The sequence below is a fragment of the Crinia signifera genome, chromosome 2 (genome assembly GCF_055691185.1).
Source record: "Crinia signifera chromosome 2, ASM5569118v1, whole genome shotgun sequence".
NCBI lineage: Eukaryota > Metazoa > Chordata > Amphibia > Anura > Myobatrachidae > Crinia > Crinia signifera.
Window position 1 is genome coordinate 65,642,332 of NC_139218.1, and position 140,835 is coordinate 65,783,166.

Consider the following 140,835-nt stretch of genomic DNA (forward strand, 5'->3'; position numbering starts at 1 on the left):
TTTTTTATATTAATTTAGACACTTTTTAAATAATGGGCTGGGTTATGTGCCTAAAGGTGGCCATACATGCTGCAATAGCAGCGTGCGATGCAATGTGCGCTCCTGAGGGCATCGCATTGCACAGTACAAAAAGTATGTGCTGCACATACTTTTTGTACTGCTTTCGGATCGCATCACACACACATTGCATGCATGCCGTGCCATGCGATCTAGCCCATAACGTGTGCGATTCTCACAGCGTGTATGGGCACCTTTGGTGCTTGCAACATTTTGCGGACACAGCACTGAGATGGTGTATGCATACATGTACATGCACCCGAGATCCTCTATAGGATCGCATGTTGCCTACGCTCCCACAATCAGGCTGCAGCTTGTTACAATGGCAATGTGAAAGGGCGCAAAATGTATGGTTTGCAGGAGGGCGCCGGACACCCTAGCACCGGCCCTGGTCGGCGGTACACACAGACAGGGCTCCCGACAATCAGAATAAATTTAGAAATAAATACAAACTGCCAATTTCTAAGCAGCACAAGGGAGACAGTGTTGTATCAATTGATGGTTATACCATCTGCTGGCAGAAAAAATGGACAATTTCAAACAGATACTAAGACACATTTTTGTATGTCAAAATGCGGGAGTTTCGTATCCACAACCGCATCTATCTAGTGGTAATTATAGCATTTTTCGGGAAGAGAAAACTGTGGGGTTTCCCCCGTTACCTATGCCGGTAACGACCGGCGATGGTTCACGGGTGCTGACTGCCAGGTTCTGGGAGGGTGGGTAAAAAGATGAAGTTGCTCCTTGCAGTTAGCGTGGGCGCTAGTGAGAGTCCCACTGTGTCGGTAGTTTGCAAAGGTGGAGACAGATAGAGGATTAATTCCATCTGCGTCTCCTTTCTTTGCCCGCACAGGTAAGAGTGGTGGGGGCATGTGTCCACGTGTGTCCTGACATGTGTTTCGCAGATAGCTTGTTCACAAGTACCCTCACTGCTGCCTGGGTCCTAAATACAATTTCAGACCCATTCACACCATACAAAAAATGGATCTGAACCGTGTAGGATACTTTTTTTTAACCGTTTTGAATTGCTGGTTTTCTTGAACCGGTAATTTAAAACTTGCGCTTTCACACTGCAGCTATAACCATTTTGAAACAGTTAATAATCAGCGAATTACTGGGTTATAGCTGCGGTGTGAAAGGGGTATTAGAATTCACCCCTGTTATGGCAGATTCTACCAAGTTGCTAACTGATTAGGTGTGGGAGCATCAACAAAAAATAGACACAGCCTATGTGATAGTTGAAAAGAGAATGAGAGGGCTCATCAACAACAAGGAAAGAATTATAATGCTGATGCCCGACCTACACCTCTAAATGTAGAAGATACAGTTTGGAAAAGAAAGAAGATAGCAGCGCTACAGATACATATACACATAAGGGATTGCCTGTTAATTATTTATTAATACAAAGTTGACACATTAAAAATGATAAATGTTAACCCCTTCCCGCCGCAGCCAGTTTTTGCCTTCCTGACAGAGCCCTTTTTTTCAAATCTGACAGGTATCACTTAAGTGGGGATAACTTTTTTTTGCTTTTACTTATCCCAGTGATTTTGAGATTGTTTTCTCGTGACACATTGTACTTCAAGTTAGTGGTAAATTTTCGTCGATACAGTCTGTGTTTTTTTGTGAAAAATACCAAAATGTCGTAAAAAAATGGAAAATTTTGCAATTTTCAAAATGTTAAATTTTCTGCTTGTGAGACAAATAATCATACCACTCAAAATAGTTAATAACTAACATAGACCATATGTCTACTTTATGTTGCCATCATTATTTCAACCTCCTTTTAATTTTTTTGGACACTAGGAGGCTTAAAATATGAATAGCAAATTCTCAAATTTTCAAGAAAATTTCAAACACTGATTTTTTTAGGGACCAGTTCAGTTCTGATGTGACTTTGAGGGACTTGTATGTGAGACACCCCCATAAATGATGCCATTTCAAAAACTGCACCCCTCACAGTATTCAAAACAGCATTTTGGAAGTTTGTTAACCCTTTAGGTGTTTCACAGGAATTAAAACAAAGTGTAGGTGAAATTTCAAAATTTCTTTTTTTTTGCAGATTTGCAATTTTAATACATTTTTCTAAGGAACACAGTAGATTTTACTAGAGAAATGTGACTAAAAATTGATTCCCCCAATTCTTTTGTTTTCATAAATATCCTATATGTGGCCCTAGTGTGCACGTTGACCAAACCACAGGCTTCATAATAGAAGGAGCACCTACTTGATTTTGGAGCCTCCTTTTTATGAGATTATTTTTTAGGCACCATGTAGGTTTCTAGGCACCATAAGATGCTAAAAGTTAGGAACCCCCCCACAAGTGACCCCATTTTGCAAACTACACCCCTCAGGGAATTCATCTAGGGGTATAATGTACATTTCAAACCCCCAGGGGTTTCACCAATTGTGGTACAACTGGGCAGTGAAAATGAAAAATTACATTTTTTACACAAAAATGCAGTTCTGGCTCAAAATTTTTCATTTTCACAAGGAATGAAGAAGACAAAGCACCCCAAAATCTGTGCCCCAATTTCTTCCGAGTACGGCAATGCCTCACATGTGACCAAAAAATACCATTTGGGTGCATGGCAGGACTCAGAAGGGAAGGAGTGATTTTTGTATTTTGCAGCTCAGATTCTGGTGGAATTTTGGTGGGTGCTATGTCGCATTAGCAAGACCCCCAAAGCACCAATACAGTGGAAGCCCCCCACAAGTGACCCCATTTTGCAAACTACACCCCTCAGGGAATTCATCTAGGGGTATAGTGTACATTTCAAACCCCCAGGGGTTTCACCAATTTTGATACAACTGGGCTGTGCAAATGAAAAATTACATTTTTTTACACAAAAATGCAGTTCTGGCTCAAAATTTTTCATTTTCACAAGGAATGAAGGAGACAAAGCACCCCAAAATCTGTGCCCCAATTTCTCCCGAGTATGGCAATGCCTCACATATGACCAAAAAATACCATTTGGGTGCATGGCAGGACTCAGAAGGGAAGGAGTGATTTTTGTATTTTGCAGCTCAGATTCTGGTGGAATTTTGGTGGGTGCTATGTCGCATTAGCAAGACCCCCGAAGCACCAATACAGTGGAAGCCCCCCACAAGTGACCCCATTTTGCAAACTACACCCCTCAGGGAATTCATCTAGGGGTATAATGTACATTTCAAACCCCCAGGGGTTTCACCAATTGTGGTACAACTGGGCAGTGAAAATGAAAAATTAAATTTTTTACACAAAAATGCAGTTCTGGCTCAAAATTTTTCATTTTCACAAGGAATGAAGGAGACAAAGCACCCCAAAATCTGTGCCCCAATTTCTCCCGAGTACGGCAATGCCTCACATGTGACCAAAAAATACCATTTGGGTGCATGGCAGGACTCAGAAGGGAAGGAGTGATTTTTGTATTTTGCAGCTCAGATTCTGGTGGAATTTTGGTGGGTGCTATGTCGCATTAGCAAGACCCCCAAAGCACCAATACAGTGGAAGCCCCCCACAAGTGACCCCATTTTGCAAACTACACCCCTCAGGGAATTCATCTAGGGGTATAGTGTACATTTCAAACCCCCAGGGGTTTCACCAATTTTGATACAACTGGGCTGTGCAAATGAAAAATTACATTTTTTTACACAAAAATGCAGTTCTGGCTCAAAATTTTTCATTTTCACAAGGAATGAAGGAGACAAAGCACCCCAAAATCTGTGCCCAAATTTCTCCCGAGTACGGCAATGCCTCACATGTGACCAAAAAATACCATTTGGGTGCATGGCAGGACTCAGAAGGGAAGGAGTGATTTTTGTATTTTGCAGCTCAGATTCTGGTGGAATTTTGGTGGGTGCTATGTCGCATTAGCAAGACCCCCAAAGCACCAATACAGTGGAACCCCCCCACAAGTGACCCCATTTTGCAAACTACACCCCTCAGGGAATTCATCTAGGGGTATAGTGTACATTTCAAACCCCCAGGGGTTTCACCAATTTTGATACAACTGGGCTGTGCAAATGAAAAATTACATTTTTTTACACAAAAATGCAGTTCTGGCTCAAAATTTTTCATTTTCATAAGGTATGAAGGAGAAAAAGCACCCCAAAATCTGTGCCCCAATTTCTCCCCAGTACGGCAATGCCTCACATGTGACCAAAAAATACCAGTTGGGTGCATGGCAGGACTCAGAAGGGAAGGAGTGATTTTTGGATTTTGCGGCTCAGATTCTGGTGGAATGAATGGTGGGTGCTATGTGGCATTAGCAAGACCCCCGAAGCACGGTGAAATGATGAACCTAATAATCCATAGATGTGTGGTATATTTTAAAACACTCCTTTATACATAGGCCGGGTTTGTCGGGGCAAGTGTCACACTGGAAAATAGTTTGCTTTCTTATTCCCTTTTTATAACAAACTTTGCACCTTTTTTGTGTCCTGCCCTTTTTTCCAGTAGAGGGGATTTCATCAGGAAAATGCTGCCCTGGTACAATACGGGGGCCAGTACTAGAAGTACTGGGGCCCTCTGCCTGCTGGTTCCCAAATATTAGGCTCATGGGCCCTTATTCTGATCGGTGCGGATATTCCCGAATTCTTACGGTGCGGTCCGCACGCCACGGTGTGCTGCCGCGTGCGGCCATCGTCCGTAGAAACGCCCACGTGTCCTCCGCATTCGGACGGACTCACTCTTTAAGAACAGGGCGTGTTTACGGACGATATACAAACCATACGTGTGCGGGTGAAACACTCCGATTCTGCACGGTATTACAGAGTATGCACGGGAATCCCGCATCCAAACGGATGGCAAGCGGTGCTTCCGCACGGAAGCGGTGTATTTACGCAAAACTACAAACTATTATGTCTATTCTGCAATACATCACATGACCCACTTATTCAATTACCTATCCTCATACAAAAATGCCTGTTTGGAATTGGAATCAATTAGATGCCAATATATCCTTACAAGCATGCCTAACACATGCATTGCACACATTAACCCTTACAGCAATTGAAGTGCAATGGTTTGTATTAGACCCTGTGTAAAACATTATAAACAATCTACACATATACTGTTTAATATGCAAATAAAACCAACAACTTTGAACTTGCATAAAACATTTATTGGCTTGGAAATTTAACAATTAAATAGAAAAGGAAAAAATAATAAATTATAAAAGTAAATCTCGGAGGTCCTGTAGGTCGGCTATTAGGAGCCGCAAATGGTGGCCCATCCGCAGGAGGGCCCCACGAACCCCCTCATCTGCCGGTGTTGTGGCATCTGTGGGCATGTGAAAGGGGCAAAAATTAGTCATGATATTCATGCATACATTTCACATACTGCTACATAAATTGCAGAAATGCTAGGTGACATGTGTAATAAATATATATATATATATATATATATATATATATATATATATGTAGAGAGATAGAGACACACATAGATAAATAGATATGACACATACATATATACATACATACATGCAAACTTATTTACTACATACTGTGTTTTTGGCCCTCTACCCTTTACTCTGCAGAAGACATAACAGTCATAGTGTTTCTTCTCATTCACAACCCACCCATGACTAACCAATGACAAGCATGTCATGGCCTCCGTCAATAAGAACTTGTCACAATCTCCTCAGTCTAAGTTCAGTGATGGTTCGTGGCATGGGAGTTATGCAAATGTCAGGAATGCACAGTACACATCCTCCAAATCATAATTCAGTCTAAACCAACCTACAATTCTGTGTGGGCAAAAAAACAATCTGAACTACAGGGGGTGTTTAGGTAGAGAAGGCTCCAGGGACACTGGCAATTTGTGACTCCATTCCAAGGTAGGCCGGCCCATACTCCATTTATAGCATACATCATATAGTTTATAAAAAACATTCAACAAAAAGATACATTCCACTATATGATGGGTCAGAATCGACGCTTGCAGCAGGTGAATTTAATCCACAAATGATACACTCATCCCTTTACTCCAGGATCCTGTTTAACTACAACGGTTATGTGGCAGTCAAAATGGAGCTCCAAGCCATCCCACAAACCTGTGTAATTCAGAGGTGTCCTGGATGAAAGGGATGCCTTGGACACCCCATCTAACCCGTACCTGTATCTGTAGCTACCCACTTTGGGTTCTGTATTAATAGTATTCTAACAAAATTTACCATCACCAGTGCTACATAACAAATACCAGTACAACTACTTCATGAATGATGCATTATGTATACATACCGATTTGTTGGGCCTCCGGCGCCTCACACGCCTCCTCCCCCTCGGATTCGGCCAACTCCGGGGCAACCGTGGCCTCCTCAGCCCCCTCCTCCGCCACCTCCTCCGCCACCATCAGCTCCTCCACCTCCTCCTCCGCCACCACCACCTCCTCCACCACCACCACCTCCTCCACCTCCTCCACCTCCTCCTCCGCCACCAACACCTCCTCCACCTCCTCCTCCGCCACCAACTCCTCTTCCACCTCCTCCACCACCACCTCCTCAGGCACCTCCTCCTCCTCCACCACCTCCTCCACCACATACTCCTCCTCCACCATCTCCTCCACCTCCTCCACCATCTCCTCCACCATCTGCTCCTCCTCCTCCTCCACTTGCTCCTCCTCCACCATCGGCGGCACCTCCTCATCAGGCTCTTGCCCCTCCTCCTCGGCCTGGCCTGCCTCGGCCTGTTCACGTGCCTGTTGTGCTCTGGCTCGTGCTGTGTGGAAGAAACCAAAATCATGGTCAATGTAGGGTCATTGGGGCACATGTATTAATCCATAACAAGACATACATGGAAGGGTGATAATGTTGGCAAACGATGTTTGAAAGTAGCTCCTTACTGTTAATGGACTCCAAAGTGTGACATTTAATTTATTATGTGATTGTTAGTAATTTGTTCAATCATTACAACCCTGGCATTTATCAATGTTTAACACATATTAGATCTGGCACATTGTATGCATCAGAATCATGAATGCTATGTAATTACATATAAAAGGCACATGACTGCATGTTAACCAGGAAGAAGCACACATAACAGTCTAGGGACTTTTAAACCCATGGACACCCACTTATCATGAGACAATTGTTATAGTTTATATATGCTATGATGTCAGTGCGAAATTTCATAGCTAAAATACTCACAATCAGCTATCTCCCTCCTAATCTGGTGGAGAAGCTGGGGCTGGCGCCTGCGGAGGTCTGACCACCGCCTCTCTAGCTGGCCGATGGTCCTCCGCACCCGAGTGCGGGCGAAAATGCGGCGCCCTGCCGCAGCATAGGCCCGCCGCTTCTGGCCATTTGTTATGAACGGCCCTGCACGGCCCAGCCTTGTCTCCATGACGGAGACCAGAGCCCTCAGTTCCGCAGGCGAAAATGGCTCTGCCCTGCGTGTCTCCGCCATGTTAACAATGGCATCAATCAACCAATCATGTGGTGGCATTGGTTTATCACAGTTATTTCTGTTAATAACTTTATTGTTCATCTTGACATGAACAGCGTCTCTGCGCCAACACAAATGGTGACAAATTCGCATGCCTTCAAAACGGTAGTGCTGATGTATGGCAATGAACAAATCTGATATATATAAAACACAGTGTGTATGCACTTTGCAAATCCAATAACGCCTCGCTCCGCCAAGCAACGCGTGCTATAGCTTAGCAACGCATAGCTGTACTTAGCATTACTTACTCTATGCATCTATGTGTATGCGTACATTTATGTTTAAAAGACACATACACATACTTGCAGGTATCCTGAGTCCAGCATTATACACCAGCGCTGCCTGCCTGCCTGCCTGCCTGGCTGCCTGGCTGCTCCTTGAAATTTTTAAACATGTTCATAAATTCCAATATCATATATATATATATATATATATATATATATATATATATATATATATATATATATATATATATATATATATCTGCAAACAAATCATACATCAACACAGAAAAAAGTCCCCACCACATTAGAGAATAAATCAATGTACTCACCAGACATCAGGGATAGTATCAACTACAATAATGAAGATATAACAAACACATAAGATCCCTTGCACAAGGTATAATAATGAGCACCTATATTGTACTTCCACCAAAACTAAGCACATATGATAAATATCTACAATTTCTTTGCCATTAGGAGGGCAGGCTGGATAATTGTCGTTTTGTAACACTGACAACTAACACACTGTACTTATTTGAAGGGGTGATTTTTACAACAATTGGTGTGTTCTGGTCAACTATATAAAATGTACCTGAAGAATCTTTGCGCCACAGAGTCCCGCAGCTGGTATCCCCTCCGGCATTCAGGGGCACGGGATGGGCGCATGGGCGGATCTTGCGGCTCAGATGGAACCTCCCACTCATCAAAGGGTATCTCACGCCGCACAGCAATGTTATGGAAAAATACACACAGGCCCACGATCCTCGACACCATTTCAGGCGCATACTGTAAGTCACCACCAGTGCGGTGGAGCACTCTAAATCGACCCTTTAAAAGGCCAATTGAGCGCTCCACCACTTGCCTGGTGGCAACATGCGCCCGATTGAATGCCTCCTGTGGGCCTGGTGCTGGGTAGCTGTACGGCGTAAGTAGCCAGGGCGTACATGGGTAACCGGAGTCACCCAGAACCCACGCATCACGGCCTTCCAGCTCTTGTAGTCTTTGCCAAATCCCGGTTTGTCGGATGACATGAGAGTCATGGGCACTTCCGGGAAACTTCGAGTTGAAGGCGAGAATTTCCATGGATGGGCCACATACCACCATCACGTTCAGTGAGTGGAACAATTTTCGGTTCCTATATATCTTCTCACTTCGAGATGGAGGCACAAATGGTACATGGGTGCCATCCACAGCCCCTATCACATTAGGGAAGCCAGCAATTTGATGGAAGGCCTGCTGGCTTCTGCGCAGGGTCTCAGTGGCAAATGTCATGGCCATGAAGTGCCCCTTGCGCCTAAACATGGCCGACGTCACACGCCTCAGGATTCGGCAGAAGGCCGGCTGAGATATTCCAGCAAGTACTGCCACTACTTGTTGGAATGATCCTGAGGCGCAGAAATGCAACACCGCCAGCAGCTGTGTGTGAGGCGGAATTGCTGTCGTGATCCCGTGAAGAGGTTCCAGATCACTCACAATTAACGAGAGCAGATCCAGAATGACATGTGGCGGTAACCGGTACCTAGTAAGTACCTCATCATCGGGCATATCAAACAGAGTCACCCGTGTGCGATAGATTCTAGCACGTCCTGGCCTCCTTGGGCGACGAGTGGGGAGAGCCGCAAGTGCCCTTAGCCTCCTTTCCATGAATGCCATCATTGCTTCAGCAACCTATAAAGAAATGAACATAAATAATGATGCACCTATGCACATAATGGCCATATCCGACAACAAATAGATTTGTAGGCTTCAATACGTACAATAGATGGCCGCCCCGTCAAATTGCGAAGATCCATTTGACTCTATAATGATGTAACAATAATATGAACTCAATACACACTGTCCTAAACACACAGATGCTTACAACATCGAACTACTAAACACTACTTGAGTATCAAAGGTGTCTTCATTTGTTGCCGACATCATGTACTCTGACACATTTCACCTATTGCTGGGACATGTTGTCCTGCAATAGATGGACACACACAGGTTTAAGACCTGTGAGTGAAATAGTGAACATGTGACATGTTGCAATAATGCTACAAAGACTTTGCTGGCCCAACAATCTGTAGTCAGTGAGGCAATGGTGCATACATTCATACACTTACATTGTTAATGGATATCATATCTACAAGGACCATGGAAGAGCTTACCTTAGACCCTGACAAGTACAGATCTGGAGACAAATGATTCTAGCAGCAATTCACTATTTATAGGCCTCTCACATGTGTTGTCTATAACAGTAGTGATGAGTATTGCATGACTTGTGGCCTGGATTTTCTAAGGGATTGGGCTACTTTGAGATTGCAATCAAAATCAACAATACCACAGTAGTCATGAACCAAATGTCATGTCATGCTACCAAATAGCATGTATATTGTGCGATAGTCACAGGTGTATCCGAAGATTCTATGCAATGTTAGAATTGGTGACCAATATTTCATGTAGAAGTTTCGCCAGGTTTTACACAATGGAATTTCCGCAACGTATGCGGCGCGAAAAAACCACGCCGTACGCAGGCGGCCGTTATGCTCGAGCACGGAACGCAGCTGCCGCTGATGTACGCCAAACAGGATACACAAACAGTATATAAAGGTGTATTAGAATGTGACAAAGTTGCTGCTAACATGTCTGGATCCCAATCAGAGGTGGACCAAGAGTTGCAGCTACTTTTTGACAAGATGGACTCCAGCACCTCCTATGTGCCACTGCACATGCAGGCAGTGGGAAATGCTGAGGCTGCTGGCCCTTCTCCAGCAGGGCAACCTGCACCTGGCCCTTCTCCAGCAGGGCAACCTGCACCTGGCCCTTCTCCAGCAGGGCAACCTGCACCTGGCCCTTCTACAGCAGGGCAACCTGCACCTGGCCCTTCTACAGCAGGGCAACCTGCAGCTGCCTCATATGCAGCCTCAGCAGAATCCTTTGGAACACAACCGGGGACTTCACAAGATACTACCATGGGCAGCATTTCAAGTACAGCGCCACGTGCCAGTTGGCGTGGGCATGGACGTGGCAAGGGGAAAAAGAAGCCAACAGAGGAACCAAGTTCCCGAAATAAGGCATATGAAGCACAGGAGCTTGCCATCCTGGTTCCGCGAGCACGTGATTGGATTGAGTGTCCACCGGAGAGGCTGACAAACACACGCAGATGGAAGATTTGGGAAGACATAACGGCAGAGATTAATGAAGTGGCGCCACAAGTTCGTGAGGCGGAGCATGTCAAGAAGAGGCAAGTTGTTTTGTGATACATGTGCCCAGTAATAGACAAGTAATGTTTGAATTAATGCTCAGATGGATTTGGCAAATGGCCGGTGAGGTTGGTACGATACACAGACATGATTGCCATGTTATTTAGTTGAGAGTTAGAGTAGGGTGAGTGTGAATGTGTATTGTAACGGTTGATATCATAGTTGAATGTAATGTCATGTTTTTGACATGAAGCACATGTCGTAATATGTAGCACAGAGCAATGGCTGCAACATCAAACATCTGGAGTGACATGTATTAATATGTCAACTTACATTGCAGGTGGCACGACTTCAAAACCAACCTGAAGAGGAAGATGACCAAGCGGTGGGAACACAGCCAGAGATCTGGGGCCGGGCCCATGCCATCAGGGCTAGAGTTCACCCCCCTGGAGTTGATGGCCGAGAGCTGTGTAGCAGTTGAGGAGGTCAGGGGGGTGAGCACGATGGATAGCGAGGCCCCAGCTGAAGTGTTTGCGTCTTTTCTGGAAGGTAAATATTTGTCATGCCATAAGCTTGTGCAAGTAATTATCTTAGAATGTGTCCTAATTGTGTTTCTCATTTTCAACAGACACCCCACTGCTTGGTGAACAGTCTTCTCAGGAGGTGGAGGAGTCCGTGCCACCTGGCCCCAGTGGTAGCCGTGTGCAGCAGCAGCCATCGGCCCAAGCCGATTATGCCAGCTTGGCCCAGATGCTTGGGGACATTAACCAGCAGGGAGAGTTGGCATCAGAACAGATGCGTAGGACCGAGGAGATCATGGCAAGCTTGGTCAGCACCCAGCAGTCCATCGCTGGGAGCATGCAGTCCATGGCTGAGGCGCATCAGGCCATGGTTCAGGCGCATCAGGCCATGGCTGCAAGTGCTCAGGTGCTGGCCGAGCAAGCCACGCGTCAAAATGATCTCCTCCTCCACCATAATGAGCTTATGGTGGAGCTAGTTAACAGCAATAGGGTCCTAATGTCATCTGTTTCTGGTGCATTACCACCTGCAACACTCCCTGCTGGCAGGAGGGGTAGACCATCCACCCCCTCACCAGCATCTGCTCCACCTGCCCCAGCATCTGGCCGTGGCCGAAGAGCTGCTGCACAGGCCAAGGAGCCTACCAAGGGCAAACGTGCTCGCAAATGAACTTGTGGCTGCATTAATCTCCACCGTTATGTGGTCCCAACTCTTTCATTGTGCTGTGTGTGTCAGCTTCTTGTGTCCAATCACGTGCTGAGGGTAACCAGATGAGCCCTTGCTTCATATGTCATTTTTGGTTCCCCTGTTGCCCTCTTTTGCCTGCCATTACTGTCAGCTGTACTTGAAGTGATGTTGCTAAGTCCCCGGTTGTGTTCCAAATGATTCTGCTGTGGCTATGAATGTGTGCAATTATATTTATTTTGGATTATAAGTTATTTTGGTACATTCCTGCCATGGTTTTTGGTATTATTTTTTTTTTTTGTTTTTAATTGCTTCACAGTTTCATTGTGTGTGAAATGTCTTTAAATAAATTTCTTTACTTTATCAAAATTGTGTGGTTTAATTAGTACATGTAGAATACACATGTGTATTGATAGGATTAATATTCAGTGATGTCCATTTTTAGCAGTTTAAAAGTGTGGGACAAGTACAGCATATGTGTGTGTTTAGTAAAGGTTCCTTGAAGCAGCAATGGTTTCAATTAAAGCACTGACAAGCGTCCTATTAGTGAGTAATGAGTAAAGGAGTCGATTGTATTGGGTTCAGGTGTTAATGCTTGTAGTCATTAGGCGTTCCGTTCGCCTACCGCAAGACCGAGTGGTTTCCGCAAAGCAATACTTGACTTATGGACACCGCACATTTCTATCGGTTTTGGTCGCGTGCATTCGGAGTGCTATCCGAATGTACGCCCCCCAACATAAGTGTACTCCCCCGTGTCCGCCCATGTTTCCTCCCAGTTTTTCCCACTTTGAAACTACGCCCATGTCTCATTCCGCATGACGCCCATAATACGCCCATATTTCAAGACTGATTGCGGGGCACAGTTTTGTACGGGATTTGCACGAACAGGTACGGAGTCAATGCGTGGCACATGCGCGTGGCGTTCTCCACGCATGCACAGACGCCGTAAAGACGCTATCCGAAAGTATGCGGAAAAGTACGCATCAATCAGAATAAGGGCCTTTATGACTTCCTCTTGAAAGTGCATAAATGTCCCCCTCTGGCCGGTAGAACGGAATAGCACGTAAGCGTTATACAGTGCCATCTGGATGATATACACGGCCAGCTTCTTGTACCAGATTTTTGTTTTCCGCAGGGCACTGTACGGCTTCAGTACCTGATCTGAAAGATCCACTCCGCCCATGTACTTATTGTAATCCAGGATACAATTAGGTTTTGAGGTGTGGGTACTGGTACCTCGTACAGGGACGGAGGTGGTACTGTCTCCGTGAATTGTTGTCAGTATAAGGACATCCCTCTAGTCCTTATATTTGACCAACAACATATTTTCGGTGGATTGTGCACTGCTTTCACCCCTTCTCATTACTTGGGCATTGTGCGTTTTTGGGAGGCCTCTTTGGTTCTTGCGCACAGTACCGCAAGCTGCTGTACCTCTTGAACCAAGGGCCTTAAACAGGGGGATGCTGGCGTAAAAGTTATCCACATAGAGGTGATAACCTTTATCCAGGAAGGGGTGCACTAAATCCCAGACAATTTTTCCACTAACACCTACGAGGGAGGGGGGGCATTCTGGCGGTTCAATTCTTGAATCCTTCCCTTCATATACCCTAAACCTGTGAGTGTACCCTGAGGTGCTTTCACACAGCTTATACATTTTTATGCCATACCTTGCCCTCTTACTGGGAAGGTACTGGCGGAATTTAACCCTTCCTTTAAAATGTATAAGGGACTCGTCTATGCAAATGAATTTATCTGGGATGTACATCTCTGGAAATTTGGCACTGAAATGATCAATGACCGGCCTGACTTTGAATAGCCGGTCAAAGGTGGGATCATCTCTGGGTGGGCACTGTGCATTATCGTTGTAATGCAAAAATTTAAGGATTAACTCAAAATGAGTCCGGGTCATGGCCATAAGGTAAAGTGGGGTGCTGTACAGAACATCTGTACTCCAATATTGCCTAATTTCTGGCTTTTTTACTATGCCCATATGAAACACCAGACCCCAAAACGTCATCATCTCTACTGCATCTACAGGGGTCCACTTAGCAAATGATGACGTGGGGTTTTGAGCAATAAACTGCTAGGCATATAAATTAGTTTGGTCCACCATTAAATTTATAAAATCATCAGAGAAAAATAATTTGAAAAAGTCAATTTCTCTGAGACCTGTGGAATCAAATTGGATTCCTGGGATGGCCAAAAACTCAGGAACCTGGGGCTCAAAATTGTCTGGTGGTGGGGTCCATACGAGATCAATTATTGGGGGGGGGGTCTCAGCTGCTCTACGAGGGCGTCTTTGAGGGGGTCCCTCATCACTAGAGGAGGAAGAGGAGCTTAAGATGAATCCTTCAAATTCCCCGCTTGCCTCACTGGCTGTGTCAGAGTCAGAGGCAAGCATGGCATATGCCTCCTCCGCTGAATACATTCTTCTGGATGACTGGGATGACATTTGGGATGACATTTGGGATGCCATTTTTATTTTTGTGTTTCTGGTAGTGAAATGTTTCAACACGTGTATAGTGTAGGGGGGGTACAAACTTTATTTCAACACGGGGGGTATGTAGTGTGTAGTGTGTATGTAGTGCAGAAAAAAAAAATACTTTATACAGGAATTTGATCCCAATAAAAAAAAAAAAACTGAAGGGGTTAAAAAAAAAAAAAAAAAAAAAGGTCCTGCGCCAAAAATTGAGCACAGATGTTGGCCAGTAACGTCCGTCACTGAACAGCGCTCAAAGGCAACAGGAATTTGATAAAAAAAAAAAAATAGATCAACCCTGTGCCGAAAAAGCTGATCGGTGATGTACGTCACTGATCAGCGCACAGTGGCCACAGGACACCCACAAAATCACAGTGTGTGTAAAAAAAAAATTAAAAAAAGACCCCACAGCACCCTCAAAAAAAAAAAAAAAAGGTGATCAGTGATGCGACACTGATTACCAGTGAGGGGCAGCAGGTGCACAACCTTTGGTGCAACTGACAGTGCAACTGGCAGCAACTGACAGGTATATATATAAAAAAAAAACCCTGCACCCCCAAAAAGTTGCTGATCAGCACAGATATACTGATCAGCACAAAAGGGGGGGTAGCAGACACAAAATATAGCACTCTCTATCACTCTCTGTCACTATCTCTCTCTATCTCTCTATCTCTCACTATCTATCACTATCTATCACTCTATGACACTGCAGCAGCAGCACTGACAGTTATATATATAAAAAAAACCCTGCACCCCCAAAAAGGGGGGGTAGCAGACACAAAATATAGCACTCTCTATCACTCTCTGTCACTATCTCTCTCTATCTCTCTATCTATCACTATCTATCACTCTATGACACTGCAGCAGCAGCACTGACAGTTATATATATAAAAAAAAACCCTGCAGCCCCAAAAAGGGGGGGTAGCAGACACAAAATATAGCACTCTCTATCACTATCTCTCTCTATCTCTCTATCTCTCACTATCTCTCACTATCTATCACTCTATGACACTGCAGCAGCAGCACTGACAGTTATATATATAAAAAAAAAACCTGCACCCCCAAAAAGGGGGGGTAGCAGACACAAAATATAGCACACTCTGTCACTATCTCTCTCTATCTCTCTCTATCTCTCTCTCTCTCTCTCTATCTATCTATCTATCTATAACTCTATCACACTGCAGCAGCAGCAGGAAGTCACAAGAAGTCAGATCCAGGAAGCATCCAGCACGCTACAAGCAGTGATCAGGTGATCAGGTGATCAGGTAAGTATTTTGCAAGGATCAGGTCAGTATATCACGGCAGATAGGTACGGTGACCGCACTGCACGCAATTCCAGACCGGAATGGCGTCTGCAGTGCAGTCACCGTTAGTTTAAATCACCCTCCATGGCTGTGATTGGTCCGTCGGTCCGGCGAACCAATCACGGCCTTTGGGGGCGGGTGGGTGAGGTGGGGTGACACCAGTGTCACCCTTACACCCCGTGGTGATTGGTGCTGTACTTTACAGCACCAATCACTACCGATCCCTGTGTCACCGGCGAACGTTATTCGCCGGTACACAGAAAACGCTGTAATTGGCTGTTCACATTTGAACAGCCAATCACAGCGATCGCCGACGGGGGGGAGGCATCGCCACCCCCCCTGGGCATGCAGGGACATGTCTGCTGTCAGGGACAGCAGACATGTTTAAACTGTCACCGCGTCTATAGACGCGGTGACAGTTAAATGGCATGACGTACATTTATGCCATGTGTCGGGAAGTACATCCCGGCCATGACGTAAATGTACGTCAAATGTCGGGAAGGGGTTAAAATATAAAATGCATAAGTACCCTCCTCTGGCCACTGGCGTTGTTTCAAATGGTCAGTCGTCTTTGAAATGGGACAAGTGTTGGCAGGTTTTAGCAATTTGTTGAAATGTTTATTATTTGAGAAGAAATGGAATGGATATCACCACTTTGTGACTGTCCTGGTTTTCCTTTTCTCAATGGAACAAAGATATTTGCCAAAAAATGCTTGCTTGTTTTTTAGAGGTCACCAGTGATGAGTGATAAAGTCCTTAGTCCTTGGATAGGTACATGAGGGGGGTACAGTAGCCCACCGATGTGTTTCGCTGAACAATCAGCCTTTTTCAAGGTCACCTCTAAAAACAAGCAAGCATTTTTTGGCAAATATCTTTGTTCCATTGAGAAAAGGAAAACCAGGACACCACCAACTGGGAAGCTCCACAAGGTCCTTGATATTCCTCCAACGGCTGTATATTACAGAAAATAAACATCACCGCAGAAATAGTGATGACCACGGACCCAAGCCCGGATACAATCCTAATTACAAAGTGGTGAGATCCATTCCATTTCTTCTCAAGTAATAAACCTTTCAACAAATTGCTAAAACCTGCCACTTGTCCCATTTCAGAGGCCTGACCATTTGAGACAACTCCAGTGGCCAGAGGAGGGTACTTATGTATTTTATATTTTAACATTTATCATTTTAAATGTGTCAACTTTGTATTATTAAATAATTAACAGGCAATCCCTTATGTGTAAATGTATCTGTAGCGCTGCTATCTTCTTTCTTTTCCAAACTGTATCTTCTACATTTAGAGACACACGGCTAGAACCAGGTTGGAGACTGAACTCAAAGGACTTCACAGTGACAAATACTCCCTTCACTGAGGACCAAACAGGAACAGGAAATATCACCAGCAGGGAGCAGCTGGTCAGAAACCCTAATAAAGGGTCAGCTAATGTAGGATTTAGTGCAGGTGGGCCTGCTGTACAGAAATTCCAGTCCAGGTTGCATAGCAACAGCTAAATAACAAAACTAGCAGCAGCAGCACCTAACATAATCGGAGTGTATCTGCAGTCCGGGGTGGACTGAAGACCTCCAGCGGCGGCTGTGCGGTTCGGAAGCCGAAAATGAATTGATGATAGTGGGTGGAGCTGTCAGATTATTCCGATCGGTGAGTATCCGAGTTAGCAGAAAGTGATGCCGGAGGATCCTCCCAGTATAAAGAAGGAGGGCAGATTTAGATACTCAGCAATGACAGCCAAGTGATATTCATGGAAGTGGGCTGTCAGTAAAGAGGGTAATAACAGTAACCCTCAGTGCAGGAACCAAAAAGACTTCAGTGAGTAACAGTTATACTGTATTACACACTCTCTAGCATCCGTAATGTTAATTTTAGGTGCAGACATTGCATCCAAAGTAAAGTAGGAAAGCATAAAAAAGGAGCTTTAATGAGCTTTAATACATTGATAGGAGCAGATGTCAGAGAGAGATTCATCTTTATAACTCTAAAAGCTATAATCTAAACATCTTCAGGCATGGTGCAGTTGAAAGAAGAAACGATTTTGTGAGACTGCATGCAAAAGGAAAAAAATCGTATTTTACAGTATATATATTAGTATAATACATAAAGGGTTAACAACAGACACTAGTAGTTTCTCGCTTCTCTATAGTGGCAGGTACATACTGGGTAGCTTTGTCTGATAGATTATAATTATTCCTATATACCAACAGATGTTTTTTTAAAGTATTATCATTGTTGGATAAACCAAGACAAAAATAAGGGTGGGGGGGGGGGGGGATTTTTTCTAAGCGCTAGAAGGGCAGTCACTAAAAGCTGCTGTCTGTATGGGACTTACTCGATCCCAAAAGAGAAAAGAAGAACTGTAAGAAGGGTTTAGACAGCGCTAGAAAGTGCTGCATACATTTTAGCAATAATAGACAAAATAAATATTTTCTATATGACTGTATTAACAATTAGTCTTATTTATTCATAAAAAAGGGGGAAAATTACCCATAGGACACATATAATTACTGGCCGGTATATTGAACAAACAAACATATATCTCCTATATATTTGCCCAGATCTGTCATATTTGCCCGGATCTGTCACTCTGTGAGTGTGTGTAACGCTGGCCCCGAGTCATAGATTGACAGATGGGGCTAGTAGCAGCACTGACCTCCCTCCCACTCTGATACTGTTACTGTCCCACCTATGGCTCTCCCCCCTGAGATGGCTAGCCAACAGCCAGGCTGCCCTGCTTGGTGGGTGGGATGGCGGGGCTACATGGAACCTGATGGGGTGGTGCTAGAGGGGATTTGGTTGGGGGGTGGAGCTACAGGTGACTGCTGCTTCTTTCTCAACATGAGGAAGAGGAGAGGCTGCTGTATTCCAGGCCCGCCCGCCCAGCCAGCCTGCCTTGCACTCTGCTGATACTGTAGTAGGTAGACTGAGCGATGTATGTGTGTCACTGTTTCTGTCCCACCTGCTGCTGCTTTCTCAGCATGAGGGAGAGGAGTGGCTGCTGTATTCCAGGCCAGCCCGGCCAGCCTGCCCTGCACTCTGCAGATTCTGGAGGTAGAATGAGTGCTGTATGTGTGTCATTGTTACTGTCCCACCTATGGCTCTCCCACCTGAGATGGCTAGCCAACAGCCAGGCTGCCCCGCTCGGCAAGTGGACAGCATGGCTACTCAGGACCCAATAGGGGCGGGGCTAGAGGGGACTCGGCAGGGGGGCGGAGCCACAGGTGGCTGCTACCGTGGGTTGAGGAAGTGCATCAGTGTGATAGAGCACAGGCTGTAGTGTGAGGTAGTGCATCAGTGTGATAGAACGCAGGCCGCAGGGTGAGGGAGTGCGTCAGTGTGATACAATGCAGGGTGAAGGAGTGAGTCAGTGTTATAGAACGCAGGCCGCGAGAGTGCATCAGTGTGATACAATGCAGGCTGTAGGGTGAGGTCCCAGAGGCCTGAATAGCGATTTCGAATTAAAATGTTTTTTAACTTGAATCCTGCTGCTATGGTACTCTTCACTGTCATTTGTTTTTACCTATGTTTTTATGCGATGATTTTAATTGTATTTTGATGTATTTTATTTATAACTACTTGTGTCATCCATACATTCTGGCACTAATGCACTTTATATATTATTAATATTATAATCTAGTGCTGGACCGCAATAATATGGATAGCGCTCCTATTCCCATAACAAAAGCATATTTCCGGGTTCCACGGAGCTGTGGAACGCATGAATGGACCGCAAAAAACTTCCTGGTGTGTCAGATGACGTATTTCCGATTCTGGGAGACGCTGGGACATGGAGTGCGGCGTGAATCTCTGCACTCAGCTATGCAGAAACGCCGGTTATTGTCATTAATGACTAAGGGTATAAGTTTGGACTCAGGACATATTTTAAACACACTTCTGATGAAGGACCAAGCAGTCCGAAATGCATACGTGTGTTATTCCCCGCTGTGGACCTTGCTGCTATATCCCCTCCAAGGTTGGTACGTCCTGAGCCGGCATCTGGATTTGACCAACTCCCGCTCCCTAGTAACATCGTGGGTGAGAAGGAGTGATGTGTGGATAAGCCCAGCAGCATTTGCCCCTTGGGATTACTTTTTATACCCCCATTGTTTGTGAGTGTATTTTTAGGAACAAATATTTGTGTTTTCATACCAGACGTATTGCACCAATTATTGTCTGTATTGTCTCCAATCACCAACATCTCTTGAATGAGGGTGTTTGGAGACGATTTTGTATTGCTTCAGGTCGGAATTAAATCAATCTGTGGACCATTGAACTTCTGGGAAACCTATTTATTAGGTCATGTATATTCATATACCTTTTTTGTAATAATTGTGGTGTGCACCTTATGAAAACTAAGGGTAGCGCTAAGGGTTGGACAATACTTGTTTTCGGGTGAGGTAGTGCGTCACTGTGATAGAGCACAGGCCGTAGGGTGAGGGATGGCATCAGTGTGATAGAATGCAGGCCGCAGGGTAAGGTAGTGCATCAGTGTGATAGAGCACAGGCCATAGGATGAGGGAATGCATCAGTGTGATAGAGCGCAGCCCGTGGGCTGAGGCCGTGCCTCAGTGTGATAGAGCACAGGCCGTAGGGTGAGGTAGTGCATCAGTGTGGTAGAGCACAGGCTGTAGTGTGAGGGCCTGAATCAGTGTGATAGAGCACAGGCCATAGGGTGAGGAAGTGCATCAATGTGATAGAATGCAGGCTGCAGGGTAAAGGAGTGCATCAGTGTTATACAATGCAGGCCGCAGGGTAAGAGGGTGCCTCAGTGTGATAGAGTACAGGCCGTAGGGTGAGGGCCAGCGTCAGTGTGATAGAGTGCAGGCCCCAGGGTAAGGGAGTGCATCAGTGTGATAGAACGCAGGACGTGAGGGAGTGTGATAAACGGTCAGGTGACACCTTCTTCCGCCCATATCCGCCATCTTTCTGTCACTATTTTTAGAACAAGCTATGGCTTAAAGAGCCAGTGGCTGGTTATGTTTATGATGGGGGACCCCATACCATTATAAATTTTAACTTCATATTAGTCAGTGTTTGACTTCATCATTGCAAAATAGGAATCCTGAAAACATGGCAGTTTAGTAAATTTACAGGAAATGGAAGAAGAAAAAGGGGTTGCAAGTGTTGGGCGCACACCTTTGAACATTTTGTACTGTGCACAATTGGGATAATATTTTATTGATTTTAATTAAAAAATCCCTTTTGATTCCTTTGTTTCATAACTCTAGAGGGAATGGTATAAGGGTGAAATATAGGGGTTAAAATCACATACATAAACAACACATATTGTATATTGTGCTCATAGGGAAGAAAAAGAGGGGTGGTGTTTAAATATCACTGGCTCTGGGTCTGCCAAATGCCAATGAAAAGGTGCTGTGTGTGTTTGACAGGAGATTCATGAAAAAGTGTCACCTGAGGTTATCGCTATGTTGCAATTTGGGCCCAGGGTAAGTAAGTGCGTCAGTCTGATAGAATGCAGGACATGGTGTAAGGAAGAGTGTGAGTGTGATAGACATTTGGGCCCAGGGTGAGGAAGTGCATCAGTGTGATAGAGCACAGGACGTGGGGTGAGGGAGTGTGATAAACGGTCAGGTGACACCTTCTCCCGCCCATATCTGCCCTCTTTCTGTCACTGTCCTAGCAAAGGACTGGGTAAATGCTTTCTTCGAACAGACCCCTCGCCCATTGGCAATCTGCTTTGTGCGGGTACAACATGCATGCACATTGCAGTGCATACGCATGCCTAGTTTGGACCTGATTGCAGTCATGCAAAAAACACAGCCGTACGATCAAGTCTAAATGACGCCCTGTATATGGTAATAGACATTTTAACACAGTACTATTCTTAAACCATATTTCATGCAATAAAGGCTTTTCCAGGTTAAGGGGGTGGAGCCCCTTATGACGGTGTGAAGAGCGCCCGTAGGGCACGATGAATCACCTAGTGTATAGATAGATAGAATGGGTACCCCAATCTGCGCACTCTACTAAACTGGAGCAGCGCCTCTGTAGGGTCCCCTGTTAGATGGGACCAGAGTTTTAGAAATGAAGAAAGAGGTTCAGAGGGCACTCTAAATAAATCAGCAACTTTTAAAAAAAATAATTTAATAAAATTTTGATCAGCAAATAAAATTCCAGTGGTACATTATAGTGGACTACTTTTGTTCAGAAATGTCAAATGTCAAGGTCAACATATGAATGCATGCGGCCCAATGCGTTTCGTCACAATCGTGACTTCATCAGGGGCAATACAAACAGCAAACACTGTAAATTACAATGAGCCATAATAAATCATATATTCACAAAATTTATAAAAAATACACACAATATTTTCTAAAAAACAAGTACACCCAGTGCCAGATTAAGCCTTCGGGGACCCCGGGTACTTTAGACAGGGGGGCCCCCCTGCACTTTGCACATTACTGGCCACAAACTGCATGGGAGAAAACAAACTGCCGTTAATGGGGGGGCGCCCCCCCCTCCCCGCCCGTCCGGCCTCCTGTGCCTGCCCCCCGTACCCCCACCCCCCATAAATTCTATGCAGACGGACCACGATAAAATGGCCGCCCCCATACAGCAGACAGTTTCAGAGAACAGTCTGCTTTATGGGGCGGCCATTTTATTGTGGTCTGTCTCCATAGCATTGATTGAAGCCAGGAGGGGAGCCGGGACGCGCGGACAGGTAAGCATGCGGGGGATGGGGGGCGGGGGGATTACTATAGCACCGCAGCCCCCCCGGCTCCCCCATATGCACAGCACCCCCCGCGACCGCGGGGGCTGCGGTGCTATAGTTACGCCACTGATATCTCTCTCTCTCTATATATATAATTTATTTTTTCCTTTAAAAAATATTTTTTCACATTTTTCTTTTTTTTTCTTTTCCTACATTTTTTCTACTTTTATGTATAGATTTTTTCTCTATATTTATTTTTCTTTATACTCGGTTGGTCTATCAATCACACAGGGAACAGTGCAGGGAGTAATATTTAGAATACATTGGGAGATGTCAGATGATAAAATAGAATAGCTACTGCCATTTGTTCCTGCATACTATCTTCAACATCAACCTTGAGAAGATCAAACACACTATCATTTAATTGTGTTTGATGACCAAAATGTTGATACATCCTATATATCAAATACAATTGGTACTTTTCTGACTAAGGAGATGATACATTTTTTATACTGCAACATATCTGAGACAAAGGGTAAAATGTAATAGGATGAGATATTCAGAAAGTGAAATCAAACTGGTTTTGCAGTGTAAATGATTGCTGCTTAAAAGAAAATACGTGGACATTTCTTACCAGATCTCTCACTTCCTCAATCTCTCATCCTATTACATTTGCCCTAAGGTTACTTAGAGTTGTAATGTGCTAACAGCTAGATATTAGGCTGGAAGCAAATATAAAAATAATTTAACCTAGGAATAATTAACAACCTAAATTAATAATAATAAATAACCGAGGGAGTAGACGGCAGCTATTTAGTTAAACTCTGTAGCCAGAACCTGCACCCACTGTGCTGCAAACCAGGCTGCCCTTCAGTAGGCAAATGGAATGTGGGATCTTCCACTGAACAGGCTGACGTTGCTGCTTCCAGAAGGTGAATGTGGTGCAGGATGGAGCTGCAACCATTGATAGGGAGTTGGAGGTGGAGTTGGCAAAGTGATGTATTGATGTCCCATGGTGGCTGTCATGTCTGAGGGGTGACTGGACTGGAGCTGGAGTGTAATGGAAGCTGGGTTCTTTAATAAACTTAGACTGCATAGAGAGTACTGAAAGTCTGTGGATGAACCCCTCACTGGGAAAGGTAGAGTCTCTGGAAGACTAGATGATCCATGGAGTAACTGGTAAGTATGAACAAGCTCAGATTGAATAGAACAAGGACTGCTGAGTAAGGTCACTGCAGGTAAGTATGCACTGGGTATCACTATGGTCATCACAGGAAAGGTTCACTGATGATGATAACAGCAACAGCAAGCTGTGTTCACTGATGCCCGCTGAGATGATATAGTGGAAGACGCTGACCGTGCTCACCTGGCACCAGCCAGACACCCGGGACACTGCAACGCTGAACTGGATGATAGTCTCTTAACAAGCCTGGCCAAGCACCTGGAATGGAGATAAGTATGTCTCAAACCATGAGTCGTGACAATGGCAAGACAGAAGGAAATAATGGTGCTTCAGTAAAAGGGAGACTCTGTGATTCATCTGAACTCTGCTACTCCTCCCCCTGAGCTCAGAGGTCCAGTCTGAGCACCTCTGCCCTGGGCCTATTACATTTTCTTCACACTGTTTATCTGCCAGTCACCATTCTCCAAGCCCCCTCTGTGTATGTCTCCATGCCCTCTCTCAGACTCCAGTGTGTATTTATCAATGTCCCTACTTTGCCAGTCACCAGTGGGCAAGGAGTAAATTTACTAAGATCGAATGGCTACGAATGAGCCATTTTCATCTGGGAATCATACATCGGATATTTACAAAGCACCAGAATCGATTTTTTTAGATTTTGCTCAAATACTAAAGAAAATCATGGTAGAACATGCAAGTAGGATTCAATAGACCATCGGCCAAACTCGGCAGGATTTGCCATAGGCACCAGGACAAAAAGAAAATTACTATAATTCATATTAGCAAAGTCGGACAATAATTCAGCTCAAAATATGAATCTTGAATAGACCTCCTTTAACAGTCAAGTCTTTTGTCCCCCGTAATTATGGACCTGGGACCCGTCCAAAAGCCTGATGCTGGTTTTCTAAATACAGGGAACCACTACTTAATTATTTCCTGTATTTTTAGAACAAGCTATGGCTTAAAGAGCCAATGGCTGGTTATGTTTATAAGGGGGGACCCCATGCCATTACAAATTTTAACTTCATATTAGTCAGTGTTTGACTTCATCATTGTAAAATAGGAATCCTGAAAACATGGCAGTTTAGTAAATTTACAGGAAATGGAAGAAGAAAAAGGGGTTGCAAGTGTTGGGCGCACACCTTTGAACATTTTGTACTGTGCACAATTGGGATAATATTTTATTGATTTTAATTAAAAAATCTCTTTTGATTCCTTTGTTTCATAACTCTAGAGGGAATGGTATAAGGGTGAAATATAGGGGTTAAAATCACATACATAAACAATACATATTGTATATTGTGCTCATAGGGAAGAAAAGGAGGGGTGGTGTTTAAATATCACTGGCTCTGGGTCTGCCAAATGCCAATGAAAAGGTGCTGTGTGTGTTTGACAGGAGATTCATGAAAAAAGTGTCACCTGAGGTTATTGCTATGTTGCAATTTGGGCCCAGGGTGAGTAAGTGCGTCAGTCTGATAGAACGCAGGACGTGGTGTGAGGAAGAGTGTGAGTGTGATAGACATTTGGGCCCAGGGTGAGGAAGTGCATCAGTGTGATAGAGCACAGGACGTGGGGTGAGGGAGTGTGATAAACGGTCAGGTGACACCTTCTCCCGCCCTTATCTGCCCTCTTTCTGTCACTGTCCTAGAAAAGGACTGGGTGAATGCTTTCTTCGAACAGACCCTTCGCCCAGCGACAATCTGCTTTGTGCGGGTACAACATGTATGCACATTGCAGTGCATACGCATGCCTAGTTTGGACCTGATTGCAGTCATGCAAAAAACACAGCCGTATGATCAAGTCTAAATGACACCCTGTATATGGTCATTGACATTTTAACACAGTACTTTTCTTAAACCATATTTCATGCAATAAAAGCTTTTCCAGGTTAAGGGGGGGAGCCCCTTATGACGGTGTGAAGAACGCCCGTAGGGCACGATGAATCACCTAGTGTATAGATAGATAGAATGGGTACCCCAATCTGCGCACTCTACTAAACTGGAGCAGCGCCTCTGTAGGGTCCCCTGTTAGATGGGACCAGAGTTTTAGAAATGCAGAAAGAGGTTCAGAGGGCGCTCTAAATAAATCAGCAACTTTTAAAAAAATTAATTTAATAACATTTTGATCAGCAAATAAAATTCCAGTGGTACATTATAGTGGACTACTTTTTTTCAGAGATGTCAGGGTCAACATATGAACGCATGCGGCCCAATGCGTTTCGTCACAATCGTGACTTCATCAGGGGCAATACAAACAACAAACACTGTAAATTACAATAAGCCATAATAAATCATATATTCACAAAATTTATAAAAAATACACACAATATTTTCTAAAAAGCAAGTACACCCGGTGCCAGATTAAGCCTTCTGGGGGCCCGGGGTACTTTAGACAGGGGGGCCCCGCTTGTACTTTGCACATTACTGGCCACAAACTGCATGGGAGAATATTACACTGTCAAAACACAGAGTAAAGGCAATATAAACTTGGTCAATGAGTAACTGCAGGGGATATATTTATATATATATATATATCATACGTGTGCCTAAGGCGCACACACACACATACATACCACATGAAAAGCCTGTGTTTGTCCCTCTGCACCTTGCTCTGTAGGAGACCTCACAGTCCTAGTGCTGCCTCTGATTAAAAACCCTCCCATGACTAAGCTGCTGCTTTTCTCCATGGGCCTGAGAAGCATGTAATGAGCTCCACCAATCAGAGCTCAGCACAAACATCTCAGCCTCTGCCCTCTGGTGCAAAGTGTCATGGGACTTAGTCAACTCCCAGTAATGCACAGCACACTTGTGCAATCAGTGTGCCTTGCCATGCACAAAACCTTTAGTTGGCATGTATTTTTTGTTAAAAAAAATACATGCCAATCACAGGGGGCCCCAAGCTAGATGGGGGCCCAGGGGTACTGACCCCTTGTGCCTCCATTATAATAGTTTAAAGGTAAGATCGGAAGGAGGAAAAACAAAGAAAGTAGTATACCCTTCTTAATTGGAAATGTGGCTGATTCTCAAGACCTTTAGACAGAAATATTTGTCTAAAGGTCTTGAGAATCAGCCATATTTCCAATTAAGAAGGGTATGCTAAGCCCGAAACTGCGTTGACCAAACAGGGAACAGGGCAGGGAGTAATATTTGGAATACATTGGGAGTAGATGTCAGATGATAAAATAGAATAGCTACTGCCATTTGTTCCTGCATACTATCTTCAACATCAACCTTGAGATGATCAAACACACTATCATTTAATTGTGTTTGATGACCAAAATGTTGATACATCCTATATATCAAATACCATTGGTACTTTTCTGACTAAGGAGATGATACTGTACATTTTTTATACTGCAACATATCTGAGACAAAGGGTAAAATGTAATAGGATGAGATATTCAGAAAGTAAAATCAGACTGGTTTTGCAGTGTAAATGATTGCTGCTTAAAAAAAAAATACGTGGACATTTCTTACCAGATCTCTCACTTCCTCAATCTTTCATCCTATTACATTTGCCCTAAGGTTACTTAGAGTTGTAATGTGCTAACAGCTAGATATAAGGCTGGAAGCAAATATAAAAATAATTTAACCTAGGAATAATTAACAACCTAAATTAATAATAATAAATAACCGAGGGAGTAGACAGCAGCAATTTAGTCCAACTCTGTAGCCAGAACCTGCACCCACTGTGCTGCAAACCAAGCTGCCCTTCAGTAGGCAATTGGAATGTGGGATCTTCCACTGAACAGGCTGACGTTGCTGCTTCCAGAAGGTGAATGTGGTGCAGGATGGAGCTGCAACCATTGATAGGGAGTTGGAGGTGGAGTTGGCAAAGTGATGTATTGATGTCCCATGGTGGCTGTCATGTCTGAGGGGTGACTGGACTGGAGCTGGAGTGTAATGGAAGCTGGGTTCTTTAATAAACTTAGACTGCATAGAGAGTACTGAAAGTCTGTGGAGGAACCCCTCACTGGGGAAGGTAGAGTCTCTGGAAGACTAGATGATCCATGGAGTAACTGGTAAGTATGAACAGGCTCAGATTGAATAGAACAATGACAAGGACTGCTGAGTAAGGTCACTGCAGGTAAGTATGCACTGGGCATCACTATGGTCATCACAGGAAAGGTTCACTGATGATGATAACAGCAACAGCAAGCTGTTTTCACTGGTGCCCGCTGAGATGATATAGTGGGAGATGCTGACCGTGCTCACCTGGCACCAGCCTGACACCCGGGACACTGCAACGCTGAACTGGATTATAGTCTCTTAACAAGCCTGGCCAAGCACCTGGAATGGAGATAAGTATGTCTCAAACCCTGAGTCGTGACAATGGCAAGACAGAAGGAAATAATGGTGCTTCAGTAAAAGGGAGACCCTGTGATTCATCTGAACTCTGCTACTCCTCCCCCTGAGCTCAGAGGTCCAGTCTGAGCACCTCTGCCCTGGGCCTATTACATTTTCTTCACACTGTTTATCTGCCAGTCACCATTCTCGAAGCCCCCTCTGTGTATGTCTCCATGCCCTCTCTCAGACTCCAGTGTGTATTTATCAATGTCCCTACTTTGCCAGTCACCAGTGGGCAAGGAATAAATTTACTAAGATCGAATGGCTACGAATGGGCCATTTTCATCTGGGAATCATACATCAGACTTGCCATAGGCACCAGGACAAACAGAAAATTACTATAATTCATATCAGCAAAGTCGGCCAATAATTCAGCTCAAAATATGAATCTTGACTAGACCACCTTTTAGCAGTCAAGTTTTAGATATACATACAGATAGAGGTAGATGCTCAAATTAGTTCAGTACTACTTTTCAGGTGCATGGGACCCCCAATATACAGAGAAGCCTTGACGCGGCTTGGGGGCATGTCATACACCTGCGCAGGTATATGTAACCAATATCTCTGAATTCTATTATCATGTAGTGTTCAAGATTGGTTACTATTACTATTCAGTGTGCTGGAGGAACCAATGTCTTGTTACTGACTAAGTTTTAGATATACCAGGGGGACCCCGGCATCTTTTGTCCCTCGTAATTATGGACCCGGGGCCCGTCCAAAAGCTTGATGCTGGTTTTCTAAATACAGGGAACCACTACTTAATTATTTCCTGTATTTTTAGAACAAGCTATGGCTTAAAGAGCCAGTGGCTGGTTATGTTTATGATGGGGGACCCCATGCCATTATAAATTTTAACTTCATATTAGTCAGTGTTTGACTTCATCATTGCAAAATAGGAATCCTGAAAACATGGCAGTTTAGAAAATTTACAGGCAATGGAAGAAGAAAAAGGGGTTGCAAGTGTTGGGCGCACACCTTTGAACATTTTGTACTGTGCACAATTGGGATAATATTTTATCGATTTTAGTTAAAAAATCCCTTTTGTTTCCTTGGTACTTGTGTATTTTGGCGGCGCCCGATTTCAGCATCGTTCGATGAACGTATCGCATCGCATGCCATGTACCCGATGGCATGCGATGCGACGCGATTTTGACCCCCTATGCGATGAAAAATCGTATAAGCACCCTAATGGGTGCTTACAATGTTAAATGCACCCCCACGCCACCCCCCACTATAAACGTGAACCCGAAGCGTGGCGAGCGCAGCGAGCCCGCGAGGGGCGGCGGTACGCGTCCTACGACCTTTTCATACCCCCACTATCCACGTCGGCGTGGAGTTGAGAATAGAAAGTGTGGCGAGCGCAGCGAGCCCCGCGAGGGGACGCGGATACCTTCACAGGTATCCGCGTCCCCTGGCGGGCTTCACAGGTGTCCGCGTCCCCTCACGTGGCTCGCCACGCGGACACCTTTGAAGCCCGCCGACGTGGATAGTGGGGGTATGAAAAGGTCGTAGGACGCGTACCGCTGCGCTCGCCACACTTCGGGTTCACGTTTATAGTGGGGGGGTGGCGTGGGGGTGCATTTAACATTGTAAGCACACATTAGGGTGCTTAACATTGTATAAGCACCCATTAGGGTGCTTATACAATGTTTAATCGCATTGCATCGCATCGTATGGCATTGTATGCCATGTACAATGGCATACAATTTGAAAATTGTATGCCATCGCACACTATGGCACGAAATCGCGTCACATCGCATACCATCGCATGCGTTATGGTATGCGATGCGATGGGCGCCGCCAAAATACACAAGTACCGTCGTTTCCTTTATTTCATAACTCTAGAGGGAATGGTTACAGGTTGAAATATAGGGGTTAAAATCACATACATAAACAACAACACATATTGTATATTGTGCTCATAGGGAAGAAAAAGAGGGTGGTGTTTAAATATCACTGGCTCTGGGTCTGCCAAATGCCAATGAAAAGGTGCTGTGTGTGTGTTGACAGGAGATTCATGAAAAAGTGTCACCTGAGGTTATCGCTATGTTGCAATTTAATTTATTGTACTCAGAATTCTTGGCACTGAGCCCAGAGACATTTTCTAAGTAAATACAATTTAGTTTCAGTTTATTTTGTTTAGTTGTAATAACAACGTTGAAAAGACACTGGGGGTTATTCTGGTTCACTCGTTCTGGCAAATTCCTTCTCAAATGGACAAAACCATGTGCACTGCAGGTGAGGTAGATGTTACTTGTGCAGAGAGAGTTAGCTTTTGGGTGTCAGCATACACATCCATTCGCATGCGGACAATCACACAGCAAAAGGGGGCGGGTGGCGTTTCAGTGTTTGGTAAGCAGCAGATTTTGCTGCTTACTGAATCAACCTGAATCAGTCCCTATGTGTTTTTTCCCTGTTGGGGCTGAGAGAGCACCGGGGTTGGGGCTTGGTGCAATTTCAGGCGAAACTCACCTCGTCGTCCTCCATATCTCACCTTCGGGCCGACGTTGGTCCCGGAACTTCTCCCTTGCGTCTGGCTGGGCTCAGGTATGACGCTACCTGTGGGAGAAAAGGGGAGGGAAGGGAGACGGAACAAAAGCCCCACTAGGAGGATGGTCATCACAGGCACTACTGGTCTCAGACTGGTTACATCCACTTGTGGAACATGATGGGTGCAACCCGGGTGGGAAACGCTCCAGGGTAGAGGGGAAGGAGCATGTACAACAACGATACAGACACAACAAAAAATGACTCTAACCATAGGTCTACTTGTCCACTTGATGGTGGGAGGTCCCGGGCCGGCACCTGGAACACACTACGGGCAACCTACCTATGCACCCTGGGGAAACTGGTCACCAATACTTGGTTGCCCCATTTAAGGGACTGAAAGCACACCTGCACACTATATATAAACCAATGACTAAATCTTGTAATTGTCAAACAATTACAAGAGAGACCCCAGATATCACCAATATTAATAGGGGTGCTGTTCCCAACAGTCATGGGTTGAACATATTTTATAAAGAGGAAAAAAAAGGGACTGTTATTTGGAACGCACACTTAAGCACAATAAAACATAACTTTTTATTGCTGTACAGTCAAATCTTAAAAAAAAATTATACTTCATTGAAACCTGTGTTGGGCAATTTTATGTGTATTTAAGAAACACCTTTGCTTTTTTTTTTATGCAACTCAACTTATCATCGAAGATATTTCCTGCTGCATTGTTCCTGAAACTTAAAAATCCCCACATTAATGTAAATATTATTTGGTATGTGTTATTAATTTATTCCCATATATTCATAATGTATTCATTTAACTATTTTACATCTATATTTTAGCAACAGCAATATATTTTACCCTTCTCATTCTATATTCCCCTTATGGTATATCTTACATACTGTATATAGATTTTTAAATAGGGTTTTTAAATGATTTGTTACATGAAGGAGATACAGTAAGGCTTGTATAGACAAAGCACCAAACAAAAGAGGTCCGCTGTGTACAGGTTACGTACAAAGTAATAAAATTAAGCATTTTTGCCGTTATGTATTTATATATTTAGATTTATGAATGTTGCCTTGTTATCTTTCACGGAAGAATATAATTTATAACTAATGTATTCATCACTTAGGGCCTGTCACAATATGCATGTATTTCAGTTACCTGCTGGTCAAATCCTGCTGGCTTTGTTTCATGCTGCTGACAGCTCTGTATAATTGAACTGTGCTGTGAGATCTGAGCTCAGCTAATTAGTAACACCTGGTAACTCTCTCCTGCAGGAGAGTTCAGTGTAAACTGAGCATGCTCAGCCCGTTGATTAGTTCACCTGTGAGTTCCCTGTGCTTCCTATAAAAGGCAGTCTCTGGCAGAAAGAAGCTGCCAGAGTATTCTATCACAAACTTGGGGTGCACTACCACTCGGGGATTGGCTAGACCTGACACAGGGGCGCGGAGTCTAACCGTGTCTGCCAGTGACCCCTCCAAGAGGGATATGGGCTTCTGCGGCACCCGACACGTCGGTCGCAGCCCCCTGGTCAGGTTCCCCGTATGAGTGGTGGTAGCTTGTGGAATATGGAGCGTGGTCGTCAAGCCGGGTCAGTAACAGGTGGACAGTAACGGTACCAATGGATGCAGCAATGATTAGTCAGAGTCAGGCCTGGTCATACACAGGTAGGCACAGGATGCGGTACACAGGGAGCAGGCAGGAGGATGGTCACAGAACAAGCCAAGGTCATACACAGGAATCACTGGACACGGTACCGGAGGATCAGGCAAGAGAATGGTCAGGAACAAGCCGAGGTCAGATGCTATAATCAGAAGTCTGGAATAGAACAAGGCACTGAAACGCTGGAGCTGGTGTAAACCTATACTCTGGCAGCTTCTTTCTGCCAGAGACTGCCTTTTATAGGAAGCACAGGGAACTCACAGGTGAACTAATCAATGGGCTGAGCATGCTCAGTTTACACTGAACTCTCCTGCAGGAGAGAGTTACCAGGTGTTACTAATTAGCTGAGCTCAGATCTCACAGCACAGTTCAATTATACAGAGCTGTCAGCAGCATGAGACAAAGCCAGCAGGATATGACCAGCAGGTAACTGAAATACATGCATATTGTGACATTACCTCCCCCTCTAGGGGTGGGCTCCGAACACCCCATAAGGAAATTTTTAGGGTTGTCTGCGGTGCTTCGTCTTTTTGGAAGATCGCTTGGATTTGGTCGATTGATGTGCGACCTTTGGGTCTACAAAACGGGCTCTGGCCAACACTAGACCCCCCAGAAAGGGAGCGGCATCGTGTTCAGAATCATAATCTGAGTTGGAGTCTAGTTCTGGGGTGCAGATCAAAGACTTTTTGGCTAATGATTCACTGAGACCATGAAGTGCTAGAGAGCCGACACGAATGCCCCTAACTGTTGAGTTCTTTGATTCAGATCTTGGTAAAAAAAAAATTCTCAGAAGCACTGGTAGTCTCCGCATGCCGTCTAGATAACCCATGGTTTTGAAGAGGCATGGACAGACTTTCAACCAAGGAAGATGAAGGAGTCTTTGATCCAAGTTTGTCAATCACGGCCCTGGAGAATGATATCAGATCTCGCAGTCGAGGATCATTGGCTTGAACAAGTGGATTGACCCATTCTAGTGCTTCTCCTCGGAAGGATAAGATCATACATTTTACAATATTTGCCAGATTAACCCCGGAGGATGGATCAAAGTTCATGGCATCTAAGTAGTAATCAGCTAAAGCCTGGTAATGGGCAATGTTCCCATCAAAGCAAATGACTTCAGAAGATTCTTCAACTGGCTTTTGTGTACTAGCCAACCCTGGTGGGACCTTAGACACAACGGATGTCTCTTGGACTTAAGGCACTGCTGAAGCCTCATGGATGTCCAGTACAGTAGGCATCGGTACTTTAGAAATTTTTCCTTGGCTGACATGTTTAGGCCCAGAGATCATGGAAGCAATAGACTCAGGCCCGGAGACCACGGAGGCAATGGAGACAGGCCCAGAGACCACGGAGGAAGGCCCAAAGTCCAAGGAACCATACCTGGAGACCATGGAGGCAGGCCCGGAGGCCACGGAAACTGGCCCGGAGTCCACAGAGACTGGCCCGAGGCCACAGAGAATGGCCCGGAGGCCACAGAGACTGGCCCGGAGACCACAGAGACTGATCCTGAGACCACAGCACACAAGTCCTCATGCCCGGAGGCAAGGGCAGATGGGTCCTCATGCCCGGAGGCAAGGGTAAATGGGTCCTCATGCCCGGAGGCAAGGGCAGATGGGTCCTCATGCCCAGAGGCAAGGGCAGATAGATCTTTACCAGGAGTGACAGACCTGGAACCCCCACCTGGGGTGACTGGCTCGGAACCCCCACCTGGGGTGACTGGCTCGGAACCCCCACCTGGGGTGACTGGCTCGGAACCCCCACCTGGGGTGACTGGCTCAGAACCCCCACCTGGGGTGACTGGCTCGGAACCCCCACCTGGGGTGACTGGCTCAGGACCCCCACCTGGGGTGACTGGCTCGGGACCCCCTTCTGAGGTGACTGACTCGGAACTCCCTTCTGGGGTGATGGACTCGGAATCCCCTTCTGGGGTGATTGACTCAGAACCCCCTTCTGGGGCGATTGACTCGGAACCCCCTTCTGGAGCGATTGACTCGGAACCCCCTTCTGGGGCGATTGACTCGGAACCCCCTTCTGGGGCGATTGACTCGGAACCCCCTTCTGGGGCGATTGACTCGGAACCCCCTTCTGGGGCGATTGACTCGGAACCCCATTCTGGGGCGATTGACTCGGAACCCCATTCTGGGGTGATTGAATCGGAACCCCCTTCTGGGGTGATATATAGAGCCCCTTCTTGAGGCAAAATGCTCAGTGGCCTAACCTGGGAAGCCACACTCAGAGACCCTTCCTGGGGTGTGGCGACCAGAGGATCCTTTTGGGGTGCAACTCTCGGAGATTCCTCTTGGGGTAGTGTACTCAGAGGCCCTTTTTGGGGTACCACTTTCAGAGACCCCTCTTGGGGTGCAGTGCTCGGGAAACCCTCCTGGGGCGCAATGCTCAGAGACCCTATTTGGGGTGTGGTACTCTGAGACCCTGCTTGGAGTCTGACAGTCTGAGACCCCTCCTGGTGCACCACACTCTGAACCCCGTTCTGCGGCTTGAGAATTTGAGAACCCTCCTGGGAAATTACCCTCCGAGACCCCTTCTGAGGAAAAAGACTCTGTACCCCTTCTTGGGGCTCGCCATTCTGAGACCCCTCTCGGAACTCGACACTGTGAGAGTCCACTTGGGGTGAAACACTTTGATCCCCCTCTTTGGGCAAGACACTCGGAAGCTCCTTCTTGGGCTGAACTGACAGGACCCCCATCTGGGGCTGGCTAGAGAGAATCCCATCTTTGGGTTTGATACTTGGACTTTCATCTCGGGTCTTGATACTCGGATTCCCCTCCTGGGGCTTGTGACATTCTGAGACGCCCCCTCCTGGGGCTGGAAATGAAGACTGTGGACCCTTACTCGGGGCCTGGATCAAAATTTTACTTGTTTTAGGTAAAAAGATCTTGGTTCTTGGACCCCAGTGATAGCCATGAAACTCTTCCTGAGTGGGCACAGAAGCAATAACCTTATTCCTGGCCTCTCGGAGGGAGCAATCCCCAATCAAATGGTCCTGGCCTCCACAATAAAAACATAAATTTAAGGACCTGCGTCGCTGGCGTTCCTCATCTGACAACTGGGGACGAGGCCGACTCACGTACTTGTCCTTAAAAGGCACAGATGTATTTGCCAATGGGGTACCCGGAGTGGAATCTGAGGGTCTTGCAGGCACCAAGCCCACAGTAGACTCGCCGAGCAGTTTGGTGACAAGGGTGAGGACGTTAGACAGCAGCTCCTGTAACTGCTGTATTAGCAGGCGAGGCACCCTAATGGACTCCGGATCAGAAATCACTGGTGTTGGAGAGGGTGGAGCGAGGTCCAATTGCTGCTGCAGAGTTTGCAAGCTTTGCATAATCAGAGCTTGGTACTGTCCTTGCTTGTCAACCCGGACCAGCAGGTGTTCCAGGAGTTCTTTATGAGACATGCCACTAACAGCATCCATATTCCAGTTGGGCCAGAGTATTCTGTCACAAACTTGGGGTGCACTACCACTCGGGGATTGGCTAGACCTGACACAGGGGCGCGGAGTATAACCGTGCAGGGGGTTTTCTGCCAGTGACCCCTCCAAGCGGGATATGGGCTTCTGTGGCACCCGACACGTCGGTCGCGGCCCCCTGGTCAGGTTCCCCGTATGAGTGGTGGTAGCTTGTGGAATATGGAGCGTGGTCGTCAAGCCGGGTCAGTAACAGGTGGACAGAAACGGTACCAATTGCTGCAGCAATGATTAGTCAGAGTCAGGCCTGGTCATACACAGGAAGGCACAGGATGCGGTACACAGGGAGCAGGCAGGAGGATGGTCACAGAACAAGCCAGGGTCATACACAGGAATCACTGGACACGGTACCGGAGGATCAGGCAAGAGAATGGTCAGGAACAAGCCGAGGTCAGATGCTATAATCAGAAGTCTGGAATAGAACAAGGCACTGAAACGCTGGAGCTGGTGTGAACCTATACTCTGGCAGCTTCTTTCTGCCAGAGACTGCCTTTTATAGGAAGCACAGGGAACTCACAGGTGAACTAATCAACGGGCTGAGCATGCTCAGTTTACACTGAACTCTCCTGCAGGAGAGAGTTACCAGGCGTTACTAATTAGCTGAGCTCAGATCTCACAGCACAGTTCAATTATACAGAGCTGTCAGCAGCATGAGACAAAGCCTGCAGGATTTGACCAGCAGGTAACTGAAATACATGCATATTGTGACAGGGCCTCATTCATGTTTGTGCACAATGGGTCATGTTCACGCTACCGAGAGATTATCCTCAGACTGAGCATGTGCTATGATCACAATGCACATTAGTCAAGGTGCCGCTGCGTTCCCGCGTACAATGAGCTTTTTATGATTGACAGGAAATTACCAATTAGAGGAGTTACCGATGAGTTTATAGGAAATGGTTGCAAAAGCACAGGCGAGTTGTGGCCATTTTCAGGGCGTGTATCTCCCGACATCTGTGTGCTCGTACATACAAAAACATGGCGCCTGCATTGCTACTGCCATGTCCACTCTATGTAGCCATTGCAAATAATGAAACAATTAATTGAGAGAGAGCACTGTGTTGATATACAATTATATATATATTTCATTAAAAAAAATATAAAATTAAAGAAGGTAACAATGCAAACACAGTAAATGAATAATAATCACAGAGGTAATAATCACAGATGTACTGTATTATACTTAATTAATTACTTCTGCCACAATAAATAAGGGGATTGAGGTATGGTAAATAATAGCAACACAAATCCAATTTCAAGTTTGAAGGAAAGTAGTCTCCCTGCCGGAATTTATATTAAACAGGCTGTATAATTTGAAGAAGGTCATCTGATATAATAGGTGATTTGAGGATCTGAGGAAACTGTCAGCTAAACCAGATAGAGAAATGCGTTATGAGCAAGGAGCACCTTCTGCAAGCACTTCTGCCACTTAGGCAGCTCCCTGCCTGCATCCAGACTATCTGGCAATTACAACTCCCACTGGAGACGGCTGTAGCTTCAACTTTCCACACTGCAAAGGTTCCCAGCTGTGCATCCCTTGACACGCTGGTGAGTAGTGGACTAAGGAGACTGAAATGGAGGTTTCCGCAGCACACAGTTAGAACATCACACGATTGTCACTTCGACAGCTGATTCTGGCTGGTGATGGTGGATGTCCGCTGTGTAGCCACCTGAATGCACTCACACTCGGCTCCGGTACTTTTTTCTTTCATCCAGGGATCTGCTCATGCATTATTAACATCCCCAATAAGGAGCTCCCCCTTTACACAACAGACCACCATTACTGTGAATTTATGAGGTAAGAGCAAGGAAATAACTGCGGTGTGGTGTTAAATCACCTATTATATCAGACAAACTTCTTCAAATTATACAAACCAACAGGGAGACTGATCTTTCCTTCAAACTTGCAATTTGATTTGTATTGCTATTATTTACCATACCTCAATACCCTTATTTAGAGTGGCAGAAGTCAATAATCGAGTATGTAGAGGCTATTAGCGTGGTTGGCCAATCAGGGATGAGCTATGAATCTCCAGGGAGACGCATAGAGCCATCCACGCTAATAGCCTCTATAGCGCTGGGACAGCACTATAGACGCTGTTAGCAGACTGGAGGAAGCCGGCTCATCCCGCTGTCAGTGCGGGGTTAGCTGGCTGTGGAGGAGAAAGGCAGCTCTGGACCCTGGATCTGTAAGTATGTTGGTGTAAAATGTGTGTGTGTGTAATAAAGTTGTACTTTTCTGTGTGCGTGTAGGTTTTTTTAAACATTCTTTTTACAGGCGGACTACAAGTCCCAGCGGGCCCAGTAATGCTCTGCATGCTGGGACTTGTGGTTCGCCAAGTCACAGCATGTGGAGGAGGCCTGCTGGCACTTTTAGTTCATCTGTATAAAGCAATGTTATGTATAAATGATTTAAATCAGGCCGGCATCCAAAGCCCACAGACGCCGGTGACAGCCCCGGGCTTCAGCCCTGAACGGGTGAAGTCTGGGGGTGGACCCCTTTATTGGGGGGTCCCCGCTCCCCCAGGTACCCCATCCAAGGCTGACCAGCTACGGTGCACATAGTGTGGCCGGGGAACCTTATGTAAAAAGTGTCCCAAGCTGACACCGTGGGCTGTTGGAGCCCGGTGCTGGTTTCAGAAATACGGGGGACCCCTACACTTTTTGTTCCCCATATTTTTGGAACTAGGTCCGGCTCAATGTGTTACGATCCAGGGAGTAACTCAGGTCCAGAATGCCGCCCAGACTGGATGGTCCCGCTATCCTCAACACTGACGCCATTGGCCTTCTATGACTGGTAACCACAGACTGCAGGACGCTAGGCTTCGCCTATAACCGCCACATCTGAAAGGACGAGTTATGCCCGCCCTAGGTCCGGTGCAGCCAGGTGTTAAGGGGGAGACAAGCCTGTGGTGACCGCCAGAGATAGGTCCAAGAGGAAATCTGACTAAACTAATGAACCCAACTATAAAAGGATAACGCAGAAGTACAAATCCCTGAAGTTACACAAGTATGGGAAGTATGGATAAATAAACACAGGTGTACCAAAATAACAATAAAATAAATAAAGCGACTCCGTCGCAACCAAAACCAAAGCCAAGCGACCCTGTCGCAAACTGCGTCTGCCAATCGTGCAAGAGACCAGCATGAATTTGTTTAGCAGGGATGATACTTATCGCTGGGGAACGGACCTCCTGAGAGGCTACAAAACACCTTGACATGGCATCTGCCTTGACATTTTTGACCCCTGGTCGATACGTGATCACAAAATTAAAACGTGTGAAAAACAATGCCCATCTCGCTTGCCGAGAATTCAACCGCTTGGCTGACTCTATGTATTGTAAATTCTTATGGTCAGTGAGGATGGAAATCACATGCTTGGCTCCCTCGAGCCAATGCCTCCACTCCTCTAACACGCATTTCACGGCTAACAACTCCCTGTTGCCAATATCGTAGTTCTCTTCTGCCTGAGAGAATTTTCTCAACATAAAAGCACATGGATGTACCTCTCCTGAATCTGGGTCCTGCTGCGACAAAACCGCACCAGCCCCAACTTCTGAGGCATCTACCTGTACAATAAATGGCAATTCTGGGTTGGGATGACGAAGAACTGGAGCTGCCACAAAGGCCTGTTTGAGCATCAGAAAAGACTGTTTAGCCTGAGGAGACCATTTGCTAGGATCAGCTCCTTTTTTGGTGAGTGCAACAATGGGTGCCACTAGATCGGCGAAAGATTGTATAAATCGCTGATAGTAAAAGCAAACCCTAAGAACCTTTGCACAGCCTTAAGGTTACCTGGCTGTTTCCAGTCTAAAATGGCCTTCAATTCCTTGGCTCCATGGAAAACCCCTTGGGGGAGATGATGTAACCTAAAAAGGCTACCTCTGAGACGTGAAACTCGCATTTCTCTAACTTCGCATACAGTTTTAGGGAAAAGTTGGGAAGTGTGGTCTGCGCTCGTGATAGCAGCTTTTTGTATGGTAAAGTACAAATTAAACAAGGTAAAAAGCGCTTGGATAAGGTATGTGTGAGAAATACATGTTAAAAAGTGCTTTGCCGTTTTTTTTAAAAGAAAAGAAAGGTAAAATGTTTACAGCTCTTCGTGAGCAATTTTGGGGTTTGAGCCTGTGCGAGTCTTCCGGCACTAGTTTGAAGAGCCTAGGATGCCCTATCTGTCTCTACGCTTACCTAGGTCTTCTGGCCTTCAGTCTTCTCCACGTTGCGCTCGTTTGCGATCTCCACACGCCAGCCGTCCGTGACCGGAAGTTCGGGTGTAGCGGCTTCCGGTTTCGGCGGTGTATGCGGTATCAGCTCCCCTGGCCTCCAACGCGTTTCGAGAGTGAAACTCTCTTTGTCAGCAACTGTGTCTTCCAGATAAAAGTGTTTCCAGGGCAGAGGGTCATTGCACTTGATGGTGGAATAACTGTCCAAGGTCAGGCTGTGGGTTACGGTCTGTCCTGTCATACACAACACCCAACAGCTCCAACTGCTGCTGCCAAGGAGACAGAACAAGCTCATGACTGGGGAGGGAAGGAAGGGAGGCCTGCAGCACAAATAATAGTGTGTCTTTGCTGACAAAGAGAGTTTCACTCACGAAACGCGTTGGAGGCCAGGGGAGCTGATACCGCATACACCGCCGAAACCGGAAGCCGCTACACCCGAACTTCCGGTCACGGACGGCTGGCGTGTGGAGATCGCAAACGAGCGCAACGTGGAGAAGACTGATGGCCAGAAGACCTAGGTAAGCGTAGAGACAGATAGGGCATCCTAGGCTCTTAAAACTAGTGCCGGAAGACTCGCACAGGCTCAAACCCCAAAATTGCTCACGAAGAGCTGTAAACATTTTACCTTTCTTTTCTTTTTAAAAAAACGGCAAAGCACTTTTTAACATGTATTTCTCACACATACCTTATCCAAGCACTTTTTACCTTGTTTAATTCGCATACAGTTTGTTATCACGTAACTTCTGTAATACTTGACGAATGTGATTGTGATGTTCAGTTAAGAAAGATGAGAAAATCAATATGTCGTCAAGATTGGAGCCCGTCACAGCCCAGAGCCAGTACCCTGTTACGCTGCCATCATTGTCAGTGCGTCTACCCCTGACTTGGGGGAAATATTCCTGCAGATATCACTAAGGAGTGAAACACCTGTACACTTATACCTGGAGCCGGTCCCCGCAAATAGGACCTTATACAGACTGCTCGGATACAGGGAAAGTGGACATACAAAAAAACCAATCTCCCCATTCTCCATAAAAAGGAGTTCTGCAAAAAAAGACCCAAAGGGACTGGTAATTATTGCCTAAATGCCTCTGATCCAAAAATTAACACTATCATATGAAGCCTCAATAGATTAATATAATTAACCTCGCTCTGCATAATATATGCATGTTTTATGTGTTATATGTCGTTTGTCTTGTATGTCTTTTTAATATTAATGTAATGAATTGTATTATGCTTTTTTATTAAATAAGTGATATCACGAATACATAGTCCAAGTGTTCTTTGTGGTAAAACAGCGCCACCTTGTGGTAGTTTACTGTTAGCAAGCTATCATTTTCCATATTGTGTCATCAAAATACACCACAACAAATCTCCCCCGGAATTCGTGGAGGACATTGTTGATAAAATCCTGGAAGCAGGGCCGGTGCAAGGAGGTTTGGCACCCTAGGCAAAAAACTTCTAATACTGCGCCCCCCCCCCCCCCTTACTTTCCCCAACACACATGTCCCCCAGCCCTGCACTTTCCCCAACACATATGTCCCTCAGCCCTGCACCTTCCCCAACACACATGTCCCCCAGCCCTGCACTTTCCCCAACACACATGTCCCCCAGCCCTGCACTTTCACCAACACACATGTCCCCCAGCCCTGCACTTTCCCCAAAACACATGTCCCCCAGCCCTGAACTTTCCCCAACACACAAGTCCCCCAGCCCTGCACTTTCCCCACACACATGTCCCCCAGCCCTGCATTTTCCCCAACACACATGTCCCCCAGCCCTGCACTTTCCCCAACACACATGTCCCCCAGCCCTGAACTTTCCCCAACACATATGTCCCCCAGCCCTGCACTTTCCCCAACACACATGTCCCCCAGCCCTGCACTTTCCCCAACACACATGTCCCCCAGCCCTGCACTTTCCCCAACACACATGTCCCCCAGCCCTGCACTTTCCCCAACACACATGTCCCCCAGCCCTGCACTTTCCCCAACACACATGTCCCCCAGCCCTGCACTTTCCCCAACACACATGTTCCCCAGCCCACTACTCTCCCCAACACACATGTCAAACCAACCCTGCACCCAGCCACCTCCCTCATATGCATACAGTTACCTTTTGTGTATGTCTAGCATGGTCTCTTTAGGAGATTGTGCTGGAGGGGGCGGAGCTACCAGACGATCTCTGAGTAAAGAGCAGCAGCAGGAAGCACTGAAGCAGAACTTCAGCTTGAAGAGCAGGGACACAGACACAAGCATCACGACTGCTGGCTGCTGCTGGAAGCTGAGCCCAGCAATTTCCTGCAGTACCTGCACCCTGCCTGGCCTGGGTAACAGCATTTGAATGTGCTGAGGGGAAGGCTCTCCTAGGACCCGATAAGTGCACTAAGTGCACTAAAATACTTAATTTTCATGATCACAGTATAGGGCGCCCTCTAGTGGCCAGCGCCCTAGGCAGCTGCCTAAAGCTGCCTAGTGGTAGCTCTGGCCCTGCCTGGAAGACGGCTGGGGCGTTAGACAACCGAAAGGGCATCACCAACTGTTCAAAGTGCCCAGACAAAGTGCTAAAAGCGGTCTTCCATTGATCGCCAGATTTTATACGAATGAGATTATACGCCCCCCGGAGATCAATTTTAGAGAAAATGGTCGCTCTCCTGAGCTGATCAAAGAGCACCGAAATAAGGGGAAGTGGTTATGTATTTTTAACTGAAATTTTATTCAAGGCCTTGTAGTCAATACAAGGCCTTAAAGAGCCATCCTTTTTTCCTACAAAGAAAAACCCTGCACTGAGAGGGGATTTAGAGGGCTAAATAAATCCCTTCTTGAGACTCTCGGCAACATACTCCTCCATGGCTTTGGTCTCAGGCCCCGTAAATGCATATAACCTGGCTTTGGGCCACACTGATTTAGGGATTAACGTAATGGAGCAATCATAAGGCCGATGTGGAGGAAGAGTATCCGCCTTTCCCTTTGAGAATACATCAACGTAATCTCTGTACACCTCAGGGATTTTTTCACATACCACTGTGGCAACTCGAATGTGATGTTGGAGGCATTCGTTAAAACAATTGGATCCCCAACTACTGATCTCCCCGGTTTGCCAGTTAATAAAATGACTATGCTTAACAAGCCATGGATGACCCAAGACCAAGGGCACCATAGGGCAGTGAGTGAGATATAAAACGATCTCCTCAACATGCAATGCCCCAACATTTAACTGAATGGGTGGAGTGTGAAACAAAACTTGACCATTAGGTAAAGAGTTTTGATCCAAACCTCGGATAGAAATGGACTGCTCCACCTTCACCTGAGGAATCCCCAATCTCTGAGCCAATGAAACATCTAAAAAATTGCCTGCGGACCCACTATCCACCAAAGAAAAATCTGAACCTCCAAAAGAAATCCTATCAGGAACTAACATTGAGTTCTGCGAGGAGACCAACTGAAGACCAAAGTGAACCTCCTCGTTATTCACTTGGTCTAGAAGTTTCCCTGACGCTGCGGGCAATTACATACAAAATTACCCTTTTCATTACAGAGAAAACAGACCCCAAAGGTCTTTTTACGAGGACCCCCTCTGGGAGCTACCCTGGATAGACCCACTTCCATGGGTTTATCCAGCACCTCAGCAGCAGTATATACCCCTGAATTGGGCAAAGAGGCCGCAACTTTCTCAGCACGACGTTCCCAGAGTCGTCTGTCAATTCTAATCTTTAGCTCCATAAGTTTATCCAGAGTGTTGGGAACCGGATAATGTAGAAGGCTATCTTTAATCTGCTCTGACAACCCCAATCTGAACTGGCTCCGAAGAGCAGGATCATTCCAGCCGCAATCATTAGACCACCTATGAAACTTAGTGCAAAACACCTCTGCCCGGTTTCTTCACTGTTTTAGGGCTCTTAAATGAGTTTCAGCGGCTGCCTCTTTATCTGGGTTGTCATATAACAGCCCGAGAGCTTTAAAGAAATTATCCACAGACTGTAAGGCCTCATCCCCAACCCTCAAACCAAAAGCCCATGTTTGGGGGTCACCCTGAAGAAGGGAGACAATTATTCCCACCTGTTGGGCTGCGGATCCGGAGGATCGGGGTCTTTATCGAAAGTATAGTTTACAGGACTCTCTAAAATTAAAGAAGTCTTTCTGATTCCCTGAAAACCTATCGGGAAGGTTCATCTTCGGTTCAGGTGGGATGTTCTGGGAAGAGCGAGATATCCCTTCCTGAACGGACACCCGCAATGTGAGGTCCTGCATCAGCTGGGTTAAACCCTGGATGTGTTCTGCAGTATTCATGTCGGGAAATTGCTATAATGGCTCGCGATTTCCCCTTTTTATGGCTGGGGATACTGTTACGATCCAGGGAGTAATTCAGGTCCAGATTGCCACCCAGACTGGACAATCCCGCTATCCTCAACACTAACTCTATTGGCCTTCTCTGACTGGTGACCACAGACTGCAGGACGCTAGGCTTCGCCTATAACCACCATGTCTGAAAGGGCGAGTTATGCCCGCCCTAGCTCCGGTGCAGCCAGGTGTTAAGGGGAGACAAGCCTGTGGTGACCACCAGAGATAGGTCCAAGAGGAAATCTGACTAAACTAATGAACCCAACTATAAAAGGATAACGCAGAAGTACAAATCCCTGAAGTTACACAAGTATGGGAAGTATGGATAAATAAACACAGGTGTACCGAAATAACGATAAAATAAATACAGCGATGCCGTCGCAACCAAAACCAGAGCCAAGCGACCCTGTTGCAACAAACACCAAGCAACCTTGTCACAAACAGTAAAGATGTTCCCAGCACAACTTGAAGGGGTTAAACCCCACACAAACCAAAAGGAGGAATAATGCCCAACCTCCGCTAGGGCAACTGACATGCACAAAAAAGCAACCTAACCATAGCCTCAGACTACTCACGACACCGGTTATAAGATGGAAGATAGTAGTCCCAAGATGTTCGCAAGCAGGCTAACGCAGATAGGTAGCAGCAGCACGTCCCAGGAACAATCCTGCATAAGGCACAGGATGATATCACCGGCGTCTGTCTTCCTGTGAGGGTTCCTTAAAAGGAGTCCCTATCCAATGATCTCAGACGCCACAGCCCTGCCCTCTAATTATCAATTGAGGGCGGCTGTGGGATAAACAGTGGTGTCCTGGCTGCTTAGCAGCAGCCAGGATGTACCGCCCGGCATCTAATGGTTGCCTAGCAACCGGCCAGGAGTTCCTGTGAACTCCTGGAAACTGTGCGCCGGACTGGATGCTAAGCAACCCTGCCTGTCCGGCGAGCAGACGCCGCAGTGCCTAGCGTCCACCCGCCTGCCCGCCTGTCACCGAGCGCCGGGGGACCTCCACACCCAGGTACTGGACACCGGGGATACCCTGCGGTCACCGGATCTGCGCTGGTCCGTGCACCCACGGGTCCCCGGGTCCTAACACAATGAGCCCGGGGCTGGTTATGCTCAGGAAGGGCGACCTCACTCCATTTTTTTTTTCATTTTCTTACACAAAATGTCCTCAAATTCACCCATTTTCATGACTAAAAATCTCCCATTATCTCACTTTATCGCACTTTTTTCCCACAAATTCATATCTCATTAAATATGTGTATTCCGGAAAAAATTTGATTTAAAAAAGTGCGATAATGTGCGATTTTGGAAAGTGACTAAAAATCTCATCCCATTAAATGTCACCCTATCTGTTCAGAAATTTCAGTGGTGGTTTCCTGGCACATAAGTAATATGCAAATATAAGTTAATGAGGATACAGAATATGAATTGTGTTAAAAGGTAATAAATAAAATGATTGGCTTTAATCTACAATAATGTGTGTGGAGTTATTCTCATATTTTGGCTTCCTTAGATCCTTATTAAAAAAAAGGAATCTATCAATAGATGTGCTGATAGTTATCTATGCAGCAACTTCATCTTGATATTTGGGTACTTATGTATTATCTGGGCTCCCATGTTAAATGAACCCCATTTTTTCATACCCCTACTATCCAAATACGCATGGAGTTGATTTTATATAGTGTGGCGAGCGCAGCGAGCCACCGTGCCCGAAGCGTGGCGAGCGCAGCGAGCCCCGCGAGGGGACACGGTCTCATAAGAAAAACGGGAGCCCAGATATTACATAAGTACCGATATTTGATATTGAGTTTTGTACATTATGTATATACTGTACTCTCTTAGTAATACCCCTTTTACACCCAAAATTCCAGATCCGACCCGGCATTTGGAACAAGGATGCCTACCCACAGTGTAGACGGAGGTGGTGCTTGGAGATTACATCATCTCCAAGCACCCGGACTATGGTCATCCCCGCCAGGACCGCTGATCACCGTGCTGGGGTCAGCCCAGCACCATGGTAAGCTGCTGGGCTGCCCCCAGCCCCTGTGCACCCCCCCAGTTGTCGTCTGGGAGGTGAATGGATGTTGCACACAGGCATCCATTCACCTACTCCTCTGCTGCCGCTGCAGAGTATAGAAGACAGCAGTGGAGGCTAAGTGTGCCCCCCCCCGTCCAACTTGCGGACGCTGCAAATGGGAACCGGGTATAAATAACCCCTTGGAAATTTACACAGGTACATATTAGGTACATATCACAATTTGCCTTTCATCAATGCTTTATTTGTCTTAACAATTGCTTGCTTCATAAACTCCAGGAACCAACCATTAGGTACTGTCCCAGTCCCAGCCATCATTATAGATGTCACTGAGCTGTAGACCCGCCCACAAGGTGATTTTCTCACCAAACACTGGACCCTTGCTTATAAAATGTGCTTAGCATCTGCTGATGTACAGTAGTGCATGTACCAGTGTATTCCCTTCAGCCACTTACTGCATTTCTTCTGAGATATTTCAGAATGAAAGTTCTACATATCTGTGCCGTGGTCCTGTTATCCAGTCTGCTCCAGGCAAATGCTTCATCTGGTAATTCTATTATTTTACTGTATTTCAGCATTGTAATAGCGGACCAATTATGTTTACTGTAGATGGAAAATATGTTTTCTAGAGTTTACCGTCCGCAGGCAAAACAGCGAAAAGAAGAAACGGTTATTATTTTTATTTTATTCATTTGATAACTTGTTCTATATTATTGCAGCCATTTGTATGTGATTTTGCTTGCGATTTGATCCCGATTCGATTTGCAAGCAAAACACATTTGGTTTGGATTATATTCAATGCCTTTTGGCGAGCTGTGGCGGGTAACAGGCTGATAGCTTGCCGTCACAGCTCGCGGGCCAGTATTGAACTGACTCACCTCCCCTGCACCATTTCCACCTCGTTGAGTTTTTCCAGCGAGGTGGAAATGGTGAGTGCGACCGTCAAAATGGCGAGGGTGGCCGCTATATGCAGCGGAACAAAGAGTAGAGTGAGCTGTCAGCGAGGGGGTTAGATGGCGAAGATTGGCTAGTTTTCGACGATCCTTGCCGAAAACAAGCCACCCTCGGTGCAGAAACCTCCTCACCGGCAGCATTGAATACCACCCATAGTCTTGCCTCCACAATCTATTTTACTGTTCGATTTACACTAAATGGGTTTGCGCATTGGGATAGAATGAGGCTGAAAACCGTTCGATATCCATTCGATTTCTATTACGTTTTGACTATATAGTCAAATTCAAACACAATGGGGCAGATGTATGAAGGGTCGTTATCGGGGAGAAGGGGTATCAGCGCACGTTATGTGCACTGTACCGCTTCTCCCCCATGTATGACGGCGCCAGCGTGCGGTAATGGACAGGGGCACTATGCACCCCTGTCCATGTCGGCGCTGCTATCTAAATGATAGCAGCCCGAATGTATGAACGGTCAGCATCGGCCGATATAGTGGCGATAAGCGCCACTATAATACATCTGTCCCAATGGGTGAAATTTCATGGGATGACAGATGCAGAAAGTGAGAGATTTGGTAAGAAATCTCCAGTTTTTTTAAAGTGGCAATCAATTACACTGTAAAATCAAAATGTATTTGCAGTGTAAATGATTGCCGCTTTAAAAAAACCTGGAGATTTCTTACACTGAGCCAGATGCACTAAGCTTCAAAAGTGATAAAATGGAGAGTGATAAACAGCCATCCAATCAGCTCCTACCTGTCATGCCACAGACTGTGTTTGAAAAAACTCAGACAGGAGCTGATTGGCTGGCTGTTTATCACTCTCCATTTTATCACTTTTGAAGCTTAGTGCATCTGGCCCCAAATCTCTCACTTTCTTAATCTCTCATCCTATTAAATTTCACCCAATATCTCACCGTATGTACACAGCTTTAGTTAAATATTATTTTTTCAGTAAATTGTAGCATTGATGCCAAGATTATAGACAATAGCAACGGGTAAGTAATGATGAATTCCTTTTATAATTTTATTGAAATAATATGCTATTTGGGACATATAGATACATAAATACATGCATAACTACACTAAATAATTCATGTTAATTCTTATTGTCACTGGGCGAGATGCACTAAGCATCAAAAGTGACAAAATGGAGAGTGATAAACAGCCAGCCAATCAGCTCCTACTTGTCATGTCACAGGCTGTGTTTGAAAAAATGTCAGATAGGAGCTGATTGGTTGGTTGTTTAACACTCTCTGTTTATCACTCTCTATTTTATCACTTTTGAAGCGTAGTGCATCTGACCCACTATATTTTAACAAAGTTAAATTTACTAAAGCTTCTAGAATTGAAATGAGGTGATGTTGCCCATAGCAACCATTCCATTTTTTAGGATTCAATGGAGAAATAATGAATAGAATCTGATTGGTTGCTATAGGCAACATCACCTCTTTTCATTTTTACAACCTTTAGTAAAAGTACCGCTTAGTATTTACATAGTTTGCAACATATTTATTGTTTATTACCAGTTATTTCTATAGCGCATACAGTACACAGCGCTTCACAGAGAATATTTGGCCATTCATATCAGTTGCCACAGCTGAGCTTACAATCTACCGAATGGTACACACACACACACACACACTAAAGGGGCATACACACGGGCAATTTTCACCCCATCTCTCACCGATTTGATTAGATCACTTAGAAATGGAGCACTGATCGCTCTGTGTGTATAGCGCTGGGTGACAGCGATGTGCGGGTTCATGCTTCACCATCGCCCACAGGGAAAGACCATGCTTGCACGGTCTTTCCTGCTGGATCCTGGGGCTTTGGCTATAAAAAATAGAAAAATACATGGTGCAGATGCACACTCCATATTATTAATCAATAATAGAGGTTCTTGGTATATTAATTGGCCAAGAAATATTTGCCGTCGGAAGGGGACGCGCGCGCCTCTCGTGCGCGCGCGTTCCCTTCTCGCTATGCAGATGGCGCTGGCGGGGGATGGCGGCTGGTGTCGCCATTGCCATCCCCTGCCAAGATGGGACCTGCCCCATCTGTATTAGTGGAAAATAAATAGGGCTAAATAAATGTTAGGGTGTGCCACCCCGACAGCAACTCAGCCACACCAATCCAAGGGGAGCCGCGCCCCAAATCCATCCCCAAGACTAGCTAGTCACCCTAACATTTATTTAGCACTATTTATTTTCCACTAATATATTATACTTTCTAGCACTTCACTTTTTAACCTCTAGCTCCTGCTTCTTTCTTATTAATATACCTTTAGCTTAGTTTTTCACTTGTGTGCTGCCCTGGGGTGACTGGCCTATGCCAACCTTTTTGGGGTTCCGCGCCCCAGATTCAAACTTAGTATTAGGGACCCACCAGAAATGAGGTCACCGTGAAGCTGGTTGGTGGGCAAATATTTCTTGGCCAATTAATATACCAAGAACCTCTATTATTGATTAATAATATGGAGTGTGCATCTGCACCATGTATTTTGCTTTGCAGAACTACAAGTCCCAGCATGATGGCACCTCATGTATATAGGGTGTGCATTCTAAGATCCCCCCTCCCCTCCCCCCCATAATCTATAAAAATAGGCAAGGTCCCACTCTGCACACAAGGTAGGGTTGCTTACCTGACCCTCTCCTTCAGGGAGACAATGCTCTGTTCCTGGGCTTTCCTGGTATGATTACCATCACCTGTGGGGAGATAGGTAATTGATAAGAAAGGTGTTCCACCACAGGTGATGGCAATCATACATTACCAGGGAAGTCCAGCAACAGAGCATTGTCTCCCTGAAGAGATGCTCATGTAGGCAACCTTGCATCATGGTGTGCATCGCAGGTGTACCACAATGTGTGCTGAGCAATCGTGCTTAAGCCTATCGCTCAGCAGGAGAAAGCAGCTGCACGTGTGTATGGGGCTTTATCCACCACACCCACCCCAACATGACCCATTCCATTAGGTACAAAATGATCTGCTCCAGGACTACGCTATTACTGCATGATTGCCATCACCTGTGTTAAGCTAGTTAATTTCTGAGAATGGTGTTTCATCACAGGTGACGGCAATCATGCAGTAAGAACAGAGTATTTTGTACCTAATGGAATGGGGGCGGGATGTTATAACATCCGCGGCCCCCCTTCGCCGGACATCGCATTTTTAATAACGGCATATGCTGTAACATATGCCGTTATTAACGCAAGGGACAGCTCTTGCGGTAAGAGCTGTCCCTTGCGATGCGGTGCCGGTGCTGGACTTCCGGGTCTGTGACCCGGGAGTCCATCTGCGCATGCGCAGACCCCGGCGCCGGCCGCAGGGCACGCTGGGAGGGATCCGTGACGGATCCCTCAAACAGCGCTGCGGTAAGAAGCCCATAGGCTTCTGCAGGGATTCGCCAGCTTTTGCTGGCGATTCCCTCCGCAGCGCTGACACTGCGGAGGCACAATATAGCATATAGAGATGCGGTAGAAACCCCGAAAAAGGGGTTTTTACCGCATCTCTGCTATATAGAATCTCGCCCTGGGTCATGTTGGAGGATTTGCCACCAGGGTTAATTATTTTAGTTGTGAGCCAATTAATCTACCAGTATATTTATTGGCTGTGTGGAGTTATATATATTCTCCACCAAATTAAATTATACACAACATGCAATTCTGCTGTGGTAGTACTACACGCAGGGCTATTTTTGGACCGGAACGCCGTTTCTGAAGCTCTTTTGCAAAATAATGTCATCAGAAACAGCATTTCGGGACCTCTGTGGCCTGCCCTGCTGTCTGTCTCCTCCTCCGTCGGGCGAGTGAGAGTAACAGCGAGGGGAAGAAGAGACGCAGGATACGCTCCCCTCCGAAGGGAAGCGGCAGCGGAGGAGAAGAAAGACAGCAGGGCGACACCGGACTCTCCTCTCCCTGATAGCAGCAGCAGACATTGGCAGCAGGAACAACAACGGTGAGTTGTACTGCTGCTGGGAAATTCTTGTACATTGTGGGCATAGGTGTTTCTGGCACTGTGGGGGCATATCTGCCACTGTGGGGGCATACCTAACACTATGGCACTGTGGGGGCATACCTGGCACTGTGGGGACATACCTGGCACTGTGGGGACATACCTGTTTCTGGAACTGTGAGGGCATACCTGACACCTTGGGAGCATATGTGTATCTGGCACTATTGGGGGCATATATATATCTGCCACTTTTGGGGGCATATGTATATCTGGCACTATTGGGGGCATATGTGTATTACACCCCCATTTTCATTGGCCGCACCCCATGTGGCATGTGTCTACACCCAATTTTAAATTGGCATTACTGGTGACTTATGTGTATACTGTATATGACACTGCAGGGGGCATTGTGTATATATGGCACTGCTGAGGGCATTATGTGTAATAAAATTATTATGCAACAATTGATGCTTCGCCCCTTTGGTAGCTCCACCCACATCACCACCCACTTCTGCGCCGCTCACAGTTCCTGAACCTATTTTCCTACAAAAATAGCACTGACTACACGTTAGCACCTGCAATTCCCCCACACCTGAAATCATAGATAAAATAAACAGCTAGCAAATGAACAATACAACTGACAAGGCATCCTGGAATTTGTAGTTCCACCCAAGTCAGAGAAACACATGTTGACAAAGCCTAATTTATATTAGGGACTTTGAAACGGTCCAGTCTCAGTGCGACCCTGCATGTGCAGTCTGTTCAGATCGCATCAGCGAGCCAGCAATATTGCCGGTTCGCTGATGTCATGTGGGGGAGCATCCTCGGGGGTGGGGTATGAGGCCGCCCTTAGAGCTGGCGCTGCTCCAAGCGATGCCTCCTCCATAGTGTGAATGGGAAATGCGTCGCTTTACCTGATTAACCCATTTACACTGCACAGCAACACAGTAACAAACTGGTAAGAACCCTTTTTTTTACTTGGTTCATAGTACTGACGTGTTGCTACCGATTAGCTGTTACCGGTAACCCCTTTCACATCGCACCAATTACAGGGTCGAACCAGCAAGAAACCGGCATGAACTCAGTAATTAGGTGCGATGTGAAAGGGGTATAAGTTAACAACTAGCAGCTGACAAATATACCTGAATATGTATGCTGATATTTGTAGTTCCACAATAGAAAAAGGTACATTATGGCTAATCTAGCAGATTCCAGAGGCTTTGTAGCCTGCTTTCTGGGGATGTTGTCAAGCATAAATAAAATAAAAATAAAGGTACTTTTTTCCTAGCAGGGCGCCCGTCGGGTCCCATCGCATACCTTAACTTAAGGTATGCGATGGGACCAGACTGACCCGATTTCGTGCTTTTTAACAGCTTTCCCGACAATGTAAAAATTGGGTCCATCGCATGCCATTATAATGGCATGCGATGCGACCGATGCGACCGACCCGATTTTACAATGTATGTAATGTTAAATGGCCATTTAAAATCGGGTCCATCGCATGCCATTATAATGGCATGCGATGCGACCAATGCGATGGACCCGATTTTACATAGGAACCAATGTTAAATGGCCCCCCATACCCGATTTATCATTGTATAGCCACCCAGATGGGTAATTTGTATGTCAAATGCCCCCCCCCATTGTTAACGCCAACCCGAAGCGTGGCGAGCGGCCGCGCAATACGTCTGAAGTAATGCGCGTCCCCTCGCGTGGCACGCTGCGCTCGCCACGCTTCGGGCTCGGTGGCGAGCCACACTATATAAAATCAACTCCACGCCGACATGGATAGTGGGGGTATGAAAAGGTCGGAGGATGCGTACCACCGCCCCTCGCGGGCACGCTTCGGGTTCACGTTGATCGTGGCATGGCGTTAACAATGGGGAGCATACAATGAAAAATGGGGTCTGAGGGGCATTTAACATTGGGGCCAATGTAAAATCGGGTCTCAGGGACCATTTAACATTGGTTCCAATGTAAAAAATCGGGTCGGTCGGGTCAATCGCATCGCATGCAATTTGGTTGCATGCGATGCGATTGACCCGATTTGGGCAACCCGATTGCATACAATTAAAATCGGTGGCGCCGTGCTAGGAAACAAGTACCAAAATAAAAAAAGCTGGGAAAAACATCCTGAATTACTATTGAGGGCAGAATCAGTAACCAGACAACTGCACATCAATTACATACCTGTCAATGACATACTCTGCAGTTCCTAGATTACGTTTCCACTAGTAATATAGAACAGGGATTATGGAGGTCATTCTGGTTGGCACGCAAAGCAGTGGTATTTTGCTGCTTAGCGAGCCTTCTAACTCCGCCCAAAGGGAGTGCAATTGCCTGCCCCCCGCCACGCACTGAACATCCCCATTCGCAAGGTAAGAAAAAAAAAATTGCACAAGACTCAGATTTTATCAATTTCGAGTATGATGATTAAAGGACGCCCTTTGATTATATCAGGCATGTCCAAACTATGGCCCTCCAGCTGTTGTGAAACTACACATCCCAGCATGCCTTGCCATAGTCTTAGCAATCCCTAATAGTAAAATTGTGGCAACGCATGATGGAACTTGTAGTTTCACAACAGCTAAAGGGCCATAGTTTGGACATGCCTGATTTATATAGACAAATCTCTGAATTGGTACTTTTAGTCAGTCGATGGGGATGTGCTATCACTGGACAACAGTAAATAGATACATTGAAGAAGAAAAAAAGAGTTGTCACGGTGTGATGCACCTATGAGGAATTATACACATAAAATTGAATCTTTAATGTGCTATATTAAAAATGCAAAGTATAAAAACACACACAACAAATAAGTGGAACAAACACAATGGGGATGTGATTAAAATTATTTGCAAGATAGCATGCGGGCCAAAATCATTTGATGGTTGCAGATCATCGAATGATTTCTACCCTGCTCACAAATCTAAGTCAGTCTGGGCTGACTAAAGGCCCCCATACACTAGCCGATTTTGGTCAGATTTCGGCCAGATCAGTCGGATCTGGCCGAAATCGGACCAAAATCGGCTAGTTTTGATGTCCCCTCAGATCCGATGCGCGGTCCAGTGCGCATCGGATCTGCATCGGCTGGTCGGACCTGCTGCACGTCCGACCACCCGACTTGGGACCTAGTGGGGCAGCGCGGCGGTGGAGGGAGCAGGGGGGGCTGGGGACGCTGCAGGGGACACAGGCGGCATAGAGCCGTGCAGGGGGAGCCGGGAGCTGTCAGTACTGAATAAAAAAAAAAAGCCCATACAATGAATGGGTGGTCTGTGATTGGCTGAGCGCTCTCTCAGCCAGTCAGCAATTGGCTGAGAGCACGCTCAGCCAATCACAGGCTGCCCATTCATTGTATAGGCTTTTTTTCTAGCACTGACAGCTCCCGGCTCCCTCTGCCCAGCTTTATGCAAGTCGCCCTAGTGTATGGGGGCCTTTAGACTTGCAGTGTCCGGGTCTAAGAACTGGGCGGGCGGCTGACATATTGTGACGTCAGTCACCGGCCCCAGGTGGGAGCTGATCCTTGTGTATTTATTAATGCATACAATGTTAATAGATGCCGTTATGCATGTAATAAAGGGCAAGATGTCTGAACATGCCTTAGTTATGCTTTACAATATATGTTAGTTTTGTATTCTGTTCTCAGCCTGGCATCACAGTTTTATCATCTTTTGTGCTACTTTTATTTTTACAAGGTGGACCGGTAGAGTTGGATAGTGGCGTTATTACAGACTGTGTAAGAGAAGCAAAACGCCTTGTCGATAAGGCCTATACGAAGACCAGAACCACGTAAGCTCATTGTAGGCACAACTGGGACCCCATGGCAAAGAGCTATGGGTGATCTGATGGCTGAACATCTGGAAAGGGATAAATCATAGGGCAAGAATAACCTGAATGCAGATGTAGCCGTTATCTGTTATGTTTTCTGATGTTCTGCTAATGATATCCAGGTGAAGTTTGCTGCCCTAGACTGTTTTTGGCACCTACATGAGACCTCATTAAAGAATCCCACGGTTACTACCCCAGGGCTCCCCAAGCTGTTGGGATTCCCCACCCTCTCTGTACAGTGCCTGGGTGTTATACAGAGTAGCTGGGTGTGATATGGGGGTCCGACAGTCAGGATTCCAACTTTCATTAGACCGTCATTGGAGTCCAAAATTGCTGTACTCTAACAGTGGGGCAAATGCAAAGAATCTCCTTGTGGGCTCACTGTGCTTGAAACGCTACAGGCTCGATGGTTCGCTACAGTCGACTTCTATTCTCCCTCTACTGGCTTTTAACAGTCGGGATTCTGAGGTCGGTCTGCTGACCTTGGAATCCCGACTGTTGGGAGGTCATCCGGCACCCGTAGTAGCTATCAGAGAGAGCTTCTTCACAGCCTTCCCTTCTACGGCATATTGCAGCCTGCAGTTAGGGTGGCGGGGCAGTACTTAAAAAGTAAGACTATTCCTGACAAAGGCTCTGATTCAGACCTGTTCGCTCATTTGCAAAGTTACAGATGACTGCAAGTAGATAGCCATCACCCAGACAAAGAGCCTGATTCTGGTTGACTCACTAAGCAGCGTAACTTCACTGCATAGCGAGCCATCTAACGCTGCCTGCCGATAAGCGAATGCCTGCTCCCCACCGCGATACAAGTCTCCTCACCACATTGCGAATGTGTAGAAAAACATCCATTTGCAGGGGAGTGTACGAGGGCGAAATCATTCGATGGTCGCCAAGCATCTAATGATTATTACCCTGTTTGCAAAAATAAGTCAGTCTTGGCTTGGTTACCATGCGCGAACCCTGCCTGTCTCAGCTTCAGGGAGATGGGCAGGGTTAGGAGGGGGAGCGGGGAGGTGGGGGACGGCTTTGGGTACCGGCGACGAGGTGGCGGGGACCCGGTTGAAGGGGATGCGCTGGGTCTCACGATCCGACCGTCAGCCCCAGCATAGATTAGAAGTGCTCCATCTGTATTTGTGGCATCCGGGGCGGGCACTGACGTCATGCCACCTGCCCCTGGAAGCTAAAAGTGATGTGCCAGCGCTGGCTGAATAATTAGAAAGACCAGACGGTATCTCAAAAATATATTACAAATTTAATTATACATATATAAAAACAATCAAGAAAAATAATAAACACATAAAAAATAATGATAATATTAAAATTGAGCACAGAATGCTTGATGAATATTGCAGAGCTCCACAGTTGTGGAATAAAAGATGAAAATTAGTAATATTACCATCTGTAGACTCAGGTGTGATATATGGAAACACCAGAAGAAAGGTGATGATGAAGTCCCATTTGAAATACCCTAAGGAGGGATGCAGACTTGCTCCTGAGGAAGCCGGACAGCAAACATCCGGGGAAACGCGTTGAGCTGCATTTAATCAACATCTTCCATCTCTCAAAGTGATGTCCCATCTCCCACAGACGTCCATCATCTCCTAATCTTTCCATTGGATTACAAATCGTTTATGGGACTTAAGCCAGTTCCTAATCATCCAGCAAACATAAGGAGAAGATGCCAAATAGGGAGAAGTTCATCTGCATCCCTCCTTAGGGTATTTCAAATGGGACTTCATCATCACCTTTCTTCTGGTGTTTCCATCTATCACACCTGAATCTACAGATGGTAATATTACTAACTTTCATCTTTTATTCCACAAGTGTGGAGCTCCGCAATATTCATCAAGCATTCTGTGCTCAATTTTAATATTATCATTATTTTTTATGTGTTTATTATTTTTCTTGATTGTTTTTATATATGTATAATTAAATTTGTAATATATTTTTGAGATACCGTCTGGTCTTTCTAATTATTCAGCCAGCGCTGGCACATCACTTTTTTCTTCCGATTATACATTTTGGGTCTGACAACCCAGTGCCAGCAGCTGTTGATAGCGCACCACTCACTCCCCTTCTTGTTGCCCCTGGAAGCTGTTGGCCCGCCTGAGTTCGCATCTTCCTGGGTGCAAAAAACACACAAAAACAAGAAAGCAGCGCTCAAAAATATGAACAAGTGAATAGATATTAAAATGTACAATTTTATTGCACACATATTAAAATGATAGAAATTTTAGAAAAATTAAATTAATAAAAATGACAATGACGCTTGGGACCTTGAATATAGGAATCTATGTAAATATAACCTGCACTGGGCGAATGAATGTGGTTTCCATGGTCGACAGGGTCATAAGTTCGACAGGGTCATTAGGTCGACATGGGTTAGTTCGACATTCAAAAGCTCGACGGAGTTTTCACTGTTTTTTAGCCGAATGTCGACACAGTCGACATGGACACAGGTTGAAGTGCACCGCGTCCCCTTGCATGGCTTGCTGCGCTCGCCATGCTTCGGGCTCGGTGCCTTGCTACGCTTGACACACTATTTTATTCTCCCACCACGCCCTAGTGGATGGTAGGACATGAAATACCGCATGTCGGCACATGTCGGCTCAAAAAACAGTGAAAAAAACCCATGTCGACCTTTTGACTAAGGGGTTACTTTGAGCCTTACAGCCAAAGAAGAAACGGGCGCCTATATGGGTGCTGTGACCTTTTGACTGTTGACCTAACCCATGTCGACCTTATGACGCTGTCGACCTAATGACCCTGTCGACCTAACCCATGTTGACCTTCCTGCATGTTGACCTTGACACATGTCGACCTAATGACTGTCTAACAACTTGCTGGTGACCCAATGACCGTATCCCCCCAGTGTATGCACATGCTCAGAATTGAAGCTGTGCATGCGAATACGCAAAACATCGGTCCACCTTGCGAATTTGTGCATGAGCAATTAAACCAGAATAAGGGCCATGGTGATATCTTATGTTATCATTTGAGATTTAATTTGCATGCAGTACGATATATACTTAGTAGTAAGTAGTATTTATCATTCAATAAATAATATGTAGCCTGTCACTATAGGTTGAAGTCTCGTGTGAAGAGAGAAAATGTAAATCCAAGAGATATGTTCGCATTCGTCAAACAACCTATTGCATTAAGCAGAAATGCAATCCGTGCGGCTGACTACATGGACCTCACTCTCCAGCTTGTAACTGAGAAAGTGAAACTGAACTATCCAGGCCCCTTCAATATCTCAGGTACTAACAAGTAACAAAGATTAAAGATTCTTGTGACAGAAAACCGCTAAAGCATCATTTAAAACAGCCATATAGGGGGACATTTACCAAAATGGATTCGTAGAAAAAAGGTGTATTCGTAGGGAGAAATACATCTTTTTTTTTACGAATTTGTATTTTCGGGATTTACAATCCCAAAAATACAACAATTCGTAGTCCTAAAGATGGAACATTCGTATTTGTATTTACAAATACGAATGTCTACACCATCAATAGGATACGACAGAAATCACCATTCAAAAGAATGGTGGTTCCTGATGTACTAAGCAGCCGTACTGATAATACGGCTGCTAAGTGGTGTTAATCACCCACGCAAATACGACAGAAAAATAGAACACCATTTTCCTGTTCTATTTGCTTTAAGCCTGCACGGATCAGTCAGATCCGTGCAGGCTTCAGTGTAAAAAAATAGAAAAATTAATTAAATAAAAAAAAAAAACGGCGTGGAGTCCCCCCCACAGCCGAAACCAGCACCAGGCTGAAGGAGCCGGGGCCGGTAATTAAAAATCAGGGAACCCGACAAATAGGGGTTCCCCGATTTTTAACAACCAGCCCCAGGCTCCAGGTCCGGGGCTGGTTCCCAAAATACGGGGGACAAAATGACTAGGGGTCCCCCGTATTTTAAGAACCAGCCCCAGGCACAACCAGCCAGCAGGTTAATGTCACAGCCGGGGGACACTTATGATATAAGGTCCCGCGGCCAAAACATTAACCCTACCGACCAGTCAGCCTGGCCAGGGGCCCTGGGGGAGTGGGGACCCCCCAATGAAGGGGTCCCCCCCCTTCAGGACTTACCTGACCAGGCTGAAGCCTGGTACTGTCCCCGATGCCCCTGGGCGGTGGGCATCGGGCTGATTCAAGTGTAAAAAATAGATGAAACTATTGTTTTTTACTGTGGCACTACAAGTGCCAGCAAGCCTCCCCAGCAAGCTGGGACTTGGAGAACCACAAGTCCCAGCCTGCTGGGCATTAAAGGGCCCGCTGGCACTTGTAGTTCCACAGTTAAAAAAATAGTACACAAAACACACTGACACACATTTATCACAGGTTGTCACAGAGAGAAGAAGTAAGGGACAGGGAGTGAGAGAGGGTGTTAGGGAGAGGAAGGGAGTGTGAGAGAAATGAGGGACAGAGAGAGAGATAAAAGAGGTGAGACAGAGATATGGAGTGAGTGACAGAGTGAAGGGAAAGAGGGACCAGGGGGAAGAGTGAGCACAAGAGACAAAAAGAGGAGATTGGGAGAGGTTAGGCAAAGGGGGAGGAAGAGGACACGAAGGAGAGTGTACAAGATGGGGGGATAATGAGGAGGGGACAAGGACTAAGAGGATGGAAAAAGAGGGCACATAATGAGTGGGGACAAGAAGATGAGTGGGGACAAGAAGATGGGATACATACGAGGAAGGGGGACAAGAAGGGGGGGGGGTGAAAGGGAGGGGTCGAGGAGGAGGGAATAGGAGGGAGAACAAGGAGGCGGGAGAAGGAGGTGGAAGATGAGGGGGCAGAGGATTTCTGGCTGGTGCTGGGTCCCCTGCTTCCTCTGCCCGGCACCTGGTCCCCCGTCTCCCTCAGTCTGGTACCTGTGCCCCTGCTCCCTCTACCTATCACAAGGTCTCCTGGCGCCGGGTCTCCTGCTTCCTAGCACAGAAGTGGCAAGTATCCCTTTATATAGTGCCGGCAGTGATGGGCTACCTTTCTCAGTGGCCCATCTGCTCCCACCCTCACCAGCGCTGCAGGGCCCTTTAATTGTGTGGCACTATTTTGAGAAAAATAAAAAGGTGTATGGGAGTGCTTTTGTGGCCCCTGAGCCTCCAGGCCAGATAGCAGCTGCACCCCCTGCACTCTCAGTTACGCCACTACATCCAAGCATGTCCTGCCACCATTTTCAAATTCCATAAAAGCAAACTGTGGCAGGGCATGTTGAAATTTATAGTTTTGCAACAGCTGGAGAGCTGCAGGTTGACCAGGCCTACACTTAACATTGATTAGCTTACATAAAGTGAAGAAGTCCGGTGAAGGTGTTGCCCAGGGTAAAAAAATCAACAGATTACACAGTACAGTAGCTACCATTTCATAAAATGTATGAGATAATTGGTTAGTACTGCATGGGTAGAACCTTATTTTATCTTCTTTGGATGGTTTGATACATCACCCATTAGCCCACTTAAGTATAAAACATCAGCTGGAAAAATTCTATGGAAAAATGTATGGTGCCTAGAATCAAAATATAATTTATTTAATTTTAGGTTTTTTTTTTTTTCATTCTTGAATTTCTGCTGGGTTTTTTTTAAGCTACACAACAATGGCACTAATGGGAAGTAATAATTGTGATGCCTACATGTTGTTCTTCAGATATACTCACAGATGAACAGAAGGGAATTATCTCCATGCTAAGTGGATGTGCCTACCAGTACCTGCCTAAGATTTGTGATCCCTCACCTTACCGCAGCATTACTGGAGAGTGCAACAACATGTAAGAGACTTCCTCACAGACATACACATTGGGGAAAATCACAAATGTGTACAGATGGGTTCTCATGCAATGTTGCCTCAGTCTCACCACACAGCCCCTCTCAGAGTGCCAGCTTCCAAGAGACTCATAGATTGCCCTTTCCTTTCAAAATTTGATTCTTAGTCGCACATATAAAACAACGGGAACTTAAAAAACTAAGGGGCAGATTTATTAGGCTGAAGTGAAGTGATAAAGTGTCTGGTTTTTATCACCCGCCAATCAGCTCTTAACTGTGAAGTTACAGGCTTGGTTTGAAAAATGACAGGTAGGAGTTGATTGGCCGGTGATAAAAACCAGACACTTTATCACTTCACCGAGCTTAATAAATCTGCCCCTAAGAGAAGGGCGGGGGCGCCAGGCAGCTCCATTAGCATATGGTTCCCATGAGAATGCTGGGTGTTCTCAGGCTAATGAGGCCATGACACGGGGGGTGGGCAGCTGACATCACCGGATGTCAGCTACCCGCCCTGTCCTCGCACAGAGCTGCCGCCATTTAAAGTCACTTTATAGGTGTCTCTGAACTGCGAGCGCTGGAGAAATCATTCGATGGTCGGGGACCATCTATTGATTTCTCCCCAACTACAAATGAATGATTATGTAAATCATCCATTCACAGCTGTGCGGAGGATCCTGCGTGTGGGGGGGGGGGGGGCAGCCGGTACTGCGGACGGCGCCTGATGGACCTTATTCTGATTGAATTTCGCAGCCTTGCGAGTCAATCAGAATAAGGTCCCAAGTTCTGTTGTGCTGTACCTGCTAATCCCTGAGCAGTTACAGCCCAGCGTCTGTAGAACACTTTGGGGTTAAGCTACAAAGATGGGAGTCCTATTGAAGATGGCATATTGCCCATAGCAACCAATCAGATTCTACTTTATATTTATTTAGCACCTTCTAGAGGATAATAGATAGAACCTGATTGGTTGAGCCGTGGGTGCACACACCCTGCGTATGCACATGTGCATAAATGCGCATGCACACAACGCCACCATCGGCCCCCGTGCAAACCTATTCTGGTTTCGAAGCAACCACAATAAGGCCCTTGGAGCTTTCTGTCTCCCATTCCTGATTACATAAATTTTCAAAAGACCTTCAGGAACTGCAATCACCTAAATGGCCCTGCTTACACTAAAGGTGCCCATACACGCACCGATCCCGGCGTGCATTCTGGGCTAAACTAACATCCATCGCATCACATCGCATGCCTAGTGCATGCGATGTGCATGCAATGCGATGCGATAAAAAGACAGTACAAAAAGTATGTGCAGCACATACTTTTTGTACTGTGCGATAAGATGCCGCGGGAGCGCGCACCTCATCGCATAGCATCGCACCGCCGGGATCGGTGCGTGTATGGGAACCTTAAAGTGTATTTATTTGAATCTTTTTTATTGTTTGTTTTTTGTTGTTGTAATTTTTCTTCTTTTTATACTGTATATGATATTCCCTAATTTCCCTGGTGACACACTACCCATTGTTGCCGTTTACAGAAAGAATCCATACCTTGGGGTATCGAACACAGGTACTAAACGTTTGCTGCAGCCAGAATATGAAGATGGAGTCTCACTTCCTCGGGGTTGGACTCCAAACCTGCTCATCAATGGATTCCGTCTACCTTTGGTAAGAAGTGATTTAGTACCATGATTTGTTTATATTGTAATTAATAAGGGAACAGTTTTGTCAAAACAAAAATATGAGGGAATTTTGCACTGTAAAAAAGGGTGTATAATGCCTGTAGAAGTAGTGACTATTATATACATAATGCCACCAGTAGTAGTGCCAGTTACAGTATATACATAATGCCCACATTAGTAGTTCCCTTACACCAGTGGTTCCCAAACTTTTTTGAATCACGGCGCCCTAGAGCATCAAAATATATTCAAGGCACCCCTAGGCCAAATGCTTCTTATTGAGAAATTCAGAAAAAAATATTAAATTAAGTTCATTGTGTGTATATGTCACAGTTATCTGGCGAGGGACAGGATTTGCTTCTGTTTGTCCACATATTTTATGATTGACAGCCACAAGCACTGGTTTTGACTGGTACATTGACCATAAATAAATGAATTGATCTTGGTCCACCAACCCAAGGCACCCCTGCAAGTGTCCTGAGGCACCCCAGGGAGCCTAGGCACACAGTTTGGGAACCACTGCCTTACACCCATAATGCCCAGGGCTGGCAACATAAATCTTGGGGCCCGGAACACTGATATCTCTGGGGCCCCCCAACATTGAACATGGATTGTTATTACATTATATATTGAATGTTTTTTATTATTATTATTATTATTATTATAAATAAACAGACAATGAATATTTACAATGCAATATAATAATAGGGAAGGGCAGATGGGAGGGCACAGCATTGTGCGTTGTGTGGTTTGGTGTGTTGCCTGATATCACAAAACTCATTTGTATGGGTAGCCAGACAGGTGATTTGGCAGCCATGCTTACAGACACTGAGTCCCTCAAAGCCTTGGGGCCCCTCAGATGGTCGGGGCCCAAGACTTGTGTCCCCTTTGACCCCCCCCCCCCCCCCCGTCTCCTGCCCTGACAATGCCCACAGCAGTAATGCCACTTGCACACATAATGCCCTAAGTAGCAGTGCCACCTATAAATATAATGTTCCAAATAGTAACGCCGCTGGTATGCAGTCATTAGATCTAGTGTCTAAGTCGACCATCAAAAGATTGACAACTATTGGTCGACAGTCAAAAGGTTGACATGTTCAAAAGGTCAACAGTCAAAAGGGCTACATCATGGGTCCTCAACCTATGGCCCTCCAGATGTTGTGGAACTACATGTCCCAGCATACCCTGACAGTTTTGGCATGCTCTTATAAGAAAAAATGTGGCAATGCATGTTGGAACATGTAGTTTCACAACATCTGGAGGGCCACAGGTTGAAGACCAATGGGCTACATGATCAAATGGTCGATGTGGTCAAAAGGTTAACATTCAGAATGTTGGCATGGTCTACGTGAAAAAGGTTGACATGAGTTTTTCGGGGGGGGGGGGGGGGGGGGAATTGAGCCGATATGTGTTGACAGGTGGTATTTCATACCCTACCATCAACTTCGGCGTGGTGGGAGAATACAATAGTGTGCTGAGCGTAGCAAAGCAACATGCCCGAAGCATAGCATGCCATGCAAGGGCACACTGTACACTTTGACAGTGTCCATACCGCCCAATGAAAACATAGACACAAAAAACATGAAAAACTCATGTCAACATTTTCCATGTCGATCTTTTGAATGTTGACCTTGAGGCCATGTTGACCTTTTGAATGTCAACCTTTTGGCCATGTCAACCTTCAGGGCCCGCCATTAGGGGGGTGGTGTGGGGGCCTGGCCTCTGAGAGAGAGAAGGGCCCAGGCCGCTCATGTTGCCCACCGCACCACCAACAACCCCCCCCCTGCTGTGCTACCGGTACGCCAGCTCTGATTTTCTCACCACTCGGTGCAACATATTAATTTGCCACCATCATCATGATTCTGATGTCCGGGAGGCAACACAGCAGAAGGGGGGATGGAGGAGCCAGGCAATAAGTGAAAGGGAGGGTGGGTGGCTGGCTGGACTAGGAATCAGTGCAGCGCTGGACCCATGTAGCAGCGTATCACATTTCCTTGTAGCTCTGCCCCCTTTTCAGGCCATAGTCAGCTCCTGTCAGCGCCGCTGCATGTCATATAGGGTCAGATTGAAAGATTGAAAAGTGATAAAATGGAGAGTGATAAACCACGATCAGCTCCTAACTGCCATGTTACAGACTGTGGGGAAAATGTACGAAGCAGTGATAAGGGAGGAGAAGATTGGACAGCTCAAAGTGTTGTATCCAAGGATGTAGGAAGTGTCTATGGGCGAAGTTTATTTTAAAAAAATTGACAAAGGGTTACGTTCATTCATCCCTCTTGGGGAGAGAGTGTCCAGCCGATATATCCATCTGCTCTCACACTTCCTTAGTTCCAGGGCCCGGTCCTCTCCTCTCGGTGATGGGGGTATCCAGTCGATCAGATGACATCTGAGAGTGGATGTTTGATGTCCCGTTTGAAGGAAGTGGCGTGGAACAGGCTGTTCAGCTGTTTTGGTTTCGATGGCGGTCCTGAGTGCATAACGATGGTTATCCATCCTTTCTCTAAATTTACGTGTGGTCATGCCAACGTAGGCAAGACCACAGGGTCAATGTAATATATAGATCACATGGTCCAATTGACAATGTAATCTGTACTTAATTTTGATGGGTCTACCCCTTTTGGGGGTGTAGGAAAGATGGTCCTGCAATCATACTATTACAGGTGGTACAACCTGAGCAGCGATAGCAACCAGGTTTTTTGCTGTGTAGCCAAGTGGTGCCAGTGGGGTCTGAAGCATTCGCCATTGGGCGCATCAGGAGCTGCTTCAGGTTCGGACATCTCCTGTTTGACATCATTGGGGGGCCATCGTGTTGGAGCTTAAGGTAACTGTCAGTTGCCCCTATCAGCCAGTGGCGTTTTATGCTTTTCTGTATCTTGTGTGACATGTGGTCGTATGTGTTTTCGAAGATGAGCCGGTCTTTTTTCAGTGGACCCAGTTTGGATTGTGCAGTGTCTGTCATAGTCCTGGACATGTTGATTCTAGCCTTGTAGAGACAACGTTTGATGATGTCATTGGTATAGCCCCTTTGTGTGAACTTTGAGGTTATTGTCTCTAGTGACAAGAGTGCCATCTGTAGAGTATCATCGACCCGTGTTTTGAAAGAGGGGATTGGATTGGTAGTTAACAATTGGTAAGTGTTGGAATCACTTAGTTGTTGTAGAATTTCGGAGTGATAATCTGCCCAATTTTGTACAACCACGGCTCCGCCGTTATCGGCTGGCCTGATCACCAAATTGTTATTGTGTTGTAACGTTTTAAGGGCCACTCTCTCTCTGTCTGTGAGGTTATCATGTTTTTTCAAGGTGCTTGGCTCTCTTAAATCTCTCTCAACGAGGCATGTAAAGGTTTTACGGCTGGCATTGGAGGAGGTTGGGTCAAAAGTGGAGTGTTTCTTTAGTTTGGAAGGCATGTTGGGGTCGTTGGACAAAATGTTCGCAAAGGCGAATTTTACATCTGAATTTGAATAAATCAACCGAGGAGTCAAAAAGGTCATGTGACACAGTGGGGACAAAGGAATGTCCTCTGGATAAGAGTTGAACCATGGCTGGTTCCAATGGCGTGTCTGATAAATTAAAGACTAAGTCCCTCGTCCCCTCCCCTTCCCTGTTTTGCCAGTGTCTCCCTTTCCGAGGGTAGGGTCTATGCCCCTTCCTCTTGGTCGTCGGGTTGTGCCAACCTCTAAAAAAATCACCTGTGGATTGTTTGTGGTCAGAAAAATCATTATCGGAAGCCGATGTGGAAGAACCGGTACCGGATTGGGGGTCTGTTGTACTGGTGTCTATTTCTAGTGAATCTCTGGGGTCTCCCAGAGTTAGTTTCACCTAGAAGACAACAACACACTGTATGGTTCTGGTAGTCTGCGGTAACAACTGCAAGTTTGTGCCATTTAAAGGACACCAAATCCCTTTTGTACTGGAACTTACGGGATTGTGTGACGCCGGACGTCGCTGAACACGGAATGCATGGCGGGGAGGTCCTTTAGTCTGATTGAGGGTATATAAACCCAGGACCCAGTGGCAAGCCGGCAGGTCGCTGTTTGCTGGTGCAGCAGTTAGACCTCAACATCGGTGACTCCATTTGACCACTTTTGTTGTCCTTATCCTGGCTGACTTACTCCTTGACAAAGTTCCTAGTAATTGGACCAAAACGTTGGAAGATTTTTTTCTGGACTTATTGCATCACTTGGTATGTGCTTTTATTTACTTTTTTTTTTACTTTGGCAAAAATAAAAAAGCTCCAGTCAACATCCAACACCACTGAAAGAAAATCTTCCTGTTTCCCACTTCATGCGGGTGATCCGCAACAACACTGATAGAACCCAGAGGGAAACACAATTAGAGTCAATGGCCTCAAAGTTCAGACAAAGGGGCTATACCAATGACATCATCAAACGTTGTCTCTACAAGGCTAGAACCAACATGTCCAGGACTATGACAGACACTGCAAACTTCAAATTTTTCTAATATACACATTACACCACATGTAGTGACCCAGAGTAGGGCCCCTTGTTCAAGTTATGCTGCACAGTAGTACTCCTTATACATGTATGACACACAGTGGTGTCACTTACACATAATGCCCACAGTAGTATTGCTTATAAATATTTGTGGTGCCGCCACCTCCGCCCCCCCCCCCCCCCCCAATATTATTTTTGGTAAGACAAAAAAGTAAACTGAAACCTGCACTAATGTATCATACTCAAATAAAAAATACATAAAGATCATAAAAAAAATACCATCAAATTTGCTGTTAGTCTTTTCTAACAGGAGGCAGCAGGTGGGAGATGTGACAGGTAGCAGGTGAGAGATAGCACCAAGGGGCAGTGGGGTGAGCATACGAGGGAAGTGAAGTCCCGTGCTAGCAGCCATGGCTGGGACCCTGTTTGATTCTGCAGCCTGCGCGCCATAGGCAGATTCACAGTCAGATTTAGACGTCACCACAGCCCAGCATGGCTCTGCAGCACTGGCCAGTGGCTGTGACGGCTGCCTCAGTGAGAAGTGCCTTGGTGGCTGGTGCGGAACTTTAACTGGTGACTGGCGGGGGGCCCTTTCATTCTGCACTGTGCGCCCGCCACGGACCCTGTTGGCGCTGGCTCGCCCAAGGCACCGCGGGGTCTGCGGCCTCATAGATACATCACTGTTATACACACATTGGGCCTGATTCTGGTTCACTCCCAAAAGCAAATTCTCTTTCTAATGGATAAAACCATGTGCATTGCAGGTGAGGCAGATGTAACATGTGCAGAGAGAGTTAGATTTGGGTGTTATTGTGTTTCTGTGCAGAGTAAATACTGGTGGCTTTATTTATACAATGCAATATAGATATCATTTTGAAGTACAAACCCCACCCAAATCTAACTCTCTCTGCACATGTTACATCTGCCCCAACTGCAGTGCACATGGTTTTATCCATTGGAGAGAATTGATTTTGTGTGTGAACCAAAATAAGGCCCATAATGCCCAATGCAGTAGTACCCCTTACTCAAAATGGTCTCAGTAAGTGCCCTTTATACACATATCTGCCATTGTCCCTTTTTTTTTGGGATTACGGCCTATGACTGTGGTGGATGAGGAACCAAGTTCTTCTTACCATTACAGGTGATAGAACCCAATTCCACATACACAAACACACACTTTGGACCTTATTCTGGTTGACTCGCAACCAGAATAAGACCTCTGTGGTGTCTCAGATCTCCGTGCGCCCTGTGCAAGAAGAGGGTGGGCAGCTGCCCGCCCCCCTCACCCGTGTCGCTGGGCCATTACCTTGGGAATGCCCATCGTTTTCATAGGAACAGCTATGAAACGCTGGGTGTTCCCATGGGTGTGCCCCCCCCCCCACCACCCCGCATCCACTAACCGCACTGCTAGGTGCAAGCAGGATGGCGAACATGCAGATCATTGTGCCACTCGCACCAAGCATCTGCACATGTGCATAACTGCGCATGCACAGACGCTAAAAACCGGTCCCTTGTGCGATTAAATTGTGCACCACACACCTTGCACGCATTATAGAGATATACATCTAAATGACCGGTGGGTGGGTCAACACCGATACTCTGACTGCTGGCATCCCACTGAATGAGAAAATCTTGACGGGGTCAAATAAGCATGTTTACTTTCTCCCTGCTACACCTAACTCTGACTTGCTACAGCATAAACATAACTTTCCTATTCCACACCCTAACACTAACCCTCCTGCCCAATAGCCTAAACCTAACCCCATATTAAGTACCTAAACCTACCTCCCCACAGCATAACTCTAACGTGTGTGTGTGTCCACAGCTAAGTCTCTCCCTAGTACCTAAACATATTTCCCACCCTACATACTATTGGAACTACGGCGTCGGCATCTACATTCATGTCAGGATTCAGGATCTTCTTAATGCGAATGGCAATTCATGTGTCTGTATTATGACAGCAGGCATCCCAATAGATACAGTACATCAGTGCTTGCGGTTGTAGGCATTGCAAGGCTCTGGCTGTAGTGAGAGTCTACTGGTCTGTCCTGTCCTCATGGAGTCTGGGAAGTAAGACATGCGGGAGATGCCGCACATGCATAGTAGGTCCTAGTGACTGCAAGCTCAGTCGTACCACCCTGGATGTTGGAGGGAGGCAGAGTAGAAGCGTAATACATACTTCAAAGACAGGGAATTTGTTGGATGAAATTGAGAAAATAATTTTTACATTTGTCACTCAATTCTAATATCTTTATTTTTTTGATAGCCACGTAAGGTGTCAAATGAAGTTGTAAGGGTCCAAGCTCAGAACCTGACTCTAGATGATGATAGATCCCTCATGTTCATGCAGTGGGGTCAGCTCACGGATCACGATGTTGGCCTTGCTCCAGACACCCCCGCAACAACAACTTTCTTAGAAGGCACGGACTGCGAGACCAGTTGTGCCCGCTCATACCCCTGCTTTCCCCTGATGGTAAGAAATTTTTCACAAATCAATTCACTAGTCAGAAGTCTTAATTCTAGGAAAATTTTATTGTGTGTTTATTTTCCTCTCAATTAAAGCCATAATTATTAGTGTACAGAGTATTACACAGCCCGTGCTCTGCTGCCAGCATCACCCGGAAACAGCACCATATTGTAGAACATCATTGTTAATTTGTATTATTAAACTTTATTTAAATAATGCCAAAAGTGGTCATCAGTTCCATACAGAGGGGCAAGAACTACAAGGGCAAAGTGAAGTCAGAGATTGTGTATTGGAATGAGTTACATGGGCTGTCAGGAAAACGTATATCAGATCACAAATGATATCATTTCTGAGTACTGACCATAAATATACAGTTACACGTCTTATATTAGTAATGCTATTCTATTAATTTTCCATTTGCAGATCCCACCAAATGATACTCGGGTTACAAACACGAGTGACTGTTTGCCAATGTTTAGATCAGCACCAGTGTGCAATTTAGTCACTCCTTTACGTGAGCAGATCAATGTCCTGACCTCATTCATTGACGGAAGCCAGGTCTATGGCAATGATGCTGTAGTTGCTAACAAGCTTCGGAACAACACAAACCAGCTGGGCCTGTTGGCCATTAATCAGAACTTCACAGACAATGGACATCCATTCCTGCCTTTTGCTGGGGCTCAGGATGATATGTGTATAATTACTAACAGATCACTTGGAATCCCTTGTTTCTTTGCAGGTGAGGTTTATACATACATTTATGAAGTGGTTTAGGAATCTCCTTCATAATCAAGACATCCGCCTCAAGTGCTTCTTTCTTGAACTGTGTTATTGTTTGTTTGGTTGGTTTGTTTTTATTTTTTATTTTTGTTATCGACTATTTTTGAAGGGTCAGGCTCTGGGACACAAAAAAATACAGTGTTATACAAATGAGGAAAGCACATAAGCATAAAAAAGCAACACTAGACAAATTATGATAAAAATAAACAATTTTAATATACAGATTGAGCCGGCTCCATCCTTGCAGGGGATGGCGATTCTATCGCCATCCCCCGTCAGCGGCCAGCTACCGCCAAGGGTGCGCGCGCACGAGATGCTCGCGCGCCCCGTGCCAACGGAGCTTGGCGGGGGTCCCAGCTGCCTCACCCGCCGTCCCCACAGTGCCCCTCGCCAGCCCCCCCCCCGAACTGGGCAGCGTCTCCCTGAAGCCGTGATACTGGGACGCGCGTGTGCGTCCCAGTGTCTATCGCCGGGCAAAAATAAAGCCGGCTCCATCTGTATCATATATTTAAAAAACACATATAAAAAATAAAATAAAAATGAACACAATCACATTAAATGGCAAAACAATATCAAATGTGCCTGAGGTGCTGGTGGCCACATCAATATGTGGTTAGCTTAGGGGCATAAATTATAGCCATAACTTGCAAGATTTGAAGGAGGTATAAGGGGTATCTCCGGAGGTATTTTGATAATTACCAAACTGGTCGCCACAAGTCGAATGGATGATTAATCCTTGAATGTGATGCAGTCCAATGCACTCCTTGTGCAAATTTAGCAACCAGCTAACTTGGTATAATGCAGTTCCTCTAACAGAGAATGTCCACCAGTAAGGTAAGAAAGGTCCTCCCAAGGTATGATGAATCTTAGGCTTGACCCCAATACATGTGAAGTTATCCGTGTCCGCTCGCCACGCTTCGGGCTCGGTGGCTTGCTGCGTTGGCCACACTATATTGCCGACGTGGATAGTGGGGGTATGAAAAGGTCGGGAGGACGCGTACCACGTCCGCTCACCATGCTTTGGGATGGCGTGGATGGTGGGGGTCAGTGGCGTAACTATAGCACCGCAGCCCCCACCACCGCGGGGGGGCGCTGTGCATATGGGGGCACCGGGGGCTGCAGTGCTATAGTTACACCTCCCCCCAATCCCCCGCAGGCTTACCTATTTCGCTGGTCCCGGCGGCTCCGTTCTTCTGCTGAGGACCACCACAAAATGGCCGCCCCCATACAGCAGACAGAAACTGTCTGCTGTATGGGGGCGGCCATTTTGTGGTGGTCCTCAGTAGAAGAACAGAGCCGCCGGGACCAGCGCGAAAGGTAAGGCTGCGGGGGATTGGGGGGGTTTGCATGGGCGGGGGCGCCCAAAACGTAGCTACGCTGCTGGTGGGGGTGTTTCAGGAACACATTCACACCGGCAAAATCATGAGACAGTAATGACAACGTGTTAACTGTTGACTGTTTTTTAGTAAAAGATAAGAAGGGTCAGGAATGGTAACCGGCACCCGGGGCACCAGTGGTCTGCTCGAATGCTGACCTTCTTCAGGCAACACTTAATGTTGCAGTGCCACGTCGCTTCCTTAAGAGACAGCCTCATCGGATGGCCATTTACGCAAGTCTGCGTAATGGGCAGCAATTCTTCTTGCTGAAAAAACAGCACAGCCTCCTCCTCTGATGTAGGCAGGGTGAACATGGACATTTGCTCACCTGCCATGCCTGCGCCTTGCACACCGGTCACTGTAACACTGCCAGAACTCTGAGAAGCATCCATCACTGTCAGCTATTCTCCTCAGAGTGAGTGCCCGGGAGAACTTATGCAAGTTCTGACTGACTACGCTATTTCCGTAGCTTAAGCTTATTCAGAAAGCATAGTTACGGTAACTGACAAACTTCTAGCATATAAACTAGTGGAATCGCATCACATTGCATGGATCGCATGGCACTAAAACGGGACATGTGATGCGATGCGATTTCCTTCCGCAAGCGTACGTATGTTAATTGGGCGCCCGTCTACTACATAAGTACCGATTTCTACATGTTCTATACCTATCAATTTAAGGCATTTTGGGTCACTTTTGTGTGCTTCTGAATAGTGTCTAGATACACTATGTAGTACATTTTTGTTTACAATGTTTTGTCGATGTTGGTGAAACCTCATCTTCAGAGCATGGGTATTTCAACCCACATATCGTAGCCCACACCCACAAATGAGCATGTAGACCATGTTTGTGGTATCGCAGTTTATAAACCCTTGTATATTTATGACCTCCAAACCTGGACCGAGATTTAGGTTCTGGTACATTGCTCTGGTAAGATTTAGTCAAACGAAGAGTATCAAATAAAGAGATTGCTACTGCAATATTTGCTTCCAAGGCCAGATCTGATCATCTGGCCGCTTATGTACAACGCCAATCACTAACAACGTGCCACAGGAAAAGTGGACTAATGTTGGCCATACACTAGACCAACTTTTATGCAACTATACAACTAGCTGGTTGGTTGGTTGGACTGAAAATCTGGTATGTATGTGAGCAAATTACAATCCCCAGTTTGCTTACAAACCCAGGAATATGAGCAATAACATTCATTCAAATTGTTTAAAGTAAACAGATTCTACTGCAGTACCTTGTTTGAATGACAGTTTTTGTCTGATCATTTGGGAGAGAATTACTGAATTACAATTGACAATTGCTCAAATTCAGTACCATATTTTTATTCCATCCCACCAATTAGTTAGATAGTTGGATGAAAGTTGGTCTAGTGTGTGGACAGCAGAACACTATCATAGCCCCATATTGATGTCCCCATAGAGATGCTATTATGAGTGCATTATATCTTCTGTATTAGTCTTATGAATTGTATCTCTGACTTGTGGAAACAGGCTTTGTGGTGTAATTTCTGATGTCATTGATCTGTTCTAGGGGATACCCGCGTCAGTGAACAGCCTGGTCTCACCGCATTTCAAACACTCTTCATGAGAGAACACAATCGTATTGCAAGAGAGCTGCACGTCTTAAACCCATGTTGGTCAGGGGAAACGCTGTACCAAGAAGCCCGGAAGATCGTAGGATGTATGATGCAGGTACAATATAATGTCTTCTCTACAAAGTGCGTGTTGGGCGCTCACCAAGGGCTACATCACCAGCATAGGTAAAGACCTCCATTCACTATGCAATTTGGGCTCTTTTCCTACAATTGAAGCAATCAGTCGCAGGAAAAGAGCCAAAATTGCAGGTGAATGACAATAGGTCCCATGCGATGCATTGCCCCGTTCACTTTGCACTGGAGCTTCCAAGTTGCACCAGTTGGAGAAGCAATCTGCAGGATCACTTCCGAGCCAGGCAGGTTTGGCTAGGATTGCATGTTATATATTGTATGCAAAAGGACTGCATGTGATATATCGGCTTAAAAGGGCATTGCATGCAACTTCTCTGAGGGGAGATGTCGCCGTAATGTAGTGGAACACTGTGGCATACTGTATGGGAAGCGGTACATCTGTCAGAATGAACTTAGGTCTACAGTCATTAGGTCGACCCCACTAGGTCGACTTGCAGGAAGGTCGACCTGACTTAAGGTCGACATGGGCCAAGGTCGACATGACTTAAGGTCGAATTTGCATAAAGGTCGACATGAGGAAGGTCGACTGGTCATAAGGTCGACATGGGTTTTTCACTGTTTTTTTATCCGAATGTCGACACAGTCGACATGGACACAGTTGGCAATGAGAATCGGACCCTCGCATCGCTCGCTGCGCTCGGCACACTATTTTATTCTCCCACCACGCCCTAGTGGATGGTAGGGCATGAAATACCGCCTGTCGGCACATGTCGGCTCAAAAAACAGTGAAAAACCCATGTCGACCTTATGACCAGTCGACCTTCCTCATGTCGACCTTTATGCAAATTCGACCTTAATTCATGTCGACCTTGGCCCATGTCGACCTTAAGTCAGGTCGACCTTCCTGCCAGTCGACCTAGTGGGGTCGACCTAATGACTGTAGACCTAAGTTCATTCTAATAGATGACCGCTTCCCACTGTATGTGAACAGAGGATTCTGCTTGGCATAGGGGGAGATCTTCTATGCCTTGGAGAGGGATGAAGTAAAGTATCCCATCAATAATTTCCTAACTGCCATGTTACAAGTTGTGTTGAAATGACAGGATGTGCTGGGTGGGTAGTTTATCTTTCTCCATTTTTTTCACTCTCCAAGGTTTAGTAAATTAATGTGTACTGGAGCCACTACAGAGTGAGTAACACATGCAAACCTCCCAACATTTTCGTATGCTGACTCAGGACTTCCTGCACCAACCCTGAAAAAGGACATGACCTCGGGAGGGGGTGTGGCTTCGCAGAATGCTCGCAATCATGAGGCCACTGATAGCTGCCGGCCATTCCACCTCTCCCTTCTGTCTCACTGATTAGATGATGTGCGCATGCACACAGCGTCTATTAGAGCAGCAACTGACAGAGGGACTCTCAACTGCCCCACCCCCCGCTGCGGGACACTGCCAGTCCCGGGACCTGGGACAATCCCAAAAAAACATGATTGTCCAGGAAAAATTGGGATAGTTGGGAGTTATGGCAAATGTGTACTGGTTGGAGAATTTATATTTCATTAATTAATTTGTTCTTATTATTAAACTTTTTTAATAACCAGCTTATCTTATTGACAATTTTATTGATGGGGGCCCCCAGAAGAAGGTTGCCCTGTGGTCCCCATAACCTTAACCCAGCCAAAGCTGTACCACTACTTAAAGGCGACGACCACCTTTTTACTTTGTATGGGGTGATTTTACCATTGTAATTAACTAAATTTGTCAGCAGTACATAGCTGCGGGGCAACTTCAGCCCTGTGCTGAGAGATGCAGTTTAGCGCAGATCACTCAGCACACATTGCTGACACACATGCTATACACCAGCGATGTGTGCTGAGCGGTTTGTGCTAACTGCTAACCAGTGTTCTCCAGTGAGAACACCGGCGATCTTACTAGATTTATACTGCATGCTTGAATGATCTAGCCTGGCTATAGCAATGCATGGGATCGCGTATCGCCATCGCTCGTGCGCATGCAAACAGAGCGATCCATGCTTAATTTCTAAGTAAAGATCACTTAGAAAATAGGCAAAAATCAAGCTCTCACAGCAGCAATTGTCAGATGTATAGTCTCCGCAGCACATCTGACGATTGCCACGCATCGGGATTGAATCTAAATCAAATGCATTCAATTTCGAACCAAACCGTGTGTACACCCTCTAAGGCTTGGCTACTTACCCATGTTCTTTGGTATTGAAATGAGGAGGAAGTATCTCCTGCTAAGTCAGTACATGCAGTCAAAATCTAGTCAAATTGTTAAGCAGGTGACTGCAAATCTCTGTGTGTGTACAGGATGAGTGATAGTGATCGAGATCTCTCATTCTGAACCACTACCTGGCTTTTTTTTTTTTTGCTTAAGCAAAATTGCTTAGCAAAATCGATTAGCACAAATCACTGCATGTGTATGTGCTCCCCATGGGAGATCTGGGCACCAGGAAATCGACTACCCTAAATAGCTTAGCAAAATTGCTTAGCACACATCTCTACGTGTGTATGCCGCTTTACCCCGTGAGATCCATACAGCAGAGATAATGGCCAGTTGTGGAATGGGGGAGATCCTTAAGGGGGATGTTGATATTGCCTGTGCAAGGTCCCCTGGATATAAACTTTCTATCGGCATATATGGACTGTATGACATCATTGCACAATAATCTTATCACTAATTAACTAACTTAACTCAACTAGAAATAATCACACAAACAACTGAAATGTCATTTATAAATTGGTCAACCGTAATTTATTATGATCTTTAAACTAAGTATGGTGGAAATAAGAACGGCCAGACCCACAGTGACATTACGACTTAACGCCGACACTCATGTCCATGACATGATATTCCTTAATTTGTTGGCAACACCAACAAATGCCAGGTCTCAGACTCTCTCCCCAATACACCATAATTGGGCCAGCCAGACAACCAAGCCCCAATGACCCCCGGTAAGGAAAGCCAGTGTATACAATGTATTGGCAAAGAGCACACCCTTAAAACAGCAGCGCAATAGCCCCTGTAACTGCCATTCTTTCCCGCCAAAAATATAGGTTGACAAACCCCCAACTGGCAAAGAAAAAGAAACCGGTGGGGACAAAGGTGACTTGGGGAGGGAGAGCGGGGAATATTCCGGAGAAAGAGATGGCTGAAACTCATGCCTCAGACAAAATGTCTGCTAGCCCCTTCCTAACACTCCCCTTATTTAAATTAACTACATGCCTAAGCCTGTTAACTGTTCGCCTACCTAACAGAACTCTGCAAGGATCAGACAATCCCTCAACCTGGAAGTTTATTACCGCTCGTGCTGTTTGCACTCGTTTTTCATCACATGACAAGTCCCAGAGCCAGTGTGAGTGTGTATCAGTCAGCTTCACAGAATGCGGTCACCGCGGCCAAGCGGGAACCAGCTCTCACAGCAGCAATCGTCAGATGTATCGTCTCCGCAGCACATCTGACGATTGCCACGCATCGGGATTGAATCTAAATCAAATGCGTTCAATTTCGAACCAAACCGTGTGTACACCATCTAAGGCTTGGCTACTTACCCATGTTCTTTGGTATTGAAATGAGGAGGAAGTAAATCTAGGTATACACTATACATTTTTTTAGGTGAGATTTGCAATTTGGCAATTGGCTTGATTTATTGTGGTTTATGTCGGCATGATCATTTTACTCTAAAATGATAAAAAAAAATTACTACAAACACTCTCCTTTGATTATCATATTGGTCAGACTTGCCAAAGGAAATTAGTAAAAAAAAAAAAAGGACCTGATATCCTGCAGTGTGTAGGCATTCTGGGTAATATGACTATTTCCTAAAAAATTTCTTGAATTCCCCTCCTCCATGTGGATGGAGTTATCCAAATTATAGATCCATAAATTTGGAATATTTCTAAATAAAATTGTACAGTGTGCAGCACAAATACTGGAATGTCGATTTGACTGAAAAATTGCATTGTGGGCACCTAGTTTAAGAGCTTTAATTAGACTAAACTGAATTCTTATACTGTATGTTTGCTGACATGTCAAATTCAAAAGCAGAAAAACTACAGTACAAACACATCTGTGGTAGGTCAGCTAAAAATAAGCTGCTCACAAGAAGAAAAGTAACATAAAAGCATATGCATTTTTTAGACTATAAAGTTAATGTACTGTACATTATTCTATTGTCCACTAGGTACTTTAAAAAACTTTTTTTTTTTTATTTTTGCTTGCTGTTGCATTCTGAGTTAAGCATCCTTTATTTTTTGTTTATAGAAAATTACATTCAACGACTGGCTGCCACTGCTGTTTGGTGATGAACTGCCAAGAGTTCTTCCTGCATATACATCTTACAATGAGAGTGAGGACCCACGGGTGTCCAGTGTCTTCACTATTGCCTTCAGGATGGGTCATACTCTGATACAGCCATTTATTTACAGATTAGCAGATGGTTACCGTCCCTACAGCCCAGAACCAATGGTCCCACTGCATCAGACATTCTTTGCCAGCTGGAGAGTGTTGAAGCAAGGTAACAACCTGTTATTATCATGCAGCTTATGTGTGAAATGCATATGGTCCTGCAAACTGTCAGCACTTACCCCAGTTAATTCACAATCATCATCTAAGAGATCTAGTCAGTGGCATAACAATTGTACCGCAGACCCCGGTGTGACTTGAGGAAGCCAGCGCTAGCAGGGTCTGTGGGGCGTGCAGAAAAAACAAGCTGCCATGCAGTGATGAACAGTGGGGTCTGCCAGCAGAGTGAGGCAAAGTGCCCGCAGAGTGACAGCCCAGTTCCTGCACAGAGATGCATGAGTACCCCAGGCCAGTTCAGTGCTGCACTTGTTATCTAATTTCAGGCATCGATCAACATCAACAGCACTCCTACTCGGTGCTCTGCTAGGAGGCCTGCTCTGGTAATGGACGTGAAATGCCAAAGCATTCGTCCACAACCTTGAATGACTGAGGAGCCGGGTAATGGAGGATGGTGCCGGTCATATGTTGTGTTTGTGTCTATTTATATATATATATATATATATATATATATATATATATATATATATATATATATAAGATGCAAATAGTCGGCACTACTCCAATGATAGTTACTTGTCCCCGGTGCCCACAAATCCAAACCAGGGTCCAGACACAATACAGTTATAGTACATATACCATACCATACAGTGGCACTCGGGTCCTCAAGAAAAAATTACTCCACACAAGACTTCAGTCTATCAACGTTTCATTTCCATATAGAAAATGTCATCAGGATACAAACATTGTGTTATAGTTAGCTCACCTTATACCCCATGAGTAGTGGAGAGATGGCATCATCTCCGTGCACTGCGACGGGCTGATGTCATCAAGCTAGGCCGTCTTTACGTGACGTGTGCCAGCTAGGTCACATGGGGTGGCATGTTCTGCCACTATAGAAACAATACAAAAAACATAATCAACATGCAAAAAAGGGCACAGAGTATAATGCAAGTACATCAGCAGTCTATCATAACAGTATTCATAACAGTAGCATAAAATGAAATGTATAATGTGATCAGCATGATAGATTGATATAGCCGATCTGCCACCTGTCACAACTTATGTATAGACAATGCCTCTTAGTGCCGTATTTCAAAACAGTGCAATCTCCATTATTTAAATACATATTCTAATACTCAAATAAAACTATAGTATGGATACCAGAAACCATCTATAGTAAAGATCAAAAACATGATATCTAAGAAAGAAGGGTATTTTCATATTATCCCTACTTGTTAATAATTGTATAAATTATCCAGAGCAGATATAGGCAGCACTCCGACAGGCTTTCAGTAGTTTAAAATCTTGCCTTTATTAGTCCCATGGCATTTCGGTAAGACCCCGTTATCAAGGACATACAAAGCAGAATACCCTAGGGAAGGGGAAGAAACCCAGTGTAGTTTCCACTACAGCCCCTAAACACACCATGCAATAAAGACAGACAATATGCACAATAACAATATTGTTAACAATGTTATTGTTCAGTATGTATAACTGATAATAATGTGCGCTTACATGGATCGTTATTTACCTCCGGCTATCTAGATTTTGCCTGCATACTGTATACCAAAGATCTGTGCAGGCGATGGCAATGTGCAGGACCATGCATCGCCATCGCTATGGGGTGTACACATTGAGCACTTTGTGCTTCATTTCTAATACCCCTTTTCCACTTGCAGTCCCGGTTATACCCGGGAATGTGTTCCAGGATGCTTCCCGGGACACTACCCGGGAATGTACCCTTTCACATTGCATTCAGACCCGGGATCGACCCGGGACAGCCCCATTCACACTGATCCATAGATCTGTCATAGATCTGGGATCAGGAAGTGCCCCACTGCTGCATCCAGCGGACAGGGCGTCTGTACCTTGTAGGAGCCGGTCTCCTCGGAGTCGAGAGGCCATGCCCGTGTACCATAGGAGCCAGTCCCCCCCACACCGCCTCCTTCCTCCGCTCTCTCTCTCCCCGAAAAGAGCCGCTGCTGCTCCCGCCTCTTCTCGCCGGATCCGGGCTGCGTTACACTATCCTCAGTGCTTTGTCCTAGCTCTGATCTGCCGCTGCTCCTCTGCCACCTCTGCCCGGGCCGTGCACGGAGATCCGCTCTGCCTCTCCTCTCTCCGGGCTGCTCGGGCACTCCACTCACTGCAGCCGCACACTGGAAACTGACACCATCCCCATTCACACTGACGGCATCCCGTGTCGATTCCGGGTCCTACCCAGGTCAGGACCTGGGTAGAGATCCCGGAATGCTGAATACGGGATATTCCTCAAAGACCCTTTCACACTGCACTAAATCCCGGGTTGATGCCCGTCCATGTGCAAAAACCCGGGATATTTTTGCAAGTGGAAAAGGGGTAAGTGATCTAGACAGATGGTTTAAAAAATAGGCAATAGTCCCCCTATATGTATACCCTCGAAGACACTTGTATAGTGCACATATACATTGTACCTGTGTTAAGACATTTCCCACAATGTGGCATTTACAGATGGAGCAGCTCCGCAGGAAGAGGGCGTGCGCACGTGAGATGCTCACGCATCCCGTTCCGATGGAGCCCTCCGCCGCCCTCTGCCACCCGCTGCAGCTCCCCCTCTGCCACCAGCTCCCCCCGATCCCTGCTCGTCTTTACGAAGCGGAGATGGGCAGTGAAAACGCTTCCCGCTGCCGTGTTGGCAGGGACGCACAAACGTGAGAAACGCTCCTGCGTCCCCATCTGATGGAGCGCCTCTGCGCCAGCCTGCGCCAGCCAAGTGAATCTGGTGATTCCCAGAGAGGCACTTCATATGTAGTAATCCTTTGTAATATTTCAGAAACGCATTTTGGCTGTGAAGTGATTGTGTCACACATGGCGGCAATCACTGACTCTTCTACAGTAATTCTATTTTCTTCCTACTACTACTACTACCTCTATTATTTGAACATATATTTATTTTTTACTTGCAGTAGTTGTGTAAATGCTGTAGTTCCAGCTGATGCATCTACATTGTCTAGATAGGCAGTCAATAGGTCTACCCTAAATGGTCACCATGCAATAAAAGATGGACTTACAGTGTGCCAAACACAGCGGGGCACTAGCCCCGAAGCATGGTGAGTGAAGCGATATGCGTTACACTAATTGGGGGTCCATGTCGACAGTTTTCAACATTGACACGAAAAATGGGAAAAACACAGGTTAACCTTTTCATATCCTAACTTTTTCGTCGACCTTTTGACCCTGCCAATCTTTTGACCATGTCACTCTTTTGGGGTCTATCTAGACACTTTGGGGGAGGAATTTACTAAGATGGGAGTTCTATTTCACATTGGATGCTGCTATTGGCAACCAATCAGCTATTATTATCTTCTAGAAGATGCTAAATAAATAATAAATATATTCTAAATTGGTTGCCCATAGCAACATCTCCCATTTTAGTAATCGACAAACGTGTAAATGATGGTCACTGGTTTATCACTGAGCCTTGTACATTACAATCTTTTTTACAATACACTAAATGCTTTTTGCAGGTGGAATTGATCCTCTGCTCCGGGGCTTGATGGCCAATCATGCCAAATTAAACCGCCAGAACCAGATTGTTGTTGACGAGTTGAGGGAGCGACTCTTCGTTTTGAGCAAGCGTATCGGTTTTGATCTACCTTCTCTCAATATACAACGAGGTCGAGATCACGGATTGCCAGGTAACATAAACAAAAGGGGTACTTGTATGTCCGCGCTAAAGATGACCAATGGTCAAAGGGGCTGCTGAGCTGGAGTGAGTCCACACTCCTAAACGTATGCTGAGCTAGGTAACATAAGCAGTTAGCTTTAAGTTCTATAATAAAGAACACTCCAAAATATAGAGAATCGTAAATGTCATACTGTACATTGTCACCTAAAATATTTTTCATAATTTTGAATCCTGGCAGTTAAAGTTTGAAAGCTTTCAAAAGTTAGAACACTTGGGAGAGAGGAGGAGGCCCAAGTGCAGCCTCCTCTGCCCGGGGGCCCTCCTCTCTGCCGGAGCAGTAGGTTCTGAGTACTAGAGTGCTCAGACTGGAGGGTAAGTATAACAAAAATGGGTGCAATGTGCATGGTAAGGACCCCCTGGGACTATTATAGATACGCCACTGGATCCAGGTTCCATTATGAATCTGAATTGTGTATTAACTATTCTAATGACTATTTTAAACGTAGTGCTCAACCAAGTGATTTATCATTTAAACTATAATTTGTGAAACCAAATCCTACAGCTAAATACCATTAGTGCTAATACACAAGACCGCTACAGGTTTCATGTTTGGGTTTGTCTTAACCCAAAGATTAAAATGTTGTCCCCACTTCTTCCTATCAGAGGAACATAACACAATACTTTAAAGCACAAGAAAACATAGGCAAAATAATGTCACAACTTTCACTTATCAGTTTTATTACAACCTCTGTGTAGAGTTTGTACTTGTTTTTGTTTTGGGGTGGTTTTTTTGCAATCACAAAACAATACAAACTGAATTGGAAAACTATTTGCCAGTTACAGTACATATCATATACATAGTAGTGCCAGTTACAGTACATATCATGTACCATGTAGTGTCAGTTACAGTACATATCATATACCCAGTAGTGCCAGTTACAGTACATATCATGTACCATGTAGTGTCAGTTACAGTACATACATGTACCCAGTAGTGCCAGTTACACATAATGTACTCAGTAGTGCCAGTTAAGCATCATGTAACCAATAGTGCCAGTTACATATCATGTACCCAGTAGTGCCAGTTACATATCATGTACCCAATAGTGCCAGTAATAGGCGCCAAAACTGTGGGTGCTCCGGGGCCCGAGCACCCACGTAAAAAGTGAGGAGCACCCACGGGCCCCGGCAGCGGGGTCCCAGCAGCAGATATGCTGTCAGCAGCGGAGGTCCCTGCAGCGGATGGGAACTAGTTCCCATCTTCCACAGAGACCCTGCTGCTGACCGCATATCCGCTGCTGGGACCCCGCTGCGGCGCTGCCGCTGCCAGAATCCCAGACGGCGAGCAGCAGGGGAGTCCTGGGGGGGTCTAAGCACCCACCGGAAAAAACGTTAATCGGCGCCCCTGGTGCCAGTTACACATCATGTACCCAGTAGTGCCAGTTACAGTACACATCATGCACCCAGTAGTGCCATTTACAGAACATATCATGTACCCAGTTGTGCCAGTTACAGTAGATATCATGTACACAGTAGTGCCAGTTATAGTGTCATAGTGCTTTTTTGCAAAATTAAAAAAAGTACATTCTAGAAACTGGTTTTCAGAAATATTTGGATAACAGATAAAGGAAACTCAACCTGTAATGTGTTCTCTCTGTCTTATGCTTGTAGTGTATTATTTATTTAAGGTATATCCTGGTTCTGTTCTTTTCAATAAAGGATACAACTCGTGGAGGAGGTTCTGTGGCCTTTCTGCACCACGTAATGTTCAGGAATTGGCCACTGTGCTGAATAATAGGACACTTGCAGAAAAATTAATCAGTTTATACGGAACACCTGAAAACATTGATCTCTGGATTGGAGGAGTCTCTGAGCCCCTGGTTCCCAATGGAAGAATTGGAAAGCTGCTTTCTTGCCTGATTGGAAATCAGTTCCGTAGAGTCCGAGATGGAGACAGGTAACTTTTGTCATATAAAGGAAAACAATAAACAGCTGCTATGGTATTCATATCAAGGAGAGATACTACAGTATAATAGTGTCTTCATTATTTGTCACTCCAGACCCCTCATACTGTATGTCCCTCTAGGCCAGCCCTATATGTCTCTCCAACCCTGGCCCTCCATGTGTCACGTCTCTATAGCTAGCCCCCCTCATGTGTCATTTGGGCTTGTTTCATCATGTGTGATTGCAGCCTCAGTCCAGACTTATTTTTTTTAATTTTGCTTCACTTATAAACAAGTGAGGATGTTTGCACCATACCCAAGCCTAATTTTTTTGATAAGCATTCATATATTTTAGTGCCCCTCATTGTGGGTGGAGCTACATTGTGTGTGGAGTATCAACTGATATGTCATAATAGGGACAGTGTGCACAGGAGGCATGCAGCAAAAATTTAGGGCATGTCCACCAACCAATTCACATTACACCACACAGTAATGTCTCTTAGACACACTATGCCAACTAGAGCCCATTAGACACACTGCCCATCAGAGGCGTAGGGAGGGCAGAGCCACCGGAGCTCATGCTCCGGGCGGCGATTGGTCGATTGGCGCCGCCGGCCCGCCCCCCCTCCACAAATGATCCCTGCATCGTACTATACAGGGCCTCAGTGGCATCACAATGTGGGTGCGGGGGGTGCGGCAATTAGCCACACTCACACCGCACCGCACCCCACCTCCGGCTGCTGCGTGGACTCGTCCCCCCTGCCCCCCACCCCCTGCTGGCCAGGCTCCAGCAATCACCGCTGCCGCCAATGAAAGCCTGGCTTGCTGCCCTGCACGCACCTGTCACTCACTGTGCAGGGGGCACAGGAAATACGCAGCGCCTGCGGGTGGACGTCAACACGTCTCTGGGGGCCGGAAGTTACTCTGGAGCAGTGGTTGTATGGCAGAGACCCCGTGGAGGAGCCACCACCAGCGGGGTCTGCAGGGAGCACCAAAAACTCCAGACACTGCTGCCCCATGAGTGAGGCTCACTGCTGTGCCCGGGTCCCGTTACTGCTGCCCGCCCTGCGCTTGATGACATGTACCCTTGATGTAGAAGTCCCCCCTTTCACGGAGAGCAGTGGCAGCATCCTAATTCTGATCCTAATGGTGAGTTGCAACTCATCATAGGCTCCGGCAGACAGTGCATTTTAAGCTAATTAATGATGTTAATAAACTTGGGGTTTGGGGGATTCGTGGGGCCCAGGGGAGGAGGGGGGGGGGGGAAGTGAATCTCTCTGGCTTCTGCTGCCGCCCTGCTGTGTTGTACAGTATATATCTTTATCTGTATATATATTTATGTACAGCTGTCAGCATCTTATATAGCGCAGCAGGTTCCGTTACAGTGTCTTATATAGCGCAGCAGATTCCGTTACAGTGTCTTATATAGCGCAGCAGATTCCGTTACAGTGTCTTATATAGCGCAGCAGATTTCGTTACAGTGTCTTATATAGCGCAGCAGATTCCGTTACAGCGTCTTATATAGCGCAGCAGATTCCGTTACAGTGTCTTATATAGCGCAGCAGATTCCGTTACAGCGTCTTATATAGCGCAGCAGATTCCGTTACAGCGTCTTATATAGCGCAGCAGATTCCGTTACAGCGTCTTATATAGCGCAGCAGATTCCGTTAGCCACGCCCCCAATTCATTACCGGGGGGGGGGGCACAAAATATGCCCTTGTTTCGGGCACCATGGCACCTAGCTACACCGCTGCTGCCCATTACACATTGTGCCACACACAGTAATGCCCATTACACATTATACCACACACCATGATGGCCATCACAAATTATACCACACCGTGGTATGCCCATCACAAAATATAACACACACCATGATGCCCATTACATATTTGATACATAAGTTTCTCTTACCTACATTCTCATTGCTAGGTTCTTGCTTGATGCCAGGGGCTTCATACTCAATGCCAAGGGGGCTTCCTGCTCGTTGCCAAGGGAGAATACATGCTTATTACCGAGGGTCGTTAAATGCTCATTGCCAAGGGAGAGGGAATTGCTCATTGTCAAGGGGGAGTGAAATTGCTTGTTGCCAAGGAGGAGTGAATTGCTCATTGCCTACGGGGAGTGAAATTGCTCATTGGCAAGGGGGAGTGAATTGCTCCTTGCCAAGGGGAGGGTGAAAAGCTCCTTGTAAGACAGCTGCTAGCCTTCACACAATTAAAGCAATGACACAGCCGGACAGCCGGTGCATTACCCGGCTGTATACAGCGGCATAGCTAGGGTGGAGCCGGTGGAGCATGCCAAAATATCACAGGACGCTGGAGCCACCGCTGCTGTCGGCTCCACCACCCTGCTCGCCTGGTCCCTGTTCCTCGCTGTCCCCGGCTGGAGACGGAGTCCCCCGCTGGACCACTAGCCAATAGGCGCTTGTGGTCCACCAGCCAATCAGAAACAGCATTGGCTGCTGGACTGCGAGTGCCTCTTGGCTAGCGGTCCAGCTGGAGACTTGAACTCTGGATACGCCGGGCACAGCAAGGGGCGGGACAGCTGGGCGGGCGGGGGAGCGGGCTGCATTCCCCCTTGGCAATGAGCAATTTAAGTTACATAGTTACATAGTAGGTAAGGCTGAATAAAGACTTGCGTCCATCTAGTTCAACCTATGTTTATAATAGTTTATTCCTTGTTGTATAGTATGTTCTGATATTTTAAAGACCGATTACTGTATGTTTCTTATTTGTACCCGTGGATGTTTTTAACCAATGAATGTTTATCCAATCTTATTTTAAATGTATTTATTGTGTCTGCCGACACCACTTCTCCAGGAAGAGAGTTCCAAAGTTTGACTGCTCTGACCGTAAATAAATTTATTCTTCTAGATGAACAAAATCTTTTTTCTTTTAATCTAAAGTCGTGCCCTCGCATCCTAGATTCCTTTCTAGCAGAAAAAAACGGTGTTTGACAGTTCCTTATATTGGTCCTTGATTTATTTGTACATGTTGAGCATGTCCCCCCCTTAAACTTCTCTTCTCTAGTGTACATAGTCCCAAATTGCTTAAATTCTCCAATCCCCTAATAAGCTTTGTTGGTCTTCTTTGGATTTTTTCTAATTCTATGATGTCCTTTTTATAGTGTGGGGCACAGAATTGTACTCCATATTCGAGGTGATATCTAACCAATGCTTTCTACAGTGGCATAATTACGTTTGAGTCCCTAGTTTCCATGCCCCTTTTAATACATGCTAAAATTTTGTTGCCCTTTTTTGTTGCTATATTACATTGAGCATTACACACCAGTTTGTTGTCTATTTGAACTCCTAGACCCTTTTCAAGTACTGAATTACCCAATTATTCCCCACTTAGGTTATAACTAGCATACTGGTTATGTCTCCCAAGGTGCATAACCTTGCATTTATCCACATTGAATCTCATCTTCCACTTTATTGCCCACTCATCTAGATTGTCAAGATCCTTTTGAAGCGTGGTGACATCTTCTGATTATTTAATAACTCTGCTCAGTTTTGTGTCGTCTGCAAAGATGGATACATTGCTGACTAACCCCATCCCAATATCGTTAAACAAAATGTTAAATAAAATGGTCTCTAGAACTGAACCCTGTGGCACTCCACTTAGTACTGGTATCATATTTGATACGGCACTTCACAAACACTCTTTTCTCTATTACACAGCCAGTTCCCTACCCATCTACAGATATTTGCCCCTAATCCCAGGTCCTCCATTTTATTTATCAACCTCTTGTGTGGTACTGTATCAAAAGCTTTAGCAAAATCTAGGAAAATCACATCTACAGTGTGTTCATTATCAAGGTTTTTGCTAACCTCCTCATAGAAACCTAGTAGATTAGTTTGGCATGAATGATTTTTCATGAACCCATGCTGGTTAATACTGAGTAAACTATGAAGATCTAAATATTCCTGGATACCATCCCTTAAAAATCCTTCAAACGGTTTACCCACTATTGATGTTAAACTCACAGGTCTGTAATTAACGGGATCCTCCCTTTTTCCTTTTTTTGAATATTGGCACTACCTCTGCTGTTCTCCAGTCTTTTGGTACCTTACCTGATGATAGTGAATTATCAAAGATGTAATGTAGAGGGGTCGCTAGTTCCTCCCTTAATTCCATTAGTACCCTAGGATGAATCCCATCTGGCCCTGGTGATTAGTTTGTTTTGATTTTGCTGAGCCTCAATATTATTTCCTCGGTCGTTGAATTTACCCTTATTTACTTTTGGAATGTACTGTATTTAACAGTTAATGATTCAAGACAATTTTTTAGAGTATCCCACATTTCCTCAGCATTTTTCCCCTCAAAAACTGTTTCCCACACATTTCCTTTTAGGGCTTCCTTTTCAACTATCCTGCTGGACCACGAGCTCACTGTCTGGCAGCCAATCAGGAGCCACTGCTGGACCACGAGCTCCAATTGGCTCGCGGTCCAGCGTGAGAGTTGAATAGCGGCAGACCTGCTTTGACTGCTATCTTACTAGGAGCAGTAGCTGAGTGAGGCACGAGAGTAATCAGGTCACTGTCAGCACCCTGATTACTCTGGGGCCTTACACAGCGGCATACAACTCATAATGGGTGTGCTGGCCCTGGCTAAATCATAGCTTCCCATAAAAGTGTGCTGTTTAGTGCCCCCCCCCTATTTATATATAGATATAGATATATAGATATATATATCTATATATACATATACATATATAGATAGATAGGCAGACAGGAATGGGCTGCACTCGGAGGAAACTTTCAACGGTTTAATGTTGTGAGGCAAAACCAACATTTCGGAGTACGGTAACCCCTTTGTCAAGGTGCTCAAAGATAAACCTTATAGGATTATATTTATTCATTTTTCCTCCTCCAATCAGACCGCATTTCGGTGGTCACGTGTTTTGTTACAGGCCAATCTTGTGCTTCTAGTTTATTCTGCTGTCTGACGGCGTCTCCATCTTTTTTGCCCTATTTCCGGGACACGTGACTCGCGTCATGCATCACCTGCTCATCACGTGGTCCAGAGTGACCAATCAGTGCTTTAGGATCACGATCTCAGGTTTAATTTTACCCAGGACTCTGTATATTGTAATTTCGGATTCAATATTTTCTAGTTATGTTTATTGAAGCTTTCTTCCATATCACTGTCCTTGTGTGTATGTGTTCTTTGGTCCGCTCTTATATCTCAGTGAAATGCTGATATTTCTGTTTCATGTATTTCTTATAGCACTGTGGTTGTGTTATTGTTATATACTCAATGTTTGAGAGTCCGGAATCTGTATGGAGAAATATCATTTTCATATAAAGTTCATTCGGTTTTTACTTTGAATGCTGTCAGGAGGTTTAATGATTTTCCTGTTTATATGATTCTACACTTTATTATTTAGATCTTATGCAGCCCATACACGGTCCGTTTTCGCCGGCTCTGTTTAGTACTATGTGATGCGCGCTCCCGCGCATCACATAGTACGGTACAAAAAGTATGTGCTGCACATATTTTTTGTACTAGGTACACATCGCATCGGATCACAGTGCATGCACTAGGGATGCGATCCGATGCGATGCGTGCTAATTAAGTGCCAAACGGATCCGTTAAACAGACCGTGTATGGGCACCTTTAGTCATATCCCTGGGTATTTAGTATCCCATCTTTTGCAAATTAATTATAGTTTATTCAGATTCCCATCTGATGTTCGTGTCATTTTAGTGAGTGAATTAACTGAGGTAGAGGGAAAAACGTGCAAAAAAAATGTGCGGCGGCCTACTCTAGCAACCTTAAAAATGGTCTTCAGTATGGGTGCAGCCATTTTCCGAATGTCACTTTTTTATTTAAGCAGCAGGAGTCGGAAGAGCCGGGACCCGCAAGACAGATGTGGCAGGAGGTACCAGCCGCACAGGCGGGGTTAACTCAATGGGGGGGGGGGGTTTGTTAACACTACTGGGGGGTTTGTTAACCCTATGGGGGGAGGGGGGCGGTGCTGGCAAAATTTTCACATGGGGGGCGTGTAATTAATAGTTACGCCACTGGACGAAACGCATTGGGCACCTACCTCTACCTCTCCACAAACTTGATGCAGAGTATCAGATAAGCTTACATGTACATTTTTATTGTATGAGTCCATTTTATCCATTTTTGTTGTGTGTATGTCGTATTAAACTTTTTGAAACCATATCACACTTAGATGTCTCTGTTTTCAGGGGGGGGGGGGGGTGTTCAGTTTTAAGGTCCCACTTCTGAGGAAGTAAGTAACCCAATAAACAACACATAGTGAGTGAAAATTATATACCACTTCCGTACTGGGTGTCTTTTTTTATTTTGGGCACTTAATTTTTGTGGATATATATTTTTAACCACATGGTGGCAGTAGAGCACCATTTGCACATATATTTGAAATACCGTTTTTTATGTGCATGTATATAGATAGATAGATAGATACACATACACACAAACGCTTATTTTCGGCACAAAAGTCACTTTATATAAAAGTGCGTGCACTGATGTTTTAATTCTTTATACCACAACAGTCCACAGATATACCAATTGATGACTCTGGAAGAACACCAGGAAGCAGTATCACGCCAAAGATACCACTATATGCTGTGACACAACATCTTGATTTGGTACACCTTTAGAACACTTATTTAGTGTATCTATCTATCTATCGTGATGAATGTGGCACTCCCAGCTCCAACCATGGAATAAGCAGGCTACACAGGTATTCAACTGCAATGTTTCAATGCTGTTTTATTCAGGCATTTTCATCAGACAATGCCTGAATAAAACGGCATTGAAACGTTGCACTTAAATAACTGTGTAGCCTGCTTATTCCATGGTTGGAGCTGGGAGTGCCACATTCATTACTTGCTGTATCTCACATAACTAATGGAGGCACCCGGTTTGAGATAGATAGTTAGATAGATAGATAGATAGATAGATACAGGGGCGGATTGGCCCGCCAGGCAACCGGATTTCATCCACTTTCCCCCTTACTGGGCCGCCGCTGTCTCCCCTGGCTGGGCCGTGCCCGCTAACCACAGCCACCAACTCCTGGGGGCAGAGTGACATACCAAGTATGTTAGCTGATAGGCGCCGTGGAGAGAGTCTGACTGGGATGGCTGCCAGTGATGAAGATGGCGACGGCCGGTGGTCCTTGAGGAGAGCTACTGCCCATGCCCAAATTCAGAAGCTCCTCCTCCTCCCATGGGACTTTGCACCGCAGAGCTGATTGGGTCTGATACTAAAGCAGCCAGCCAGTCTTCATTCCTGCACAAAGTAAGGCCTCCCACGGCAACCCGTTAGCACCATAGTCTCGTCCCCCCCCAGGCAACCCGTTAGCACTACCTCCACCGGCAACCCGTTAGCACCCTCTCCCTCCTGAAACACCCCCCCGCGGGCAACCTGTTAGCAATAACCCCGCCCGAGCAACCCATTGGCACTACCTCCCCCCTCCCTCCCCCCCCCCCCCCCCCCGCCGGCAACCCGTCAGCACTCTCTCTCTCCCTCAGGAACCCACCCCCACCCCCCGTCTGACACTAAAGTCACCCGGCAGCCATTCTTCATTCCTGAACAAAGTAAGTCCTCCCCGGATCACGTTAGCACCGTCGTCCCGACCCCCCGGGCAACACGTTAGCACACTCACCCCCCCAGTGGGGGGCGTGAGTTATTAAGGTGAGTTAGTTTAATGTGGTGAGTGTTGAACCCCTGTATATATATATATATATATATATATATATATATATATATATATATATATATATATATATATATAGAAAAAGAAATAGGGGTGCGCTTAATGTACCACTTAGTGGCTATACATACAATAAGTAAAAGGCGTATCATAAAAGCAGAACAGCATTTATTAAAGGTTCATACAACAATAAAAGATTCTTTCATTTGTTCAGAATTTTTCAGACGTGTGCCACATACACTGTAAATCCGCGGCCCAACGCGTTTCGTCCCTTAGGACTTCATCAGGGGCAGTGAATCAATCGGAATGGATGTGGTCTTCTTTGACCAGATCAATACATAAAAGTGTAGGCTTCTTCAAATTTCTAGTGGGTGTGTTAATAACCCTTTAGGGTGGATGGATGAATTTCAACACCAGCAATGGGATCACATATATAAAAAAGATTTAGGATATCCCTCCGTTCACAAGAGGATGCAATTTCCTTTAGGGTGGGTAGATGGGCTTCCACACCAAAACAAAAGAAAATTGGGTATCCTTCTGTTCACAAGTAAATGCAATTTCTAAAAGCGTATAGACCAAGTATCACAGGGTCTCCAGGAGTTAATAAACCAAAGGCTTGATATGGCACCAGAAGGACTGTCAGCCGAGTATCACGGAGTCTCCAGGAGCCTGTGTCCTCCGTGATACTCATACAATAATTACTGAATGATACACCAATCACAATTCATATGACAATTCTTTGTCCCCTTCCAGAATGACATGTAAGATTCTTTCAGGATAAAAGTTCTTTATTGAATCCCAACGCGTTTCATCAGAACAACTTCATCAGGGGTGTGACAAAATAATTTATTATTAGGCCTGTGTGGCAACTAATGTTTCATTCAGGACAAGGTAAAATCAATAAGGTGATACATTTGGAGGAAGCCAATCCGGCTTAGTGTGCTAAATAATTCTGTAAGGATGAGGTCCTTGAATGTGGGGCTCACAGGGCCATATTCATACGGATGAACCTTATAGATTAAATGAAAAAAGAGATCCAGATAAGAGTATCACCTCTCAAATAATCACTGCAGTGTAGTAAAGTCCCAAGCTCCTTCACTGGCTGATATATATATATATATATATATATATATGGAAGAAGAAAAACCGCACACCACTTACATAGATAGTGGGCGGGTGCTAGATCCCATATAAATCAATTACATCAGGTTTGTATTTCCCTTGAGAGGAAAAGAAATCTGCACACCACAATGCATAAAACGCTTTCAATGCATTGAAAGCGTTTTATGCATTGTGGTGTGCAGATTTCTTTTCCTCTCAAGGGAAATACAAACCTGATATATATATATATATATATATATATATATATATATATATATATATAATATATATATTTCTAGGAGAGGAAAGAGGAGCGCTCCAAATAGTGCTTTATCTTTTTATTTCAATCGAAAAAATAATAACATCCACAAGTACATTGTAAATGGTGTCACGTACCACAATAGACGGTTAGGCACAACCGCGGGTGATATACAGCATGAACTGGGGCTGTCTCCGACAGCAAACAGATTGGCAAACGGGTGCTCTCACCACTCTCACATCCACCACGGAGTTCAGACCGACGCCAGGCCACGTTTGCCAATCTGTTTGCTGTCGGAGACAGCCCCAGTTCATGCTGTATATCACCCGCGGTTGTGCCTAACCGTCTATTGTGGTACGTGACACCATTTACAATGTACTTGTGGATGTTATTATTTTTTCGATTGAAATAAAAAGATAAAGCACTATTTGGAGCGCTCCTCTTTCCTCTCCTAGAAATACCGTTTACCTGAGAATCCAGGTGCCCGCAAGGGTAATTAAGAGGAAGCTGCCGGTTGTATACCTGATCTAAAGTGCTGGGAAATTATCTCCTTCTCCCCCAAAGCTAAAGGACTGATTTGAATCCTACTGAAAGGATAAGGACTTGCGCGCTAATTGGACTCTTTTTGTGATATATATATATATATATATATATATATATATATATATATATATATATATAGTGAGTCAGCATTCCCCCACATGAAAGTAATGTGGAGGATCCAGACCAGTTTTTGCTGGCAGTAGCAGAAGCCCAGGTGTAATCAGCAGCACCTGGGATGTCCTGATTTAAGGCTTCCCATGGCATTGTTTTCTGGCTCTCGATGGTGAACTATCTGCCCAAGAGATAGACGGGGGGGATGGATAAGGGACCATTGGAGCCTGTTAGGAGTCTGTTATGCCTGTATGCTACTGACTGTGATACCAACTGTATGAATGTCACCTGCTATGCTGTACCTGCGGATGAGATTAAACTACCAAGTCATCATCTGTGACCCTGTTTTGTGATCCTTGTCACAACGTGTATATAGGCAGTATTTCTCCTTAAATGAAAGTATATCTCCTTAAATGAAAACATTTACATTTATCTCCTAAAAGGAATTTTACTTTTCGTAATGAAAATGTACACAAAAAAAGATGATTAATCGTTCAATACTTTTTTATTTAGGTTTTTCTATAAAGATCCCACGGTGCTTAGCCCAGCTCAAAAAAGATCAATAGAAAATGTGACTCTGGCCAGTGTCATATGCAAAAATACGAACATCAAACAAGTCCCACATAATGTCTTCTTGGGGAACACATACCCACAAGATTTTGTCAACTGTTCCAGCATCCCATCCCTAGACCTGCATCCTTGGAGAGTTTAAGATAGAGAATATACTGTAAGTACACAACAACAGAAAACAACTAAACTTGTCAATAATGTAAAATGGTTTGATTTCAAACATTTACTGAAGATGGTTGGTAGAGATGACTGATATTTTCAAAATGGCTTCTTCACTAATAATACTGAAGCCAGAGCTGCCTACCTTTAGGGTCTCCTTACTGGGAGGAGAACTTGTTTGTTGTACCACCAGGGGGTGGGGCTGGGCTGTCATTCACTAGGCTCTAGCCCAAAAACACCATGATTTGCGTGTCCATTAGGAGGGTTGAGCTAAACGGCACAAATGTGGATCATTAAGCCCCGCTCCACACATTGCGGACCTGAAATTCCTGGTAAAATCTCCTCATCCTGCTTCACTAGGAAGCAGGTGAGATATGGGAGATTTCTTCTGTGAGGGCGGGTGACTGCAGGGGCGTAGGGAAGTATGATTTAGGCAACAGTAAAATAGATCAGCTCACAGGCTATAACATTTTTCCCTATAACGTCTTTGTATGATCAAAATAAAGAATTGGGGCGAGATTTAATGAGGTCCAATATTGTGACTTTTGCGATATTATTGCCAAAAATGCGAGTTTTCGCACTTTTTTCAAAAAGCGCACATTTTATAGGATGTGATTTGCAGGAAAAAAAATCACACTTTTTACTGCAAATTCGCACATTCTGAAGCGGTGATTTTTAGTTACACTTGCATTCGCATCCAAATATTTTCCTATTATAAAGTATACAAATCGCAAATTTAATGGGATGCGATTTTTGGAATACGTCATTAAAACTCGTCAACAAATAGACCAGGTTCTGACAAGCGAATTTGACAGAACCATGCACAGATAATTGAGATCTGTGGATGGTTCTGTGTTAAAATATATGTAAAAGTTCAAATGATAAAATAAAATGGCGTGGGGTCTCCCCACCGGAGCATAACCAGCCACGGGCTCATTGAGCCGTACCTGATTCTAAAAATACGGGGGACAAAAAGTGTAGGGGTCCCCCATATTTCTGAAACCAGCCCCGGACTCTTGAACCTGTCCTGGTTCCAAAAATATGGGGGGACAAAAAAAACTAAGGTTCCCCCGTATTTTGGAACCAGCACCGGCTGGTGTCATGCCAAAGCTGGGGGACACTTTTTACAGAAGGTCCTCAAGCCGTACCATGCTCACCGTGGCTGGTCAGCCCTGGTTGGGGTACCTGAGGGAGTGGACTGTGGACGCTGGGCTGATACATGTAAAAGTGTAAAAAATACCATTGCTTTTTACAGGTGAACTACAAGACCTAGCAGGCCTCCCCTACATGCTGGGACTTGGCAAACCATAAGTCCCAGCTTGCGGGGCATTAATGGGCTCCCTTGGACTTGTAGTTCACCTGTAAAAAGAATGTTAAAAAACACAGAAAAGTAAAACTTTGTTATGCACACACTAATTTTACACCTGTACTCACAATCAAGGCTCCAGCATTGTCTCCATCTTTACCCTGCAGCAGCTCACCTCGCATGGACTGTGAGGTGAGCCAGCTGCCCGGAGAATCGCGCTGTCAGAGTGGTACAGAAGCTCTCAGCACTGATTGGCCATGGAGACACCTACAGCCAGTCAGGGCAGAGAGCATCTATACCGCTGTTACAACATGATTCTCCCAGCTGCTGCAGGGGAAAGACTTTTGTGTCTGTGTTTTTTTTTTACATTTATTCTACAGGTGGACTAAGTCCAAGGGGGCCCATTAATGCCCCTTGTGGTTTGCCAAGTCCCAGCATGCAGGCGAGGCCGACTGGGACTTGTAGCTCACCTGTAAAAAGCAATTAATTTTTTTACACTTTTACGTGTATCAAGCGCGGTGTCCTCAGCCCATGGAAGCCTGGGGGGGGTAAACCTTTATTGGGGGGTCCCCACTACCCCATCCAGGGCTGAACAATCACAGTGAGCATGATACGGCCAGAGGACCTTATGTAAAAAGTGTCCCCCGGCTGTGGCATGACACCGCAGGCTGTTGAAGTCCGGTGCTGGTTCCAAAATAGGGGGAGCCCGAGTTTTTTCATTCACCATGTTTTTGGAACCAGGACCGGTCCAAGAGGCTGGGGCTAATTCAGAAATATGGGGTACGTATTTTTGGAACCAAGTCCGGCTCAATGAGCCCAGAGCTGGTTATGCTCAGGAGGGGGGACCCCACGCAGTTAAAAAAAAAAAAAGGACATTACCATATCCACAAAATCGCACATTTTCATGACTAAAAATTATCGCACCATATCACATTTTTTCCCGCAAATTCGCATCTCATTAAATATGTGAATTCAGCAAAAAAAAAAATTTTTTAAAAGAAATGCACTATACACTGGTAGGGCTTATTAAGGGGCATGTAATTAGAAAAACTTAGAAAAACAGTCACAAAATCATTGTGGAGTGGTCCCAGTATGCACATAAGGAATACTACTAATACAATACTGATTAATCATGTTTGAAAGGGAAAAAAAGTGCAGGGAAAGTACTTTATTAAAAAGAATAAAAAAAAACTTTATTGCATGTTTATTTATCTGCATTCTAGGTCCTGGCTTCTTTTTGAAAACACTCAGATAAACTGATGTATTCAACATGGACAGATAAAGAAGATGGCGAATAACCCTGCTAATCTACAAAAATCTTATACATATTCTGGATTTCAATTATTATTTTTCATTAATAAGATTGTAATTACTAATAGGGTTGTCATGTGTCTGATTAAGTTGCTGTAAAACTGTATTTTATATTATCTCTATGTCAATAATATGCATAACAGTTCAGGTCCCATCCTGTTCCATAAAGAGATGTCCGCTGAAAATATGCCAACATCTCCCCCCTACATGAGTCAGTGCTGTCTCTGTGGAGTGTTGAAAGTGAAAGCCTGACTGAAGTGGGTCCAAAAAGTTGTAGGAGTTAAGAAAGTGTGTGAGGCGAGTGTAGGAAAGTCTCTCAAGTAGCTTGGAGAGGCATGGGAGCAGTAGTTAGAGAGACAGTTTGGATCAAAATGGGAGTATTTAGTGTATGTTTGAACAGGTAAGGAAAGAGAGAGGTTACGGATTTGATTTAAGTTTGGACAGGAGGCAGAGCTTTATTGACTTGTAAGGGTTTGGGATCAAAAGGAAAGGTAGTGGAGTAGGAGAAGAGTGTTAATACTTCATCCTCACTTGCGGGGTCAAATAAGAAAATTTCAAAGGGCTAAAGAAAGTAAGTGAGCAGGTCACTGGGTGGGGAAGAGCATGCCATTTTATCTTGGATTTTATTAATCTTGTCCTTGAAGATCACAGTAGGGTGCACAGCGCACCCTTTGAGGGGGTGTGTAAAACTATGCCCAAAGGGCATGTCTAGCTCCACATATGGGGTGCCTGTGCATGTGTGATGTTGCAATATATTTCTATATATGAAGAGTAACAATATATTTTGGGGAGATTTGCAAGTATTGATACTAACATTGTTATCCGCAATATGGGGTTTGCTATTACATAGATGATTAATTTGATACCTTTGCAATAAATTCCAATAAATTCCAAATGCAATTTGACCTATTGTGAATTCATCCCAAAACATCTAAATATGTTTTCAGTGTTTTAAATGTTATTTTTATTGTGAACACTGGCCTGTCTGCAACTTGTAGGCACTAGAAATATTTATTGTACAGTATGTTTAGTTTTCCATACCACTGTAGCAGTAGCCAAATCAGTATGGACACCAGATACTTTAATTAATCAAATGTGTTTAAATTATTATCCTAACACAGGGGTCCTCAAACTATTTTGCTATGGGACCCCATCAGACAATAAAAATAATTACAGGACCCCAGCAAGTTACTGCAGAAGGTCATCACATCACATGTGTAGTCAGCAGACAGCACATACATGGCAGCATTGTGGAGGCACAAAATTATGGGAGGAGTCTAAAATAACAAACAATTCAACAGATTTGTCAAACTTCTTGAATCACTGACTGAGATTAGAAAAGTTATCAACCTAATGGTCAGCAACATGGAGTCACGGCCCCATGTTGAGAAGGTCGGGACCCACTTTTGGGTCAGGACTCACAGTTTAAGAACCGCTGTCCTAACATACTCTATCTATATCTCATAAAAAAATACACAATAGTGCAGTACAGTATGGAACACCAGATACCGTATGGAACAAAAAAAGTAGACCACCTTATTGGGTACGAGTCAAGTCTAAATAATATCCTGGAAAAAGTGGTACTTATGTATTATCTGGGCTCCCATGTTAAATGCACCCCATTTTTTCATACCCCTACTATCCAACTACGCATGGAGTTGATTTTATATAGTGTGGCGAGCGCATCGAGCCACCGTGCCCGAAGCGTGGCGAGCGGACGCGGTCTCATAAGAAAAACGGGAGCCCAGATATTACATAAGTACCGAAAACGTTTTTATCTGGTGTTCCATACTGTACTGCACTATTGTGTATTTTTTTTCTCTTATATATCGTCTGGACAATCACTGAAATCCCCACGGTGACGGGACCGCCCCTTAAGAATGCACGATAAATCTACCCTAAAAAAGTAGACCACCTTAATGGGTACGAGTCCAGTCTAAACTAAATCCTGGATAAAATGTATATATCATTCCAGTGTTTTATACTGTTCTGCACTATTGTGTATTTTCTCTCTTTTTCCTTTTTTGGGTAAAACCAAGATCATAAGGAAAAGAGTGTAACCTATCCGCGCCCAGAAACTGTCAGTATCTTTTCTGTTTATACAACTAGAGGGGATGTCACACAGGCACTTTTTGTCTACCGAGCACTGACAGCAGCATTTTGGTCACGCCTCCAGGAGGCCCCATAAAATTCTTCTTACATGAAATATACAGACCCTGTTGTATACCGGGAGCAGTAGGGAGCTTTTTCAGCAGTAATTACAATACATTGACCACAGAAAGCAGATACTGATACAGTCAACTACAATTTACTGGGGATGCGGTCATTTGGTCTACTGCATTATGGTAGAAAGTCATTAGGTCGAATCCATTAGGTCGACATGCTAAAAGGTCGACATGACTCTAGGTCGACATGGGAAAAGGTCGACATGATTCTAGTTCGAAAGGTCATTAGTTCGACAGGTCATTAGTTCGACAAGGTCATTAGTTCGACATTGTCAATGTCGACATTCACAAGGTCGACATGGAGTTTTTCACTGTTTTTTGAGCCAACATGTGCCGACAGGCGGTATTTCATGCCCTACCATCCACTAGTGCGTGGTGGGAGAATAAAATAGTGTGCCGAGCGTAGCGAGGCACCGTGCCCGACGCATTGCGAGCGCAGCGAGCGATGCGAGGGGATGCAGTGCACTTTAAACTGTGTCCATGTCGACTGTGTTGACATTCAGGTAAAAAAACAGTGAAAAACCCCATGTCGACCTTGTGAATGTCGACATAGACAATGTCGAACTAATGACCTTGTCGAACTAATGACCTGTCGAACTAATGACCTTTCGACCTAGAATCATGTCGACCTTTTCCCATGTCGACCTAGAATCATGTCGACCTTTTAGCATGTCAACCTAATGGATTCGACCTAATGACTTTCTACCATAATGCAATAGACCAAATGATCCCAACCCAATTTACTGTACTAGACAACAGATACAGACATTAGGCTTGTCAGTAATTACAAAGAGGCCTAATTGATTAATTACATAAAACACTAAACAAATGATCAACCTTCCAATCTATTGCATAAACAGTAATGAGAGGCTAAGAATATGTTTTGCAACAAATTAATATACAGTTCTAGAAATAAGTAAATACAATATTTATTTGAATGTACAGAAATACACTTTGCAGACTTTTTTTCTTTTAAAAGATAAGATCACTTGTACAGTTCAAGCAACAACCAATTAATAGTAAACATCCATAAAATAAAATATAATATTATACAACAAAAAAGTTTAGAATGAAAAACAATGTTTGGACTAAAACAAACATAATCAGTAAGGTAAATGATAAGGGTCATGAAGCCAGATGCACTAAGCTTCAAAAGTGATAATCAGTGGTGACTCATACCTCATGGCAGGAGGGGGGGCTGCCACTGGCCATGATGCAAGCACCTCCCCCCCCTGCTGCCACCGCTCCTCCTCCTGGTCCCCGCCACACAGGTGCGGCGTTCCCAGCACCTGTACATAACTCTGTACTGCGCACACGGCCAGCTTCTATGGGCTGCTTCATCAACAGTCCATAGAAGGGATATGGCAGTCCCAGCGCATGTACAACACAGATGACTGGCTCGTATGCAGTACTGACATAGGTACTGCACATGTGCAATCCCCGGATTTTATGGGCTGCCGTGACTGGCAGGTTGGACTTCCAATAGGAAGTGACTGTCAGTCACAGTGAAGTCAGTGCTGTCTCGCAGACTGCATCTGGCTTCACTACAGTGGTGGATTTTACCTGGGGGCCATAGGTAAAAAGCGGCACTGGATATAATGGAGAGTGATTAAAAAAAACAACCAATCAGCTCTTGCCTGATATTTTTCAAACACAGTTTTTGACATAACAGGTAGGAGCTGATTGGTTGGCAGTTTATCACTCTCCATTTTATCACGCAAGCTTAGTGCATCTGGCCCATGGTCTTTTATGAAGCTAGAAAGATGCAATGTGGTGATGGATTTCCTACTTTAGTTTCCATCATCGCTCTATTTGCTGTAGCCCCTGTTTGTGCAGAAAGGCACAAAGCTCAGGGGAAAATTTTCTGGAGGTGCTCCTTTTAATGGGACTGTTGGAATTACAGCTCCAGATTAATAATGGGATGGTTGGAGTCTCCACCTTAAAATAGGCCAATCAGTGTAACATCATGATTATGATGACTGAATTGTTTTTGTAGATTTCTCATAACATAATGTTTTCTATTTTAAATTTTTCTATTTTGAGAAGCTTGCTGTGGGATTATAGTAGCCACCACCAAAAATTATTTGGCGCCGACTACTTTGGGTCAAACATATTTACTTTCCTTGCTGGAAGCTGTATGCTAATCTTCCTTGAACATTATTTTAAATGTGTTATTTCTGAACACAGCCACAGCCCCATTATGTGTAGATTTCGTTTTTCACTTTTGATAAAAATATCTGATGGGATTTATTTTTATTTCAACTTTTATATCACACACTTGTATCGCGAATATATCCTGATAATATCTAAGAAACCCTAGTTGCTCTTTTGCTGTTTTGTTGATGGTACTTTCAAATCCATTTTTATTATTTTAGCACAGATCTGGAGAAAGTTAATGCATTAGCTGAATATTGCAGAGATAAAAGAACAGTAACTATGTACAAATGCCAGTAGGTTGCAGTACATATCCTTGGTATATTAGTTTCTGTATTTTATTATTTAGAACCATGGACTCAGCCCTCATACTCGCAGATTCGGTTTGTGTGCCAGTGGTCTGTACCATCCAGTAAGCGTCTAAGCAGTCCAGACGCTGTAAGCATCAGACGTCCCACTCCGTGGAGCGCTGCTGACATGACCTTCAAGACCTCTCTGTTGATAAAAGTATGACACAAATATATATATATCAGAGTTCTAATAAATCAATACAGGAAAGATGTATATAACATGTGCATAAGAAGAGGTTGTCAGGCTGGTTATTGCATTTATTGGTGGATCATTTAGGGAACATTAAATCTAACAAGCTTAGTGGAAAAAATTAAAACATGACAAATAATGTAATTATCAACCAAAAGCAAAACTAGAATCCAAAAGTTTATATTAACATTTATTATCTACAAGACAATATAATGTGTTCCAAAGAAAAATGCTGTCTATTTACTGGACTCTTATATTAAGATTACCTCATAAACTAAATGGCGGGAGTGCTCCAATGTACAGTATATGGACAAAAGTATCTGACACCTGACCATTACACCAACAAGGGCTGTAATATCATTGTATTCAAATACATATACTTTGATATGGAGTTGTTCTTCCTTTGGCAGCTATAACAGCTTACGCTCTTCTACACTCTTCTAAGAAGGCTATCCAAAATTTTGGAGTATTTCTGTGGGGATTTGTGCCCATTCATTGTGTACCCAATGAGGCAGCCATGTTGGGCCCACTGCAAAGGTTACACTGTGGGAAGTGAGCCATACAAGGGCCCAATGCCGATACTGGAAAGCATATTTTTGTGTAATAGTATGGTATACTATATCCTGCATGCAATCATCCATGTGAAGCACATTCTGCCTTAAAAAGGAACCATCTGAGGCAACCAGCTGGGGTGCACTGCTTAGGTCACCTCTAGCAGGGTGTGCAATCCATGGAGGTACACATTACAGGCATATCATAGGTTGGAGTGGTGGTGCACTGCTGGGGGGAAAAACACATGATAAAAAGACCTTTAGAGGGAACCAAGCAAAGGGGGAAAGTTTGGGAACCATTATTTTTTTTAAATCATAAATGTCCTGGCCTCATGGGAGCAGTACAGGTGTAACATACATAGTAACATAGTAATTAAGGCTGAAAAAAGACGTTAGTCCTTCGAGTTCAACCTAGGTGGGTGTGAGAAAGTGGGGAGCACATTCAAGGCCACTAGAATTTTTCCTTCCGAGGCTGGCCCCTTAGCTCACCATGAAGAAAAGTCACCCATTCTGTGAGTGCATCTGGGTCTGAGTCGCTGCCCGCTGACTGCGAACATCATAGCCTGTAACCTTTCTAATACCATGTGCTGACATGTTGGGCTAGTGAGTCTAGTATCTGTGTCTTGGATGTACATTTCTAGATCAGGGTTCCATCTCCCCTATAAATATATAGCCTCTCCGTTATTGTTTCCCACCCATGCATAGATCGATCTTTGATGCCAAGAGATAGAAACACAGAGGGCTGATTAAGCCTGAAGGGGCATAAACCACTGAGGGTTCTTCACAGGTTACACAGTGCTGTTGGTCACATGTATGTTAATGAGGATGGGCACAAGGCCTATCAGAGCAGGGGGAGGGTTCTAGACAGGGTAGGAATTGATCACGAGTTATAGTGATAGACTCTCGGTCTGAAGAAGCTGGTAAGGCACAAGCTGTATCTTATACTGTCTCTCTATCATTGCTAAATCTTTCTAAAATCTTTCACCCTCTCTCACCCTTTTCTGTCCCTCTCTTTCTATCTGTGCAAGCCAGTGTAACATAGAGACAGTAAAGGTGGCCATACACACGCAGATTTATCTTCAGATCTGGCTGGTTGTAACAAAAACATGATTATGGATGAAAGCAAATCACAGTTGACCATTTGCTTGGAAATGCTGGAAACCTGACAAACTGTCACTCATCCATAACCGTGTTTTTGTTTCAACCAGCCAGATCTGAAGATAAATCTTACTAGTGTATGGGCACCTTTAGAGACCAGGTTAACACACAGACAGTCAGAGCCCAGTGTACCACACAGTCAAAGCCCAGTGTAACACACAGACAGACAGAGCCCAGTGTAACACACAGACAGCTACATAAGGCTAATTTACTGCATCTTTAATTACTGAATCTATAGTTAAAAGTACAGCAAAGCCCAGCAAATACAGATCTAATGAAATGAAAGTATGCACTGCCTAGCCAAAGTCTATGTGTGGGGTGTCTGTGAGTGAGCATGTGTGCTCATGCTGCTCAACTTTCTGTGATATTATCACTATACTATTAGTCCAGATGCCCAAACACTTACTGCTGCTGCTGCTGCTGTTACTGAGTCCTGAGCATACTGCTGGGCTAAATCTTCTGCTGGGACCTGTGTAGGTGCTTTTGCAGCAGCAATATTATTCAGCTCTCATTCAATACACAGGAGGCAGTACATGATTGCTGCCACAGGTGGCAGTGCTGAGCTCAGACATGGTCTGGACTCTGCGGATCTACATTGTACTGATGACTCATGAGCAGTGTTCCCTCTTAGCTGTGCGCATGTGCGCGTGCACACAACTAGCCGAGCGTGCGCACAGACATTACAACAGAGCGCACAAAGCAGCAGTGGTCCCCTTTTTTGCAGTTTCATACATTAAAGACATTGTGCGCTGTGATTTGAATGTTTAAATGTTTTGAATGTTTAATATAATTTTGAAGTAAAGTTAACGCAAATGCTGAACGTTGTTTTCCAGTTATATATATATGACGCACAATAATTTTAATTTCCTTCCAAAGTTGCACAGGCAATATTTATTGCCGCACACAGCCTTCGTAAAATTAGAGGGAACATTGCTCATGAGTCATGCAAATAGTTCAGTTAGTTCACTTCCTACAGATCCCTAAACTAATCTCTGACTCATACAGCCATAATGAGACTGTACAGTGCCTCTGGGCTGCCATGTGTGGCACTGCCGTGCTCAGGCACATGTATTGTGTGTATGGAGCAGAACTATAGTATGCACTGCCATGCTGCCTTCATATTAGGTCACGTGCTACACTCCCAATCATGTATGTTATATACTGTAGTTCTGTTTACTCCACAGGACAAAGAGGGATATGTATGAACCTTCATAATACATAAAGTGGAGCAGTTTCCCCTAGCAGCTGATCGGCTTAGGTCACATTTAGGCTGTGGAAGATAAATGACAGAAACTGACTGGATATTTTGCAAACTCTTTACTTTATCTCTCTCTAAAGTCAGTTACATTGGGGAAAAGGGACATGTTAAATACTGTATTTTAAAAGCAAAAAATAAGGACAGTATATTACTCTGAATTTGGGTATTTTACTTGCATATTATGGAAGTTAAAATAATAACCAAAATGGGATAAATATTGCAGAGCTAAACAATGAATAGGTCCCTATAGTGCCGATTTCGCACTGCCTAAACGTTTTTACAAAGCTGTATTTTAAGGCGGTATTCAAGACGGGTCTGAGCCTTGACATTGCAGTAGATTGCCGCTTTGAATGCCATTTGAATACCATTCACATCAATCAACCCATTTGATCCCCTCAACACGTTTCAAGGCAGAAGGCAGGGGACGGGTCTGTAGTCTGATGTTTGTTTGTTTTTTTGCTAAATACCGTTCTCACTGCATAAAAAATTGCCCTAAAACGTGTAGGACCGTTTTGAAATATCGGTTATCTTTCACCGGTAAATCAACTCTGGCACTTTCCGTTTGCCTTAAACGTGTTTAACTTGTGAAACAACGGCAATATACCGTTTTACAAGTGCAGTGTGAAGGGGGTATAAGGGTGCTGTATAATTTACTGCTTCTAAAATAGGTTTAATAAATCTAACAAGAATATTACTCCTCCAATGAGCTAGTATTAGAAATCCCTGCTCTGCGTGTAATAATGTAGTCTGGTTCATCTAGTTCTAATCACTCCTCTCAGTCTCTGATGGAATAATGAGCCGGACGGACTGCCGTATGTATGCTCGAGTGTAGGTCGTCCAGAATATAAGCCTAAGCACCTAAGTCTACATCAAAAACTGGGAAAGCTTATTGACTCGAGTGGGACCCTCACTTGAGTATAAGCCGAGACGGGCATTTTCAGCATTAAAAAATGTTCTCAAAAAGTGAGCTTATACTCGAGTATATATATATATATATATGGTAGTCTTCTGAGCTAATCTTTTGGGTGAACTAGATCATAATGAAATAGTCACAAAATTAACTAGATTTCCCATCACTAAGGGGTAGGCCGCGGCAATGGCGCCAGGACCTCCTGGCAGCCTGGGGGGTCGGGCAGAGCTAGTGCCCATGGCGCAACTACCCCGGGGTGCGGCAGGGCCGCCTGGATGATACCACTGCCCAGTCCCCGCCATTGCAGACACCGGGTGTGCGGGAGGTGCAGCATCCTGGCGTAATGGTCAACGCCATTACGTCCCTCAGTGCAGCGCTAAAGGGGGGTCTAGGGTAGTTCCCGAAAATACTTCCCCTCTGTTGGCTGACACGGTGTAGGTCCCCTGCCACCTACTTCCTGTAAGGGAGTACAGCAGTTTATGGCCCTTCTGAATTCCTTCATGGACCACATGTCTGGGCTTTCCCCTACTGGGGCTCTGCCAGCTCCCAACCGTGACATTTTGCCTGCCCCTGCTGAGCTGCCTGGGGTTACAGCCTCTTCACAGGTGGCGCCCGTAATTGTGTCCCCAACATGTGCCGTGGCACGGGAGCTCAGGTCGTTTGCCACTTAGGCCTCGCAGGGCGGGCCAGCTCCTCCTCTGGCGGTTGTTCCTGGAACCTCGGCTGTCGGGACCCCTGGCATGTCCACAGAGGTGAGCCTCATGCCGGCGGTAGGCACTTCAGGTGATTAGCCTGAAATGGAGGGGCTAGCTATGCGGGCTATCGTGCCCAGGACACTGTGGTGCTATCAGGAAGGATGGCACGAGGGGGAACAGTTTAGGCTGTCTGCCCCTCATGCAGGTAAGACACCTGGTGCGGCTATGGTGGCCTTTGTCTGGAGTTTGTACTCCTTGGGGTGTTGTCTCTGCATGGTAGGGCGGACCCGTCCTGGTCCTTTCTGGTGTCCAGTGCATTGCGTGGATGGCTGCGCGCCTCGCCGGCACTCCCAGACTGCAGGCGACCAATTGATTTGACATTGCTCCCAGCCTTGCTGGGTGCCCTGAGGGACATTTGCTGGCCTGACTATGAGGTCCTGTTGTTCCGAATGGCGTATGCAATGGCTTATCATGGTGCCTTCAGGTTTGGGGAGCTGGTGGCGCCGTCAAAGCGAATGCCCTCACCACTGACCGTGGATGACCTGGTGGTCCATGTGGATTCGGTGCTATGTCACCTGCGCCGTTCCAAGACTAGCCAGGCTGGTAGGGGGCGGTGGCTGTCTTTGCTCCCATGTGCGGTGGAAGGGGTGTGCCCCATGGCGTTGGTTACGGCCTTCGCGCAGGTGCACCCAGACCTACCTGGTGCATGGCTGATGCATGATGATGGGTCACCGCTCACCAAGTATCAGTTTTGCCACGGATTGGGACGGGCGCTGGAGGCCACGGGTCTCGATCCAAAGGAATTTGGGTTGCATTTCTTTCGGATTGGGGCTGCTACCTCGGCGGCTGCGGAGGGCTGCTCCGATTCAGAGATTCAGTCTCTGGGTCGATGGCGCTCGGCAGCATTCCGTAGGTACATTCGGCCGACTTTATCTATCACTGCTCACCATGGTCGACTGGACGCATAAGCGCTCGCCAACTTCCAGTGGGGGCCTTGAGGTGTGTTTTCGCATCCGCCCGGGGGCACAATTTGGCTTCAATTACAATCTGACATGGCGTATCTGTTAGTTTACTCCGGGCGGTGTGTTTTGTGTCTCAAGAGCTGGTCGGCCACGGTTTTCTCTTCCCTCTCTCTCTCTAACCTGGTTGGTGTGTGAGTGCTTGTTGCAATTGGGTCTCCTGCTAACTAACCTCTTGTGTGCATATTTTAATTCGACGGAACGTTAAGTCCGGGTGGATGTTGGGCCATTCCTTTGTGTACTGGGCCTTGCAGGCGGATCTTGCCTCTGATGTATGCATGTTCCCACAAGCTGGGGAGGTTAGGTGGCTAGGAGTACGGGGCATGAGGTGGTGTGCGCTGCAGGCTCAGCTGATGCGGGCTGTGAAGTAGTTTGGGGTCCCGGAGGTCGTTATATTCCACTTAGGCGGGAATGACCTTGGGCGAGGATCCGCTCTGGAGCTGCGCTCCGTGATTATCCGGGACCTCCACATCATTGCCCAATTTTTGCCATCTTGTGTGTTAGTGTGGTCCTCCATGATCTCAAGGAGAGTTTGGAGGAACGCTAGATTGTGCCCCCGCCTGGAGCGTTCACATAAGAAGGTGAACGCTGCGGTTGAGAGAAACCTGCTAGTTAACGGCGGGGGTGTCATTCGCCATGACGCCATCGACTTCCAGCGTCCAGAGCTGTACAGGAGCGATGGCGTTCAGTTGAGCACAGAGGGCGTGGCTCTGTTTTTAGGCGACATTTTTATCTTCAAGGTGCTGAGCGTTATTAGTGGTGGCGGTGGCTGCGGCCTAGGGCCTGGCTGTGGCGGTAAAGAACGGTCATTCTTTAAGAACTCTGTGTGTGTGTAGGTAGTGGGGTGCACTCTCCCTCGACATCGATTGTCATGGGCCATGCTTTTGTCCGGGGGGTGGCCGTCACCGCCAGGCCGGGTGGCTGACCAGGGAGAGTGATCACCAGAGATGTATGTATGCATAGTGATCTTTAACCGCACCTTTCCCATGGTGACCTTTCTTTAGTGCCGCCACCATTTTATAGTCATAGTTTTAGTTGTCAAAATAAATTTGACATTCTTTTGAAACGCCAGCACTTTGTGTCCGTGTCTTATTTTAGGTTAAGTTATTTAAGTTTAGAGTTAAGGTTGTGTTTTGGTTTGTCAACAGACAAGGTGTAAACCGGGAGGATACCCGATGGTGAGTTTAAGAAACACAGAGGGCTGATTAAGCCTGAAGGGGCATAAACCACTGAGGGTTCTTCACAGGTTACACAGTGCTGTTGGCCACATGTATGTTAATGAGGATGGGCACAAGGCCTATCAGAGCAGGGGGAGGGTTCTAGACAGGGTAGGAATTGATCACGAGTTATAGTGATAGACTCTGTCTGAAGAAGCCCCACCCACCCTGCCCTCTTTCTCTTCTTCTCCGGCGGCGGTAAAGAACGGTCATTCTTTAAGAACTCTGTGTGTGTGTAGGTAGTGGGGTGCACTCTCCCTCGACATCGATTGTCATGGGCCATGCTTTTGTCCGGGGGGGTGGCCGTCACCACCAGGCCGGGTGGCTGACCAGGGAGAGTGATCACCAGCGATGTATGTATGCATAGTGATCTTTAACCCCACCTTTCCTATAGTGACCTTCTTTAGTGCCGCCACCATTTTATAGTCATAGTTTTAGTTGTCAAAATAAATTTGACATTCTTTTGAAACGCCAGCACTTTGTGTCCGTGTCTTATTTTAGGTTAAGTTATTTATGTTTAGAGTTAAGGTTGTGTTTAGGTTTGTCAACAGACAAGGTGTAAACCGGGAGGATACCCGATGGTGAGTTTATGACAACTATGACCCATCATTTTTGTAAATAATAGCCTGGCCTCTCCTATGACCTTCTTCTCACACTCAATCAAGTCTGATTTGGAAAACTCCTCCAACCCTACTCCATTAAGGCGGTGGGGCTCGATGGAGACCGGCGGGGACCGATGGGAAGCTCAGTCAGAAGGGGACGCGCCGATCTGACCGCCAGTCGCCCACTAGAGGAGGCCAGCTCCATCTGTATGTTTCTTAATTGATCTCTTACCTGAGCACTTTCTTTGGTCCCAAGCACTGGAAATCACAGCTCATCGAATACAAGCCATAGAAAGTTGCTTTTATATTCAGACTGCCGAACAGGTCACGTGGGTTTAGCTTATATATGTCAAAGGTGATTCGTGCAATATCCCGGCTGTTCTTCGGTTTCTCTTGCTGCAAGGAGTAAGAAAGGACTCCCTACAATAAAGAGAAAATAATAAAAATATTAAAAGTGATCCACATTGGTACTGATATTAATACATAAATCCAACAATGGGCCAACTGTAATAAGGTGTGAGAATCAGAAAGTGAGGGATTTTGGGAGAGTTTCCCATTGTTTTTAAAGCAGCAATCATTTACACTAAAAAAAAGGTTGATTTTGCCACCTAATTGATTGCCGCTTTTTTTTTTTTTAGGGAAAACTCTCCCAAAATCTCTCACTTTCTGATTCACACACCCTTTTACATTTGGCCCAACATTCTATGGATGCATATTCAAATAATTAAAAGAAAGTATAGAAACTTAAACAATTAACTCTAGTTTTTAAAACCACAGTCACCTTGATTGGGTTCCACTTCTGTCCACGTTCTAAGACCATGATCACTGATCCATCCACGAGCGTGTCAAAAAACTCTTCTGTATCCAGGAGTGTCCCATCCTCCTCCAGTACTAAACTCACAATACCAGATAGAAAAAGAACATCCATAGCCTGGCAAGGTAAAACAAAAAGGGGAAAAGTATTGCTAATAATAATATAATAATAGTTATTAATGTAACTTTTAATAACCACTGTGCTATACTTTCTCCATTCACAATAACAGCACTTAATTAGCTCTTTTCAGCATCTAGGGGTATATGATCTGGACCTACTACATGCATGAATAACACTTGAATTGCTCCATCAGGTGCCATCTGAATCCCACCGTTGTGCAAAACACCTGAATACCCCCCCATAGAGGGGAGGAACAGCGGTAGCCTTTTATTAAATAGGAAAAGATTCCCTTAACAAATGTATCCATCCGCTTTCTTACCTTCCTTTTGTTTGTATCCCATGTTAATAATAGTCACAGCATGCCGGTACATCATTTTGGAATAATGGGCTCCATTATAGTGAAGGCTTTATCAGCGTGTTTGCATTTCCTCTGCATATTCTGATTTAAAGCATACTGGCAGTTATATCGGCTTTTGGTAAAAAAATCTAAACTAGTGTGAATGTCTGGCTGACTGATGTTAGCGAGGTCCCCTTCAAGACGCAACCCCTTTAGCTCCCACAAAGTGGTAATCGAATGGGGCCTACGCATGTAGCTATGTGTATAGAAGAATGTTCTGAGCGATGCTAGATCGCTCAGCACACAGCGCTGCACAGCATTGTGCTGAGCGATCTGTCAGGACAAGTGTTCTCTGGTAAGAACACTGGCCCAGACCGACTAATAACCAGCATGCAGGTTATTAATTGCTGGGAGATACAGTAGTAACGTGCAGGGCTGCGCATAGTTACCACTACGGCCCCTACACACACATCGATGCAGGGCCATTTCTAAGCAATGTAGTCAAGGTAAGTAAAATAGATCAGAAAATGTCTGTATATCGCTTAGTGTATAGGCCCCATAAGATAACTGCTGTTTGTCACTGTATCGCTCTCACCATCAAGAGATGGCAAGAGAGTTCCTTCAGCAAAGCCTTCCGGGCACCTGGTGAATAGATCAGGCATGACAGCCAGGATGCACATGACACAGAAGCCTGTCGCTGGCATCATGAGAGTGGAGGACACCGCTGAGGAGGAGGATGTTCCTGGACCTCTTCGGTGAGGTTATTTATGTTGAATACCAATGGCAAATGCATTAGTATCACTGCGATTCTAAACTAAATATGACACTGGTAAGAAGATCCACTTGTAAATGGGGCGCTATATATTTTCTGCAAACTGCTGCACAATCTCTAAATGTTATATTGAAAAAATGCTAATAAATAAATAATAATAGTATAGGATTCTGCAACGTTCGCTAAAATAATACTCTATCTAGCATTGTCTTTAATAATTTGATAGGCAGAGGTTACTTATGGGGCCTAAACACATAGCGATTTTTAGCCATTTTCTTAGTGATTTGACTAGTATGCTTAGAAAACGACCCTACATCGCTGTTTGCGTAAGGGCCAGCGATAATGGTGCGTGGCCCCGCGCAACGTTATCGCCGGTAGAATGAATAAGGAGCAGGGATCATAGATATCATCATCGTCAGTGTTCTTTCACCGGAGAACACTGGAGATGACAGCTCCCTCAGCACACAGCGCTAAACATCATTCTGTGTGTGTGTGTGTGTGTGTGTGTGCTGAGCAGTGCTGTGTGCTGAGCGATCTGAGCGAACTAGCATATGTGTGTATGCCCCATTAGTCCCAGATTTCAGTTAAACCTGGAAATAATGCCTTTATAACTTCATATGTAGGTAGGAAAACATGGACCAAGCTGGACTTATATCATCCAGTCAAGAAGTTCACAATACAGATAGTGTATTCAGTTTAATACCAGATGCCAGTAAAGATAACACTGGGATCTGAGAACTATGGTCTGAGGGTGACCATCAACAGCTGGGAACCTATTCCCATATAAATACTAATAGGAGAGGAATGAGACAGTCAACAGCCCTTCGGTGCAAGATATTTGATCTAAACCAGACATAATTGGTTTGACAGTAAACCGCCACATACATAAACATATAATTCACAGATGAGTTCATTTTGACTGCGACACATCCCATAACCTTCCTCATTAATCTATTTGCATAACCTAAGGCCTTTTAGAAAACGGGGTTGAAAGTAAAACTGATAAATTGGAGGTTAAATCCCAAATTATCTCCTCTGAGGCAAAAGGAAATGTGAGATTTTACATAAAACAGTACATGGAAGACTTTAGAATCAAGACTTCCCAATTCCCTCTTTATAGATGGAACCAATTACTTTTTTCTCAACAGATTCCTTAGGGGCAGATTTATAAAAGCTCGGTGAGAGATAAAGTGGAGAATGGTAAAGTAATAACCAGGTGTAACTGCTATTTTCTGGGTGTGTTTGAAAAATAACAGGAGCAAATTGGTTGTACTTTATCATTCTCGACTTTATCTCGCTCCAACATTTGATCAATCTCCCCCCCTTAACCATATAGAATAGGCAAACCATTCCATGGGTGGGGATTTTACCTCTTCTATTACATCAGGATATTTATTAAACTACTATGTCACATAGACCTTAAACAACTCCAAAAAATATATGTGGATGAAAGTGGTGCCATCTTTAGAGGAAATAATTGGCGATAGGTACAATATTTGAATGTATTGCCAAGGCTGGGCACCATTGGTGTAAAATATGGATTTGTTATGTGCCATGTACCTCTGGTAGCCATAACAAAGCCCAGTGTTAACTTGATCTGATACATCAGTGTTACTATAATGATAGGTTACCTCAGTGCTACTATAATGATAGGTTACCTCAGTGTTACTATAATGATCAGATACCTCAGTGCTACTATAATTATAGGTTACCTTAGTGTTACTATAATGATAGGCTACCTCAGTGTCACTATAATTATTGGATGCTTCATTGTTACTATAATGATCAGATACCTCAGTGTCACTATAATGATCAGATACCTCATTGTTACTATAATGATATGCTACCTCAGTGTTACTATAGCGATAGGCTAACTCACTGTCACTATAACAATAAGCTACCTCGGTGTCACTATAACGATAGGCTCCCTCAGTGTTACTATAATTATAGGCTACCTCAGAGTTACTATAACGATAGGCTACCTCAGTGTTACTGTAATGATAGGCTACCTCAGTGTTAATATAACTATAGGCTACTATAACAATAGGCTACCTCAGTGTTACTGTAATGATAGGCTACCTCAGTGTTACTATAATGATAGGCTACCTCCGTGTTACTATAATGATAGGCTACCTCAGTGTTACTATAATGATAGGCTACCTCCGTGTTACTATAACAATAGGCTACCTCAATGTTACTGTAATGATTGGCTACCTCAGTGTTACTGTAATGATAGGCTACCTCAGTGTTAATATAACTATAGGCTACTATAACAATAGGCTACCTCAGTGTTACTGTAATGATAGGCTACCTCAGTGTTACTATAATGATAGGCTACCTCCGTGTTACTATAATGATAGGCTACCTCAGTGTTACTATAATGATAGGCTACCTCCGTGTTACTATAACATTAGGCTACCTCAATGTTACTGTAATGATAGGCTACCTCAGTGTTACTGTAATGATAGGCTACCTCAGTGTTACTGTCATGATAGGCATAGGTGCCAATTTATGTTTTTGCTGGTGGGTGCTCAAGCCAAAAATATAGAGGAGTGGCTTCATGGGGAAGGGGTGTGGCCACAAAATAATACCAATTTATATTACGGAGCACAGTTGTCTCCAATATTAAAATTATGGCAACAGAGTTCCACATACATAAATGCCCCCACAGTGCAGGTACTCCGCGGACAGAATACACTCTTCCCGGCATACTGTTTCCCAGGTGGCGGGTCCGGCGATGTGGGTGCTGCAGCCGCAAATTAGCAAGTTAATATGGCGACCCAGCAACGGGATTCGGGTCCGTGGGTGCTCACCAATGCTTGGGCCCTTGAGCACCCACAGAATCGGCACCTATGATGATAGGCTACCTCAGTGTTACTGTAATGATAGGCTACCTCAGTATTACTATAACGATAGCCTACCTCAGTGTAACTATAGCGATAGGCTACCTTTTTATGGTTCTCATCAATGCCACTCCCCACCATGATAAATGAAAAATTATCTACCTACTATAGTTTGAGTCAGGTTCCTTGTTAGGAACTTTGGGTCAGATGTATTAAGCTTTAACAAGAGATAAATCCAAGTGTGGTAAGGGGCCTTATTCGCTATATCGCTACGGTGGGACCGTAAACGGGCGGATCAGGGTTTTTTTTCATCTGCGAATACGTAGCTTTCGCAATGCGCAGGTGCGGCGACCTCACACCGCTCACGGACAGGTCTCTCCGTGCGAAAAAACCTGTCGGCAAGAGTACGGACATTGTGGGCGGCATGGGGGTGTTTTTAGGGGAGAGGCCGGAATAATGAGGGAAACTGGGCATAAACATGGGCGTACACGGGGGTGTGCACCAAAAATGTACGGTGCTACAACCGCTCAATCGGCGAACGCACCGTGCATTTTGGGCCAAAAACAGGCGGATGCCAAAGATAGCTCCAGACCACCCCTAGAGATACCATATGAGAGCGGACGCCTGGGTCTGCTAATTAATGCTGATTACTACACCTGAATGTAATAAGCAATGCTGCAGCCTATTAAGTGAAAACCATTATTTCACTACCTGCAAGCCACACACAGCCCTCGAACACATTGGAAGCATATCTTTCTACACTTCTCTACATGTAAAGGTTGGTTTAATTTTAGGTAACATTCATTCTGCTTATATATGGCAAGGTAGTTAGTTTATAACCATCTACACCCATTCAGTAAGTGTTTTTATATACTTTAAAAAGCAGGACACTCAATTTACAGAAGTCGACATGTTTCAACTTTTTCACTGTAACACAAACATACCAGTTTTTTATTAGGAAAAATACACATAAACCACATCTAAGAGCAACAAGGATGTTTTTGGACTCAATTTCTACTTGCAATGTGGCGTACGCTCAGATATACGCAAGATGTCGGTGGGGATACCTGTCCGTATACGGTGGCGTACGCTCAAGTGTACACCACTCCCCTTTGTCGGTGTTTGTGACCGTCCGTGTGCGGATGTTTTGTGGGCGGACTTACGCTCACCGTCCGCGTATGGGAAATGTACGGTGAAACGGACCGTACGTACGTTGCACCGACCTAACCAGAATAAGGCCCAAGGAGAGATAATCGTCCAGCCAATCACCTGCTAACTACCATGTTACAGTCTGTGTTTGAAAAAAGTCAGTAAGGAGCTGATTGTCTGGACGTTTATCTCTCCTTATCACCCTTGCATATATCTCTTCTTAAGGCTTAATACATCTGCCCCTTTAATAGGCATAGGATCAAGAAATATCTTTAAATGTTTTTTATTTTTACGGCTGTTAGTCATGATGGAATAACTTTGGAATGTAACTTTGTGCTATAATACTTCCATTTTAATGTTTTTTTTTAGTAACTATCCTAAAGCTTCAGCACATTTGAAGCTTTCCCTGTGGCTAGCTGTGAGTGTAAGCAGCTCCCATGTGGTATACAATATGTAGCTGTCTGCTTCTGCTCAAAACTTATTAACAAGGTATTGATATTCTGTAAGAGTATAGACCTCAATGCATGAGGGTTTTCCCAAGGGGTTGGGATCATTAGGTCTACAACAACTAGGTCTACAAGCATTGGGCGACACAACTAGGTCGACATGGGTTAAGGTCGACATGGGTCAAGGTCGACATGGATCAAGGTCGACATGGATCAAGGTCGACGTGACATTAGGTCGACACACGCATTAGGTCGACAGTCAAAAGGTCGACATGGGGTTTTCCACTGTTTTTTTTTACCTGAATGTCGACACAGTCGACATGCGCACAGTTTGAAGTGCACCGCATCTGCTCGCAATGCTTCGGGCATGGTGCCTCGCTACGCTCGGCACACTATTTTATTCTACCACCACGCCCTAGTGGATGGTAGGGCATGAAATACCACCTGTCGGCACATATTGGCTCAAAAAAACCAATGTCAACCTTTTGGCTGTCGACCTAGCCCATGTTGACCTAATGCTTGTTTCAACCTAATGTCATGTCGACCTAGATTCATGTCGACCTTGACCCATGTTGACCTTAACCCATGTTGACCTAGTGGTGTTGACCCAATGCTTGTCGACCTAGTTGTTGTAGACCTAATGACCGTATCCCTTCCCAGGTGATAGGTTACAAAATAAACACCTACAATTTTACAAATAAAGAAGGTAAAAATTACTTATTTTATTAGTATAATTTTATTTCATGTAAAGTACATGATTTTAAATGTTCCGTTAAAAACTATACAATCAATAAGTATATGAATTTCCCATTTTGTTTTGACAGTTCTCACAGGAATCAGATTATTTTTGTATGGAGATTTGCATGCTATATTTTATCAAATAACCATAGTTTCTATTCACATATGTAAATGGCAATGAGGATATGGGATCATCACACACACAATATTTGGAAAATGTACCGTCACCCGCTTCAATCCCAATAATTATATGTTTACTGAACTTGGTGATAATGGTCATTTCTTTTTTCCCTACTTTCTTCAACTTTCTACTAACTTCATCAAATATAAATTTCTAAAGCCCAGGGACTGTAACTGAATCAGACAATACATTTTTAGAACAATAGAATTTGCAAGAATAAATATTTCAAGGACAAATATTTGAAAAATGCAGTCAGTGGAATTTAGAGACCGATAGTGCTAACTAAGAGAACACATTAAGGGGGGGTACACACCAGAACGATTAGGGCTCAATTCCATCAATCTGAATCCAATTCCGACCGATTGGATGCAGATTGTATGTAGATTGGGCATGTTTACATGCAATTCCGATCCAATTCCAATCCAATGCGCGTCCCCGCTGTCGTTTGGTCGTTTTACAGATCCTACCTGCTGCAGATAGGATCTGTAAAAGATCCATTCAACTGGATACAGACTCAGATCGGATTGGGATCAGATTGGATGCAGATCGTTAGCAGAATGTTAGCAGATTGTGTGCTCCAACAGATCGTGCGACCATCACACAATCTGCTAACAATCTACTAACAATCAGGACCGTTCTGGTGTGTACGGGGCCTTAGAGCCACATAATCTACTATGGTAAAGGTATGACTGACATACAAGGTCTAGGTTGACATGGTCAAAAGGTCGCCACAAGCAATAGGCTGAAATGGCAAAGGTTGACACAAAAAGGTCAGTTTTTCACAATTTTTTTCTTCTTTTTCTTGGGGGGATTTTTTCATGCGTTACCATCAACGTGGACTCCAATTGGGAATGGAATAGTGTGCTGAGTACAGGAAAGCACCTGGTCTGAACACGGCAAATGAAGTGAGCATACAATAGGACATGGTACCATAATTAGGGGTCCATATGCTCAGGTGTCGAAACTGAGACCAGAAAAACATGAAAAACTAACGATGACCTTTTTATCTGTCGACCTTTCCTGTGTCCACATTTTACTTGTGTAAACCTTTTTTCAATGTTTACCCTGTGCGTGTCAACTTTTTGGGGTTGACCCATTCACTGTCGACCTACATATTGTCTGCGAGCTATACCACCCCCATCAATTAGCAACTTTTCTAAAAAATAATAATAATAATAATAAGGTTAATGTCTGATTTCGCATAGAATTTTCGGTACTTGTGGAGTATCACGGCTCCCACGATGTGCATCATATGCTAAAAAATCGCATCGCATGCGATGCGGTCGCATACGATTTTGCACTAAAATGCATCCAAATGCATGGAAATGTGTTGCAAACATGTTAAATGCCCCCAAATGTCATTTTTCAGAGTGTACCACCCCCACTATCAACGCCAACCCGAAGCGTGGCGAGCGCAGCGTGGCGAGCGCAGCGTGCCCGCGAGGGGCGGCGGTACGCGTCCTACGACCTTTTCATACCCCCACTATGCACGTCGGCGTGGAGTTGAGAATAGAAAGTGTGGCGAGCGTAGCCCGAAGCGTGGCGAGGGGACGCGGATACCTTCACAGGTATCCGCGTCCCCTCGCGGGCTTCACAGATGTCCGCGTCCCCTCGCGGGGCTCGCTAAGCTTTGGGCTCGGTGGCTCGCTGCGCTCGCCACACTTTCTATTATCAACTCCACGCCGACGTGGATAGTGGGGGTATGAAAAGGTCGTAGGACGCGTACCGCCGCCCCTCGCGGGCTCGCTGCGCTCGTCACGCTTCGGGTTGGCGTTGATAGTGGGGGTGGTACACTCTGAAAAATGACATTTGGGGGCATTTAACATGTTTACAACACATTTCCATGCATTTGGATGCATTTCAGTGCAAAAATTTGATTGCATGCGATGCGATTGCATGCGATTTTTGCTAAAAAACATATGACATGCGATGGGAGCCGTGATATTCCACAAGTGCCGAATTTTCATCTACAACAATATAAAAATCCGACAGATCAGACATTTCTAGAATAGCCTTACCTTTGCTAAGAGTTCTCTAAGGGACCCAGCAGTAATTCCTTTACGTACGCTGCGATCATGGCTACAAACACGGAAGGGCCTCTGTGGCGGAGCAGAGGCCGTTTTCACTCGCCGGGTTATCTCTGAGCCCACAGACGAAAAAGACCTGCAATATACCAAAGCAGTGGCCATTATTAAACAAGGGTTCCATGGTGCGTAGCCACGGACACTGACAAGCCAGCTGAGCAACTGTGAATCATTATACACAATCATACATTCTAATCATATAACTACAAACCTGACTAAAGCCCCAGCACCAAGGTTTGATATAAACTCCATATGGATCCACTGAGAAGAGACAAGTCCCTGCTTCGTTGTGATCTAATGATTTCTAAGCTGACTAATGTGGACTATGAAACCTTCCAGCAGACAAGCACATGAGCAAAGTTCAAGAGAATGAGTCTGGATTGCAACACTATTATAAGAGCCAGAAGCAGTGACGGCACAGAAATGTTTGTAACATTGGTATCTATGCACACAGGATTTTCACCCCTTTAAAAAATACAACAGCATTATGGAAGAGGAAAGCATAGAGAGGATCAAGGCATTTTGAAGTAAACAACACTAATGAGAAGAAATTCCAGGATATTCCTTCAACATGAAATTGTTCATTGATGGGAAAAGTCAGAAAATGTGAGGCAGTGGGTGGCAGGGCATGGCAGTTGGTGACAGCAAGAAGCTGAGGGTGAAAAGAGGTAGTTAGTAAAAGGGAGAGGCAGAAAATGACAGGAGGCGGCAAAGGGTGAAGATGAAGTGATTGCATATCATTAGCTGGTAACGATCCCATATAGATCCAAAAGATTAATAGTGTTTCTGAGATGGCTTGTCAACATTCATAATGCTCGGGAGAGCCACCAGAAATTTGGGAGTCTCCAGGACATTTTTGGAGGGTAGGCAAATATGGAACAACGCAAAGAATCTCAACCGAGGTTGATTAGGAGCGCTTGGCACCAGCTGTTACCCCAATAACTTAGCAGCTGCTGAAAAGGGAGTAGTCAGCTCCCTCATAAAAATATACAGAAACAAACAGATAAGCAGCGCTGTACAATTATAGCTGTTAATAACAAGTGAACCCAATATTGGTTAGAAGCATTATAACAAATTTAAAGGCAAATATAAAATAAATGTCACTCCAGTTTGGAATGAGAAAGAACAATATACAGTAAAATGTTTAAAATCAAGGTGTGGTGGAATATCAATAATGTATGATATGACCTGCACTGGAACGGGCGTGAGTCCTTAGGGATACAGTCCTGGGGTAAACCGATTGGGGGTTTCTTTTGGAAGCCGCTGGAGGTTTGTGAGTCCTTTATTTTAGAATTAGGGTGAAGATTACCCACACTTGGAGTCACCTCGACGATGGATGCGGATGAGAAAAGTGTCCCAGTTGTTTTTTTTCTACCAGGTTATTTGGTCCTCAGGTCCAGAGTAATAAGCAGGTATCGATGTCCAACAGACAGATGTTTGAGGTTAGGATTCCACACAGCACCATAACAAGGTCCTTGATAAAGCTTACAGGGGTCAGCGAAACGCGTAGGTGTTACGGTGCTGTGTGGAATCCTAACCTCAAACATCTGTCTGTTGGACATCGATACCTGCTTATTACTCTGGACCTGAGGACCAAATAACCTGGGAGAAAAAAAACAACTGGGACACTTTTCTCATCCGCATCCATCGTCGAGGTGACTCCAAGTGTGGGTAATCTTCACCCTAATTCTAAAATAAAGGACTCACAAACCTCCAGCGGTTTCCAAAAGAAACCCCCAATCGGTTTACCCCAGGACTGTATCCCTAAGGACTCACGCCTGTTCCAGTGCAGGTTATATCATACATTATTGATATTCCACCACACCTTGATTTTAAACATTTTACTGTATAATGTTCTCATTCCAAACTGGAGTGACATTTATTTTATATGTGCCATTAAATTTGTTATATTGCTTCTAACCAATATTGGGTTCACTTGTTATTAACAGCTATAATTGTACAGCGCTGCTTATCTGTTTGTTTCTAAATATGGAACAACATCTGATTGTAATTATTGGCTGTAGTATCATAAGTCGTTCATCATAATGACATGAAAATGTCAACATTGTTATGAAGTCATTAACCATGTCAACATTTATCATGAAGACAGTAAAGAAATGTTGATACATTAAAATGTTGACATCTCGTCCCTGGTGTCCAAGCAGTGACTTTCCTAAACCTGACAGCTCCTATGGCCCTGTTCACACTGGAGGTTATTCAACCAAACGCAGCCTACATTACCAACCCCCCCCCCCCCCTCCATGCAAATTGATGTTTTGCATAAACATGCATTTGCAGCATGCGGGGAGGAAATCATTCGATGGTCGCCAACCATCGAATGATTTCTACAGCGCTTGCATATGTAGGACACCTCTCTGGTGTCTTACATATGCTAATGCCCTGTGCGGGTCAGTGGGCCGCTGCTGCCTCTCTCCCTTGCTCAGCACACGACACTGAGCAGCATGTGCTGGGTTGAGGAGAGAGGCTGTGCTGCAGCGGCAGCCTTTCCTCTCTATTCCCACTACCTGGCTAGCTGCAGTAGGAGAGAGGGGGGTGCTGGACCCAGGCCTCTCCATCCCTATAATACGGCCCTGGTGTCTCTTAACTTTACTGGCTTTTAGCTAGTAAAATGTATATTGTTTAACATTACATATCCAATCTAATAAAAGAAAATATTTATGTAATTTAAAACAGCTGACAACACTTTTCTTATTCCTTTACTTTATCCTCTCCTTATATCAACTTTTTCCTAAACTACAGTACCGTAATACAAAATAAATATAAAGTACACATTTTTTATATATTGGGCCAGATGCACCAAGCTTCGAAAAGTAATAAAGTGGAGAGTTATAAGCCGCCAGCCAATTAGCACCTAACTGCCATGTTACAGGTTGAGTTTGAAAAATGACAGGTGATTTGCTGGTTGTTTATAACTCTCCTCTTTGTCACTTTTTGAAGCTTGGTGCATGTAGTCCATACTGCGAATATAGGATAATCATTTATCCACAACTTTGATTTGTTTTGTGATATCATTACTGTATAATGTGTTTTGGTATTAGTGTTAATAGTTAACATTTCTCAGTTCGCTTAATGAAATCCTTTTTTGCAATGTGTTCTTTACTTGTATTCATGTTTATAATTTTACATTCAGTTTTATTGTGTAAAATGTAAATAAAAGTATATATCATATAAATATAAATTGTTGTGGGATGGCACTTTGTATCATTGTAAACCTTTAATTAGTCCTTTGTACACCTCTGTTGGATGTCTTTTATAACGTCCACAACAGAAGTCCATAAGAAATTATTTATTAAAAGTCTCCTTTCAATGGATAAAAAGTTCAATGTAGGTATTTCGATGTACATTCAAGGTAAATAAGCCGCATCACCCAAAGTGTTTCAGCTCTACCGAGACTACATCAGGGGTTTGTTACAAAATTGTACATAAGCAATACAGTTATTACAATAGTACATACATGATTGTATTAAATCTGTACCAATATAAAAAAATATCTAAAACATAGATGAAGGTATAATACCGGACTTCAATAGACGAGAGTATCACTCAATTCTCATATAGGATAAATAAACATAAAGTATATATCATCTATATCTATATATGTCTAGTGTCCGTGTGGCTCAGAAACACTGCCCTCTTTTGGCAGCAAGTGAAACTACATCTACTAGCTTTGGAAGCATTTGCTTCGTGCGGGCTTACACTGCCATCTGTTGGCAGAAAGTGGAACTACATCTACCAGCTTTGGAAGCATTTGCTTCGTGTGGGCTTACACTCTGCCATCTGTTGGCAGTAAGTGAAACTACGTCTACTGGCTTTCAAAGCATTTGCCTTGAGCGTGTTAACTAATTATTTAAATATATATATATATATATATATATATCCATATAGACCGCACTCTCACTTTCAAGAAGACAACACTGGGGTGTTCAGAAAGAGGTATATATGCCGTTACTCATATATCCTCATACATAGTCCAATGCGTCCCTGTGGTTCCCCGCAGGGTCACTGAACACTCTCCAAAGGAAAATAAATCCAATTTCTCAATCCAAGAATAGATAAATAATCAATAGGTGCTTTTAATTCAATGGAGTAAATACATCCTGCTCCGACGTTTCGGTCATAACCTGACCTTTCTCAAGGAGCCTATAATGTAAACAACAATAACACTATCAGAGTGTATCTTAACATAGAAAAAAGATAACACCTGACACAATACAAAACACAGCTTTACATACTTTTAGAAGATGCATCAAGGAAACAACAACGCGGTGCCTCAGCCCAGGAGCGGGAGAACAGCTACACTGGGAGAGAGGCCCAGGTCCAGCTTATATACCTAACTAATGGCATAGAGTGGAGACATGTGCGTCTCAATTGCCACAGCGCCGGTGACAGCGCTGCCGCACTTCCGGTGGCGCCGGAAGTGCGTCCGGCCGGAAGTGACGTTACGTGGAACGCATAGTACTATGCGAACCCGGAAGTCACTTTCCGATGACACGCACGGAAGTGCAGTGTTGTAAACCGCTAGTGCGGCTACAGCTACTGGCCAGCAGAAAAATAGGATTAAACAATAGCACAAAGTAATATATCGCTGTATAACCAAACAGCGTGGATGGTGTATGGAAAAAATGTAAAAATATGCCGCGTGGTGATTTAATAATAGTGGTGCATACCACTCAAGTGGGACGCTGGTATTGTCCAGCGCCACCTGTTGGGTCTCATGGGTAAAAGCAATATGGGATGACCATCCTACGATTACATAAGTGCTACGAATGGGTATAAACTGGATGGGGATGAGAAGGATATTTAAGCAGTATACAAAAAAAAGAAAAAAAAGAAGGGGATATATATTTAAATGCAAAACATATGCATATAGTTATTATATATGGATCCATATTTAATTATATTTTAATTTTTATTTTTATTTATATTTTATTATTATTTTTTATATTTATGTTTTTGTTGTCAAAAGATAATGTGCATAATACATATCTAAAATATTAGTGCTATTCTATCCAGGGCTCATCCTAGTAGTGCTATAAGCTGGATTTATGCACATTATCTTTTGACAACAAAAACATAAATATAAAAAATAATAATAAAATATAAATAAAAATAAAAATTAAAATATAATTAAATATGGATCCATATATAATAACTATATGCATATGTTTTGCATTTAAATATATATCCCCTTCTTTTTTTTCTTTTTTTTGTATACTGCTTAAATATCCTTCTCATCCCCATCCAGTTTATACCCATTCGTAGCACTTATGTAATCGTAGGATGGTCATCCCATATTGCTTTTACCCATGAGACCCAACAGGTGGCGCTGGACAATACCAGCGTCCCACTTGAGTGGTATGCACCACTATTATTAAATCACCACGCGGCATATTTTTACATTTTTTCCATACACCATCCACGCTGTTTGGTTATACAGCGATATATTACTTTGTGCTATTGTTTAATCCTATTTTTCTGCTGGCCAGTAGCTGTAGCCGCACTAGCGGTTTACAACACTGCACTTCCGTGCGTGTCATCGGAAAGTGACTTCCGGGTTCGCATAGTACTATGCGTTCCACGTAACGTCACTTCCGGCCGGACGCACTTCCGGCGCCACCGGAAGTGCGGCAGCGCTGTCACCGGCGCTGTGGCAATTGAGACGCACATGTCTCCACTCTATGCCATTAGTTAGGTATATAAGCTGGACCTGGGCCTCTCTCCCAGTGTAGCTGTTCTCCCGCTCCTGGGCTGAGGCACCGCGTTGTTGTTTCCTTGATGCATCTTCTAAAAGTATGTAAAGCTGTGTTTTGTATTGTGTCAGGTGTTATCTTTTTTCTATGTTAAGATACACTCTGATAGTGTTATTGTTGTTTACATTATAGGCTCCTTGAGAAAGGTCAGGTTATGACCGAAACGTCGGAGCAGGATGTATTTACTCCATTGAATTAAAAGCACCTATTGATTATTTATCTATTCTTGGATTGAGAAATTGGATTTATTTTCCTTTGGAGAGTGTTCAGTGACCCTGCGGGGAACCACAGGGACGCATTGGACTATATATATATATATATATGTATGTACACACACACTATATATACACACACACACACATGGGTCCTTAAAAGGGTTGCTTGAAGATTAATGTGACCTGGGTACTGGGGGGATGTGGCAAAATAAGGTATGTGTGGCCGTGCCCTCTGCAAGAAGCTTAAAATACTATGTACCCCTTCAGCTACTGACCCAGGTTTCCATTGAGCTCCTCCAAAAAACTTAGGCCTTCAAATCAGTACCAGCACCCCTGGGCCTGTAATCCTGCTTTGTATCACAGGACTTCAGCATTTAAATGAGTCTTATTGCTACCATCCCTGCATACAAATCATAGTGGGCCGTGCATTGTAAATGTTTGCCCCTTTAAAAAAACCTCCAAGTTCAGGCGACATCCTGCACGCCAGCCAAACACGGAGGCAATTTTATCTCGCCCACGGCCTACTATAGATATAGCACTGTACTTACCCATTAATAACATATCCGTTTTCTTTTACATTTTTGTTATAATATTTTTTATTATTAATAATAACAACACAATTAATATAAAATACTGGTAGTTAAAAAGTAAGTTGTTATAATAATATATAGACTATACGGTACAATAGTATGAGTTGCCAGAATACAAAGCGCTATGTTGGGATCCAACAATAAGGCTAATATCCTTGTGTCCGAAGATTCAACATTCCATTCTCACCTGCAGCTTGATACAAGAGGCTGACCTGCAGCTTAATGCCTTTATGTGGTTCTATTATATCCATAGACTTACACATAGTTGTACATTTCACCAAATACTCCCTTACTTTGAGGCAGATGTATTAAGCCTTAACAAGAGATAAATGCAAGGGTGATAAGGAGAGATAAACGCCCAGCCAATCACCTGCTAACTGCCATGTTACAGGCTGTGTTTGAAAAAAGTCAGTAAGGATGTGATTGGCTGGACATTTATCTCTCCTTGGGGTTTATTCTAGTTCATTCTTTCTGACAAAATCCTTCTTAGATGGGCAAAACCATGTGCACTGCAGGTGGGGCAGATGTAACATGTGCAGAGAGAATTAGATTTGGGTGGGGTTTTACTTCAAAGTGAGATCTATATTGCAGTGTAAAAATAAAGCAGTCAGTATTTTCCCTGCACAGAAACAAAATTACTCACCCAAATCTAATTCTCTCTGCACATGTTACATCTGCCCCCCTGCAGTGCACATGGTGTTGTCCATCTAAGAAGGATTTTGTCAGAAAGAGTGAACCAAAATAAGGCCCCTTATCACCCTTGCATTTATCTCTTGTTAAGGCTTAATACATCTGCCCCAATGTTACTTCTTTGTCATACTATAAAAGCTACATGGTTAGATACAAACATTTTTCATTAGCAGATATAAGAAATATATGTTGCAATATATATTTTCATTATTGAACACCAGAGGGTAGTGTAACACCATAATAATAAGTGAGAGAATATTTCTAAAAGCTTATGCTATTTAGCAGTGCTTCTCAAATTCAGTACTAGGGGCAAACTAATAAAGCTGGTTACACACCTACAGATTTATCTGTCCAATCTGTCTGGTGGGAACAAAACCCTGGAAATTTGGGAGTAAAGGACAATCAAACATTTGCTCCCAAACGCTGGAAAACAGACAATGGTCAGTCAGAAAAACTGTTTAAATCAATCTGAAATAACACATTTTTCCAAGCAATTATTTATGTCTGTTTTTCAGCATTTGGGAGCAAATGTTGATTGTAATTTGTTCATATACAGTATATTTCCATATTTTTCTCAACCGACAGATTGGACAGATAAATCTTTGTGTGTGTGCCCAGCTTAATAGTACTTGCATTGCATATATCCTTGCTGGAGCAGAGATTTATACATTAATGGCTCCCGAATATCTGGTCTGCCTCCCAGGCCCCCTGGGAAGGTGGGCAAGTCTCCCGCTTGCTGGCCAGAGCCCCTGCACCCCCCTTCCCCGCTGGTTCAATTACCTCATATCGCGGGTCCACGGAGAGGGGATGGGGCTAAAATGACGTGATAATGACATTTTGCGTCATTTTATAGCATATCATAATGCTCTGGACACTCCTAAACAAACTTATTTTCAATCTCTGATCTCTTCTCATGCGACTAACCCCAAGCAACTTTTGAAAACATTTAAATCACTTCTTTGCCTTCAACCTTCCCACCAGCCAATATCAGTGCGCAAGAGCTTGCTTTCTTCTTCAAAAAAAAGATTGCTAATATCCAAGATGAAATAGCATGCTCTTCTTCAGCCAGTGACTTGCTTACTTCCTTTCCTGAGCTCTTTGCCCCTTTCTCCTCATTTGACTACACAAGTGAGGTTGAAGTATCCACACTCTTCTCATCTTCCTACTCCACTAACTCTCCTCTTGATCCTATACCCTTACAAGTCAGTAAAGCTCTGTCTCCTGTGCTTATCCTAAGCTTAACTAAAATCTGTAACCTACCACTCTCTCTCTCTCTCTCTCTCTCTCTCTCTCTCTCTCTCTCTCTCTCTCCCTCTCTCCCTCTCTCTCTCTCTCTCTCTCCCTCTCTCTCTGTCCTGGTATCTTTCCTTCTCTGTTCAAGCATGCACTTATTACACTCATTCGGGAAAAAAAACACATTTCTGATCCAAACTGTCTCTCTAACTACCATCCTATCTCTCAGTTCCCATGCCTCTCCAAGCTACTTGAGAGACTTGCCTACACTCGCCACACACACTTTCTTAACTCCTACATCTTATTGGATCCACTTCAGTCAGGCTTTCGTTCTCAACACTCCACAGAGGCAGCATTGACTAAAGTAGTCAATTCAACAGGGTTTGTGTCAAAAAACACTTCAGGGACAGATCCTCACAACAGCGCTAGTATGATAGTAACTACCGTACATCCCTAAATAGGGTGCAAGGTTCCTCTTCTCCAATATAGATAGCATAAGCAGGGATACACTCCTGGTTCAGGATTTCACCTCGCATCTCATGGAATCACTCACTTCAATATATTTGTACAGTCAACTCAAGGGAAGGAAAAAAGATATAGTGCAACACCATTTATTTCGACAAGATGTAAAACTACATGTAACAAGGAATCCCAAGGAGAGATAAAGGATGGAATCTACTGGAGATGATGGAGAACCCGGAGATTCTCCTTAACAAAGGACACAGGAGTGTCTGAAACGCGTTGTAGTGGCCATATTGGAACCGAGGAGTAGAGAGAGGATTGGAGTCTCGATCAGCATATGGTGTGGGCAGGGCTGCCAAGAGAATTTTTGGGCCCTGGTACAACAACTTCCTGGGGCCCCCATGTAGGGGGGGATATATATCACACTGCACCACCACCGAGGGCACTGGGCCAGAGACACCATTGGAGTGGAGTGCCAGCCGCACAGCTATATATATATATATATATATGTATATATACACACACATACACACACACACATACATACATCAATCATAGATAGTATCCAGGGGCGGATCCAGGAAAAAATTACGGGGGGGGGGGGACCGGACGGATGGACACACACCACTATTAATAAAGGGGAGTGCTGTTGTGTGAGCTGGTCTCTAGAAAAGGGTGTATGGCTTAATAAAACATGGTTGTGGCCTCAAAGGGGAATGTTGTACCCAGTGGCGCAAGTAGAAATTTTTCTTAGTGGTACCATAAGTGCTAAAAGTGGGACATGTGTCATGATGGGGCATGGTCATATGAAACTATACAAGACTACATGAACATAGGGGCATGGCCACATTACGCCACACGGTAATGCCCATTACACATTATACCCCACACCATAATGCCCATTAATTATTATATCACATGCCATAATGCCCATTACATATTATGTCACACACCGTAATGCCTATTACATGTTACATGTTATGTCACGTAAGTGCCGCTTACATACATACTAGTTGCCAGGAGCTACGAGCTTGATGCCAGGAGTTTTGTGCTTGTTGGCAAAGGAGTTTTCATGCTTTCGGCCATAGGAAGATTACATGCTTGTTGCCTTTGGGGGTTCCATGCTTGTTGCCAGGTGATGGGAAGAGTTTACATGCTTGACTAAGGGGAGATTACATGCTCGTTGCCCAGGGGACTCCCTCCAACCATGCCAGCTCATGCCCCTCTCCCCACACCGTAGCACTGTCAAGTGCAGCTGAGCTGCCTGAGCTACTATTTATTACTCAAACTCACCATAGGTCCAGGAGAAGAACCACCAGGAAGTCAGCATCCAAACTCCTCCGATGGGTGCTCACGCTGCAGCAGCCGCCTCAGTCATGTCAGGGCTGACCGGCATATGTCTGTGTGCTACTGGCAGTGACTCCTGGACTCCGATGCCAGGCTGTGCTGTTCATTGGTGGGTGGTGGCAGTGTGGGGCATAATATGAAGGCGGACTGGTGACATCCACGCAGTGGCTCCTCTGCACTGCACAGATCATGTGTGCAGGGGAGCAGACCCTGACAGATCCCGACCAACAAGGGAGGGCTAACAGGCTGGCTGACAGCCAGCCCAGCCCAGCAGAGCCCTTATGTTATTTACAGTGTCCAGGACAGCCCAAAAAAAAGTACTAAAAAATAAAATAAAAGTAATAATCAAAAGAGGGGGGCACATGCCCAGGTGCACACACCCCCAAACCGCCCATTATAATATCTGTATATGTATTAAGCCAGGCAGGGCAGAAACATTTACTTAAAGAGCAGACTTTTTACTCAGCTCAAACAGCGTGTTCAGCGGCCAGCCTCCTGACTCTGACCTCCTCCACTGCACCTTGGCCAGCCAGGCTGCAGCATCCGGTCCCAGCCCCATTCTGCTGCAGACACACAGACTCGCGAGATGATGACATCTCACGAGAGTGTCTGTGCTGAGCTCCGCAGCGGTGGAAGACTGCTGCAGCTGTCACTGCACACACAGTGACAGCTCACTGACCCGCTCTCCTACACCTCCTTATACCCGGCGCCCGGCCGCCGCCACCGCTACACGGCTGACCCGCACCTGCTGCCACAGTAAATTAAAAATACCTGTGAGTGTGTGTGTGCATCTGGACCCGGGCCCCCCTGACAGGCCCGGGCCCAGGTAAATTGTACCCGCCCCCCTCCCCTCTCGGCGGCCCTGGGTGTGGGATGTTACCCGGGTTTACCATTTACCCCCACTTCATACCTGTTTGAGAGCCTTCCGGGTTCTCCATCATCTCCAGTAGATTACATCCTTTATCTCTCCTTGGGATTCCTTGTTACATGTAGTTTTACATTGTCTTGTCGAAATAAATGGTGTTGCACTATATCTTTTCTCCTTCTCTCGAGTTCACTGTACAAATATATTGAAGTGAGTGATTCCATGAGATGCGAGTGAGATCCTGAACCAGGAGTGTATCCCCGCTTATGCTATCTATATTGGAGAAGAGGAACTATGTACCCTATTAACGATAGTTACTATCATACTAGCTCTGGTGTGAGGATCTGTCCCTAAAGTGTCTTTTGACACAACCCCTGTTGTATTTATCTTTCACCGTCTTGAGGAGGTCGGTTATACGGGTATAGATCCACCCATTAGCAGCTCTTTAAAACTGATTAAAGCTGCGCAGAACTATCTCCAGGTTGGACGTTTCTATAAAGTAGTCAATTATCTGGCCACTGCTAAATCTAAAGGCCAGGTCTTAACTTCTTATTCTTCTAGATCTCTCAGCTGCCTTTGACACTGTCGACCACTCTCTTCTCATACAAACACTACAATCCCTAGGTCTTCAAAACACAGCCCTTTCTTGATTCTATTCCTACCTATCTAATCGCTCTTTCAGTGTTCGTTTCTCTGATTCTACCTCCTCCTCACTACCTCTGTCCATTGGAGCACCACAAGGCTCAGTCTTAGGTCCTCTGCTTTTATCACTCTATACCTCCTCACTTGGGAAACTAATCAACTCTTTTGGATTTCAGTATCATCTGTACGTTGATGATACTCAAATCTATCTTTCCTCCCCAGAGTTGTCACCATCGGTATGTCTTTCTGCAATTTCATATTGGATGACATCTCGCCACCTCAAACTCAACATTTCCAAAACAGAATTAATTATATTCCCACCAGCCAAACCTGATCTTCCTGGCTAGACGTTCATCTTCTGCTGATCTGCTCTGTGAGTCCCTCCATTGGTTGCCTGTATATTACCACATTCATCTCTTATATATTTAGCCAGATCTGTCACTCAACCCCTGTGGAGAACGTTCCTGTGTAGAACAGTTTCACTTTCATGTGTCTAACGTTCCACCCCCTTGACATCACCTCCCCCCGCCCAGCCAGGGCTACAGTACACGCCCACCATCCACCATTACTCCACAGCCACCATCCACCATTACTCCTGCACATCCCTACCCTCTGCCAGGACCCCCGCGACCCCCCTCCCGTGATTCATGCCCCCCTCACGCAATTCACGGCACACCCCATACCCCCCTTCCTGCGATTCGGAACCCCCCACGACCCCCCCTCCCGCGATTCATGCCCCCTCCCGCGATTCACGGACCCCCGCACCACCCCCCTGCGCCCACCCTCCCTTGATTCACGCCCCCCTCATGCAATTCACGGCAACCCCCCACACCCCCCCTCCTGCGATTCGCAGCCCCCCCACGACCCCCCCCTCCTGCGATTCATGACCCCTCCCGTGATTTACGGACCCCCGCACCACCCCCCCTTGACTCACGGCACCCCACGCGCCCCTCCCGCAATTCACGGACCTCCGCAACCCCCCCTCCCGCAATTCACTAACCCCGACAACCCCCCTCCCGCAATTTGCGGACACCCCTTCCCACGATTCAAGCCCCCCCGCACCCCTGCCCACGATTTGCGGACCCCCGCCCCCTCCCGCTAACCGCGGATCCCCACACACCACCCCCCCTCCCGCAATATGCAGACCCCCCAGACCCCCTTCCGGCAATTCCACCCCCCCAGCGGACCACCGCGGCCCCCGCTCCCGCATTTCACGTACCCCCGTGACAATGGGGGATCCTGTACCACCACAAGCAGGTACCGCCCCTAGGTGGGAAATCCGGCCCTGGCTGCCGCACTACAGGTTTCCCCACTGCCCTCTGCACCAGCGCCACAACTTTTATCAATGTCTTGCCCACATACCACTATTATACAGCCTCCTGCTCTCATGCACGCTCACTCCCTCCCAGTGGGAGGAGACGCTCACCCACTGCCGGCAGCTGCATACTGTCCCCCACCCTCCTCCAGTTCTAGGGATGCCCATCGACCATCAATGATTTTCAAATAATCGATGGTTTATGGCCGATGTTGAATACTTTTGCCATCAATGTGGGAGGACACTGCCCTGCCTCCTGTTCTCCTGCCCCGTAACTTCCGCCAGTGGAGACCCGCTTACCCTGTGTTGCCCACATTCCCCTATCATGCTTTACCGCCCAGCCTCCTGCTCTCATGCACCCTAACTCCCACCCAGTAGGAGGAGACACTGACTCAGGGCCACCATCCGGTACTCCTGTGCTGCCACGCTGGACCCTCACCCACTGCCAGAAGCTGCAATACAGGGCATCTTTCATACAATTCTAACCATATTTCTCACAATACAAATGTTCACAAATTAAGGGGCGTAGCCCCTTACGCCGGTGTGAAGAGCGCCCGTAGGGCGCGATGAATCACCTAGTATAAAATACTTACGTACAAAGCCATTACTCTGACTACATTAGACTTATCCCAAAATATATCCCCACTGACCTCTCCGCTCTCTGCACAAGATCTGCGTCTCTCATCCACACTCATTACTTGCTCCCACTTACACTTGCAGGATTTTTGTCGGGCAGCCCCCACTCTATGGAATGCCCTTCCATGCACACTAATGTAGGGTACACACCAGGACGACCTGCTCACGATGCACATCGTGAGCGGGTCGTCAGTGTCTCGTCCGACCCGCTCACGATGACGCGGGAGGGCACGACCCGCTCACGATGTGCACCGTGAGCGGGTCCGATCCGATGGCGACCCGCACCCGGTTGTATGGTCGTCATTGAGATCCTACCTGCAGCAGGTAGGATCTCAATAACGACCGACCGACCCGCGGGACCGCGCATCGGATCGGAATCGCTCCACACCAGCTCAGAAAAGGGCCCAATCAGCACACAATCTGCATCCAATTGATCGGAATCGGATCTAGATTGTGCTGATCGGGCCCTAGTCGTCCTGGTGTGTACCCAGCATAAGACTCTCCTCTAGCTTCCAAACTTTCAAGCGTTCCCTGAAAACTCACCTCTTCAGGCAAGCTTATCATATTCAGGAACACCCACACAACCACCAGTAGCATTCATATCTAATTGCATCCCATCAGAACTGTCTTGTAATCTGATGGGACTGCCATATGTATTCCTCCTATTACCCCTATAGATTGTAAGCTTGCGAGCATTGCCCTCCTACCTCCATGCGGTTTATATATTCCCAGTTTGTATAATTGGGGGGAGTGACTGTATGTCACACGGGAGCGCCGATATCGATTATTCAATGGGGGATCTATATTGATCTGGGTTCTAAGCTGCTGCCCCTTATCTTAAGAGGTTTTTGTGGACCTCTAGAGAAAACTGTAGCAATTAAAGTCAGTGAATAAATCGCCAGCTCCTGTTATAAGAGGCACAGCTACACCCAGTAAATTAAACACAGTTTTTAATAATAATAATCATAATAATAATAATATTTTTTATTATTTAGCAAAATATCATCAATCAAAACAATCAAAACATTTTTGAAGTGCACTTCAATCACAATAAAATAAACACACAATACATACAACATGTAACATATAAATATTTCTGATATTAGGCTAATATGATGCTAAATGAGGCTTTGGTATTTATGGTTTTTTGTATAATTGAGGCAATGGAATTTCATAATTACCAGTCCCGCATCAGAGATTGGGGCAGATGTATTAAGCTTTAACAAGAGATAAATCCAAGGGTGATAAGGAGAAATAAATGTCCAGCCAATCACCTGCTTACTGCCATATTACAGGCTGTGTTTGAAAAAAAGTCAGTAAGGAGCTGATTGGCTGGACATTTATCTCTCCTTATCACCCTTGCATTTATCTCTTGTTAAGGCTTAATACATCTGCCCCATTATTAGCTCCTGTGGCCATGATGATATGCAATAAATCCTTTATGGTGTCTTTCAGGCAGTCTCTTGTATGGATATAATGCCCCCCTCAGCTATTTGCGATGGACTCCACACACCATTCAGATTAGACTACAATCGGCACAGTTACAGATGTTTATCACTTCATGCAGTTCTCAGCAATATAGTAACAGTTAGCAGTGGTGACCGGACTCCTCCTTGAGGCTCAATACGCTCAATACGCGTTTCTCCGCCTGTGATAAATCTTCGGCTTCCTCAGATTATCCCATTCATGATTGCAGGACTTTCTTTGGGCTGCACCTACTCTGTGGAATGCCTTCCCAAGCAAAATAAGACTCTCTTCCAATCCTTCAAGCGTTCGCTGAGTTACTGTAAATTATACAGTAATGGGATAAAAGCCGTCATATACTTTGCAAAATACAAATAATTAAAAAGTGCATAATTAAATAATAAATACAGGATTTGGAAATAAGTACTGACATAGCCAAATAAAAATGGGAATAAAAGCACATAAAAAACACATACAATTGATCATGCAGATAATACTAATAATAATTATGGTGGTAATGCAAAATTTGAGTCAAGTGTATGTTGTAACCCACGGTTAATCAATAGATGAGGACCAGGGTGGTAAAGAAGGGATCGCAGCACTGTTTATGAGAGTCTGTTAGTTCAGGTACAGTGCCTTTATACCCCTTTCAGACATGCAACCCGGCAATTACACGGCAATTTGAGTGCCGGGTAATTTTGCCAGGAGCAGTCTGACCCCTTTTCACACTGAGCACCAAATTACAGGGTTAAAAATGTCAACCCGGTAATCTGCTGAATTACACAGGTATTTCATCAGTGTTAAAGGGTCAACCCGGGGGGCATTACCTGGGTCGACGACCCTGGTAAAGAGCAGGGTCGGCGACCTGGAATTTTGGACCTGGGTTGACCCTTTCACACAGATCAAATTACCTGGTGGAACTGCTTCACCCGGTAATTTGATGTTTAGTGTGAAAGGGGTGTTAGTAAATGAATTCACTAATGGGTGACAAATGAAATATGTACTTCTAAGATGACATCATAATCAGTGTTGGTAATTGCTATTATTACATTAAATGCCTTTAATCTAATCTAGTCATTTCCTTAACAACACGATTTAGCCCCAAGGGGACTACTAAACTATATAAGGTACACATTCTGTCTGGTGTGTGACAATAGCCAAGCATAGTATCAGCACTTCCCATATGGGGAATAGGTGGAGAATCCAGGGTGGGGTGACAGGAGGTTTCAGCAATTATGTTGTTTGTCTAAGGGTGGATAGAAAACTGAATAAATCAAAGTGCTCTATCATAATTGTGTGACCTACATTATTTCTAGCAGGCAGTAATAATACAGTATATCACCAGCTGTTCACTAGTTTTGTCTGATATAAATAATCAGTCTAAAGTGCCCATTAGGGAATGAAGTCGGCAGTCAAAAGGTCAAACACTATTAGTGGACAGGACGAAAGACCTTAGCCAGGCCATAAGGACGAAACAAGCAGTATGTCGACATGGAACTTTTTATTTTTCTTTAAAAAGGGTGTTTTTTCATACTTTACTATCCAAATGGACATAGAATTAGATTATAATAGTGCCCCGAGCGAAGCACGCCATGCGAGGGAATACGTCACACTTATACAGTCTATATGTCGACATAGACCCCAAAACGATGTGAAAAACGAATGTCAGATTTTTTTCAACCTTTTCCACGTCAACATATTGCTTGTGTCGTTCCTTTGACTCTGTCAACCTTTTTTATCACCTGTCAACCAACAGTGTTCGACCTTTGACCCATACTCCCATTAGAAGGTAGTCTTTGTTCACAATGGATTTGACTATGGTCAAGCATTCAATGATCATCCTCTACTTGTCAGTAATTTCTCTAGTTTTGAAGAGGTACATAAAGAAATACTACAGTATGAACAATCAGATAACAGCAGAGATGTGCGGGCTCGGATTTCAGAGATCCGAGCCCCCACGGACGTCATCATTCCGAGCCCGATTCCGAGCAGCGCTCGGAGATTCCCGCCTGACTCGGTCCGTCCGCGTGATTAGAACGTCATCTCCCGGCGTCGGATTTTGCAAGACTTTATAAGCGGCTGCCGCACCCGCCATCTTCACTCCAGTCAAGTAGTGAATTGGGAGAGGGTGTGTTGGTGCTACTGCTGGGGCATAAACTTGAGCTTGACCTTGAGCTTTTGCAATCGCTGGTGCTGTCTCTCAGTGCTGCTGTGTAGTAGTCTAACTGTGTACTTGTAGTACTACTGTCTCCTCTGTGCGGTCTACCTCTGGTGTGCTGCTGTGCTGTAATTAATTATTTTATTTGCTGGGGCTGTCTCCCTCAGTGCTGCTGTGTACTCTGTTCTCTGCTTAGGAGAACAGTCTAACTGTGTACTTGTCGTACTACTGTCTCCTCTGTGCGGTCTACCTCTGGTGTGCTGTGCTGTAATTAATTATTTTATTTGCTGGGGCTGTATCCCTCAGTGCTGCTGTGTACTCTGTTCTCCTCTGCTTAGGAGAACAGTCTAACTGTGTACCTGCCTGTAGTACTACTGTCTCCTCTGTGCTGGGGCATACCTCTGGTGCTGTGCCATTTATTATATATATTAATAATTAATTAATTATATTAAATAAATATATATATATAGTCCACTGGTGCTGCCTGCACTGAATCTGCCAGTCTGGTGGTCTGTGGTCTGGGGCTCACTGCCTAAAAAATAATACTGCCGTATATCTAGTTACCTGTGTGGTCTGGGGCTCACTGCCTAATACTGCCGTATCTACCGTCTGGTCTGGGGCTCACTGCCTAATAAAATAAAAATACTGCCGTATATCATATTATCATTATCTACCTGTGTGGTCTGGGGCTCACTGCCTAATAAATAATTAAATACTGCCGTATATCTCTACCTTTGTGGTCTGGGGCTCACTGCCTAATAAATAATTAAATACTGCTGTATATCTCTACCTTTGTGGTCTGGGGCTCACTGCCTAATAAATAATTAAATACTTCCGTATATCTCTACCTTTGTGGTCTGGGGCTCACTGCCTATACTGCCGTATGTACCGTCTGGTCTGGGGCTCACTGCCTAATAAATAAATACTGCCATAAATTTTCCTGTGTGGTCTGGGGCTCACTGCCTAATAAATAATTAAATACTGCCGTATATCTCTACCTGTGTGGTCTGGGGCTCACTGCCTAATAAATAATTAAATACTGCCGTATATCTCTACCTTTGTGGTCTGGGGCTCACTGCCTATACTGCCGTATGTACTGTCTGGTCTGGGGCTCACTGCCTAATAAATAATTAAATACTGCCGTATATCGCTACCTTTGTGGTCTGGGACTCACTGCCTAATAAATAATTAAATACTGCCGTATACCTCTACCTTTGTGGTCTGGGGCTCACTGCCTAATAAATAATTAAATACTGCCGTATATCTCTACCTGTGTGGTCTGGGGCTCACTGCCTAATAAATAATTAAATACTGCCGTATATCTCTACCTTTGTGGTCTGGGGCTCACTGCCTAATAAATAATTAAGGTACTTATGTATTATCTGGGCTGCCGATTTTTTTTTTTTTTTTTTTAAACTCTTTATTTTCTGAAAGAATCATTACAATGCAGAGTCACATTGGACAAAAGGAAACAATCATTCTCTTTTTCTTACATTGGAACAAGAACAAATAAGTAAGAAACGAGAGGGGGGGGGGGGGGCACGAACAGGGAATAGGAGGGGAAAGGAAAAAGAGAGAGAAAAAAAAAAAAAAAAAAATAATAATAAGAAGAAACGGGGGGAAGAGGGTCAGGGACGGGTACAGGTATACCTCATTTTCTTGAATATAAGGCACATTTCAGGTGAATACAAGTTGAAGCTTTTGAAGAAACAACAGCGAAGGGAAAAGCTTACTATATAGAAAGAGGTAAGGCCCCGCGGGGGCGTCGGGGCGGCTCTTAACGACCAAAGCGTTTACACCAGTCACAGAAGCGCACTAGGGGAGGGCAGAGGCCACAGGGGGGAGAGTTCCAGAAGCCATATGGAGGAGCCAAGGGCCCCAGACAATATCATATTTGAGTGGGCAGTCGTGGAGGTAGTAGGTGATCTTTTCCATTGCAGCAATGGACCAAACATAATTAATTAGGGCGGATTCTGTAGGGGGGGTAGGGGACTTCCAGTTTTTAGCAACAAGGGACTTGGCCGCGGTTAGAATATGGGATAGTAGCTTATTCATGGCGGGGTCTAAGTCTGGGAAGGGGCGAGCGAGTAGAAACGACCATGGTTCTAGGGGGAGTGGGATACCCGAGATAGCCTTCAAGAGCGCAGCTATCTTAGTCCAGAAAGAGGCGATAGAGGGACACGTCCACCAGATATGGAGTAGCATCCCTCTATGGCCACAGTTTCGCCAGCACATGGGGGTAGAGGAGGGGAACATTTTGGAGAGCCTCACTGGGGTGTAGTACCATCTATAGTACAGCTTGTAAGATGTTTCTTTGAGTCGGGTGGAGATAGAGCTTTTGGCTATACCCTCTCGGACCTCATCCCAGCAAGAGTCGTCAGGTGGTGGCCCCAGGTCTATCTCCCAATCTCTTTCATGGCGGAGGGCTGCCGATTTTTTGATTGTATGCCTTAACCTAAGGCATACAATCAGATGCGATGCGATATCGCATCGCATCGCATACGACCATATCGCATGCGATGCGATGCGATGACCCGATTTTTCCATAGGATTCAATGTTAAAATGGACTGAGTCCATTTGAACATGGAATTCAATGGGGAACAAGGGGTCCTTTTCATACCCCTACTATCCAAGTGGGCATGTAGTTGGATATAAACCTTTGGCGAGCGTAGCGAGCCACCGAGCCCGAAGCGTGGCGAGCGGACGGTATTCTGTGTCCGCTCGCCACAGGTTTATATCCAACTCCATGCCCACTTGAATAGTAGGGGTATGAAAAGGACCCCTTTTCCCATTGAATTCCATGTTAAAATGGACTCAGTCCATTTTAACATTGAATCCTATGGAAAAATCGGGTCCATCGCATCGCATCGCATGCGATATGGTCGGATGCGATGCGATGCGATGGACCCGATTTCAAAATCGGCAGCCCAGTTAGTACATAAGTACCATATTTATTTATTAGGCAGTGAGCCCCAGACCAGACGGTACATACGGCAGTATAGGCAGTGAGCCACAGACCACACAGGTAGAGATATACGGCAGTATTTAATTATTTATTAGGCAGTGAGCCCCAGACCACACAGGTAGATATACGGAAGTATTTATTTATTAGGCAGTGAGCCCCAGACCAGACGGTACATACGGCAGTATAGGCAGTGAGCCCCAGACCACAAAGGTAGAGATATACGGCAGTATTTAATTATTTATTAGGCAGTGAGCCCCAGACCACAAAGGTAGAGATATGCGGCAGTATTTAATTATTTATTAGGCAGTGAGCCCCAGACCACAAAGGTAGATATACGGCAGTATTATTAGGCAGTGAGCCCCAGACCACACAGGTAGATATACGGCACTATTTATTAGGCAGTGAGCCCCAGACCAGAGGGTACATACGGCAGTATAGGCAGTGAGCCCCAGACCACAAAGGTAGAGATATACGGCAGTATTTAATTATTTATTAGGCAGTGAGCCCCAGACCACAAAGGTAGAGCTATACGGCAGTATTTAATTATTTATTAGGCAGTGAGCCCCAGACCACACAGGTAGATATACGGCAGTATTTATATATTAGGCAGTGAGCCCCAGACCAGACGGTACATACGGCAGTATAGGCAGTGAGCCCCAGACCACAAAGGTAGAGATATACGGCAGTATTTAATTATTTATTAGGCAGTGAGCCCCAGACCACAAAGGTAGAGATATACGGCAGTATTTAATTATTTATTAGGCAGTGAGCCCCAGACCACAAAGGTAGAGATATACGGCAGTATTTAATTATTTATTAGGCAGTGAGCCCCAGACCAGACAGTACATACGGCAGTATAGGCAGTGAGCCCCAGACCACAAAGGTAGAGATATACGGCAGTATTTAATTATGGTACTTATGTACTAACTGGGCTGCCGATTTTGAAATCGGGTCCATCGCATCGCATCCGACCATATCGCATGCGATGCGATGCGATGGACCCGATTTTTCCATAGGATTCAATGTTAAAATGGACTGAGTCCATTTTAACATGGAATTCAATGGGGAAAAAGGGGTCCTTTTCATACCCCTACTATCCAAGTGGGCATGGAGTTGGATATAAACCTGTGGCGAGCGTAGCGAGCCCCGTGAGGGCACACAGAATACCGTCCGCTCGGGCTCGGTGGCTCGCTATGCTCGCCACAGGTTTATATCCAACTCCATGCCCACTTGGATAGTAGGGGTATGAAAAGGACCCCTTTTTCCCATTGAATTCCATGTTAAAATGGACTCAGTCCATTTTAACATTGAATCCTATGGAAAAATCGGGTCATCGCATCGCATGCGATATGGTCGTATGCGATGCGATGCGATATCACATCGCATCTGATTGTATGCCTTAGGTTAAGGCATACAATAAAAAAATCGGCAGCCCAGATAATACATAAGTACCATAAATACTGCCGTATATCTACCTGTGTGGTCTGGGGCTCACTGCCTAATACTGCCATACCTGTCTGGTCTGGGGCTCACTGCCTAATAAATAATTAAATACTGCCGTATATCTCTACCTTTGTGGTCTGGGGCTCACTGCCTAATAAATAATTAAATACTGCCGTATATCTCTACCTTTGTGGTCTGGGGCTCACTGCCTATACTGCCGTATGTACCCTCTGGTCTGGGGCTCACTGCCTAATAAATAAATACTGCCGTATATCTACCTGTGTGGTCTGGGGCTCACTGCCTAATAAATAATTAAATACTGCCGTATATCTCTACCTGTGTGGTCTGGGGCTCACTGCCTAATAAATAATTAAATACTGCCGCATATCTCTACCTTTGTGGTTTGGAGCTCACTGTCTAATAAATAATTAAATACTGCCGTATATCTCTACCTTTGTGGTCTGGGGCTCACTGCCTATATTGCCGTATGTACCCTCTGGTCTGGGGCTCACTGCCTAATAAATAAATACTGCCGTATATCTACCTGTGTGGTCTGGGGCTCACTGCCTAATACTGCCGTACCTGTCTGGTCTGGGGCTCACTGCCTAATAAATAATTAAATACTGCCATATAACTCTACCTTTGTGGTCTGGGGCTCACTGCCTAATAAATACTGCTGTATATCTACCTTTGTGGTCTGGGGCTCACTGCCTAATACTGCCGTACCTGTCTGGTCTGGGGCTCACTGCCT

At 44.9% G+C, this 140,835-nt stretch overlaps 2 protein-coding genes across 2 annotated transcripts; one reads left to right on the top strand and one right to left on the bottom strand.

The window, feature by feature from the left end:
- The first annotated feature begins 46,821 nt into the window (after positions 1 to 46,821).
- LOC146058403 (myeloperoxidase-like) lies at positions 46,822 to 93,840 on the top strand. Its single transcript, XM_083170684.1, has 12 exons — positions 46,822 to 46,888; positions 54,943 to 55,036; positions 58,160 to 58,335; positions 60,724 to 60,844; positions 62,371 to 62,500; positions 69,234 to 69,440; positions 69,858 to 70,173; positions 73,133 to 73,293; positions 77,552 to 77,804; positions 81,316 to 81,486; positions 83,196 to 83,433; positions 93,642 to 93,840. Exons 1-12 carry the CDS (start codon positions 46,822 to 46,824, stop codon positions 93,838 to 93,840), a joined length of 2,133 nt encoding a protein of 710 aa, XP_083026810.1.
- Positions 93,841 to 99,603: 5,763 nt separating this feature from the next.
- CIDEB (cell death inducing DFFA like effector b) lies at positions 99,604 to 118,632 on the bottom strand. The gene is made up of 5 exons (XM_083172266.1): positions 118,499 to 118,632; positions 118,222 to 118,366; positions 109,585 to 109,734; positions 109,036 to 109,223; positions 99,604 to 101,348 (listed from the first exon to the last, which is right to left on the bottom strand). The coding sequence occupies exons 1-5, from the start codon at positions 118,537 to 118,539 to the stop codon at positions 101,213 to 101,215; spliced, it is 660 nt and encodes a 219-aa protein (XP_083028392.1). The 5' UTR covers positions 118,540 to 118,632; the 3' UTR covers positions 99,604 to 101,212.
- Between the last annotated feature and the right edge of the window lie 22,203 nt (positions 118,633 to 140,835).

Excerpts from the sequence above, each read along its gene's own strand:
- LOC146058403 (XM_083170684.1), top strand. The coding sequence starts at position 46,822 with ATGAAAGTTCTACATATCTGTGCCGTGGTCCTGTTATCCAGTCTGCTC. Across the intron at positions 55,037-58,159 it reads TATACGAAGACCAGAACCAC|GTTGAAGTCTCGTGTGAAGA; the intron begins GTAAGCTCATTG and ends CTGTCACTATAG. Across the intron at positions 62,501-69,233 it reads ATGGATTCCGTCTACCTTTG|CCACGTAAGGTGTCAAATGA; the intron begins GTAAGAAGTGAT and ends TTTTTTTGATAG.
- CIDEB (XM_083172266.1), bottom strand. The coding sequence starts at position 118,539 with ATGGAGTTTATATCAAACCTTGGTGCTGGGGCTTTAGTCAG. Across the intron at positions 109,224-109,584 it reads AGAAGTGGAACCCAATCAAG|GGAGTCCTTTCTTACTCCTT; the intron begins GTGACTGTGGTT and ends TCTTTATTGTAG. Across the intron at positions 101,349-109,035 it reads GGACCAAAGAAAGTGCTCAG|AGAGGTCTTGAAGGTCATGT; the intron begins GTAAGAGATCAA and ends TTTTATCAACAG.